A 144,179-nucleotide genomic window follows, 5' to 3' on the forward strand; every position below is an offset into this window, starting at 1 on the left:
ATGTAACAAAGTATCAAGTGACAATGTGAAATAAATATAACAGAGTGAAAGTTGTCACTTGTAGAGATGAACATCCAGAGATTATGTCCTGGATCACAATGCAACTTAAGAAAACACATGCTAAAACACAAAACAAGCAAATTAAGTTAATTAAACACATCAATTTGAACTCACATACAAAGCTCACACAAAACACATCCACATCCAAAAAATGCACTATACTTTTTTTGTTGTCTGTGCCACTTGCAGTGCATTCCTGTGTTTGGTAGCATTGTGTGTATTTGCAGCGCATGTATTATCAAATTAATGAAGATGGTTTTTCAATATTCTTGTGTTTGGTCTTCTTGCAAGTCATGTAGTCAATGGAGACTTGCATCAAAGTATTAACAGCTGTGTCAATATATTAAGAAATAAAAAAATGCTTGGTGACATGAGGTGTCCATCCTACATCCATGTTTTTAATCTATTTTTTTTCTCAAATCCAATATAAGGCTCAGATTTGACTGTGGACACATGCCCGTGCCTCAGATGGATTGCTCCACTTTGCAAACTTTTGTGATAAGTGCAACACCTTAATCCCAGGAAATATTTTCTCATCTTGCATCACCTTGCTTATGATTCATGTCTGCCACTGCTATGAGTCATTACAGCTCCTCTCATAGTGCATGTGCACAGACAGTGACCTGATGCTCACCACACCAGTATGCTATTTATGGTCACTGTGGCTGTCTTGTCTGTTTCCATGGAAACTTAGCTGCTGTGATGAGGAATGAATAATGAACTTGACAAGGAGTAATCAAGCGCATCTGAGTGAGCACACCAGGTTTACTGCAGCACAGAGAAGAATAGCTGTCTGCTCACCTCTCACTGTGGCACTGCTCGGACTAATAATTAGAATAACTGTATTCAATTATCTCATATATTATATATAGCCAAGCTTTGAATGTATCCCTATCCAAGTTAAAATGCTGCCAGAGTCTATAAGTCTTTGGAGCTCCACGGTGAACATCATTTGGACTTTATTAGCATTTGCTCACTTCATCTCCACAAGACTGAATGGTTCTTGACATGCTTTAAATCAGCTCTTCACATTTTTTACATTACAATGCACATACAGTAAACTTTTAAAGGAATAGTACACTGTTGGGCAACATTGGGCAAATAACAATAGCAACATGTCAACACCCCCCCCCACAGATGCTATTGCATTTAAATCAAAGAGCCTTTATCACAGAATGAAAATGGTAACATGTCTCGCCACATACCGTCTGTGGAAAGACATTGGAAAAATTATTAACCAAGGGAGACAGCTGAATATTGTATGATGTTATGGTGTCAGTAATCTTTAAGTACAGTGAAATATTATTTTAATAGCCACAATAATTTTAGTGAGACATAACTTCCTACTGTACATACTCGAGTTGTCTCATTCACAAGCACAAACTTCAGATGACTTGGTGCATGAATTCCTGACTTAGAAGGACTGAGGGGACCTACAGAAACCCTCAATGGGCATAAGCTTTATAAACATAGGAGAAACGAAAGCGAATTTTCTTTTCTCACAGAAAGAAGTGATTGCTGTCATTAGAATATCTGGTATTTCTGAAATTTTATTGCAGTCTGGATGTCTGTTCTAATGATTAATTCCAGCATGATAATGCACCATGTGACGAAGCAAATGTCATCAGTCACCAGACCTGAATAAAGAAGTACACCTTGATGTGGTGGAACAGTAGATGTGGCAGCTGACAAATCAGCCGGAATGATGTGACGCAGTCCTGTCAACATGGATCAGAATCTTGTTTCTGAGACTGGTAAAAGCCTAGTGAGAAACGTTTTGACTATTCAAGTTGATTACATTGATCTCAGCCATTATTGCCATATGTCACCTCAGGCCACAACACAGTAAGGGCCTGCATACAATTAACATTCTCTGGCAGAAAAACTGTGGCAGGAGCTACAGTGAAGGCACTGGATGGAGATTTTCAACTACTAGCACTCTGAGAAGGCTCTGAGTGGTTTAGAAAGGTTGCTGGATCCAGCACTTTTTCAAATGTGAACACATACACTCTCTTCTCATTTGGAACATTGAACAAAGCTGATGCACATGCTATGGACATACACCGTAATTGTACAAATAGAGAGCATACAATGTTTATTAAAGTATTGCCATTATTGTCATGATCATAATTATAAATGTGATTGACAGGGACAGGTGGCAAAAGAACAGCATGTAACTCAGACCACTTATACTTAAGAGATACCCTAATGTCCATCTTGCTTCTGTTTTTTAAGTTTGCATGGCAATACATTTCGAAGAAATTTCATCAATGTGGGTAAAAAAAGAATCTATGCATTTTTGGGAGATCTCAAGAAACTTTTTAATAGATCTAGAGCAAGTTTTGCAAGATCTTGCAAAAGTTATAATGTTGATTTATATGAGGTTGTTTGGCCTTTTGGGAATGAGCGGCAATTGAACATGTAGGAGGATTTGCTACATTTTGTTTGGTCAAGAGAGGTCCCAAAATAGGCTATTATTCACATGCAGAGAGACAAGGAAGGCAGAAAGTTATCAACGCAATGATGACAGAGCCTAGCAACTAACTTACAGTATCTCACAAAAGTGAGTACACCCCTCACATTTTTGTAAATATTTTATTATATCTTTTCATGGGAAAACTTTTTAAGAAATAACACTTTGCTACAATGTAAAGTAGTCAGTGTACATTTTGTATAATAGTGTACATTTACTGTCCCCTCAAAATAACTCAACACACAGCCATTAATGTCTAAACCGCTGGTTTAGACAAAGTAAGTACACCCCTAAGTGAAAATGTCCAAAAATGTCGACCAAGGGCGAGGCCTCTTCCCCATTAGAACCAATACATTGTTTTCTGATTCAAAAAGTGTATTTTATTAATATCAATTAGTATTATCACTTAGTGGTTACCATGGCAACTTTTGACACCATGGAAGGAACAACATCAAGTATCATGAAACTGCATTTGTGTCCAGGCTTACAAATCTGACAAGCCATTGTGTTACTAATGACTGGTAATACTAAAAACAAGATAATATTGCATTACATTGTAAGACAAATTTTAAGGTAAAACTGGCTAAAAGGTCCATTTGGCAAAGTTCTCTTGGCTAGATTATATAATAGATTATACAAAAGAAAACCTCAAGTTTATTGAGCTCTAGCAAAAGTACATTAATTACTTTGTTCTTACATGTCCCTTGTGGGACTGCATAAGTTTGTACTTTAAGGCTACAGACAAGGATATCTTGACTTTAACCAAATCTTTTTTACAAAACAAATGTATTTGATGAATTGAAATTTGCTGATTATGTATACACACGCACTCACACACACACACAAACTTTATTACAACTGACACCTTTCCCCAGGGAGGGGTTTAGGCTTAAGCATGTAGTATATTCATAGTTGAATTCAGTGGTTCTTCAGTGGTAACCTTAAGTAAACAGACCTATGCTATATACCAGGGGTCTCCAACCTTTTTTCATCTGATAAGTACTTTGAAAAAATGCAAGTGGTCTAGAGCTACTTGCATCACGTGGCTTATATTTATATACATAGCACACATCAAGTGAATTAAGCTACTGTTTGTACATGTGTGAATTTGCAATACCCAAAAACCCTGTAAAATGTTGTACATTTCTTAGTTAAATCCATCAATCTTGTGAGGTTTGACAGCAATTTAGAAGGCTAGATCTATGTAGCCAGGTGGGAAAGAGATGACTGTTAGCGCCACTAGATGGCACTGCTCTTTTGCAATACCCCTGTTGCCGCAAGGGATATTGGGATACAGCGGGTAGCAAGCGTCTTGGGGAAAGGAAGTCTTTTTGTTTTGCTGCTGGGTTTGGGTTAGGGTTAGCACGCGTTGTTTTCCTGGGCGATACTGGCTGTTCTGATGAGTCGACAAAGTTCGCTGATTTTATGTGGACTGAGCCCGCTGGTGGAGAACAGGTGGAATCCCCGGGATTCCACCACTGAAAAGTTATTATGTATTGTAGCGTTTTTTACCTGACATGTGAATGTGACACTGTTAATTGTGAATCTGTGCTCTGTGTTTATCAGGAAGAGCCACTGCAGTTACTTCTTTGCACTCCTTTTTGTACCTTTACTTTTTTTGTAGTTTCATTTGTCAGGGAAACTGTTTTCTCTTTGCCCTCTCGAGCAATGTTTTTCTTTTTAATCAATAGTTAACAGAGCTGGTTAGTGTTTCTCATTGGAAGTTTGTGAACCTCATTTTAACTTTGTATCGAGGGCAGTGTTAAGCCTGGATATTACAGACCAGGTAGACTGGTAGTTTAGATAGGAGAGCCCACAGCAGTTAGGACTCCATTCATACCACTGTCCCGAGCTGGGTCATTTTTTTGTTCATTACTTACAGTACTTTATTAAGTGAACCAACCACCACATTTTCTGTCCAGAATAAAGAAACCCAAAATATTTCTAGTGTCCTGTGGCAGTTTAATTTTGCCAGGCTACATCTATGATTACCTTGATGTTCTTGTGAACAATTGTGTGCTGTAGTTAATAATTTAATCATAAACACGTAGGTCTATGGATATGAATGATGATCACCACCATTAATTTCCTTTCAACCTATGTTTTGTATGGAAACTGAGGCGCCCCACCCACATACCATAAAAAAGGGGTAAAAGTAGCTTCTTTTGAAAATATCATTCTTTGCATATAACAGCACAGCACAATTAACTGTAAAATGAACAGAAATAGTGAATATTGATTTCCCCCGGAATTTTAACACACCTTTGTGGTTTGTATAAAATTCTCAACAGATTATTTTGTTAGGATATTGCAATATATCAGATTATTTAATTATTATTATTATTTAAGACTGTAATTCTCCTTGTATCTCCGGGGTTGCTCTCCACTGCTGAAGACATCTTCTTACTAATCTTACTAATAATTCAAGAAATATGTCTGTCAGTCAAATCTTGAGAACCGGTCATCTTAGCAGTCTGACATTTGTGTTGTTTAGGATCCAAGAAAGCGCAGTGCTGAATTTGCCATACATAAACAGCTAATCAGCGCTGTGGCAGCTGTTTGTGCAGCAGCGGGGGCTTCGGAACTCTGAGGACTGAGTCCTGCAAAGGGCGCTTCACCCCCCCCGCGAAACCCACAAGGTCTCCTCTCTCACTTGGGTCTCTGGCGAGGGCTCACCCTGGTCTCGCTCTCTCACTGCGCATGCACATTTGATTCAAAAAAAGTCATCCATGCGGTGCATTTATTGTCATCTGATTTGTTTTAACACAGTCAGTCAACCTATTGGTGAGCAACTGAAGCGACGTGTTGGTGACCGCTGCATATACAGTAGTACAATGGTACTGCGTATTTTCGTTTTGCTCATTTGCTTTGTTCTTTCTGCTTAGCCAACTGAATTTTTCCTAGCAGGGATCAATACTGGACTGCATGAGGAGATCAGTTAAACTGTCAGGCTTTCAGCAAGCCTGATTAAAGTAGACAAATGTGAGTTAGATAGTGCAGTTTTAAGAGCCATTACATCTGTTGACTGTTATTATCAACTGCTCACTGGGGAGAATTCATACCAACATCACTGTCTTTCAAATCTGCAGAGAGTTTTGTTAAGTATAACATTGATCCCACTCCTTCAATGATTCACTGTGACACAATTTCAAAAGGTTATTTATTATGCCAAAATCCAAGTGCCTCCGCTTTCAGGAGTGATGGGACAGTGCTGCACATTGTGTTCTATAAATAATGAACCCAAATGCCTTGTTGAATTAATAAGTCATGCACCAACTGCCTGTGAAAGTGGGAGTGGGGATTGATATGCCATTTGTGCAGCTGCAGAGAGATATATCAGTTGTTCTTTCAGCTGAAACAAAAACCGAGAGCATCTTAGAGGCTCAAGAGCCTTTATGGGATAATGATTCAATGTCCTCATTAACATGATCGTGCACAAGCACCCATAGAGATCATAAAATACATTTTTTCTGAGGATACACATACAAATACATTTAACTTGTTGCACCAAATTAAAATGTTTAGCATTGATTAGAGCACCACAGGATAGGGGTCTAGGAAGCAGAGCTCACAGCCTTCAGTTTCAGTCCATCGTGTAGTTTCAACATTGTGAAGTGTCTGTAGACTCAGTTTATTCTATTAGCCCCATTATTTCCTGGTAACCAGTTGATGTTGTGGATGACCAGTCCTCAAACCCACAGACCTTTATTTGAAACTTGAATGTAATTGCAATTCAACTTGTCACATGTCAAAAATGTCATATATTGGGATGGAAGTGGGGGTTAAGTCGCTTAAATATGGGGATAAAAATACAAATTTTAAATCAGCCATTCTATTAATTCATAGTGCCCCGTTGAATATGAAGGTGCAAAGCTTTGACATATGTTTGGGGTCATTATCCTGCTCCAATTATATTATTCAGTAAAACATGAATAATGTGGTGGAAACAGATATTCATTTCACTCAAAGTTGCTTGTTCATTCATTCATTCATCGTCTACCGCTTTATCCATTTAAGGGTCGCTGGAGCCAATCCCAGCTAACATTGGGCGAGAGGCGGGGTTCACCCTGGACAGGTCGCCAGCCTATCGCAGGGCCACATACAGATACGGACAATCATTCACTCTCACATTCACACCTACGGTCAATTTAGAGTCTCCAATGAACCTAACCCCATTCTGCATGTCTTTGGAGTGTGGGAGGAAGCCGGAGAACCCGGAGAGAACCCACACATACACGGGGAGAACATGCAAACTCCACACAGAAAGGCCCTGGTTGAACCGGGATTCGAACCCAGAACCTTCTTGCTGTGAGGCGAAGGTGCTAACCACTACACCACCGTGCAGCCTAAGTTGCTTGTTGTTATTGGGAAAAAAGTCAGCTCCATGATGTAGATGCAGTAACACTGTTTGCTAGAGGACATACCGATACTAACATGTAGGTAAGGATTGTCACAATATCAGAATACGACAAAATGATTGTGGCCAATATAATTATTGTATAATCATGCTATCTTTACAAACTTTAAAAAATAAAATAAATTGTAATAATGATAATAATGCTATCAGTAAATGTAATCTTTGACTTTGTGTGTTGTGTGATTTAATACACTAAATAGATATAAAAGAGCCCATATTGTCAAAATTGACATTTCTTGGCAAAATCCATATTGAGATGTTTTTTTGGTACTAAATAAAACAAATATATCTTCTTAAGGATATCAAAACTTAAAATAAAACATGAATGTCACAATTCAGAATTGCCTTGCTCATGACTGCAATCAACCATGCCACATTGGGCCAGACTAATGGTTGTACACAAGGTGGAGTTGTAAGTGTTTTGAAGTAAAGAGGTTGATAATGTCATTGTTATTCTTCTGGGACCATGTAACCCCGGTTATTCCCAACATTGCAGCGGCCCTGCAGCCCACAACTGGGTCGGCCCATCTGGCATTTGCCAGATTTGCCTGATGCCAGTCTGAGTCTATATATTTATATGCCAATATTAAATCAATTTGATGGTTTGAAGGTGCAACAATTTGCAAAGAATATACAGCACAAGGGTGGAAATAGTACAAGACATTTTATTAAAAATAAATGTTATGTTACTTCGAAGGACCCCAACCCTTCTCTGCGGTTTCATTCTCAGTGATTGATACAAGCACTCAACCTCTGTCTCACTGGTTCTCCAGCACTTACTGCTGAATGAGCTCGGCAGCAACAGAAAAAAATATGAATAAAAAAAAAAAACTTAATTAAAACTGAAACTACTGCTTTCTAAAGGGTACAAGAAAAGTAAGAAGAAGTACAGAAAAAAATGTCTTTGTCACAGTAACGAGAATATTCACACCCCAGGAAAATACATTTGCCTGATAACATTTGCCTCCTGGTATTTACCCCACACCCTGTATTCTATACAAACATAGACAGAGATATTTTTTGTTGGCTGAACGGCTAATGACAACTCTGTACATCATTACTCCAGACTAGGCAACAGACTCCCATACTTGAATATTCCCACCACCATGTCACTATTTTTGTGGTTGATACATCATTTTCCCTCCTGTTTGTGTCCTTACGCTCCCCCTTCTGTTACTGCCATGAATCTCTAACTTTGATTAATCAGTAGATAGGACTTTCTTTTTCCAGTCAGCCACTGTTAAACACTTACATTTGTTATCTCACCACAAGTGTTTATCCTCGTCTCTCCTTCAGAGAGTGGATTTAGAAGCTGCTCCACTGAGACCACTACCATACAGCAGACTGGAGTCTTGAGTTATTTATTTAATGAATGCTGTATCAGTGATGAAATTGTTTTTCTATCACTCAGAGAACTGAGCTTGATGTATTGATATTCTGATGGTGTGGTCACTTTCGGTTTCCCTGCTCGTGCTTTGGATACAACTGATTCAGTTTCTGCAAATGGGTTTAAAGTTCCATGCAGACACGTAGGCCAAAAATGATTTAATGCTGATGAAGCCCCACTCTGCCGTTTTGCCCACCATCTCAATGCTGCTTAGTGAGCAATGATCTGCTGGAAACTTTTGGCACAGCCTTATTTATAGCAGGCCGACTGGCTGCATTTGATTTACTTCAGCCTCTCACGAATAGTGTAATCTGGACACATCCTTTAATGAAAGGGATGCAACTGAAGGAGATTTGATCTTTTCTTTGATCATTGAAGAAGAAGAATTTTTATTTAATTTTTTTGGGCCTTTGTCTTCAGTCTACCACTTTTTACCCAGACAACATTTCAAAATAAAATCTCATCATCGACAGATCACAGAGCCATTGATAGCTACGCTCGAACAGGGTATTTCAAAATAGATTGCATTAAGGAAACATACTTAAACAATACAGAGTCCAACATATTTTGCTCTCGGAGTTATTAAGATTATGCTCAATTATAATTTAACAGAACAGTGCAATCTTCAGCTTTGTCCCTGACTTATAAATCAGGCAGACAAAATAAAATCTACAACCGGGAGTTTCTATTACATATTAGAAACTGCAGGAGTCAACGGCTGACAGCTAGGTTGGCTTAGCAAGCTTGGATTGCTACTCCAAGCTAGCACAGACGGTACCGCGGCCTTGCCTCGAACCACCCCTGATGAGGCAACATGTTCCCTCTAGCCCCTCTACCCCGCATTGGCAGCTTTGATCATCTGACTGTCATGCGGACATCTGCATACAGACCCAGAGTGAGACAGTAGCACTGAAGGACATCAGAGTTTGGCCACAGGAGGCTGTCCCAGCACTACAGGGCTGCTTTGAATGCACACAATGGAGCATTGTCAAGGATGCTGCTTCATCTGGGGACTATATAGACTAGAATTCACAGAGGCGGTGATGGGATTCATCACTAAATGCTTTGATGATGAGACTGTGGTTAAAACTGTGAGAATGCCTACGACCAACAAGCCATGGCTGACAGGAGAGATCCGTTCACTGCTGAAGACCTGTGATCCTGCCTTCAGATCTGGTGACAATGCAGCATACAGGGTGGTGAGGAACAACCTGAACAGAGGGATCAAAGAGGCAAAAAAGCAATATGGGAAAAATCTGGCAAGTCACTTCACTGACAACAAGCACACAGGGGCTTTGGCAGAAATTTCACAAAGTGACAGGCTATAAGCCTGCTGTAAGAACAGACTGAAATGACCCATCCCTTCCAGATAACCTCAACACCTTATATTCTCAGTTGAGGTCACCGACAATAGGAGGGCACACAGCCTCAAACCATCACCCACTGACCAGATATTTCAGCGGCGTAAAGAGGGTCTTCTCCAGAATAAACCCTCGAAAGGCTGCTTCACCAGACAATATACTAGGCCTGAAATCTTCTTCCTCGACATCTCCCAAGCTGTAGTGCACACCTGTCTTGAGAGCTCCACCAAAGTTCCTGTGCCCAAAATACCAAACCCTGTATGTATGAATGACTATCGCCCTGTTGCCCTCACTCCAATAGCCATGAAATTCTTCAGCTCAGCATTCCGGATAATCTTGCCACAGCAGCTGGTGAATGTGGAAACTGGCACCTGCAATTGGATCATGGACTTCCTCACACAGAGATGGCAAAATGTCAGAATCGGCGGCAGTACATCAAATAACATCACAGTGAGGACAGGATCACCTCGGGTGTGTAATGAGTCCACTATTGTTCACGCTGCCGAAACATGACTGTTCTGCACGTCACAACACAGATCACATCATTACGTTTTCTGATGAGCAACGAGGATGAGTCAGCATACAGGAGTGAGGTGGAGCACCTGACAACCTGGTGTAAATATCACATCCTCACTCTCAACACAGAAAAAAACAAAAAAGCTGATTATTGACTCCAGGAGGGCCAAATCAAACCACCACCCTCCACTGATCATCTTTGGTTCTATTGTTTAGAGAGTCAAATGCACCAAGTTCCTGGGATTTCTTCTGGCTGATGACATGACCTCCAGGGATAACACAACAGCTGTCGTCAAGAAGGCCCAACAGCACCTCCCCACTCCAGCCATGTCTTCTACTGTGGCACCTCACATATTGTGTCACCGTTATTATTAATGACCTTTCTCATCCCTCTCACAGTTCCTTCTCTCATGCCATTAGGGAGAAGATACAGGAGCATCCGCTCAGGGACATCATGTCTGGGAAACAGTTTCTATCCTTCGGTGATAAGACTGATAAACGAATGCATGCTATGTTTGCACATAGCTGCTTTTTGCTAACTACTGCACTAATACTGTTTGAGTACTGCTATTATAAGTTTTTACCTTGCACTTATTTATTTAATTATTTGTGTTGCACTGAAATTTTGTAATTTACCAGGTGGTTTTTATATTTTGTATGTACCATCATAAGAATGACGAATAAAATGAATCTGAATCTAACCTTAGCAGGCTACACAACATATCATGTCACCAGCAGATAGAGCAGAGCGTAGCTATCAATGGCTCTGTGATTGGTCGAAAAGTCCGACTCTGCTAGCCCAGTGTTGCCAACTGCTCAGTAAGGAAAGTAGCTAATGGCTGTCCTAAAAGTTGCTAAATGACGGCATCAACCAATTTGCATAATTGGCCATGTGCATTGTAATGGACGCTGTAGGAGAGAGGAATAACATCGTGGGAGAGACAAAAATGGTCTAAAAAACACCCTAAATATGTTCCATCCATCCATCCATAGTCTACTTAAGGGTCGCGGGGGGGCTGGAGCCAATCCCAGCTGACATTGGGCGAGAGGCGGGGTACACCCTTGACAGGTCGCCAACCTATTGCACGGCCACATACAGAGACGGACAACCATTCACTCTGACACCTACGGTCAATTAAGAGTCTTCAATTTACCTAATCCCATTCTGCATGTCTTTGGACTGTGGGAGGAAGCCGGAGAGAACCCGCGCATACATGGGGAGAACATGCAAACTCCACACAGAAAGGCCCTGGTTGGTTTGAACTGGGACTCGAACTCAGGACCTTATTGCTGTGAGGTGACAGTGCTAACCACTACACCACCGTGCAGTCCCCTAAATACATTTAGAACTACAAAAAAGGTTATTCTGTCGATTCTTCTTTTTTTAATGTCACAATAAATGCAGTGATTTATGTTTACATTTACGTCCCACCCTGACTGTATTCCAGTGCGGGATCAGCCAGCATGCGCGATTCATTTGCAGAATGACTGCTGCGCCGCACGAGGACTGCGCCGTCTGTGAGCGCTTTGGGATGGGGGAAGGGGCCATGGCAGCACCCGCTGCTCATTGAGAAGAGACTCTGCTTTCTCGCAGAGTCTCTAAAAGTCTCCAATAACACCAGGAAAAGTCACTAGATTTGTGGCTAGTTGATTTTTTTGTCTCAATACTCGCTAAATATAGCAACAAAGTTGCTAAGTTTGCAGCACTTTTCTTACTATTTTAGAGATACAGAATTCTACCTGAAAACAGCAATGAACTTAATTTTGATTGTTGTTTTTTTTCACCAAGGGAGGAAATGCCCTTTCAAGTGTCCTTTGGTCACTGGTTTGATCTCACACAGTAACGTTAGCCAACTAGTAGGCCCAAGAAAATCCACAACAGTCACCCAAGCAACATTTGTCCCTCATAAAACAGCACCAGCATGACTTCAATAGGACACTTGTGCTGGGTCATGGTTTGTCAGCAAGATATCCAGAAAAATTGGTGGAAGGATAGGACATGGGCAGAGGCGCCGCTTGCAAGCAGGCAAGGTAGGCAACTGCTTAGGGCCCCCGGGTCAGTTGGGAGCCCCCAAGGGCTGACAAACTTTATAACTACAGCAGTGACAATGCTTATAAGACACAAATTAAATCTACCAGCCAGGAACGGGAACTTCAGCTCTTCACTTTATTTACTGCTCAGACCGTTACAACTCTTGTGTGTCCCACTGTCTCCTGCTCAGTGCGTCATTAGTATGTGACATCCCCCCTTACTTAGGGTTAAACTCCAAAACTCAGTAGTAACCAAAACTGACAATATTCCTTTACCTTGGAATTTGCCCTTAAACAATTTTCCTGTAACTGTAGCATAACATGCTGTAACACAGCTGTAACATACCCTAGTGAACCCTTCTCTGAACTGCATAAAGGCTTACACACTTTTTTCTTTTTACAGTCAATTACAAGATTTCTGAACATTTATGTGAACATCATTCTAACAGTCCTTTTGTCCTGTTGGTGTTGGTTCACTTAATGACAAAGTCTGTAAGTCTCTGTGGCAGTTTGATCTGCCTTCTGGGGCCTCTCATACATAGGTGTGGGAGGCTTGGATATGATCCCCTCAGTGTGGGTCTCTGTAACAGACTCAGCCGCAGGTACGTTTTGATTCTCCTCTTTCTCAGTCCATGTAATTTGTTTTTTGTTGGTCGATTGTGGAGCAGCTACCTCCGCGAAGTACCTCTTGATGAAGGAATTGTTCCTGGAGTATGTAGCTCCACTTGGTGACTTAACAACCACATGTTTCCATTCTTGCGGATTACCTTGTCAACTTGTCTGTCTTATCTTGTTTCTGTAAAACCTGATCTCCGACCGTCACATCAGTTTATTTTGTTCTGCTTTTGTTGTCTGTGTAGATCTTTGATTTACCTTTTCGTTCAGCATCTCTGTCTCTGGTTTCCTGGGGCCTGTACTACGCAGCGAGGATATGTTTTCGTTGTCTGTATTGACTAACATTGAACATCCTGATAACCTGTACTACGAAGCTGGACATCAACTGTCTCAGTCGACTCTTGGTTTTCCTGTCAGGTGACGAGCATGTTCATGTGAAAGAGGCAGAGTCGGTAATTACAAGCGACATCGTCAGACCCATAAATAAAGTTTTTAATACGAAACAAAAGAGAAAACGCTGACACACGCAGGTCGTTTTCAACGTTAAACGTTGAAGTGATGTCAGACTGTTTCTGCTGCTGAAGCAGAGAAAACGTTAATGTGTGATGAAGTAAATCAGACCGAACTATGATCCTGAGGAATATTGATCAGTGCATGGATCATTGTTCTAATAAACGAGATTTTTTTAGTTTTAGTTACTATTTATCGCCACAGTCTCCTCGTGTTGTTTCGAGCTGCAGTAATAGAAAAAAAAACTACAATGAATCTGTCGGGAATCAAATCATCTTCATTGAATTAAAATTAAGCTCTAGTATTAATGAGTCTGTGGTTTTATTTTGTGTGATAATCTTTCCCTCTGTTTATTAGAAGTTCAGAGTGGACACATGAAAAGTCTGGTACAGCAACATGATTCCATTTATTCATAAATATCTGCTGCATTTTATTATTTGTCACGTTACTCCAAACTCCTCTGATCCTGACGGGATCCTGTGAATGATGACGCTGGTTTCCAGTGATCTGATTGGTCAGTAGTGAGGCTGTTGACAGGTTTTGATCTCGAATCTGGAACATAACCTCCTCCGGAGCAGGTTAGCCGTTCAACATAAGTAACCATGGTGATTTATGCTGGTAAGACGAGAACCGGCTTCGCAGGACGGAAAGCTTATCTTGATAATTTTTTTCAAATTGATCGATATCGATATTCAGTGCATCTGGAAAGGTATTCACAGCGCTTCACTTTTTCCACATTTTGTTATGTTACAGCCTTATTCCAAAATGGACTAAATTCCCCTTTTTTCTTCAAAATTCTACACACAATACCCCATAATGACGAAGTGAAAAAAGTTTGTTTGAAATTGTGCAAATTTATGAAAAATAAAGAATGATAATATAACATTTACATAAGTATTCACAGCCTTTGCCATGACACTCAAAATTGAGCTCAGGTGCATCCTGTTTCCACTGTATCATCCTTGACATGTTTTTACAACTTGATTGGAGTCCACCTGTGGTAAATTCAGTTGATTGGACATGATCTGGAAAGGCCCACACCTTTCTATATAAGGTCCCACAGTTGACAGTACATGTCAGAGCACAGAGCAAGCCATGAAGTCCAAGGAATTGTCTGTAGACCTCTGAGACAGGATTGTATCGAGGCACAGATCTTGGGAAGGGTACAGAAAAATTTCTGTAGCATTGAAGGTCCCGATGAGAACAGTGGCCTTAATCATCAGTAAATGGAAGAAGTTTGGAACCACCAGAACCACCGGAGCTGGCCGCCGGCCCAACTGAGCGATCGGGGGTGAAGGGCCTTAGTCAGGGAGGTGACCAAGAACCCGATGGTTACTCTGACAGAGCTCTAGCGTTTCACTGTGGAGAGAGGAGAACCTTCCAGGAGGACAACCATCTCTGCAGCACTCCACCAATCAGGCCTGTATGGTAGAGTGGCCAGACGGAAGCCACTCCTCAGTAAAAGGCACATGACAGCCCGTCTGGAGTTTGCCAAAAGGCACCTGAAGGACTCTCAGACCATGACAAACAAAATTCTCTGGTCTGATGAAACAAAGATTCAACTCTTTGGCCAGAAAAATCGCAATTAAATCGATTCAACCAGGCACCACTCATCACCTGGCCAATACCATCCCTACAGTGAAGCATAGTGGTGGCGGCAGCATCATGCTGTGGGAATATTTTTCCAGTGGCAGGAACTGGGAGACTAGTCGGGATCGAGGGAAAGATGAATGCAGCAATGCACAGAGACATCCTTAATGAACACCTGCTCCAGAGAGCTCTGGACCGCAGACTGGGGTGACGGTTCATTTTCTAACAGGACAACGACCCTAAGCACACAGCCAAGGTAACAAAGGAGTGGCTACGGGACAACTCTGTGAATGTCCTTAAGTGGCCCAGCCAGAGCCCAGACTTGAACCCCATTGAACATCTCTGGAGAGAGCTGAAAAGCTGCTGTGCACCGATGCCCCCCATCCAACCTGATGAAGCTTGAGAGGTCCTGCAAAGAAGAATGGGAGAAACTGCCCAAAAATAGGTGTGCCAAGCTTGTTGCATCATACTCAAAAAGACTTGAGGCTGTAATTGGTGTCAAATGTGCTTCCACAAAGTATTGAGCAAAGGCTGTGAATACTTATGAATGTTAAAATTTCAAGAAGACTTTTTTCACTTTGTCATTATGGGGTATTGTGTGTAGAATTTTGAGGGAAAAGTTTAATTTAATCAATTTTGGAATAAGTCTGTAACATAACAATGTGGAAAAGGTGAAGCACTGTGAATACTTTCCGGCTGCGCAGTATATCACGTCATGTCAAATCAATATTTCTGTCATGCTTGAAGGTTGCATTGATATCAAAATATTTAAACCAAAGTTAATTTTGGTTAAAGTATTATTTATTTTCTGTGAGAAGTTGAACATGACAAATGTACTGTAGAACATAATACAACTGCTGCTGTTTAATGCACTTGTATAAATCCAACTGCTACAAATGCTTCCGACAGTTTGCAGCGCACACTACTACTCTGCTTCTTGTCGGACTTTAAATATTCCTCTGACGCTTCTTTTAAACAGTCTCCTTGTATTTTGAGCCTTGTGTCTGTCGGGACGTCTTCTTCTGTAACTCTGCCGCTCGAGTTAATATTTCCGGTCGTCATTTTCTCTTTTATCTCACTCCTGACGGACTGATGAGCTGCAGAGCCAAAACATAAGCAGAACTTCAGCCGGTTGCTTTCCTGAGCTCTGTGCTGTGTGCGTCAACTTTACTTGATGTGGCTGTAACTCTATTCCAGCCACATGATTGGTTCAGCTCAGCGCTATTCTCATTTCCATTGGCTGCTCGTGTTGTCTGTCAAAACATGGATTGAATTAGTTCTATCGAAGTTATATCGACCGTGTCTTAAATGTCTATCAAGCGAAAGTTATTTCGCAATAATTATCGTTAGCAATCAACTAACTTGGGCAATACTTTTTCTGTAGCCTAGTTAACTTGATGAAAGCTGTGTCCTACCGAGCTAACCGTCAAGCTATGAATGCTAAGTTATGAAATTTAGATGTTTGGATTTTGGACAGTGTGACATTTGAAGTGTATTCTAAATTAATAAGATGTATTGTGCAGTTTGGTGACAAGTTTAGTACAGGCCCCAAGCACAAGTTTAATCCTATGTATTGGAACTATGTTAAATTACATGGCACTGAAATGTAAATATTAAACAATGTATAGTTTTTAAATAAAAAATGTTTACATTCCTCAATTTTTTTCAGATTATTTATAACATAATGGTGATGAACACTGGTTCGAGGGTCCCCCTGGGATTTCTTGCCTAGGGCCCCAACATACTCTAGAATCGCCTCTGGACATGGGCTCAATGTTAATTCTTTAACATTGCCAAAAAGCGAATTTTGACTTTCTCACCAATTTCCCGGGGAATAATTCATGGATCTTGATGTAACAAATCAGGTATATTTGGTAGACTGATATCTATGAGTTTGTGCAATTTGGTGGGGCTTGTTTGAATTGAAGGGGATTGTTGGTGAATGTACCACTAGGCCTGCTCCACAGATATGGAAAATACAATTAATTACAGTCACCAAACTGCACAATACACATTCGTAATTTAGAATACACTTCAAATGTCACACTGTCCAAAATCCAAACATCTAAATTTCATAACTTAGCATTCATAGCTTGACAGTTAGCTCGGTCGGACACAGCTTTCATCAGTTAACTAGGCTACAGAAAAAGTATTGCCCAAGTTAGTTGATTGCTAACGATAATGCTCAATAGACATTTAAGACGCGGTCAATATATAGAGTGCCATTCTAGTTCACGAAATAAATGTAATGTAGTTCAGTCTGTCAGAGTTTCCACTGTACTATGTGTACTAACAGTAGCTGAAACATAATACTGCTCAACCATTGTGTGCCATCCATGACCTACTCCTGCCACAGTGCTGGGTCTGAACGCTGCAGAGTGTTTGGCAGAAGATGGAATAGATGTATGGGACATTTCTCCTTCATGCCTTAAAATAGGAAAGGGCATCAAGGAGAGCACTTGCACTGACATACAGTTGTCATACATTGTTTATGAGGCGTTTCACTAAAAGAATGGCTTGCCGTTCATCTGGGTGGCACATAGATCAGGACTGGGAGAGTGCAATTTCTGCTGAAATCTTCAGAATGTTAAATAAAATTCTAAGATTAGCTTTATTATTTATTAACGCTGTTATATTCTGAATGCCTCCATGAAAAATCTATCTTCACGTGTGTGTGTGTGTGTGTGTGTGTACACATTGAGGGTGGGGGCTTGTGATTCGACAGAAATGTGATTGGAATTCATTCAGTGGATGTGTTAAGACGGTGCTGGATCTTTTTGTCTGTGTATGTATTTATCCAACATCCAGAGAAAGAATCTGAAGGTTGTGTAGTAATTAATGTAAACCCAGCCACCATTTCTAGCAAGTTAATGAATCACAAACTTAGATTTCAATAATTCTTGCATCACATAAATTATAAAAATTTTAAAAATTAAATTTGAAATGTATGCAACTGTAATGTACCCAGCACAGATCGTCAAAATAAGCGGCACACCACAGGCGGACACTGGTGTTTATCGTGCCTGGTTGCAAGCATGCTTTACAGGATTTGTATGGAGTTAGAATTGGGTCATTAATACAGCGCACAAAAAAATACGCTCGCGGAGAAAGATTTTGACACTTTGGGGTTTCACATACATTTTCAAGTAGGCTGTAGCTGTCAAAAACAGCTTGATAGCTACGTTTTGTTAGCTACCTCTAAAACCTATCAATCTTTTTTGCATGCATAACATCAACCCTGTAATGCACAGTCAAGCTATAAACCCTATTTTTTTCAGAGTCTATTTTGACAGCTACAGCCTACTTGAAAATGTATGAAAAGCGATTATTACCGTTTGTTGACTCTCGTCCTGCTTGTCATGAAGAGACTAATTATATGTCATTAAAGTCCCGGGCCAGTAGAGGGCTCTAGGAGTATACTCAAGGGAATTGCATATAGCCAGGTGCAGAGAAAGTGTAAATGGCCGGAGGCATGAGAGTCTTTACCCCCACATTGGGCATGTTATGATTTTCTGCCAGCTCCCTGAATAAAGTCACTAGAAGTGGAAATGCCTGGGTGCTGATCATTGATATACGAAGATATCACACTGCTGATGCGGCCACTGTTTCTAGCCTTGCCAACAGTATCCTACCTACGTGAAAATTCAACCTGGCGACTCCAGGCTCCCTAAGAGCTGTCAGTCAAAGTCCAGATGCTCCGCCCCAAGTGTAAAAAACTTACTCCGCGAGCGTACAAAGCGCTCCATGAGCAGCGAAGCTGCTTCTCGCGAGAGTGTAAAATGTGCACCGCGAGCGCAGAAATAACCCTCGAGCAGCGCAGCTGGTTTTCCCGCGAGCCAGAGCTGACCCTCTTGAGCCTCAAGTGATTTAAATCTCCGCGCAATGGTTAATATATGCGCGTGTGAAATCACATACATCGCCTGTGAGTAATTTTTTGTGCACTGTATTAATGACCAAATTATAACTCCATAGATTCGATTGAAATTTCATTTAGCATGCACTTGTAGATTGTACCTTAGGTAATAGCTGTACAGCCCAGTCCAGTGGGGTTTACAGGTAAAAATATGGTTTGCTGTCCATTACAGTTGTTGTTTTTTCTTCTGATTGCTTTGGCCCTACTTCAGCTACTTTTTGTAAAACTCTAACCACAAAACCTTGCATCAAACCTGCAAAATAGAATACGGACCGATCTTTTGAAGTAGCCAAAGCTTTTAATTTGATCTCTTTCATTTAGACTGTATTCTCTCATCCAGGCTATGTCTGCACAATGGTCACTTACTCACATGAAATGTACTAATCTAAAAAGTTTTACCTTTATTATTGTTTTTGGCAAATCATCAACGGGCTTCTCCACCGATGCCCTGGGCCCTCTCGCCTCTAACATCAGGCCTTCTGTCAGAAATCTTGGCGTGATTTTTGACAGTGCCTTCATGTTCAAGCAGCAGGTTAGTGCAGTAGTTAGGAAAAGCTTTTTCCACCTGAGAACCCTAGCTAAGATCAAATCCTCAAATCCTAAGATCAAAGAGAGAGTCATCCATGCCTTCATAACATCTCAACTGGACTACTGTAACGCTCTATACACCGTCATTGATCAATCACAGCTCCGCCGCCTGCAGTTGGTTCAGAACTCAGCCGCCCGACTCCTCACCTGCACAAAAAAGCGCGAACATATCACCCCGGTCCTCGCATCACTCCACTGGCTCCCCATCCGCTACCGCATTGATTTTAAACTTCTACTGACTGTTTACAAATCCCTCCATGGTCTGGCCCCCACGTACCTGTCTGATCTTCTCCTCCACCACCACATCCCCTCCAGAGCACTACGGTCAGCTGACCAACTGTTGTTGGAAGTGCCCAGGTCCAGGTTAAAAACCAGGGGGGACAGAGCCTTTGCAGTAGCGGCCCCCAGACTCTGGAACTGCCTCCCCCTGCACATCCGTGCAGCCCAGTCTCTGAATATTTTTAAGTCCCATTTAAAGACCCACCTCTTTTCACTAGCCTTCGATTAGTGTCTCCTTTTTAAGTGCCAGTGCATAGTGTTCCCTGGTTACCTTTTAAATTTTCTTTTTGCTTTACTTTACCTATTGTATTATTCTTTGTTTATTGCACTTAAGCACTTTCTTGTGAAGCACTTTGGTGCGGCTCAGCCGTCTGTAAATGCGCTATAGAAATAAATTGACTTGACTTGACTTTAGGTTAGGTGTTTAGATACATCTGCTCGCCTCCCACTGCAGTAACCATGTTGTTGCACAGACAGGATAGGGCTGGAGCCTCCAGTGGAGGCTGTCATGACCACAAGAAGCCACAACTATCTCAGTAGCTCAAGGTCAAGTACTTACACAAGCCTTCTCTGCATGGGATATACAACGTGATATAGTATGTGCCATGTGAGGATACATGGGTTTAGATATGCCCTTTTCAGAGAACACCTTCAGATTTGGGGTGGCATTACTGGCTAACCTGTTTATTTTATTGCTCATTGAGCTTCCCCCTTGATGTATTGAGCATCAAGGGGGCTGACCGATTTGGGGAAAATATTTAATTTGGAATTTTCTGACCGATATTGCGATTTGATTTGCGATTCTAATTACCTGCGCGCATACCGACCCACACATAAGAGTGAGATGTGTTCAAGTGAAGGAGAGGCACATTAATGAACACACGGTGATGGTGTACACTTAGCTCTCTCTCAGTTAGCAGACATTTTCATCCAGAATAACAATCACAAACGACCCTCGTGTGGTACTGTGTTTACTAGAAGGGGCGTCACTATTTTCACTGACTTGTTGGCCGTACAGTCGTCATGTAGATGCCTGTGTCGCTTTTTCAAGGCTAATACGGATGGTGGTGTTGCCACACCTTCACCAGTGTGTTGTTGGTGGGCGTATACACAGTCACCAGGACAACTTCTGATTGGTGAGAATGTAGTACATGTGCAGGACAGCATTTTTGATTCGTGGGCATGACTGTCACACTGACCGTCAGTGCGTTTACATGCACAGCAGTAACCTGGGTATGGTCTAATCCCGGTTAAGCGAATAACCGGTTTATGCCAGTTCTCCCCATATACATGAGCAGGGAAGAATGGGAAGAATCGACGGGAGTAACTCTACCTCCGGTACAGTAGGTGGCGCTCTGCCAACGTACAACTGGCCGTAATAAGGCTTTTCTTCCGGTTGTGTCGGAGAAATTTAAATTACAATGGTGCTTCTGATGTGGTTAATCTGTAAAATGTCATTAATGTTTGCCATGTGTTTATAATATTTCTTGTAGGTCTTGGAACATTAACTCCAAGATGCCAGCGTGTGCTTAATATGCAAAAACAGTCTGCTTTGTTTGCCCAAGCACATCTCCTACCAAAGGTGAGATATTGTGATTTCTACATCACTACACCCAACTGACCGTTTAATTTAATGTTCACTTATACATGATATTATATTATATTATTTTTTTTTTTTACCCATAGGAAATCTGAGAGATCAATGGAACCCCCGATGGCCTCTTCTAGGAGATCCAGCATATCCACTTATGGACTGGTTCATCAAGGGTTACACCCACTCTTCAAGAATAACTCCTGAGCAAGAGTCATTTAATATCTCCCTTAGTTCTGCCAGGATGACAGTTGAGATTGCCTTTGGTAGACTGAAGTCACACTGGAGAGTTTTACTTAAAATAAGTGATTTTCATTACACATTTACCCCTCATGTTGTTGCCACTTGTTGTGCATTACACAATTTTTGTGAACTTGAAAAAGAGGGTGTAAACCCTGACTGGACAGAGGAAGCTGCTATGTTGGAGCGTGACGTACCACAGCCAGCTGCCCGCAAATAGAATGTATCCGAGTCTTCTGTTGGTCAGGAAGACTCTTATTTCCACAGTCTTTTTATTCTGTCAACAAGAGTTAACTTAACAATGTGCATTTTCAATAAGTGTTCAATCACGTGATGGTACACGTGCTGGCTGCTGGGTCCAGGTCCAGGGTACTCATACCCCGTGTAGGTGGGTGGTTGTGGCACTGGAGGCCGCAGGCTGCGGATGCCTTCCACAAGAGCAGTCACCATGCATGCGTTACTGTCCATAGTATTGTTCACAAGGCGCTCCAGCCTTTCCAGGCTCTGTTGGAACTGCTGAATGAAAGAGTTCTGCATCTCCTGCATTCTATCAAAAAAACAGTCCATGATGGCAGTTTGGCACGGTCTTCTCCTCCCTGCAGATGACAATGAAAGTAACAATAAATGATTGGTTTGGAACACGGTGCATGAATGTTAAGCAGCAACTGAATGGTGAATAAACCCCCCGCCGAGGTAGATTTCATGTATTTGAAAATGCAAGTTGGGAAAAATTGTGGTGAGACACTTGGCTGAGGAGTGCTTTCACGTGACCCAGATGACTCTATTGTGTCGTCCTCAAATAGGTTGATAGCAGACTCCTCACGAGAGGACACAGAAGAATCTTCAAGGATGTCCTCCTCCTGCATACTGTCTAGAGGGCACAAAAACAGATTGGTTAAAATCCTATTACACTTTAATTGAAAGAATTTGTCTTGTCTTTGTATTTTACCTTGCTCTCCAGAAAAGTTACCACTAAATGGTATAGGCAAAGTAACATAAGAGTGCAAATACCCATGGTGTATTTAAAGAACACTATCTTACTCCCCTTTCTTTCATGCAATGTGGTGGTACTACACATTACCGTTATACATTACTAGCTAGGAAGTAGAAAAGTGCAACGCTGTGTAGAATTACCTTGAAGGCCAATGTCCACCCCATGTTCCATAGCTCGGGCCAAGGGTTGGTGTCCAAGCAGCTCTTCCATCAACTCTCGGTGTGGGAAGGTTACAGGACTGTTGCCACTTATTTGATTAGTTTTCCTGCAGTTGAAAAAAGCCTTTTTTAAATGTTTCCACCGGTGTCGAATTTACTCGACGCTGCGGTTTTCAATTCAATTCAATTTTATTTGTATAGCGCCATTGTCATGATTCTGCCCCCATGACTTTTGTTTACTCTTTAAGTCTTTTTGTTTTCCACATGGACAGTTATTCATGGTTAATTGACACTTGTTGATTTTGATTTGATTATTCCCTTGTTGTACTTTTCCTTGTGTATTGGTTATATTAGTTTCTTGACCCCTTGTTGTTGTTTCCTGTTTTAGTCCCTTTCCTTGTGTTGCTTCACTTCCTTTCCTGTCTCTTGTTTCTGGTGTTTTGTTTTTCCTGTGATTTTCTGCACCTGTTCCTAATGTGTCTCACCTGTGTTCAATTTGCCCTGCCCACCTTGTGTCTATTTAGCATAGATTTTAATTAAAACCTAAAAACTGGATGTCGCCCGGACAAGATGGCGGTGTCATTCAATTCTATGAAAGTTGCTCACCCAGCGCATGTGCCAAAAAGTTTTCTGACTTCGGCGTTACTTCCTGGACATGGTCCTACTGATTCTGCGCAGTAGCGTCTCTCCCATCATGCCTCTGGGTAATGAGGACGAGCGAACTGCTTTCTGAATCTCGCTCTGCGCGTCCATGAATGCTACGCTACATCCTATGCTAGTGGACTTCATGTTAAATAGTAACCAGTGGAAGCGAGTCACTGGATTCTCCACAACAAAGCACAACCAGGCAAGAAGAGTTCATTGTTTGTGTGTGTGTGTGTGTGTGTGTGTGTGTGTGTGTGTGTGTGTGTGTGTGTGTGTGTGTGTGTGTGTGTGTGTGTGTGTGTGTGTGTGTGTGTGTGTGTGTGTGTGTTAACTGACATCAGTCTTCAGTACCAGACTGACTCCACATACTTGTTCACCGTAACCGAGCAAAAAAACCCTTGTTCCGGGGACGCAACGTGACCGCGCGTACCCAGCTTCCATCGCGGCCGCATTGTATTTTAGCTGCAGTACCACGGAAATGTCTGCCATGTCTTTTTTTGCTTCAAGGCTGAGCGAAGTCCCCGGGGCTTGCTATTTTAGTCTCTGTGCTTCCCTTTGTCTTTGTTGGGTCGTCTGCTTTTTTCCCCCGAGTCCGTCCCTGTGATTTTCCCCCAGTGCTTCCAGACATTGTTTCTGTTCCCACTCTCGTGGACACCTTTAGTTGCATTTAGTTTTTGTTTTATTGAGACATTAAGTCTGTTTTCTTTTATTAAATATTTTATGTACTCCTCTGCATTTTGGGTCCAGTTCGTGCTCAGAACGACCCAACCAAAAGATGGACCCAGCATCGGGCCTGCTAACCTCCTGCCATCCCCTGTTCCTGCGTCGGAGGTCCCTACCGACGCCTGCTCCTCGTCTTCAGTCGGTGGACCGATCAACGCGTTCCCCGTCGGTGTGCCAATCGACACGTTATGCTGCTATGCCTGCCTGCAAGGCCTCCAGGCCGTCCCCCAGAACTGCTAGGATCACTCGGAGACCGGGCGTGCATCCGCTGATGTCAGGGTTTCAACAGTATTCTTCAGCATTAAAAACGGACCCATGGCCTTCAGGTGATCGACAGCAACACAGATAAGGACTCTGTGGTCCACAAGCTTCACAAACAGTCAACATTAACAATAAGTTTACTCAATGGTCAAACTTACAATACACACATCAGCTAAACTATCTCTGCCCAGATATGTTTGCCTCTAATGTGGGTCGCGTCAGAGCGAGCGGTGTGATGGCGATCCGTCCGGCTTCCTAGCTCTGATGACGGTCCTGTTCCACTCTGTGGCCAGTGGTGGCTGTCTCAGCGTGTACAGCGGCTGAGCAGACTTCATTGGGCAGCGAAGGGCCAGCGAGTTGACTTGAAGAAGAAAAAGGAAAGGGGCAGAGTTTGTTGTCGGCCATCTCCGTCGTGGGGTCCGTGATGTGTTAAACGTGGGTTAACCTGCGGCCATCTCCTGACCTCCGGCGTGAGGTGGGGGAGGAGTTGCGGGACCTGGTTCCACGCACGTCTGCATCCTTTGGTGAGCTTACTGAAGTGCGATGTTGAAGAGGGGGACAGATGGCTATGTTTACTATGCTTCAGTGATCGTGCTGACCGAAACTTTTGTGAGTTCCGGCGCATCTGTCCAATTAGCGGCAGGGTTCGGGACCGTGTCCCCGACCCCTGACTGAGAATGCAACCGTGGTGCATTCTGGGAGTTTGAGTATTTTGGGTTCCATTTGGAGCTATTTTCCTTTTTGTGCCCCTGGATATTTTTCTCTATTTATTTCCATTTCTTATACGCATATCAGGGGGCTGTGCTATCTCTCCAGATTCAGAGCAGTGGGCAAAATAGACCACTGAATTGCAAGAGAAGAGTGCGAAGATATCGGTGGGCTCCGAGATAGCATGTTACCCTTAGCAGATCAAATTGATCAACGTGGTTTATCAGCAGATACTATTTTGGCCTGTGCTAAAGACTGCACCACACTCCGCGGTCTGCGGAGCTCTGTGCCTGGGGTCCGTAACGTAGGCCTACAACTACACTTCCTACTGCCAGCATTTTTTTGCACGTGGCTCTGAATCTGAGAGATAGCTGCGCCCCCTCATTTGCATATAAGAAATGGAAATAAATAGATAGGTAAATATATGAATGTGGAGTTAGGAAATAAATAAATGTGGGCATATAAAATAAGTACCCTGAAATAAATTAAAGTAAATCCTATTTATTTAACTAATTGACTCATATTTCTATATCTACATTTTATTTATATATTTATTTATTGCCTCATTTATTTATTTCAGGATGTATTTCATAGACATATTTATTCATTTGTGTACTTATTAATTTATTTTATATTGGCTAAAACGACATTCCATACTCACTAATTACTCAGAATTCAGGGGGAAATGCCTACTACAGCAGGTGTAAACTAAGTAGTAAATTCAAGGAAAAAATGAATATACTACTAAAATATACTCCACTGTCATGTGTTAGCACAGTGCAGGATAGTTATCAAAACTTCCCCCACACAAATTTACTATCTTGTTAAAAGTACAGCAACCTCATTGAGAACCACACGACACTGTCGCCCCTCTGAAAAAGAAGATAGTGTTATGTGCAATGCACAAAATCTGGTTGGACCTAAATGCTGAACACTAAGGCAGATTGAGTTTAGTAGAGGTTTGTTTGTTGAATTTTTTTGGAGCATCATGACCTTTTTGTATTTTGGTTATGGACTATTTTCTTACTGTGTTTTTATGATGATATTCTGTAGTCTTCTTTGTATTTCTACCTTTTTTAGGTTATCTTGTTATTCCCTGTGTTTGTTGTATATTCACTTGTTACTTCCTGTCTTATTTTGAGTCGAGGGGTGAGGTCAAATTGTCAAATTGTCTTAGGAAGTTTTTCTAAATCTTGACGCGACCCAGAAGTAGTTGATCAGCAGTCATGATAAGAGCTGTTCGGATTCTCTAAATGGATAGGAAAGGAGCATTAATGCTTCCTTTCCTATCTCCTTTAGCATAGGGTACACTGGAGCTTCCTTTCTGAGAGTAAGGAGATATAGACGCCCCACAATTCATTGCGGCAGCGATATTTAAAGTGACGCGCCATTCATGGACAAACAATTGAAGTAGGAGTATGAATATGACCCAGAAGAGACACACGTCATCATGTCAGTTACTGTAACATATGAATCATTTACATTTGGTGTCACACGGTGGTAAAACACACTGAAACATGCTGATGGAGCCGCTGCGTTTTTTGTAGTTCATCTTCGGAAATTTGTAGTTTAACCACGGTAGACGCACATCAATAACATTGGCCGTCGCATGATGATGTAGTATAGTGTTAGTCGATTCGGATTCTCTAAACAGCGCTGTCAGCTTTTCCTATATCCTATCAGTCCTCCTTTACACCTTTCCTTGACCTCGTGACGTTTTCCACTGAGGTCAAGTAGTAGATAGGAAGGACAATTCGACCTCAACCGTGGTGTCTGCACTTTTCTCGTTCACTTTGCTTTTGTCATGACTCCTGGCCCTTTGATTGTATGCACCTGGTTCTGATGTGTTCCACCTCAATTTGCCCTGCCCACCTAGTGTATTTAGTCTCTGTTCTTCACTTTGTCTTTGTCAGTTCGTCTGTGATTTCTCGCCTCCAGTCTGTTCCTTTGTCTGTGATGTCTCCTGTGCCTTGTTACATGTTTTGTTAAAGCCTCCCATACACTAGACGACTTTGAGAAGACACTGAAAAGACTTCAGTATGACACCCTCTCACATCTAATGAAAATTTGTCATTAGTCAGAGTTTTTAGTCGCAGTCTAGCCACCAGCATCTTTTAGCCACTAGGTGTGTGTGTGTGTGTGCAATGGTCTGTACACAAAATATAAGCCAACAAGAAAAAGAGGAGACGCCGCAGAATGCGGAAACAACGGGAATACATTTTGCCACATTGCATGGAGACTCTGGTGAAACCTCGCATGCTGTGGTTTCTAAACTACCTGGTTCTATTTCGTATAGGCTTCGCCCTCTAAGAGCTGTCGCTATTGGGTTTATCCCTCGCGAATGCGCAGTAGTGAAGATTTTCTTTTATGCCCCGTGCCGTGCACCGGGCCCTAATCAGGTCCACTCATCAATATAAAACACCTGCGTGCTGTCTCAGCAGACTGTCACCTGGCACTCACACCCGTGAGTGCGGAGCACTGCAGCTGCCACATCATGTTCCCTCACTGTTTTATCTGTGGAGCTTCAGGACTGTTACAGTGCGTAACGATAGTCCATCGTCTCCTTATAAAGCAGCTCGAGATGTGATTGATGAATCTAACTTATTAAATCACTTGGTTGCGATGTGTGCTAACTAAGTGCAGACCCGAGATGAAATCCTGTCCGTCTTTATTTCTGATGCAACCAGCCCTGTGTCTGTTTGTCCTTCCTCCCTGTCATGTCGCCATGTGTCTTACACAGGTTCACTGCAGGAGAGATGGATGGCTTCACCGTGCTTCTGTATATTGTTGTGCTTTGGGTCAGTGAGGCATGGACTACATCCAGCTTCGCCCTTATCCCAATAGCGACAGCTCTTAGAGGGCGAGGCTATACGAAATAGTATGTTGGTTACGTATTGTAACCTTAGATTCTATGAGTATAGGCGTAGCCCTCTAAGCTGCAGGCCCCACTGCCCCTGACTACGTCAGCTGAAGAAAAAGCTGTGTTGTTGGGAGCAGACATCAGGTCAAGCAGGTGTTTTATATTGATGAATGGACCTGATTAGGGCCCGGTGCACGGCACGGGGCGTAAAAGAAAATCTTCACTACTGCGCATGCGCAAGGGATAAACCCAATAGCGACAGCTCTTAGAGGGCTACGCCTATACTTATAACAGAATCTAAGGTTACAATACGTAACCAGCGTTGCCCTGTTTCCTGCACCGTCCCCGTTCACGCAACCAGATAGTTTCGAAACTGCGGCGTTCGAGGCTTCACCGGAGTCTCCATGCGATGTGTGCCGCATGTATTCCCCGACCCCTATACACATTTTTGCTTCCTTCTGGCTCTGAAAAGAGCTCATCTCTTTTCAGAGCCAATGTTCATGTCACTATCTGCGTGAGCGACTCACCTCGAGCAAAACTCTTATACCGACGGAAATTTGTCTACGACAGTGAATTCACTTGAAAGTCATGAGCTGTAAGGCCAGCATTAGTTTTATTTCTCTTGAGTGATTTTTTTTATTCCTGAAAGGCTCTCTTGTTTTCGTAAATTAAAATAGTTTTTATTTTGCACTTTGCATTTGGGTCTCACTCCTTCTCATTCTTAACAGGTTTATTGTTACAAAATAAACAATGTGCAGGCGAGACTTGAGGAGTGGGGAGTCCAGGGGTGGTGAGGGTTGATCACAGGTGAAAAAGGATTCAGACTGACTGACACCAAAGATCTAAGGGCAGGCAGAGTCAAAAAGTGTAAGAAGCCTGAGCATGAGTTTTACCACAGAGGTTGACTGGATAATCTGGCAGAGATGAAGTGGAAAGCCTGGGTCTATATACTGAGCTTGATGATGAGATGGATTGCAGGTGAGCCAATTAGCAGAGGGAATACCCAGCAGCTCCTGTTTGAGTGTCTTGTTCATCTCTGAGTGCTAGTTCGTCTTTCAAAACGTCAGAGTCCATTCATAAAACTCGATCGCTCGCTGTCCCTGACGGAGGTGGAAGAGTCGCTTCGAGGCCAAGTGCGATAAACTGCAGTTCACTAAATGCTCGCTTGGGGCTGGCTCCAGAAAGGAGCAAACCCCCATAGAGCCCCATGTTAAAATGTCCAACTTTACAGCAGAAATAAACATGTTTAGAGCCTGGTACAAAAAACGGTTTTGGTCCAAATGGCTAATCCCCCCCCTTCGTGACAACTGTGGGGAGGGGGGGTGAATTTTTTTTATAACTCGCCCATTTAAATTATATATAGGTTTGAAATTCTGCATAATCAGGACTGTCGCTCCGTGGTAGCTAGCCGCTGGCAGCACTAGGTGTCACCTGAGCTAATCCCCGGTCAGTGCACGTGACTTCTCGACTGCGGTGTCGGAGCCTTGCGGAGAACATTTCAAGCAAATACCGGATGAATAATACGCCTGCTCCGCGGTCAGTTGTCCCAACAGAGAAGTCCAAGAAGCTTGAGCTCTTGTTTATTTTGGTAAAATTTAAGTAAAATTATAGTATTGTTCTGTGTTTGTAGTAATTAGCGGGTGTCGATGTCTGCGCTCGGTACCTGGCTTCTTAGCTTAGCTCGCTAAAGCGCTTATTAGCCAGCTAGCCTGGGGTTAGCCTTCTAGCCAGACTCCCAGCTCCGGTGACGAGGCTAGGGGGATCAACACAACACGACACCGACATGAGCCGGTACAAAGGCAACATGTGGTTGGAAAATATGGTCCACCATGTTAAATTTGCCATACAAGCAATGCAATGTTAACGTAACATTAATGCTAACTGTCAAGGTGCATTTAGGTGTTTGTAACTCAAGTGTTAATGTCACATATGAGCATTGTTTCAGAAGATAACGTTAACATAGAGGATGCGGTGTGTGGCTGTGATGGAGTTTTTTATTGCGCCATATTTTTTACTAAAACCGACACGATAGATAATTACAATGCAGAAACAGACTTGTTGTGATCGCATGTGACGTGGTTTGTCTGTGTAGTTTTCCTCCAGGTGATCCAGACAGACTAGACCAGTGGAAGCTCAACATGAGGCAGAACTGAACTCGGACTCAGCACTGACCCCAAGCACTCCAAATATGGTTTGTGAATAACTTCTACCTTTGTTAGGTTATCTTGTTATCCCCTGTGTTTGTTGTATATTCAGTTGTTACTTCCTGTCTAAACCCAAGTGAAACATGGGCGTTGATAACAATTAAATATTCTATACATACTGTACTGTACATTCACTGTGTTGGTAGAAGACTGTTATATCTAAACTACATTCAAATACAGCTGTATATCTACAAAACACAAGCACACAAACCTCTATTTACAAACTTGTCTTATTATTTTTTTTACTTGTGTCTTGTCATTGTTATTAGGGAAGAACCTGCCTGAGGGACTCCACTGTGCTGACCATGTTCTGTCTCCAAGAGCAAAGAAGAAAAATTATGTACAGTTACACAACTTTTAAAATATATTTAAATCACACAAACCTGTTTTTGCTTAAGGTTTTATCTGTAGTGTATGAGTTATTTGTCAATTAATAGTCAGATTTGAATGTGAAATCTCACATAATCTGTCAGTATTAAAGACAAAAATAGTTAAAATATAAACATAATTTATGAGCCAGAACTAGAAGTTATATATTAACTCTCAGATTTATTTTTAGTTAAGGTACAAAACACAAAAAGGTGGACAATATTAAAATTATAGAACACATTTAATATACAGACTGGCCCTGTGCAAGCGGTTACAGCTGAGCCCAGACCTGCGAGGAGAAGGGGATACAGTGTGGGACTGTAGGGGAGGGGAAGAGCAGAGGTAATAAGTGTTGCAGCTATTGTTCGTATTTTTTTATCAAACATGAGGAACATAAAAATAAACTCAACATTGTTCATGAAAGTCAGGGACATGTTTAGGCTTAACAAAGTGTGTCCTGGAGGCCAAATTCAGCTGATGCTGATGTAATATGTGAGACTGATCACAGATGATCAGTCTCACATATTACTACCAGCATATAGCGACAGTTTTAGCAAATATGAAAAAAAGTTATTATTGCAAATCCTACCAACAGCACCATTAACCAACTGCCGAGTAGACATTCTGCTTCCTGTTTACACCGGCTTGCGCATGACCAGTGTATGTGAATGAACAACAGATATGCTTTCTCAGGTGCGTTAATATTGACAGAAATCATTTCTTATATGGAGCTAAAATGCTGGTTTTGATTTTAAAATGCTGGTTTAAAATAAAATGTATAAGTGTGGCCTATGAGAGCATCTTCAGTAAATGTTAGCAAAAAAAACAAACCACTGATATATAATGAATCAGCAAAAATTTATAGTACACATAAAAATAATACTTGGCACTATGATGTATACAGCCAAAATACTTAACTAGAATCACATTTCCTGCGGAAATTTGATGTGTGAATGCACTGGATCGATAGCGCAGTCGTCTATGTAAGGTACCAAAAAATACCAGAATTGCGCCCTCCAATCGATGTATTTATATTGACAACCACTATAAAGATATACTTATGTTTTGATTCCAAAGAAAGAATAAAGTAGAGAAAGAAAGAAGTTAAGAAAAAAAAGTTAAGAATGAAGTTAAGAAAGAAAAAATACGATGAAAAGAGAAAAACAAAACAAAACACAACAACCAAATCCATTTTGCTGAGACAGATCATTTGAAGCAGGCGAGCTGATTGGCACAGCTGCAGTGAGTTAACTAATCATCTCTATCGTACCCGAGTGGTTTTAAACAAAATCCTTTTGCAGTAGCTTGAGTCAAACCAACAGACTTCTGGCTGAGAGACGTGTCATTTTGCCAAAGAAAAAAGAATTTCAGCAACAGTTGCAGAAATCGCAGCTTTGTTGGCCCCCTATAGACTGGTTTTTGGTCAAATTTTCATGTTTAAAAGTTAATATCAAATCACTGAAATATGATAGAGCTTAGACGAGTTATAGCCATCAAGTGATGAGTGAGCTGGATTTTTGATGTGAAAACAGTGTACGTAGCTCAAATGCTGCGAGACGAGTTAGCGGGTACGGAAGAATAAGTATAATAATAAAAATAACTAGAAGCTCATTTCCTGTGGAAATTTGATGTGTGAATGCACGGGATCGACTGCCCCGAAAGCAAAGCAAAGGGACTTTTTGCTGACACAGATCATGTGAACTTGGATTGGAATGACAGTCTTCTAGCTGGGAGGCGACAATGCAGCCCACTGCGCCACCGTGATCTTGATAGATAAGTGTAATTTTGTCAATGAAAAAAGAACAGCATTCGTTGTGAATGCCTCAGCATTCACACAAGAAAGAACGAAAGAAGAAGTTCAGAAAGAAAAAATGAAGTTAAGAAAGAAAAAATACAAAGAAAAGATATAAAATAAAATAAAATAAAACAAAGACGTTAGTGATATGGACCTGGATTCGAACCAACAGTCTTTTAGCTTGGAGGCAATAGTACTAACCATTGCACCAAGGTGATCTTGCTAGATTAGTGTCATTTTGTCAATGAAAAAAGAAGCAGCAATTGTATAGAATGTCTCAGCATTCACACATAAGAAAGAAGAGAGAAGAATTTAAGAAAAAAAAGAATAAAGCAGGGGAAAAAAGAAGTTAAGAAAGAAAGAAGTGATGAAAGAATGAAGTAATGAAAAACAGAAATATGGAGAAAAAAAAAATAAAATAAAAGTAAGTGATGTGGACTGGGATTTGAAACAACAGTCTTCTAATTGGAAGGCGACAGTGTGGTCCACTGCACGATGGTTTTTTTTAAGACAAAAGAATCAGCATTCATACATAATATATATATATATAGCAGCAAATTCTTTTTGCTGAGAGATCATTTGAAGCAGGTGCGTGATTGGCACAGCTTCAGTGAGTTGACTAATCATCTCTATAGGAACCAAGTGGTTTGAAACAAAAGCCTCTTGCAGAAGCAGGAGTTGAACCAAGAGTCTTCTGGCCAAGACACAACAGACCAGTCCACTGCACTAAGGAGATCTGGATTCCAGTCATTTGTGACTGGACTGCACCATAATAATTCCACTAACAACATTATATAACCTGTCAGAGTAAGATATCAGTAGAAACCCTTTCCTGTGTTTGAAGGGACCTACTGTAGCAGCACGATGGGCCTCATGCAAGACCTTTTCGTACATACAGTTTTGTTCTTAAATTGTGTGGAGAAGTGATTTGGGAGAGCTTCCGCATTCACCATTTTTCCGTATTTTGAGATTTCGTTAAATTAATTCACAGAATTTTCGACTGGTCCAGACCTGTTGTAGGAGTTAACTTAATTAGTCTGCTGTTAACCAAACCAAGTTTTTCCACTTCCGGGTCGTTTTTCATCACTTTGAAGCAATTACAAGTATATCAATTAAATAGAATTTAAGTAAAAATTCATAGTCATGTACCTGTTAAAAGTCGTTGCGTGGTGGCCAGGTAAGCGCACATCTTTGGCAGTTGGCATGGAAGTTGCTGGCTTTATATGTCAGTTGTTGATTGCGCGTTATATGCGCACTTGTTTTGTGGTAAAGCGCACAGTTGGTGTTGTGAGTGGATGTGCCTTAACACACCTAGTGGTAAGCTGCTACACACACCAGATAAGGCTCATCAAATAATTTTAGTATGCTGCATATTGCATTATATTGCAATGAACGAAGGTGCAATGATCCAGCACCAGCAGAAAATATGCCTTTGCAACATTTTTTTCCATTATGACACGTATTTTTTCATCCATATCAGCGAGACTTCACTTCGACCCCGTTGCAGTCATCAAAGGCCTTGTTTGTTGTTATTTTTAAAAGCAATTTTCATATCGAAGCATTTCATCATTTCAGTCACAGTGCAACTCACAGGTTACTTAGTATTTACAGCTCTGATTTAGTTTGTCACTTAACTCCTGCTGATGCTCCTAAAATATATACTTTCATTTCTGGATCTCTAAAGGCAGAACTTCAATCTCCAATCTCATAAACTTCTTCTTATGATTCTTTAATCATCAGCCGTTTTCATGAATAAGCACTCATTGACATGGGGCAGGTAGTGAATCCTTTTACTGTATTTTTGGGGTGTTGATAATGCCAATTTACCATCCTCGTGCACGCTCACTCAAATACGCACAGGTGACATTCATTATGTTTACACACGTAATGTAAACACTTTTCTACAGATTTAAGTAATTCATGAATCCGACGTGGCCTGTTCATACGAACTCACAGTACAGACAGATGTAAGAGAAATTTAGGATAAGAATACACACATAATCTTGCATGAGGCCCAATGTTTCTGTGCGTGTTACTAATGTAAGGCTTTCACACTGCAATTTAATTTTCTTGCCATGAGGTGGGAGCTTTTCAACTTTGCATGTCTTCATACCCCATAGTCACCAGGAAACAGTTGGCATTATTTTAATATTTTTAATGTTGTTAGCATCCTTATTCAGGGACCACTGCCTTCTCCCATTCGTCATACATGCTAATTGGTACCTTCCAGGGGAAATAGAAGGAGAGAAATATGCAGGCTCAAGGGATTTGGAAGCAAAACCGCAAAAGAAACCTCAAAGAGTCTTTGGATAACTCACAGCTTTGAAACAGCTTTTTGAAGTCATTTACCCAACAGGCTGACATTGCGTTCATGTAGAACATGTGTCATTTCCCTGGAACACAATGTTTTATCATTACATTTCAATGAAAAAAGGAATCAAACAAAAGGGGACACAGAGGACATTATAATAGTTTTGCAATACAATGTATTATGCAGAGCTTTGACATTGTGAACAGTTAGCCAGGGTAATACTTACAGAAGAATGAGTGTTTACAGATTTTTATTGTCCCCTCCAGACACAAGCAAGACATCTCATTTGCAAAGGTTCTATTCATATGCTTTTAAGTTCCCTCCACTCAAAAAAAGGGTTTTGGTAATTGTAAGAGAAGTGTAGTGCTATTTGTTTATGTACCTTAGCACACAGAAAACCCATGCACAGTTTAAATTGTGGATCATTTCAGTGGTTGTGTCAACATTTGTTTTCCCATGGTGGCATACATTTACATACATTTGTCAACTGTTGCTTGGCACACGATTAGATGTCAGTGTCACACTGTGGCATATAATGGGGCAGTCAGCCAAACATCTAGTGATAGTATTAAAAGTACCATAGGTGTAGTAGGTTGTAATTCTTGTGGCATTAAGCAGTAGGAGAAGGAACAGAAGGGTATGATGTCAATAACGAGTTTAATCATTGGAAACATCTATTATATTGAGGAGGTCAAGCTCGCGAATCTTGGTCAAGATGTTGAAATTTAGTATGCTGACTGGCAACTTACAAGGTGGTTTTTTTCCATTCATGTTACTCACTGTATGAGTTGGTGCTCCTGAACATGACATATGCTTTAGAGATGATTGATTTGTCTTAAAAATGTACGTCCATTTTGCTGCTCACATGGAGAAGAAAAGAGGGCATGGGATTTCAGTGATAGGACACTTGTTGTCCAGTAGTTGAGCTGAAATGAAAAATAATTGCCTTTTCATAAATTCTGTAATTTCAATGAAGGATGAGGCATAGGAGGAATTCATTTTAAGAATGTATCACTCAGGAATTAATCATTTTGATGGCAAAGCATATCAGACACAAATAATGTAAATGCCATTTAGTTCAATTTGATTAATGATATTCATACTAGTTGCTGCTAAATCCTACACACACACACACACAATCATATATCACAACCTTAAATGGTAGGCAGTAGGGGTGTGTCCAACAGGGTTCATAACATATAAGAGCTCTTACTGTTCCTGACAGGTTTCCTACAACAACATCAAGTCTGATATCACCACTTCTCTTTTTAGGCACTGCTTTATTTCCTCACAGTGTATTGAGTTAGTAATTACGACACAATATGAGCAACATTTACAGAAAATGAAATTGTACACAGGTGATACATGTGTTTATATGGCTTGAGCTGAATGCAATATGTAGCATTGTTATCATTAAAAACAACCTTGCTGTCATGTCCACATTATCATTGAACATATTTTTGAGGTTGTTGGGCTGAAAAATACAGCATTCGATTTCTAGTTGTTAGCTACATACAAAGAACAGAATGTCTGACATGTACTAATACTACTTGTGAATACATTTAAATGAATCATTTCAATTACACTTTACAAAGATTTAAAAGCGATACAAACTTTTTCATCTTTTAAACACAGATCGTGGAAAGAATTATTTTTGAAGCCAAGACCGAGGAGTTTTGAAGCTGGGGGAGCCTAAATTACTGGACCATCCTGCAATGAATAAGGTCAGCGATGTAACTTTAAAATTTGGGCAAAGTCACTCTGCTGATTAAGCATATTCAGTTTGCAATTTAGATACATTTTCCCAAATATCAAGAAATGCATTCAGTAAATAAAATTATTCTTAGAAGAGCAATGAATCAGACCAACACTACATTTAAGTGCAACATTAGATATTTAAATACAAATGGCATGATGCGAATCAGGTTAACATTTTGCAACCCATGTATCTACAGAATTTCCTTTTGGTACAGTATCAACAGGTTTACCAAGCCCGCTATAGATGCTACATAAGAAGAATATTTCTCATTTGTACATATTCCTTGATCTGAATTAGATTTTGCAACAAACCAGCATTTAAAAGATTAATGTGACTGGAAGCAGTGAAACCCAAAGAGAGGATTTCAGTGTTACAGAGATGGGGAGAGGTAAGAGGAACATTATTCTGCTGGAGTGAAACACAGATGGGAATGTGTGTTTGACGGACAAATTTATTAATTGTTTACGTCTGTAATTTTAAACTGCAGACACTGTGATGTCCAAGGCAAATTTTCCAATGGAACAATATAGTCCATTTGATCAAATCTACAGTGGATTAGACTTCAATAGTCTGGAGTTTAGATATTTAAACTGGGCCTACTTTAAATTGTCAGTTTTAACATCTTAAAGTTTCCCTAATAAAAGTAATGTCAACCTCAACAATACCGTTCCCACTTTCTCTTTGTAACACAGAGTTACGAATTATATCAACTTTTGTTGTTACTGCATATATTATAACTCCAGAAAAATGCCAAACTCAGACAAGGGGTGTACAGCCCAGCTTATCAAGTACTCTGGGTCACATTTTTATTGGTCTCATAATAATTATCTACTATTTCTGTTATTCCATTAATAGCAAAAAAAATATTTAACTAACATCCCTTGTTGACACCAACAAAAATAAAATAATCAGACCCTAAAAGAAGAACTGCAACAATGTTCATGTTTGCATAGATTGACGTGGCTCTCCGTACATTCCCTGTTGGATACTTGCATGGTTGCAAACTATGGATACATGAATTATTGGTGATATTTGAGTAAAGTTGTGTAAAAATATGGCATCTTGGTAATGGGGAAATGGTCTTTTTCAGGTTAAGACAATTCTGTATTTGATGTTTTGCGTATTTTTAGATTTGATGCAATCAGCACGGTGAGTAACATGACATTTATACAGGAAACGCTTCTAATATTGTATCTGTCAGTTTCTTTGGTGTATATGAAAAGTTCTTGTCTGCAGTTATTCAATAGGCCAATGTTGGTTTACGCCTTTGTTCTCCCATAGTATCTGTGTTGTCTGTAGGTGTCACACTTTCATTTCTTCTCTTTAGAGCATGAGAATATACCTGAAGTATTCACCTGTGTTTTTTCTTTCTTAGTTTTTTTTTAATAGTTCATAATAGCCACAGCTTTCGCAGTCTACACGGATGCTAGTTAACAAGTAGTGTAATGTAAATTGTGTACAGATTTCTTGAGGGCGTTAAACATAGTCTTTTTCTAAATACTAATAACATGAAATGCTTAGCAACTTCAAATTAATAAAAGAAAGCAGTAGTATATATATATGATTAATTAATGGCAAGTTTATCATACCATTATACCTTAGTATTTAATTTTGTTTGTTTGTGTTAAAGAGCAAAGAATTTATGCATCCCGTGATAGACTGTGTTAGAGTATGTAATCCTTCACTACATGAAAGCCCTTAAATTAAATGTACAGAACAGCAGAGAAAATAATCATATTTTCACTACTATTACCAACAGTTTTACTGCCTGCTTACTAGTAACCCCTTTTAACAAACTGTAAACAAATCAGTCATTCATATTGAGAACAATGTAGTTGTTACCTCTGCTGTGTCATTCAGTCTATTACTTTCTGCTTATTTTACTGAAAGGCACTGTAAACCGCAGATTAAATCATGATGCCTTAATTCTGTTGCAGATAGTGCTCTGTTAAACAATGTTGACCTAGACCTAGTTTTTATTTGTTCTGAACTAAATGAACTGCTTGATTGGGCAACAGACTGAATCTACAACTTCACTGAAAACAGTAAGAAACAGCTGTGTAAAATTATTATTAGATAAATGGTGAAAATAATCTGTTATATAATCTATAATCTGTACTATAATAAACTATAATCTGTCAAATCTGAAAATTAAATGTAAACTTTAAATCAATCGTAGTGAAATGCTCCATCTATTTGACAGCTGTCATTCAGATGCTATATTGAAAATGTTTTATTGAGCATTTCCAAGATATTGCTGGAAATATGTCAGTATATATTTATCGCTTGTGTTTTAGATTGTTTGTAAGGTGGCAAATATACCTGTCTAATAGTGAATAATGCAACACAACTGTAAAGAAGGAAATTCAAGGCATGTATGAGTCATATATTAAAGGTAGTAAAATGTTGAGGTGTTCTAAGAGCGTATAAGCATTTGCCTACAGCGCATCAATAAAAATTCTATAGCTTTTTTATTTTTAATTTTATAACTTGTAATAAATCAAAGTATAAAATATGGCTGCTGGGAAAAACAACCATCATTCTTCATTACAATTTACTGTTTGACATAAATTTAATTCCATGCAGATAATCTCTGAGCAGAGGCTGACCAGTTTTAACCATGGTAATCATAACACTGTGAGCTGTTGCCTTGAAAAATAGAACACTGTGAACAGCTAAGTTGTTCAGATATGTAAAGATATGCTCCCTGGTTGTTGACCAACCATGTCACAAAATTCCCAAAACTCACTGTTAATCTCAAGTGATTGTTTGAAATTGAGCTACTGAACTCCAAAAGAAAATCAGGGAATATACCGTTAAGAACAGTAGCCGTCCATTTCATAGAACAGCTACAAAGGGCAATGCACCTCCTCTTTCCTGCTTCTCAACAGTGTCAGTAGCATGGTAGCAAATAGTAAACTTTTCTGCTTCTTTTTCCAAATGTTTGCAGGCAATATCCCCTGTGTAGACTGGAGTTTTACTTGTGCAAACATTTCTAGGGTCAGAGCTGCCATGGTTAATAAATGCAGGTTAATAAATCTGAATCCAGTATTAAATCATAAATTAGAGTTACATCTAAATCTGCAGAATCTAGTCATGTGTCAATTCCAACATTTGACAGTTCATGTTATATGTTGTCAAAATTAACATTTGTTAGCTACAGCTCACGTAATCTGCTAATCTGTTTTTGTTTTATCTGTTGCTCTTTACCAAAGGAAATGGATAATGACAGCAATAGGAGTTGTTGGCAATGGAGTTTAGTGACTACTATTTTGCTGATCTTGAACAAGATCCAAAATGGACCTGACAATCAGAACCCAACATGTTACTGGTTGAGATTTTAAAGCCACGTGAAAAATGCAAAGTAAGAGTGGAGTCAACTTATATGATATTATCCTCTTCTTTTGAGAAAATTTTTAACCATTAAGCTAGTTGGGGTTACCTACAAGTGTTAGCCTTGATATATCAAGGTCTTTATTGTGAATGAATGAGACACTAAGGGCTATATTGTAATGATGCAGTCACATCTATATCTAGATGGCAGCCTGTTGCAGCAGCTCCCGGTGTTTAGAACTTTTTTATGTCTTTTACTTGCCTTTTTGTACTTTTTTATTTCTAAATCTTTGGGACCACTGCAATAGTGACGACAACAGGCTGGTGTCTGTTTCGGAACGTTTCTCGCTGTTTCACTGCTACTTTCGTTACTTCTGGTAACGGGGAGCCACGCACAGTGCAGCGGGTGCCTTGTTTACGCACGCGACCAGCTGGTCGCACTGTGTGGACCGGCGCTGCTGCCCGGAGCCAGGCCTGACATCCCGGAGGAGCTGCGGCGGAGACGCTGGGGTTGCAGAGTGGGAGTGAAACAGAAAGCAAAGAGGAGGAAACATAGACCAGCCGTTCCAGCGATTATCATGGGGAACGTACCGCCTCTGGGAAATAAGACGGACGAGCTGGTCGCGCTCATCAAGACCCAGAGGGAATATCGTGAGTGCCGCATCCTGTGCTTTACGGAGACGTGGCTGCACTCGCGTTTCCCGGACAACAGCGTGGCTGCACCCGGCTTCAGCACGGTCCGAGCCGACAGAGACGAGCGGAGCGGTAAGAAGAAAGGAGGGGGGACTGCACTTTATGTGATTGAGAGGTGGTGTAATCCCGGATATGTAACTGTGAAGGAGCGTCTCTGCAGCCCGGACATTGAACTGCTAGCCGTCGGGCTGTGTCCGTACTATCTGCCGAGGGAGTTTACGCCTGCCATGATGATCGCTGTTTACATTCCTCCATCAGCTGATGCGGAGGTCGCTGCTGACGTTATACACGCCACAGTCTACAGACGCAGCAGCCCAACACGTTCATGGTTATTACTGGGGATTTTAACCATGCAACACTGGGCAAAACACTCCCAAACTTTCATCTATATGTGTACTCTGACTGCCCCACCAGGAACAACAGAAGACTGGACCTCCTGTATGCAAACACCAAGGATGCATACAGTGTCACCGCCCTCCCCCCACTCGGCAGATCTGATCACAACCTTGTCCTGATGACTCCAAAGTATGTCCCTCTTGTCCAGCGGCAGCCTGTGTTCACTAAGACAGTGAGGAAGTGGACTCAGGAGGCCAATGAGGCACTGCAGGCCTGCTCTGAGTCTACGGAGTGGGATGTGCTATGTGAACCACATGGGGAGGACATCAACAACATGACTGACTGCATCACAGAATACATTAAATTCTGTGAAGATAACACCATGCCAGCCCGGACTGTACGTTGCTTCCCCAACAACAAGCCCTGGATCACCAGCGACCTGAAAGGACTTCTTAACAAGAAGAAGAAAGCCTTCAGGTCGGGGGACAGACTCCAACTGAGGGAGGTTCAACACGAGCTGAGGGAGAAGCTGAGGGAGAGTAGAGAGTCTTACAGGAGGAAGCTGGAGGCCAAACTCCAGCAGAACAACGTGAGGGATGTGTGGATAGGGATGAAGGCCATCACCGGGTGTGGTGAGAGACAGGCAGACATCAGGGAGCCTGGAGAGAGCAAACGAGCTGTTTCTTTAATAGGTTTAGCTCACAGCCCTCTCAGTCTGCTGTCTCGTCTACCACACACCCTGCCCCCCACACACCTTTGCTGCCTCCAATGCTCCCGCCCCTCCTCACCCCTCTGTCCCCTGTGGTGAGAACACCAGATTCAATCGCCCCACCTTCACAACATCTCCATCCCCCCGGGGACAGTCAGAACCTCCTCCCCTGCTGAACTGTGACTACGGCCCAGGTGAAGAGACAGTTGGAGAGACTTCACCAACGCAAGGCTGCAGGACCCAATGGCTTCAGCCCCAGGGTTCTGAAGACCTGTGCCAGCCAGCCAGCTGTTTGCTGTTCTCCAGCATCTCTTCAACCTGAGCCTGAGCCTGGAACAGGTACCGGTGCTGTGGAAGACGTCCTGCCTGGTTCCTGTTCCGAAGAAGTCGAACTCTCTGCTGGAGAGACTGGTTTTGGCCCACCTGAGGCCGCAGGTGAGGTCGTCTCTCGACCCTCTACAGGTTGCCTATCAGCCTCTTCTGGGTGTGGACGACGCTGGCATCTATCTGCTGCAGTGGGCCCATTCGCATCTGGATGGTGTTGGCGGCACTGTGAGAATCACTTTCTTTGATTTCTCGAGTGCTTTCAACACCATCCAGCCACTGCTACTGTGTGACAAGCTGCGGTTGATGGGTGTCGGCGCGTCCACTGTCTCCTGGATCACTAACTACCTGACAGGCAGGCCGCAGTTTGTACGACTGTGCCGTGTTCTGTCTGACATGTTGGTGAGTGGTACAGGAGCTCCACAGGGGACTGTGCTGTCTCCTTTCCTGTTCACAGTATACACCACTGACTTTAAGTACAACTCTGAGTCGTGCCACTTGCAGAAATTCTCTGATGACTCTGCAGTGGTTGGGTGTATAGGGGATGGACAGGAGGGAGTGTACAGAGCGCTGGTGGACAGGTTTGTGGAGTGGGCGGGAAAAAATCTCCTGCTGCTGAATGTGGACAAGAACAGAGAGCTGGTGATCGACTTCAGGAGGAAGAGAACAGCTTCACAGCCCCTTTTCATTCTGGGGGAGGAGGTGGAGACAGTGGAGGACTACAAGTTCCTGGGAGTCAACATCGACAACGGACTGAACTGGAAAACCAACAGCCTGACTGTGTACAAGAAGGGGATGAGCAGACTCTACTTCCTGAGGAAGCTGAGATCCTTAAATGTGTGCAGCAGGATGTTGGAGATGTTCTATCAGTCTGTTGTTGCCAGCGTACTGTTCTTCACTGTGGTCTGCTGGGGGAGCAGCATCGAAGCCAGCGACATGAACAGATTGAACAAACTGATCAAGAAAGCTGGCTCCGTAATAGGCTGCAAGATGGATGAGTTTGAAGCTGTGGTGGAGAGGAGGACTATGAACAAACTGTTATCCATCATGGATAACCCGGACCATCCTCTCCACCTCACACTGGACTGATTCAGCTTCGCTGTCACAAATAACGTTACAGGAAATCTTTCCTGCCACAAGCATAACACTTTATAACACCTCACCTCTGGCTGACAGATAGACGGTGTTCCACTGTCAATACTTCATGTAAATTCTGTGAATTTATGAATTTATTATTCTTAATTTCTATATTTTTTCTTTTGCAATTCGTATATTTTAAATTTATTGTGTAAATATTGTATATATTTTTTAATGTGTGCTGGGTGAAACGTGCTGCTGCTACACCAGAATTTCCCAGCTTGAGATGAATAAGGTATTTATCTATCTACAAACACCAGTACAGCACAGTGTGCAGCATAGTGTGTTGTGACTTGTACAGACAATAAACTGCTGCAAATATATGCATTGCCCCCTTTGGGTTTTTAGAGAGGATCTCAGGGTCTTGTTTTTGACTGAGCTGGAATGTTATGCTGAAGAATGTGATTGGCCCTCAGTTTATTTGTTGATGGGTGTTCCAACACTTACTTATGACTTCTGACTAATGACTAAAGAATTAGATTGTGGATAGAAGCAGCCAAAATAATGGGCCATAGTCGTATTGTTGGAAGAAGTAAATGTAGACCTTGAGAGGGTCATTATTTTATTATTGAGGTAGGAATTATATTGTTCACCATTGTGTTAGGAGAAGGTAATACCATTGTATGAAACTTGGAACTACCGAGGGGAATAAGTCCCACATTGGGAGGGAGAGCTTTTAGGATAAAAGCAGGTGCTTTCTGTGTCTGTGTTCATGAACCAACCTCAGTTTACTATACTTTCATTGAATTAATGTAATTAAGTAAATCTAAGAACTACTCTTGACTCTGCATCTATGTGTCTTTTTTACTATTCACGTTTACTCTTAAACTTTCTTAATCTTTTTTATTATTTCTACAACTAAAGTGTTGCTGAAGATCTGAAGATCCACTGGCCTAGATAAGGAGTTTCTGCAACAACACTTACTAAACTGGCTGCCACCGTGGGAAGGTTGCAGGGAATAAATAGATGGAGGGATTGATGTAACAAGTTTAGATGGAAATTAGATCTGATTTGTACATGCAAATTAGATTTTCTTTCCTGATGTGAATAAAAGATCTCAAGAAGTGCATTTGAAGATTAATAATATCACCTTGCTGTAGCATTAGTGACACTATTTTTGCAGTGTGACAACAGATTCACCCCTGGCAAACATGAATATCCACATAAAATTTAATGGATGTAATGTCAGAGGGCAAAATAATCATTAAGGATTACCCACTGAGTACAATGAGAATCCATTATGTTTTTCATGGCATATGAAGAGAGTAGAGGTTGACCTATATTGCTCTACAACACCTGATAGCAGGTGAAAAACAAGACACGGTCATTCCTCATTTGTATTTGGACTTAAATTTAGTTAACTTTTTTGCCTTAAATGTTCACTAGATATTGTTTTTGCTACAAGAGCAGGTCTGCTTCTGAGAAATGTTTGCAGATGTTAAACTTCAGTTGTCCTTTTTTAAAGAATACTGGTTTTATAGATACAGATAACCTATCCAATAAACCAGATTGAAAAGGCCAAATGCGGTAGGGAAGAATATTCGTGAATAAGAATCAATCTTGGAAACTCGTACGTGCATCCTGTTTTCCCGCCAGGCGCCCGAGCGGCAGTCATCGAAGCAGCAGAAGAAGCTGGTACAGTCTTTTCCATCCAAACACTCATAAGCATAGTCATCCTCCTCGTGATATGGCACGATGTTGTTCATCTGCAGCAGGGACGTTCCAGGTCGGATATTCACCATACTTGATGCTCTCTGCTGTTGAGGGGTTTGACATTCAGTGGGGTCAAATGCTAATGACAAATTAAAAATACTGAAATCAAGTGTAAGGTACCTGTGTGTTATTGTTGGCTTTTTCCTTCTTGGTCTGTCTGTTGCTGGTGAAGTAGTGCAGGGTGCCGTACTCCATGAGGGCAGCAAAGGTGAAGATGAAGCAGACAGAGACAAACAGGTCCATGGCAGTGACATAAGAAACCTTGGGCAGGGACTTTCTGGAGATGGTGCTTAGAGTCGTCATAGTGAGCACTGTGGTGATACCTAAATGGATAATCACAGACACATTTCTCAATGGAATAAATGTATAAAGAAAACAGACATTAAAGTAACTTTTCAAATGTAACTGGCATACAGGTTTGGGCCTCCTTCTTCTTGTAAAACACTCAGTAGGCATAACTGACTCATGAAGAAACTCTCATTACGAATTATCAGCTATAGACAACTCAAGAGCTGATAATGTAATTCATCAAATGATGATGAGGTATCTTCCAAGCAACTGACTGACCATCTGAAACTGAATGCCCATAAAGACGGGGAGGCTATGAAACAGATATCATCTAGCTAGAAATTTCCTGTTGACAAATGAAATCTAAATTGGGTTGATTTGTTACAATCACCAAAGACTTGTTTGGAGAAATAGAAGGTATATTTGATACAAAACAAAATAAATAAAGAAATCGGCCAACTGTTAAGCATGGGTGTGGAAATTCTTTGGATAGGCAGCATCACAAGAAACATCGCATGGATAGACACTAAATATCAGGAAATCAGGAAATATCACATCATTTTATGTCGAAACTCTTCTTATCTGCTTTATTATTACTATGTGGCAATAGTTTGAACAGATACAGTGACCAAACAACCCACCAACTGTCATCATATTCTGATTCAAAGGTTGCTCAATCTTGATTGGTGAAAGGAAATATGGGAAATCAGTTTCCTAACAAAGCTCAGGCCACTTTAAATAACTGAAGAGCCTGGTAAAAAAGAACAAATAATCAAATCTCTCCTGTGAAAATGTTTTTTTTTAAGAATAAATAAATATATATATTTACATATATTAAACACTGGCCAGTACAATTTCTCACATGTGCAACATGTACAATCAGAACATGTCAAACCTAGAGATGTGCGGGCTGGGACGGCATCTTTATTGATCCAGAAGGAGACCCAGGACAAGACCACGATCATACTGCAGGGGATGTAGGTCTGGATGGTAAAGTAGCCCATTCTTCGACTCAGGTCAAAAAAGATGGTCATGATTACATATTCCCCTGAAAGTTTAAAAAGGTAAATCCAGATATAAAAAACAAGATCAACAAATGAGATGTTCAGACAGACAGGGATTTATGTTACCCATTGTAGTTTAACAATTTATATGATTGGAGGAGTATGCATTCTTAAACTACATTCTTTCCTTTTATTTCATTGCATTGCATGTGGTTTATCGAAAAACAGATGTGAAGACACAAATAGGCTTGCTTTGCCCCATGGGAACACAAATGCAGCACATAAATAGAGTGGATCTACAGACATTGCCAAAAGTGTTTGAACTTTTACTCCTCACTTAACCAATTCTTCCAGATCAATTTATCCAATGAATTTATTAAATTCTTAAAAACACATATAACACTGCACTGCAGTCATACAGTCGAGGGTGAAAGACAATATTGTCTGAAGGATTATTTCTCCGGAGGTCCTCACTTTAAACATGCGCTGTGAAACACTATATTTTCAAATTTTGTGAAGTACTTGTGATTTCCTCTTAGCAGGGAGAAATAATTCATGAAATATTGTGGCAACATCTTAATGTAAATGGTTATTTTTTCCCACAATCAACCAGTTAAGCCCAAGAGGCAACCCACCATGACGTCACCCCTTGGTTTGAGAACTGCTGATTCAGCGCCATGTTGGCTTTTTTAAAACCTGATGTAGAATTGGGAGTGGGCCTGACTGTGAGCTTGTCCTCTGACCCACCTACACCTGTAACCATGCACCCATTGGACGGAGCAGCTGTCAATCAAGCTGTATCCACGCTATGGTGCTTTATCTTCTATTTTAATCTAAATAGGACCATAATTTACAAAATGGACATGATGCTGTTTTGAAACTAGAGATTGAGACGATAAACTCCTCAGAAATATGTTTACTGATGTTAGAAATCAATAGGAAGTAGAGTATTTTCTCATAGACTTCTACAGAAACTGACTTATTTTCGCAACGAGGGAGTCACCCTCTGCTTCTGCTGGTGTTTCCAGAGAATATAGGCTTCAGGTACCTGCACATTAGCTTAATTTTCTGGACCCAGTCACTATGTCCATCTTTATATATACATTTTGCAGGATCGAGATCCTTTTCAGAGCTGGTATTAAAATCTGTCTCAGCTGATCTGGTCCCAAGTAGTCGGCTCTAAGTACAGCTGTGAACTCACCCACTGAGGAAGCATTTGAGTTCTGACCACATTCAGAGGTGGTCTGTGAGACGTGTCCAAATACTTTTAGCATTGTGAACTCAACTGTGTCCTGGGCCACATGGAAGGACCGCCTACTCAGTTGACGCCCTTCGACCCACTAGTTTCATAATTGACCAAAACTATTGGAAACTCCTCAATGTTTCCCATACTTTATCTTATATGTGGCCTGCACCACGATATTGGCATTGTCTGACACATTGATTTTCTTTTTCAGTTAGTATTTCAAATGAACAAAATCTTATTTCACACAAGAGCTGAGCTGTTACTTTGACAATAAAATCTGGTGACCTTGCTAATTTAATGATAAACGATTAAGGCTTAATTTGTTCCCCACGTGTGGGAATAGTCTCACACAACACATGATTATTGACAGTGAATGGGTCTCACTACATAAGACAGTGTTGAAATGAACAGCTCCTTTGTTTTGCACACCTCAAGGCCTTCAGTTCGCCACAGAATAAAACAAAAAAGCTATGAAAAGAGTTGCATTCTCCTTTATTCTACAAAGATCTTTGAAAATGGCCTGGACACGGTCATTGGTATCCATCAATCCACATATTATAAATAAGGTAATTGAAGTCGTCAATATTTTTTGGTATCATCAAGTGCATCTCACTGAAAGACCATTCCCAAACAGCTTCATGTTCCTATTATCTTTCATTAAATGTGAAATAGAGAACAGTGGTTGCCAATTACTTTTCCCCCCCTTCATTTTCAACTTATTTCAGAGAATCTTCTGATTGGGTACTGATAAATTTGGCCACATCTTTTTGTGATATTTTTCATGTTGACATGTACTTCATGTAAAGATGGAGACATGTAACAGGACTCACCTGACTGGGTGTGTGCCACATCGGTACTGTTTCTCAACCCTACAAAAGCAAACTGGTAGAGTCTCCAGTACCGCTGGTCTGCCACCTCTACTGCCCGTCTCTGCCACCGGTACATGATCTCGTTCTTGGGATAACCATCTGCAGAAATACGCCCAACATAACAGATTAATCATAAGCCTATGGATGTCTATAATAAACAATATGAAGCTCACATCTGTCATTTGGTGTACAGCACATCACAGGGGAACACTGCAATGACAAGGCAAATGGAGCATTCAAGATGGACCTGACCTTTGCAGTCTCATAAAATGTCTTCAAATAAGCAAGATGTCTTCAAATGCTGCCTGTGTTCACAGAAAATATGTTAGGTAAATGTTAGCTTTTCACTCTATCTGAAGGGGAAAAGAAATTCCCTTTGTCATTAATATATGTCAAGTGAAGTTTGTTTGTTGATGCTACAGTATTGGCGGAAGTATGAGCTCTACTGTGTGGCAGTTTAACATGAGTTTGTAGTGCTTCTGAATTGAAGCATTTTACATTTGCATGGTTTGAAAACATGAATCTCTAAATTGTCATTCACATAAATACTTTTAGCTGAAAAGTCCTCATACCTAAATTATAAAATATGTCACTAGATTCAATTATTTGTCATCTAATGCAGCCCCCTCCCTGCATTCACTCAGTAGCTCGCTCAACCACGGGCTCTCTCTCTCTTTCTCTCAACGTGCAGGAGGGGGAAACTGAAAGTGTGTGTTCTGCCCTGAACCTCTCTGCTCACCTCAAGGGGAGTGGGTGGATTAGGACAGATGAGTATTGGGCAGAGCATTATAGCTAAATGAAAGGAACGGCTCCAAAGCACTGCGCGACTCGGATCCCTTCGCTCTTCCTAAAGAGCCGTTCTATGGAACCGAATCGGTTGCGAATGTCACATCACTAATAGGCAGTTAAAACCACTTGTGTAAGAAAAGATTATTTTCATGTTTAAAGTTTGGAAAAGATTACATCATTAAAATATGCTTACATTAAGTATAAGACATTGGTCCAGTGTTTCTGCTGTTGAAGTTACGTGGTTTTGATCAAAGAGAGGATTATTTGTACAATTCCAAGAGAAGGCTTACTTACTGACCACAATGTATTTTGTTTTGTTACTCTTGTTTTTCAGGTGAGATCTCAGGCCCTGTTTATACCTGGCATTTGAGATAAGATCATTTAGACCACATTGGGAAATGGTCTGGGACATGTGGCCACAATCTTTTATCAGTGTTTACACGTGTTGTCCTGGACCACAGTGAAGGAACACCTACTCAACTAACATCCTCTGTGTGAGTGGATGTAATGACTCATTCGCAATTTCAAATCGCATAAGCTGAATTTGTTCACCACATCTGAACCTTTTCAAAAACCCATAGACTTGAGTGATTTAGTTTACCTGGAACATGCCAAGGAATAGACCCAGTCAGATTTCTTCTACTTTTTCTTTTAATTTGCGATAGTCTGGGCACAGGGAGCTTCCTCCCAACTGTTAAAAACAACATTGCATTTGGTATTGGCCCTGCAAATGGAAATGATGTACGTGTTTACTTGCATATTGAGTGACGAAGTGAGGTGGGATCATAAGTGGTCACCACAGATCACCCAAGACCCATGTTAATGCCAGGTATTAACATGGCAATAGTTTTTGTTGATGAAATTACCACTGGTTTGTGCTCATTTTTTTGCTTTCTTTTTATTGGTTTTTCAGGTTAATAAAAGAAAAGAAAAAGAAAAGAAAAGAGGGCAATCGAAAACAGGGAGGTTGTGGGGCATACTACAGTGCAAGAAAAAAAAAAACAGGAATTTACAATTAAAGTGGGTTACATTCCACAGTCTATTCCTACAGTATATAGACCATTTTTTTCCAGACCTTGATATAGTGGTTGAATTATAACCTCAAGCAAAAGATCAGTCTCTCCATACATTTTATTTCGTTGACAATTGCAATCCAATCGTCCTTAGATGGAGGGTTTCTTGCTTACAACGAGAAGGACTTTGTAGAGGTACTTATCATGGGACATGAGATTATCCGGGAATTTGCCCAGGTATAATGTGACAAAGGAGCAATCAACTTTTAATCTAAAAATGGTACTCATGTCTTCTGTAATCTCTTTTCAGAATGGCTGGATGAAAGAACAGTCCCAAAATACATGAAAGTGGTCTGACATTGCTTTACCACACTGCGTCCAAAATCCGTTCTGACCCTTAGAGCCCTGCTGCAGAAATATCACTATATGAGTCACAAGTTGGAAGTTTTAACCTGATTTTCCAAAATGTAATTCCACTGGACTTCAGATATCTCCAGTGGTTTGAGCTCATTTGATGACATTTAGTGCGACTGTACTGGTCCCGACATTTGTCCTCAACCCAATGGAATGGCATTTCTCAGTAGAGTGTGGAAGATTAAGATCATGAGAGGCTAAAGCACAATGCAAGAGACAAATGAAGGATGACACAGACAGTATGAATCAGACTGGGACAGGGTGCATAATGCATTAAGTCTATCAGAGAAAATGGGACTGGGTGACCTCTCTCTGCTGGTGGAGCTGATGATAGATTGGTACAGGCTTAGAGAGGGCAGCCTCAAGCAGATGGATCTTTTTGCAAAGAGAAGAAACAAGGGCTTAGGCTCTGTGCTAGCCCACACAGAAGCCCCTCTCTCTGGGCAAGTTGAAGTCGAGATGACTGGTTCGAAAATGGAAGGGGAAAACGTTTGACCACCTACAGCTTGAAAACTCCAGGGGGCATGAGTGCTCATCCATTGGAAAGTTATGCAGCTTAAGGTAACACTCCGCATTAATAGTCAACCTGACAGAAAACAGAATTGTGACAGAGAAGAAACAAGTCTCAGCATTGTTTGTTTCCCTCCCAAGTGTGACTGAAAAAAGGTACTTTGTTCTCTCTGTAATTATTCCAACAAATATAGAAAAATATATAAGCATTAGATTGTGCTTTGACAAATTGGTGTCACCTAAATAGAACTACATGACCAAAACACAGATACACACACTAAAAGCTGCAAAGACAACAAAAATCTTTGAAAAGCTGATACTTCAACATGAAAAAAGGTTAAAAAACTGCCTGCATAACCCAGTCCTACCTTAGTGTGTACATGACTCTCCCATTGCTCCACAGCCTCAGCAGGCGGTTAGGAGTGGTGATCCAGTGGGCATCTGATTTGCGTGAATTCCTGAAGAATGTGTCAGGAATCCAGATTTTGCCTACCATGTTACTGTTCAGCATGAGCTGCTTCATCGAGCTGTTGAACTTCAGCCGACTGTCATACCACGTCTGGGCAAAGAAGATGTCAATGGTGTATTCCTGCAACAGAGTCAGGTAATCGGTGCGAATACAGTTTATTACAAACCTTCAGGTTATAAGAAGACATCTAAACTGTTACCTAAAAAAAAGTCCTTACAAGATTAAAAGGATCTGGATTTGGAAATCATATGTTTTGCTATTCAGGATCACCTAATCCAGATTACTTTTGTCCCGTTTTTTCAAAGCAACATTGGATTGGGTCACCCTAATCCAGGTTCAAACTTTTCAAGATGACCAAATCTGGATAACCAGTGCTTTCAATGAAACTGCAAAGTATGTGAACAACAAATGGGTAGAATAGCAAGTGTCACTCAAAGTGTATGTAAGTAAAGAAACAGAAAACAATACAAACACCCCTTTTTCGTTTAAATGTATTTTTAAACAGTCAGACCCTCGTCTGGGGCGAAACTCTGAGTATTTTAACCCTGAAAAGAGGGATACTCTGTGTAGGTCAGTTACCAAGGTAACTGCTGTGTGAACCTAACCTGCTCGCTGGCAGGTTTTACTTGAAATAAAGAGTTTCTATTTAACTCCTCCCTTTTCCTGATCCTGACCTAGCGGTCAATAAATTGCGTGTCCTTTCCTCGTTAACCTGATCAATATCGATATGGAAGCAGAATTAATTCAGTAGCCTCAAGTTTTCTCTCACAATCTCTCACATATCTGAAAAATATTCTCCGACCTTATTTCAGCATTATAATATCACGGACATGCTCCGACCAGATCATAGTATTAGCATTGCACTTTTTTTTCGAACGGGAGTTTTCTGTACAACAGGTTGAAATAGCCACTGACGTTTTCTTGTGGAATCTGAATAAAACCATATGCCTTACTTATCTGCATTATGTTCTTATAATTCATTTACAGCTGCAGCCATTATTATTTTTGTGCCCGTGGCACAATCACCTTAAAAAAAAAATTTCTAAGTAGATAAAATCGCATGTTTTCAGACTTGAGCGAAAGAATCGAACCCCGGCCTCCTGACAGTGACACTTAACATTATACCAGCATCTTAGACATGACCTTTGTGGAGTTAATCATCATTTTAAATCATTTGATTATTTTATTCAGTCTTACGAGTTGACTCGGGCAGTAACTGTCTCTCACACCACCTGTCTCTCCTCATCAGCTGCAGCTGTGATGCTCACTTTTGTCAGAATTATCTTATTTTCTCCATAAGCACGAAGTTGTGTCTCCAACTCTAACAGCGGGATGTAGGAGGACCTTGTTTTCGCCTTGGTTGCAATGGCGACCCGTAGTATCGGAGCTCCATTGATGATGGCTTTTTAAATTCGGCGGACACGTGTAACTCCGTGTGAAAATAATCACAGTTGATCTAACTAACTCAGAACTGCTTTTCTTGAACTGTAAACTCTGAGTTTCCCATCTGAGAGCAGATCAAGTCAGAGTTCAGGTTTAAGGTCGAAGTTTTTTAAACCGGCTTCCTGGAATAGGCCCCTGGCCCACAACAAATAAATAAATAAATACATATTATGGAATACACTATGGATATTCTTACCACATGTTTCAAATCCAAATTTACAATGCCTTGTAGTTGAACAATAAAGAAAATTCAGAGTATTTCTTCTTTTGTGGAGCCACCAAATACTAGAAGTTGCTTTTAGGAGGTGGGTCTGAATTCTGGCTTTGGTTTGCTGTTGTTGTGTGAGATTGATTTGTTTCTCTGACCGATGAATCTGAGTTTCTGTTTCTCATTTAAGAAGTTCAGAATGAGGGACTGACTGGACATGCAATACAGGATTAAATTGTTAGAGACTATTATAAATTGTGTGATTGTAATTAATATAAAGTGAAAAATGAAAGTTATAATTTTATAATTTTTGTTTGATATTGACAGCTATTTCGAGGATCATTTCAGGGGGACAAAATCCTTTAGTTTAACCTTACTGTACCGAAAGCAGAATTTCTACTTAATCTACTTTATCAATGTTATGGTTAAAAAAAAATCAGGTCCAATATAAATAAATGATATAAATATTTGTTTGACTAATGTCAAAGTTTCACTACAATTTGTTTCTGAAATCCAGTCTGAATCCACCCTTCTGATGGGATCAGAATAATCCAGATTTTTTTGCTTCACAGTAATCCCAAATCCCGTGAAAAAGCACCATCATCAGGTCAAAATTTTAAATTGAGCAGCATATTTTTGACCTGAGGGATTGATGTTACTACTATCCATTAAAACAGCAAAGAAGAAAGTGAGAAGAAGCTGTCTCACCATGTTTATGGGGTCTACTGGTCCGATGCTGTTGACATAAACGGCTGTTTCAATCACTGTCGGCCTCACTGAAATATAAATGAAGACATACATCGATTTACACTGTAGATTTTAATTGTTGTCCACAAATATGCTGTCTGTGTTATCAAGAATGATAACAAAGAACAACATCTTCTTCTCTTAAATGACTGTACTATATAGATTCCACTTTTTGTCGAAATAAAAGTAAAGACATTGAATTTAAGTAATCAAAAGGCATATATATAGAATTGTCAGTAAACTAATTCTACTAATGCTCAGGAGATGGAGTGGGTCCTCCACGAACCAGAAAGTCCAAATGCTGAAGTACCTTGAGGCAAGACACTGAACCCTGACTTGTACCTGATGGCTGTGTGGTAAGTGTGTGAATGATGTGTGATTACTTAGAAATGGCGTTACATGTACAGTACTGTACTTGTGGAGTACAATGGCAAATCAGGGCAACTGAAACGTTCACGACAACTAGGCAGAATAATTTTTTACTGATGGAAACTATAAAACTGAAATAATTAACTAAGTTACCATGACAGGCAGTGAACACCATTTCATTGAGGGATTTCATGTCAAGTCAAGTCAAATTGTATTCATAAAGCCCAGAGTCACACACCACAAATTTGCCTCAACGCCAATATTTAAATTATCAACAGGAAACCAATTTAAGGAAATACTGCAGTCTGAATACCAGACCAATCAAAACCAAAAATAAATTATGAAGTTGACTTGCCTCCGATGTCAGGCCGCAATTTGTTGTCGTAGCCCTGCAACAGTTTATTTAGGATCAAGGTCACATCACTCTCATAGACCTTCGGTGATAAGACCCAGGTCTTATTAATGGGCACATCTTCATAGTCCTCATCCTCCTGTTTGCTGGGACCAAGCGCTGCACTGTGGAGTAAATCAAAAAACACTGTAAGAAACAAAGTAAATAATATTTGCATGTTGTTAATTGGGTGTCTGGGAATGCAAGAAAATGTATATAATAAGTAATAAGTGTTGATAATTGTATGGAATAGCTCTGTGGTCAGATCTGAGCAATTATGCAATTTGAATCTCCTCCCAACAGTAAACGTTATCAATTATCATATAGGAGGAGCTATTGGCAGAAATGTAATATAATATTGATAATGATTTTATTAATGTATAATCACAAACTATAGAATCATTGGGCCTCATGCAAGAGCCATTCGTACAAACAGATTTGTTTTTATATCGTGCGTACAAGTGATTTAGGAGGACTTCCCGCATTCACCAATTTTCTTGTATTTTTAGTTTTCTTTCAAGTAGCAACAGTCAACAGGCAAATCCTGATGACTAAAATGGCTCTTTAGTGCAATTAGGCAATGGCTCGCTAGTGCCCTGTAACATTTCAAAGTCAAGGCAACCACCTTTAAATTTGATGTAGATGAACGAAATTTGATAAATTATTATAAATATGCACATTTATCATATGAGGACCTACAAAAAGGCCTTAGTGAGCCATTAGCTCCACCCACCTGGATGTCGGCCATTTGAATTTTTGTGCAAAATTGCAGAATTTCGGGACATTTCCTTACATCATACTTTAACGAACTCTTCCTCCAGAATTAATGTGAGCCACTCCATATTCGGTCGCAGTCATATACAGACCTTTGTGATAAAAAGTAATCAAAATACTTTTATTATGTCAAATGCCATGGGCGTGGCCTCCCGGCAAAGTTTGATGTTGCTCAATGATAGGGGACGCTCCTCTGCCTTGCAAGTTTACCAGATCCACCTCAAAATTGCTCAGAAAAGCTTCAGGACTTGGTTTATGTGATGTAGAGAAATGTGATGTTTCGTCTAACGCCCTCCTTGTGGCGTGGCGGCGAATTTCAATGTGCAACCATGAAACATCAGAATGCCATAACTCCACTCCTCATGCTCATATCTTCACCAACTTTCTCAGGAATGATAATAGTCCAACCCTTAACATATTTGCATGTCAATATTGAGCCGTGGTCATAGCGCCATCTACTGACAACAGAAAGTATTACTTACATACTACTTACAAACATCATCCGATTTACATGGTGCACTCAACACATTATGTACGTGGACACGGGATGTGAAATCCCAACACATCCCGACTTGCAACGTACGCGAGGGCCCGCTTTACACTGCCTGCAGTTTCAAAAATTGCACACGACAACGTGCTCTAGTTGTGTGTTTTATGAGCACAATGACTTTCAGACTGAGACTTTCCACTTACAGAAGATGAATGTGAAAACAACTTTGCAATGTCAAACTCTGCATATACGTCATTCTGCACAGAGAGGTTCAAACATGCACCTTTAGTAACAAGGAGAAATACATTATTTTGTGTGGAGGGGGACTTTATCCCTGGTCAACTGCTCCACAGAGAAAGGAAAGAAAACATTGTGGTGAACCAATGACTGTTCGTGGAAGAGGTGTGAGGAAAAGAGCAATGGTATAAAATAAGTTATTAGGGGTCCAAACCAGAGGAGGCTGGTACCAGCGGTGCCACTGGGCGCTACAATTTAAAAAAACGTGTTTTGGCCTATGACTCCCATTCCGTACATCAGACAACTTTATATCCATGTGTTCCCTGAATGGAGCTGAATGTCCTTAGATAGGCCATGGCCATTTCCGCCTGGACTTTTTTGCCGCAAAATCGCGCTCTATCGGAACTTCTCCGAGGCCATGCGTCCGATCTGCACGAAACTTGGCAAGTAGCATCTCCAGATGGAGCTGACAAAAATTTACGAAATTAATTTTGTTTCATTCAAAAATGTGGAAATTACGTATCAACAAATTTGTGTAGCTAGCTGCGAAAAACACAAATCTTGGCATATCTGGGCCAACTTAAATGCTATCAACGCAAAACAATTTTCTTAACACACAGTTGGAATATTTGTTGTTTTGTTTTCCACACTACCATTGTAGCTTAGGAGCACACAAATGCAGCACAAGCCTTTAAAACCACACAGCTTTTGTCCAATCAGAGTGCGCTGTGGGGGCGTCTGCTAGTACAACGCAATGAGGTGTCTCCAAGTGCAGCAGGAGCACCTTGTCAACACTCGGTGCTGGAGAGTGGACCCCCCCTTACACAAGAACCTACAACCTGCTGCCTGTCTTTGCTGTTGGCAACAGCATCCAAATGGCCCCCAACCAAGTTTGTCTGGGATTCCACCCTACAGCGTTCACAAAACTCAACATCTCACTCAGACACACATGCCCACCTACTCTGCTACTTTTTAGTAATCATTCTCTACGTCCTCACATAGGTACAGACACTTGCTCTAATCTCTTCCAAGCCCATCTCCGGCACACACCATCACTCACTACAATAGACTGGACATAGCCTAAAGTGCATATAACTGACCGGTCAGTGTTGTAGCTGTTGTTAATAATGTTAAAGGGTAAATAACTGAATTTGTTGTTTGAATAAATTCTATTTAGTTTCCGAAATTTTTTTGATATTCATTTTAATTTTCCAATTGAACCATCCATCCATCATTCGACTCCACCCTCTCCCTTGAACCCCATATCCACCACATAGTCAAAACCTCCTTCTTTCACCTCCGTAACATCGCCAAGATCAGACCCTCACTCACACCCCCCGCCGCAGAACGACTCATTCACGCCTTCATCTCCTCACGTTGAGACTATTGCAACTCTCTTCTCCTTGGCATCAGCCCCAGCACCATCAAAAAACTCCAACTGGTCCAGAACGCAGCCGCCTGTCTCATCACCCACACCAAATCCTGACACATCACCCCAGTCCTAAAACAACTCCACTGGCTCCCTGTCTCCCACCGAATTACCTTCAAGGTCCTGGTCCTCACCTTCAAAGCCCTCCACCATCTTGCTCCCCAATACCTCACTGATCTCCTCTCCCCCTACCAACCCACACGGTCCCTCAGATCCACCTCTGCCGGTCTCCTCTCCACCCCCAAAACCAAACTCCGCAGCTTGGGAGACAGAGCTTTCTCCAGGGCTGTTCTCAGGCTATGGAACTCCCTCCCCCAAGAGATCCGTGATTCCGACTCCCTCACCACCTTTCAGTCACGCCTAAAAACCCACCTCTTTTCCTCTGCATATCCCTAGCTCCCCCCGCTCCACTTTTATTTTTTATTTATTTATTTATTTATTTTTGTTTTGTACCAGCGCATTGGGTCCATGAAAAGAGCTTTATAAATTAAATATATTATTATTATTATTATCTGTACCGCTTTATCTTTTAAGGTTCGCGGGGGTGCTGACAGTGGGTGAGGGGTGGGGTACACCCTGGACAGGATGCCAGCATACTGCAGGGCCCCGCAATATACAGAGACAAACAACCATTGGCACGCACATTCACACAGTTAGTGTTACTGTTTGCTTTACATTTTTATATAAATACTTAAAATAACCAATTCAAATACTTTTCCATAAGTATAAGTTGTGCCACCACACAACACTGTGTTGGAAATTAATAGTTGAAAATTGTGGTAAAGAATTATACACGTAGAAACAACACAATTATCACAGTATGTTACAAAACACATTCATTTCATAAGTTATCATCTTTTTGTAGTAGTTATCAAACTTTTACAGTTTAATATTTAGGGAGGATATTGACACTTGTTACCAGCACATTATGTAATTGTGTCCTGCCCACTTGTGGCAGGAGAGGGGGCAAGACATTGACAAATTGAAATACTCAATACATTTAGAGGTCTGAACGCCAAGGAAAAATAACAGCAATACAAATAATTATGTATGTGTGAAGACACTGTGAGGACAGCAAAGGTAAAATAAAGGTCACAAGCAGTCTGACGATCAGAAAGGTTGGAAACAAAGAGTTTCATTTCAATTTAGGTTATTTTAATTGTTTCATTAGTTGATTATAACACTGGCTTTGTATTTATATTTAGAAGTTGGGAGTTTCCTCACTCTGTTCATTACACCCAATAGTTTTTCCGGGGGAGCCATTGGAGGAACTGAAGCTTATTATGACACACTGGGGGAATACCTCCAGCACTGAGCCGTGGATGCTGCTGCTGCTAAGGCTGCTTGATTCACACAACTCAATGTTCCTGTTTTGTTGCTGAGTGTTGATTCAACTGGAATCCTGGAGACATTTAGCAATTGACTCACTGATTCCACAGCAGTTCACTCAGTTCACTTCACGGCTGTGTGCTAATCAACAAGATGAACCAGGATTTTATTAGGTTTTTGATATTTTTATAGTAGGAGTAAATTGCTTTTTCTGTAAAAGAAACTGTCCTATATTCTCATTCATGTTATTTGTCTGAACAATATTCAACTTAAAAATTAACTGAAACTTTGTATCATGTATATATAATATAACATTTAAAAATATTTTGTTACTTACATTTTTACCACACAAGACTTAATTTTAACTTTATGTTCTGTTAGTGGGTAAAAGGTACAAAAATACGAGAAATCCGATCTGAAAGTATTGAAGAAAGAGGGATCCAATTTGTTCTGGTAAATTATAGACACAGGGAACACTGATCAGCAGTTTCAGTTAATGTCCACATCAAACAACAGAAATATGGTGAAAGATGTGATGTCAGTGACTTTGACCATTGAATATGATGGTTGGTGCCAGATTATTTCTGAAATTGCTGAAGTCCTGACATTTTCACACACAACAGTCTCACAGTTTCAATTCAGAATGGAGACACTTTTTAAATTTTTTTTAAACATACAGCAAGTTGATGAGAGAGCATACAGTGTTTTTAATATTTCCTTGACTTGTGGTACTGTGCTAACCAAGTTTAACAGATATTTGACTGAATGCTAGAAACAGTCTGTTTCTGAAACTAGTGTGTTATTGGTAGATGTGTGGAGACTCCCAGCATGCTCTGAGACAATGATCTAGACATAAGTTAAGTTGTGTTCTAAGAAATGATGTTGCTTGGCACGTGCCAGTAGTGTTTCGGTTCTTTTCACTTTGGGAAAGCTGATGTTGTAAAGGATGTATTTTGGTACCATAACTGAAGCTAGGTGCACAGTTAGGAAGTGCCCTGAAAGGCTCTGGGCAAAAATGTTCAAACATCTTTCAAGTTCAAACTCGTGCGAGCAAAGCAACGCGAACATTCGCATTGCGTCCGTTGTGAACGCACCATAAGCGGTAGATGCCGAGCAAAATCAAAACAACAGCCTGGAAATCTATCATGACACATACCAACAACCGTTGCACAAAGCAACAGCTAAAAGCAAGACTGGGCAGTGACTTTATATTTCATCAACTCAGGGTGGTGCATCATCAGTTGACAGCACACCCGCAACCAGGTAGCCCTGCTGTACTGGAAAAGAGATAATCCTGTGAGCTAATCAATCTTTGTAGTGGGAAAATCAACAAGCAGATTTAATATTGGCCAAGTCTGTCTAAGCTCTGTTTCTATATTAAGTTCTACTCCATGCTGCTTAAAGTCCACAGCCCATACAACTGGAGGCTCTATGTCCATCTTACAGTCTCATCGTCAGGCTGTAAACCAGAACCAATTACAGATATCAGGGGTGTGCATCTCTCCCTTATAAGACGATCCAATACATATCTAGATACATGGGCTACAATACCATTCAGGGACGATACATTTTAATATAGAAACGATTCAGTGCAATTTTTTATTAATATTGAATCGATGCGATTCGATGAGATACGATTCAATGACATACGATTCAATCTATAAATCCAATTCTATAAATGAAGCAATGGGAAAGCCACACGCACGCACACGCACGCACACACACGCGCGTAAACATGTGATGTTGAAGAAAAAAGGCAGACAGGAGTGGCGATGGCAAACCTACACAAAGTGGTCATGCTAACTGGGGCTGAAGCTATAGTGTCCAACTTCCTTGTTCACTTTATGCCAAGCCCTCTCACTCGTCACGATACAAATATCAACCCGGTCGAGCTGCAGACACAGCGACAGTAGTGATCCTCCATTCCTGATACAATGACACGCCGTCTGAGGAAGAGCAGCCCGTCTGGAGAGCAGCCCGTCTGGAGGAGGGGCCGGCTCGCTTTGGCCCCACTCCAGAGAATGTCTGTCTCTCAATGTAGTCGTATCTGTGATAATACAACCGGATACTGTTTCGTATCGGTGGATCTTTACACCCCTAACAGAAATACACAAATCTTTCCATGTGAACAACACCCTTTAACATTCTCACATTCAAGGTCAAGGTTGAGCTCTACTTTTCTATACTGTAAATGTATCTTAATAAATGGGGGACACCACCCCTGACTCTCTTTCCTCCACCTGTCCCACTCTGGGAAAGTGGCCAGATTTTTGCACCCAACTTTATTAAATCTGGTTTCCTATTTAATTCCTGACCATTGGTTATAACTGGCTTCCAGTTATTCCTACATGCATAAAGTGCTTATGGGGAAACATATTTTACCCCACAAACCTATCTGGCAGTATGAATCTCTGCATGTCTGGCTGACATTTGTCTGTGGATGTCAATGCACCACCTGAAGCTCAATCTGGACAAGACCGAGATGCTTTTCTTCCCAGGGAAGACGTCTCCCACCAACGACCTCTCCATCACCATTGAGAACTATGTGGTGACCTCTGCTCAAACTGCAAGGAACCTGGATATGACACTGGACGACCAGCTGTCCTTTGCTGCCAACATCGCAGTGATGACTCCTGCAGATTCATCCATCACAACATCAGGAGTCCGTTCCTCACAGAGAAGGCTATGCAGGTTTTGGGTGCAGGCTCTTGTCATCTCACGCCTAGACAACTGCAACTCCCTCCTAAATGGTCTGCCGACATGTCAGGACAGCAGAATCCCTTATAAGCTGTTTTTACCTATTTGATACATGTTACTTAGATACTCTCTTGATTCATGCACTTTTGTGTAGTATCTTCATGGTGGAATGCACTTACCTTAAGTCTCTTTGGACAAAAGCGTCTGCTAAATGAATGCAATGTAATGTATCTGCCACTGTACCTCTTCTGTATTGTCTTGATATTATATTGTTTGACTCCACAAGGCACAAGGCCAATATCATTTTAACTTGATTCACTTCTTATCATTGCTTCTGCATATGAAACCTCATTCTCATCCCTGATCTTCTGTCCTGCCTTAGCACAAGGGCAACTTCCTGGAAATTCAGCCACATGGTTTCCCCCACAATTACAGCAGCTCCATTATACACCTCTGAATTTGCCCTCTGGTCCAGGTGTGCAGATGGCTAATGTAATGTGCACCAGTGATTACATTGCAGTATTGCTACTTTTGAAAGTGTTAATTAAATGTAAATACAGTCATTATATAGCAAAGGTGATAGGAGGAACAGGGGTGAATATGAACTCTAAATATTTGAGAAAGTGGTTATGGTTTTCATTGCCATGATGATGTCATGTATTCGTAGTATCACAAACACTTACAAATGAAAAAACATTTTTTCAGAAATGAAGTCAAAATTATTAAAAAGGATGGCTATCACATAATCCCATAGGTTAATTAAATTATCAGAGAGACCCATTTTATTCGGATGAGAAATAAGGGAGATATTATTTAAAAGAAAACTTAAACATGGAATTTACGATGGGGAAAATATATTTCCAGGTAGCGGCTTGTTATATTCAATACTATTTGGGGCAGAAATTTAGAAAACAGGTGGACTTGATATGGGGAGGGGCCCTGCAGTTTATAAGGACAGAAACTGCAAGACCAGATGATGGCCTATTTCACTCCCTCAGAAGTGTTGTGAACTTATTATTCATCTAATCTTTGATTTTCTCAAAAATGCGTAATTTGTTCTTGTTTTACTTAAACATCCCTGCAAGACATGTTTCAAAGATCTTTAGAAATACTCACTTTGAATAGTAATTTGTCTGATAACACTAAAGTTCAATTAAGTAGCTGAATTCTTAGAGTACATCTACATCCATTAAATTGAGGATCCATGCCCAATTTGTTGTTAATTTCCAAAATTGTCCAGGTGTTAAACTGAGGTTTAACATGAGAGACACGTTTCCCCCTCAGCAGACGAATGTGAAAACCTGGCACAGTGAACAACAGACGGTGAATAAACAGTAAGCAGAACATGATTTAAACCCAACTGCCAAAAGGCAGGCCTCAAAACAGTAGATCAAACACCAAAGGTTGATAGAATGTAACAGGCAGAAACATTGGAAATTGGGGTCACAAAAACTTGATTTAAAGAGCCATTTTGAGATTAATTTTGCAATTTAAGATAAACAGTATCTACTCAGCACTTTAAATACTGAAATTGTTACATGTGTTGAAGGCCTGTCCTCACCAGACATAAGTCACAAGTCACACCTGTGTGACCAGGTTTCAAGCAACAGACCCATCCATCATTACCCACTTGACACTGTGCTGCTGTAGCCTACTAAAACAGAAACGTGCTCAGGGTAGACCCTCTGACAATACAATGGGGCAATGCAGGTAGAATTGTGTCCCCTTATTTAGTGGCCAAAACACACCCAATACGTCAATGGGCTTCCACAAAGATTCGAAAAACGACGGATATTGATTAAGATCGATTCATTTTTAAGGATCCTTTCCAGACGGGGCAGATCATCATTATTATATTCCTCAGATCGTTGCCCCCACAAGGCCCCATTTTACGCAAGGACCCGCTGTTCCGTGATCACAGGTAGAATGCCAGATGTGAAACACAGCCATGACACCGCAGCAACGCGGAGGCATCAACGTCTGCAACCATTTGCCGACACGCGCCCGACTCCTCTCACCATGGCGGAGACATGCCTCCCCGTTCACACCCGTACAGGCTCCGCACACACTTACCAGAGTCCGAGCAGTGCGAAGAGCAGCCAGGGTTTCATGGCGCTGCGCTCCACAGCCCTGACAGATGGCCGCCTCATCCTCTCCTCCACAGCGGGCAAACGAGCCCTGGCCGTGTCCGCGGGAGCCGCGAGGGAGACGGGGCGTTTGCGTGCGTCGGGTCGGCGGATGGGGATCAGATGTAGGGACTGCAGCATGCGAGAGATGCGTCCATGCTGTGTGAGGAGGGGGGGGGGGGACGTGGCAGAGTGAGCGAGGATGGTGCCGGAGAGCTGACTCGGCTCGCGTCCATCCGCAGTGCCGCGAACGGGCTGCTCTGACACGCGCTGCTCTCACGCTGGCGGCGCCGAAAACAGCCCCCCCAAAAAAGATCTGTGTTTCCCTTTGAATAAAGGCTGAATTGATCATTGCACATTCTTATTATTGATCCCAACTATTCACATTGATTTGTATGTATTCAGAGAAAACAGCCTTTTACACATCCACACCAGCTGTGATCCATTCTGGGTGCAGGACGCACCAGTGGACAACCACATGCTGTGAGAACCGACAAGCTACAGCAGCCTTGCTCAAGGGCACCTTGACGTGGTACAGTGGGGGAAACCTTACAGTTTCTGCGTTAGTACGCAGGGATATATAGCCAAGCAGGATTGTGCCTGTAGACCCTTAAAAATCGAAATCTTGAAATTGTCAAATAATTTGGGTAAAGAAATACTGAATCTTTTGCTATTTATTCACTGTAATAAAGTGGTTGATAGATTATACAAATATTGTGATCATACAGCAAAAGCTCTGACTACCTTTGTTTTCACTCATTGTCATTATGTGCTCCTGTGTGTAGAGTGGTGGGCAACATATCGTTGTGAGGGATTAAGGCGAAATAAACTACAGTTTGTGTGTGTGTGTGTGTGTGTGTGTGTGTGTGTGTGTGTGTTCATGGAACATGTCACCTAGTGCAAAAATTCAGCTCTATGGCAACGGTAAGTAATATACTGTATATCCTCAGGCTTTGTTTACCGAATCAACCCTTCACATCCAATATATTGTTTAAATGGATATATTTTTATGTTTTACATATCACAAATTCAATTTCATCTCATCACATCATACCACTTAATGCTGCAAGATTTACTGCAGCATCACCTGCAGTCCAGCATTAAAACCTGTGTAAACATACTGCAGATGCTTGGTCAGGGAACACTGATTTGATTCCAGCTTCTGTTCATCTCTGCCACTAAGTCATACCACCACACTGTCCATATATGTATGAGTGTGATTTGTTCTGCTGGCAGTAGAGCCTGTGTGTATAACTTCAATTTAGAAATACATATAACTGCTAGTCAAGGAGCTGGAATTGTGCTATCAGACCCCTATGAATGGATAAAACCTGTCTCACTGACATGCTGGAAATATTTCATATTATTCCTCTTTGTCATGGTGATTAAATTGTGAGTTGATTGTGTGGTTCTCATTGTAGCTGACTGTGGCTGCAGACAGCCTGGAAAGTGAGAAGCAGATTATTCACAAATGATCAAACCAGTGTGAACCGTCTCCCCCTGGCAAAGCTATGTAGGTGTAATTATATATGAATTTGAGTGGGGCAGTAATGCTGGACATATTTAAACTGAGAAGCAGATTGAAGGTACAGTGTGTGATGACCAAGCCATTAGTGCTAATAGCTTTGTTGAGCTCAAATACAAAAGCCAGGTAATAAATGGATGTGGCATCCAGCAATGTGAAATGAAACATACCCGTATTAAACCTGAAATTTTCACTCCTGATTATCCACTTGAATGTATGCCTGCAATCTGATTTGTGTGAATTACAGCACAATAAGAAAGAAAGTAATTCTTCCCTCATATCAACCTCATCAGTGACCCCCACAAAAATGCTGGTTTGTCTTTGTTTGTTTTGTCTGTTGTTACATTGCCGGGGAGAAAAACGGAACAATTATTGTGGTGTCTGCCAGTGATTTTTGAATATATTTCACCGCATAATTAATCTGCTCTGTGATGGTTCTAAGAGACAAACTGATCCTTTGGAACAATTTCACTTTGTTCCACAGTAGCAAAAAGGTTCCCTTCACTATTTTACGTCTGAATGAGGTTTCAGCTTCTTGTCTTTTAACCCACTCACCACAAATCTTCTCTGTTCGTTTATGGTCTTGTAAAAGCTGCTTGTTGCACCCGCACACTCTCTGTCAGAGAGGATGAAGTTTATCTAAGAGCATTTGTCCGTGCAACTCATCTAGTTTAGTCGCATCTTTCCCAGCCTGCAGGGGTGGGGTGGATGTGATGGGGCGGAGGTGATGGTGGTGGGGAGTCAGTGATGAGTACTCATATGAGTGAGGACAGCTTCAGCCCCTGGCCATGGTTGCAGGTCCTTAGAAAGCTACTCCACCTCAGAGATCACGACGTGCGTGTGCATTCGTGCCTGCATGCATGCATGCTCGTGGGTGTGTGTGTTAAATGATTTTGAATCCAACTGACAGCTGAAGTAATCTGTTTATATGACAAGGTTTTGAGCATCTATGTGTGTATTAGTGTGAATTTTTGTGGGTTAAAAAACAAAAATACATACTGTACCAATATAATCCACAGAAAACATTTTCACTACCTGTTTTAGACTACAGTGTACGAGTTGATTCATAAAATTATAAGATCACTTGTATTTTGGGTGTTTTTGTGCACAGCTGATGTGTGTAAGGCTTGTGGGGTTTAAGTTTCAGTGTGAGTCAGCAGATAAAATCCACAGAGAGGATAGCCAGTAGTGGGGATAAGGTGGTGCCAGTGCAGATCAAAGACAGGTGGAAGGTAAAGTGCAGACAGCAGGGTAAATGTGCTGATATGCTGTGAATGCTGCGCTGGGCCTGATTCTAGCCTCCTCAGCAACAGTCGCCTTTCAGCAGAACTCCCACTCTCAGCGATGCTGTGGATGTGAACACTACTAGGATTTGAATCCCCTGAGGCCTGCTGACTTGGGTATGTGTGTCTGTGTGCTTCAAGGACACTTTTGTGCACAGTAATGAATTGGGTTTAAGGTCATACAGTGCAACATTTTAGCCCCGGTAGTCGCAAAGTGTAAAGATAGTGAGGTCAGTATCTTCATCGGCTGAGTCCAGATGAATGGAAGATTTTGATATCTATGATATTCACTACCATGAAATCAGTTTAATACGCGTAAATACACTCCTCCTGGACTTCATTTTTCAATCACAGCTGAAGTGATCAAAAATGTATCAGCAATAATGAACAGAAAGCTGAAACCACATTACTATACATTACAGGTCATTTTGTTCTGTAAGATGCCTATAAGGTGGTAGTGAATAATGATGTTCAACTTCACAAAAGGTGAAATCACCTAGTATTTCTTTTGAAACTTTTTTTTGGTAATGGATTATATGATGGTGGCTGTGGCTCAGGAGGAGACAGTCTAACATTATCCAGAAGGTCGGCGGTTTGATCCCCGCTTCCCCCAGTCACAGTGTCCTTGGGCAAGACACTTAACGGCTATCCCAGCAATGTATGAATATGACAGAAAAAGCGCTGTAAATAGCAGCTCTATATGAATGATTGTGTGAATGGGACTGTAAAAGCTCTATGAGTGGTCGACAAGACTAGAAAAGTGCTATATAAATACAGTCCATTTACCATTTAATCCGCCGTAGTCGTGCTTTTGCTTCGGTAAAGGATATGAGTGTTTCTCTGAGGCTACATGCAAGCTGCCCAGACCCTGACTAGGCCTGAGGCCTGAGTGGAACACACATCTATAGTCTTATGATATCAGCTGGTTGCACACCTGGAGGGGTCAGCCAACCTCTTTCTGTTTCCCTGGCTGCCTACTGACTCCTGGTCGATGACCTTTAACCTCTGTCCATGCTGCGGCTGGTTTTGGATTGTTGTTCACAGACAGCTCATGTTGTCTCTCCCTCGTTCACTCATTCACTCTCCCCGTTTGACAGACACAGTTTACGTTAACGTGGGGCCGGTGAGTAGCAAATTGAGATTTTGGACATCGTCATCATTTTGTGTCAACACTGACACTTGTGTGAGGTGTCAAGACTGTAACTTTTAAATGCTACTGTGGGCCTTTAAGCAGAAAGTAGGAGTATGGACACATTAAGGCTTACGTTTCACACTCATGATTGAGACACTCAAATAACATAGGAGAAAAAACATTTAGTGCATCATATAATGAACATAGTTATTGTCTGTTCCTGGTTGACATTTAGTCTCTGATGTTTCCCAGCTGTTGTATATGATGTCATGATGACATCACACACCCCTACAGTCTCAGTGTGTTGAATGGTTTTCTGTGTTTACTGGTCAGATGTGCTGTCAGTACAGGTACAGCCATGTCTCTGCGGAGGTGGGGCTTTAGTATGTTTTTCTTGTTGTACATCACAGTGAAATTAGCTTATGTGAGACATTCTAGGCGTTAGCCTCGGCACAGGTATGCGTTCTCTGAGCGCCCTTCTGGTTTCTCATTGTTTTTAAAACTATGAATGGCTAAGCCCCTCCCTACGCTGTTGACATGCTGGATGTCAACAGCGTGAAGGATAGATCACATTGATCATCAACCTAAGGTCTCCTTACTATGGCCAAGAATTAAATCAGTCATTGTAGTCCTACTCTCTGAAATTCCCTACCACATGATCTCAGGTCTGCTACAACAGTACATGTTTTAAGTCATTCACAGGTAAAACATGTATCATTATTATTTGCTATTAATAATGATAACAAATACTAGATTTTTCCTTTTTGATTCCCTTTATACTCTAATACTTATACGTGATTTTGCCATGTACGCTCTCTGCCTGTTAATGATAAACTTGACTAAGCAGATTTTAAGACTAAAAAAAAGAAATTAAAAAAAGATATATAATCAGAACATTTGCAAACACTGTAATATTTCTATACTTTCAGAATTGTGCTTGTCACACTTTGGGCCACAGTAGCTTGACTCAACTCTAATGAGAGTTAAAAAAAAAAAAGAAGAATCATAAAAATATCTTATTTAGTGTCATTTATTTAAAAAAAACAAGAAACACTAAGAAACAATAATCACACAAAAGAAATGAGTAATATGTGATTTTGCTACAGTTGTTAACAGTCAGTGAGATACATACATGTATTTACTTTAAATACAAAATTTTGTGAACGTGTGTCAATTTTCTTAAAAGAGTGATAACACATAAATATCAACTTTTAACGTGATAATGTGAAGAAAGTGAGCACACAGGTGAATAATGGGGGGGGGGGGGGTGGGGAGTTCACAGGTAGCAGCAGCAGGGTGTCGTAGGAAATTTATACAGTGAACACAATGTGTGCTACACAAGGTTACATACTGTGCTATACCGCTGATGACAGTACAAAGGCAGCGAGCTCCACTCCAGCTCCACTGACTGGCTTTATTTTAATTTCTGCAGGATTTCCCTGATAAAACAAAAGCTCAGCTATTTTGTTTTAATACAAACATTCGATACACACAACGGATGCAAATCTCAATTAATTTCAATCTCAGTGAGTGTGAGAAAAAAGTCAAAATGTGTACTGAGATTATGGGTTGACAACTGAACAAACTTTTAAACAGTATTAATTGAATAATTCTGTGACTTGTGGTTGAGACCTACAGAAACCTTGGAGATGACCTTTAGTTAATGTTACCTCGCCAAACAAGATCAAGAACTTATTTGCTTGGTAATATTCTCATCTCATGTGGGTAGTGTGCTTCTACTACACTCTCATAGGCCGTGACACTATATACACATTTCAAAAACTGTGTCATGTCATATAAAATGAAGGAATGTTTAAGATTCTGTGCTATTTCCAGGTGCTCAGATGTCATTTGATTTGCTCATCAGAGGCTTGTTTGAGTAACTCAACTTGCAGTCGGTATTCACTGTTATAAATAAGACTGAGCTTGAACACTTTGTAGCACTGTCAGTGGGGAAAAAAAGGCCTCTGAGCTAAGTGAACATGTCAGAAGTCAAATAGTTATACTAAGCAGAAAGCGACTTCATCAGCATCAAATTGTGGCCAGACTTGATGTATAAAAATGACTTAAATGACTGGATACAACTGAAACTGGATCAGTTGTATCCAAAGCACGCGTAAGCTGACCAAAGGTGACCACACCAAAAGTGAATATTGAATTTTGGGGTTCTTTTGCCTACTCTGGAGTTGGACGCCAGCTGCAGTGTACATTAAAGCAAAAGGGGGGCAATTCAATGCTATTTCACTTTGTTTTTTTGCTCTGAGAAATTGAACAGTGCAACAGCAAAAAACATTTGATACTTATACTGTTAAGTTAATAAGGGTTTTCCTTTCACAAAATTACAAGATAAAGACCTCATAATTATGACCTAATAATATTTTGTTAACACCAATTAAATTGAAAATAAATTAAGAAATATACAAATGAATTAAAATATTTATGTTTTGACAATATTTCTTCAAAGTTATTACAAAACACAATTTGATCTTAATAGTAGTAAAAGCTCATTAGAGTTAGGCGTTTTTAGCTTGTGTTGTTTGCGTTTACTTTAACGTATTACTTCTGGTTTGGTATCCACCAGCTCCTGTGAAAAAAAAAAAAACTCTTTACCTGCTAAATGCTCGACTATGTTCAACAGCTACCTGCTGCTGCTGGAAATGAGGCTGATGACCAAAACTGTACAGTTGTCGGATATAAAACACAGAGATGAAAGAGGCAAAAAACCCTCTGAAAAGCTATTCAGGTGGTGATTATTCTCTGTGGGTTTGTCACAAATAACAATAATTATTTTCTTTTTAAATATCTTTATAGTATTTGTTTTATTTGATGATTAACAGGAAACAAGGGGGGAGCAAGATTGGGTATGTCATTTGACGAAGGTCCGTGGCTGGATACCTGCAATATTTTGACACACTTTGTAACCATTTGGCCAACATAAATTTATTCTAAGTTTAGCAGAATTGTTTTCACATATTACCAAATTCTGTCACAATTACAACAATTGGAAGGTTGGAGGATTTTTTTTCTTTTTAAATATGAACATTGATATTTTTTTCAGTTCCAAGAGGAACCTGACATATATCATCAATGAGTTTCCTTTTCTTTCAGATTGAGCAGCTGAAACTACAAATAAAACGGCAGAGTATTCTGTTTGGCACTTACACTCATTATGTGAGCTCCCAGGTTTGTTCTTACCCAGTTCTGATGTGTACCTGAATTGATCCAAAATTGGTGAGGACAGAGAGTTTGGAGTTAGTCCCTTCAGTTCATTTTGAAAGATCCAGATCTTTAATAACTGGTTCTCTGTTCAGGTAGGTGGCCCAGTAGACCAGGTTAAAGCTCCCAAACAGCACAGGGAACATGATGCGAGAGATGCGGTCGATCTTGCTGACACTGTTGAAGGTCTTCTTGTTCTGTTCTGGCTTCGTCTCTGTCGAGGTCTTGTTGGGTACGCTCTGAGCACACTTGGAGATGGTGGGCAGCGTAGAGTCTTTTGTAATGTTGGGAGCATAGTTAGCCACTGCTACAGCATAGGCATTGTTCTTCTTCACGATGGATGCTTCCTTTTTCTAGAACAAAAAAGCCTAAAGGGTTACAGACTTATTTTCAATAGTCAACATGAATATAGTGGAGCAGGACACACATTCACTGCAACATCTGTACTGTAGCATTGCTATAATGACTTACGCGATATCATCAGCATATTGTACAGAATTAATCAACACAGTATTCCCCCGTCTGTTCTATAGTATCATATCATTAACTAGTGTATAGGTCTTTTTGCACATACAGTATAATTTATTCACAATATACACATTAGCAATTAATAGAATTGTTAATTAATTATTATTTCGCTTCATATTAGTGCCTCACAACAACAAAAAGGGTAACTTTTGGGATTAAAAATTATTTTTGGGTGATCATATTGTAATCAGATAGAGCTTGACCACATGAAAGTAGTATACATGCACCAGATATGCATTGAAGATAGTGATCTGATCCTATACGAAGCACCTGGTGTCCTCTCTTATTTTAATCATACACGATTATCAAGTGCACAGCAGCAGGTCTAGGGTACTCGCTGTCATATCCTGTGTCACATTCTGGGCCATGTGTTTTCATTTCATTTCAGTATTTTCTGTATCAATTTGGTGTCTCTGACCTTCCTGTTGTAATTTTTTCTGCTTTTATAATTGCCTGCCTTGTCATGTTGTTCTGGCAGCAGATGGTGGACTAACACTCTGCCAGAACACTTAACTTTTTCCATGTCTGTGAGTATAAACACTAATAATAAAACAGTAAAAGTATGTAAATATAAATAGGGAAATAAATTCAATATATACATTTACAAAGGGCTGCAAATAAAAAAATATTTTAATAATGGATTTATTTATTTATTGTTTGTTTAAAAAAAACAAGAGCAGTTGTGTAATGGTATCTGAGCACTGCCATGGTCTTTTAAAGACAATGATAGTTATAACAATATACCGAAAAGTGTAATCTTGTGGTAACAGCAACAAAGTAGGAATATAGGTGTACTGATGTTTGTAGGAGTCAGAGCCAGACATAATATTTCATAATATTCATCCCTTCACACTAGAGAAGCATTTCTGTTCATCACAATAATTAGCTTCATTCTTCTTGTTCTTTGGCTACAAAAGATTTGTTTATTTAGTCAAAAGTGTTTTACAACATGCAGAGGTGTATTAAATCTCTTCCCAGAGGAAGTCAGAGGAGCAGAGTGGTAAATATGACAACATGTCATGTTGTTGAATTATGTTGAATCTACTGTGTGCTGTTGTAGTGCACTTCACTGCAGGCTACAGGTAATGTCACCTCCCTCAATGTGTTTTTTTACCTAACTTTTCTGAGTGACCAGGCTTTATTTGTTCTCGTTGCCACTGAATGTTATGAGAAGTTACAGTATCTGTATTTAGTTCATGGGGGGGCATGCTCTGTCAACAACCAGCAACCAGAACAAGGCTGCACTGGCTTGTTCTGGTCACTCCTCCCACTCGGGGCCGCACTGAGTCCCAGCAAGTGTGTGACAGCTCTACCTTGTCGTTGACGACACTCTTGCCATCCCAGGCCCAACCTCGCTTGGTGAAGTAGTTGACCGTAGCGAATTCAATGAGTGCGGAGAAGACAAAGGCGTAACAGACAGCGATGAACCAGTCCATAGCTGTAGCATAGGCCACCTTAGGCAGCGAATTACGGGCACTAATACTCAGGGTTGTCATCGTGAGGACTGTAGTTACGCCTGAGAGAGCAAAAAGCATACAGAGAAACAAGAGAATATTTAAATAAAACACTATTACAACACTGACAAATCAGCCATCCTACTTTCTCACCCCCCCCAAAACAAGTTTGATTGTGTCATTTTTTTCAACAAATATCATCAGAATAATTGACAATTGCTTTAATTTCATGGGAGCTTTTTATTCTCAACTTTTATTCTCAACCAAGGAGATGAGTAGCTGCTGTAGTACGACTGTGCCACACCATTTATTCATTCATCGTCTACCGCTTTATCCATTTAAGGGTTGTGGGGGGGGAGCCAATCCCAGCTAACATTGGGCGAGAGGCGGGGTCACATACAGAGGGCCACATACAGAGACGGACAACCATTCACTCTCACATTCACACCTTCGGTCAATTTAGAGTCTTCAATGAACCTAACCCCATTCTGCATGTCTTTGGACTGTGGGAGGAAGCCGGAGAACCCGGAGAAAACCCACGCACACATGGGGAGAACATGCAAACTCCCTGGTTGGCCCAGGTTGAACCGGGATTTGAACCCAGAACCTTCTTGATGTGAGGCGAAGGTGCTAACCACTACACCACCATGCAGCCTACTGTGCCACACCAGTCGTAGTAAATTCAGAATGGTGCCTTCAGTCTAAATGTCCGTCCGGTCACAGTCAGGGAGAACAAAACACACACACGTGTAGCAGTTATGTGTCAGAGCTGATGAGCATCATGATGATGTCATTTTTGGTGCTAATCCTTGTCGTAAGCGCTAACTGCTTCTGCAGGTAACACATGACCACATGACCGGTACCTGGAAATATTTCTCTGAGGCATTTACCCAGGGTGTATGAAGCACTGGAGAAGGGCAAACTGTCACTGAAAAATAACTAATCCACATTTACGCATAAAATCATTAAGTGCTTGCTCATCACCACAGACAGAGAGTGATCGTGCATTAGGGATGGAAGAAACACATGATAGATGAGGTGAGGGAAGAGAGGAAGCGAGAAGGCAGGACAGGAAATGGCAAAGCAAAAGAGAGAAATATGAGGAAAAAAATCCAAACATAGGAAGTCTGGATGGGACCCAGACTATCCTATTATTCCAAGATTCACACCTTGGTTGTACCATAGTTCAAATAATAAGTTACAAATTTAAAATGACGAAATAAATCTCCTGAGCCACATAGCTACAGTCAGCCATTGGTATAGAAAAGATAATTTTGGACCCTGACTAGAGGTGTCACTCTAGATGATATAACTCAATTGAGTGGGATGATTTTTAATTGGGCCAACAGCAGGGTTATTCTGTGAACCTGATAATCTTAGAAGAGGTCTTCTGTTATTCACAGAGTGATGGAGGAGTTTCAGCTGCAAGAAAAGCACCAGCTCTCCATTAACACACACACACACACACACACACACACACACACACACGTGCATAATATTTGTGCTTCAGGTCATCTAAAAGCTCTTTACCACACAGTAAACACATCACTGGCCACTATAAGTATAATGTGCTTCTCTTTTGATGTTGCATTGCTCATTTGTACACACGCACCCACACATGCACTCACGGTAATGCACTCGTGCACGCGCACACACACACACACACACACACACCTCAACTTCTAGCTTTCTTGTAGAGTCCCCTAAATGTGTCAGATTTTTCCCCCATCCGTTTCCACGCCATAATATACATGTAATGGGATACTCCTATGCCCATGTCCCATCATTCCACCAAGTTTTCGTGAAAATCTGTGTTGCAATTTTTGTGTAATCCAGCTGACAAACGAGCAACACTCAAACCAACAGTGAAATATTATTCATCTCAAGCGATTCTCGAAAAAGTCATACACACTTTATTTCATCAGCACTCCATTAATTAAGGAATTCAGAAGATATTATTTATACTTGACCCTGACTTTGTTATTCTACTACTGAATGGAAAGAGAACCAGTGAATCACCTAGATTACAATTTACTCTCCATGTGCAATTATTGTTATTTATGTTTTTTATATTTTGTATATATTTTGTATATTTTCCGCTATCCACTTTGCTGTTGTAACATCCAAATTGCCCCGTTGTTTTGACGAATAAAGGATTGTCTTATCTTATCTTATTGATCAGTGCTTCACTATAACTAATAAAAAGCCAATATGCTGCAAAGTATATTGGGCACAGTCATGCGCTTCATAATGTGCAAAACAGTTTACGTTGTACACTTTAATAAACTGATGTGGTGAAACTTCTGATTTTACTTGTTCACTTTAAATGATGGTATGTAGGAGGGGCATAAACAACAAGGCTTTATCATATTGTCTACAACTGTGTTGTAATGACGCAGCAGGTAATTAGGACCAGCACTCAATTTTTCCTGGTGTTGGTGTTTTTTCTTATGTAAACTATGAACACACACACACACACACACACACACCTGATGACAATAGATGCACTCTTAAGATTAAGCCCTAGCCATTTCTGGCAGACCAACACAACGTGACACAAACTGTCCAGTCTGCTATGGGTCATATTCAACCATTGGAATTAACCACAATATATTTTTACACTAGCAACCATGGGATAGTATAAGCCACAAATTTCTTTGAAGCTGTAAGAGGCAGCGAAAGATTAATTTTTCGTGCCGAGTGTCACTTCAGGAATCACAGTGTGAGGTTGAGACAGCTCTCTATTCCCTTCCCCTGCCAGCTGGACCAGTGAAGTATACTACTATGACTATCTTTACAGGCACAGGATCATTAAGACCAGAGGAAATGTATTTTATCAAGCAGATGAGAAACCATTCAAATAGCTAATGTAGTGCTTCACAAAATGGAGGACCTGATCATTTGGTCCTTTGTTCCAAAGACAAAGGAACAGACTGGAAAACTCTGATGCCCAGACTGCTTCACTTATCACACCTTGGTGTGAACTCTCCTCCAATCTCCAGCTGCCATTGGTCACTCTGTGCCCCAGACCCCAGGGGGTCATCAGGCCCATAAAACCCCAGGGCACCCATCTTTTCACTCTCTTCCTGCCTCTAACTTCAAGGAGACAACACTCTCCTCTCCAACCTATCAACGGAGAGGAAAGACCTCTCTTTCTCCTCTCGGAGAAACCACTGCTCTTGGACCCTGACGTCCATGCAGGCCTGCAGAAGCAGACTGCTGCAACTTCCACAGGCAGCGACGCAAGAGCCTGCCAAAGGAGCAACCGAGGCTGGAAAAGTCTGGTTTTACATCAGTGGCAGACACAAAGTCTGGTCAACTGATCAAGCTCAGGAACCACCAAGCAGAGTTAGTGTTGAGTATCTAACTCTGTGGAGGACACAAAAAAGACACTGAAACCACACAGCACGACTGCTGCATCTTTCTGGACACACAAACAGCATCCCAAAAGGACTATTCTTCTTCTTTTCCATGGACTTGGTAACGTAACTTGGGCATACAGCATAGCATAACGCAACACGGCTAAACATAGGAATGTTTAACCTTAAAAGTGTACTGTATTGATTTGACTCAATGTGTTCACTTAATTTTGTTGTTGTATCTATCAATAAGTTATTTGGATGTTAGGACCCTGTGACTAACCCTCTCTTAACCTGAAACCCTTTTGTACTGCAACAAATGGCCTTAGCAAAGAAGCACAGCATGTGGCCGAGCCGACACCTCTGATGCCGCCATTTTGTAGTTTCTTTGTTCACCGCCATCTTGTTTGTAGTACTTCTTAGACCTTTGACCTTTACAGCCACACACACACACAATCTCAGATTTGTATATGTTTGTAAGATTAGATATTGTTGTTTCAACTTGTCTTTTAAATAAATGTTATTAAATATGCAGTCTGGTCTATTTAATTTTGCATAAGTGTGAGTATTGCCAACCTCTGACCGGTAGAACTCCAAATCCTTCAACCTCTGCTAACTACCAAGGTGGTGATTCTGGTGGTAATTATTAATTTATTTATCAATCAGAATTCCAAATTGATAGTTAGTATATTGTAAATGAGACTAAATCAATTGATTGGCTATCATTTCCCTTCCTTTGAAGGGTGGTGCCCCGAGGAACTTTGATATTAATCAAAGTTATTATTTAATATTAACATTTTTAATATTAATATTTTATTATTTTGATAGCCATAACTGATCAATTATATTGCTTTGACAAATAGTTCTTTCACCAATGTCCAGGCACAACACTAACAAATATGATAGAACAGCAGTGTAATATAGGTGGCTTACACAAAATCCCAATGCATTCATATTTTAATTATTCATAATAAAGTGGTAGTTTCAATTCTTTCCTTTCAAACTTTCCTCCTTGGGCTTTTGGGAAATTCTTCATATGCTGTGATTGCTCACCTTGAGACATGCAATACAATACTTTCAGAGTAAGGACACTGTATCAGTGTGAGAAATTGCAAAACCAGTTTGGCAATATCACGGTGTGATTTTTGTTGTGAATAGTAATAGGAGACATCATGGCTGTAATAATGGGAAAAGATTTTTGCAAAACAAAACAAGAGGTTTACATGTATTCATCCAGTGGCAAGAAAAAGTAAATGAACTGTTAATGTTTGGTTTTGTTTTAAAATATGATCATTTCTTAATCTAAGTCATAATTTTGAACAAACACAATCTAGTTTAAATAACAATACACAATTACATTGTTCTTATCAAACTGATAACAAAATGCCAACATTTTTGTCAGTTCAAACGTAGACAAACATACTGCGGATATCCTCCCTTGCTGGACTAAGATGAATCCTTAGCTTTTTCTACCTCACTGAGCAGAGTGCTCAGTGAGGTAGAAAAGAAGCCCAGAGTAAAAGGTAAAGGCTTAAAAGGAATCATTGGAGCTGGTTAACAACTCTATCATGAGTCTACCATATATAAATCATGGTTGCATGGAGCATAGCAACCATATAGGAGGACATCCTGGAGGGAAGCGCTGAGCACCTTCATATTCCACAAAGCTACTGGGAAAATGTTTTGTGTAGTGATGAAACTCGAGGTTGAATTGTTTGAAAAGAGCATGCAGTACTACGTATAATGTAAAAAATAACATTGTCATGTAAAACATCCTCCCACTGGTTCACTTACTGGCTGGGTTCGCTTACATTTTCCAACAATGGTCTGAAAAGACACGCTACACCAAGGGAGCTAAAAGTGGTCAGTGCTAGCATTCGCCACTAGCATGTCTCTTAATGTGTACGCAAGTGATGTTTACACACACTGCACTGCACGCAGAGGCAAATCGCACCCTGTTTATTAGCATAAAAACCCTTTTCTTGACCCTTACATAGCTGATAGCACCTGTGTTTATTATAGTGTTATATACTGCAGTGAATGCAGTGGGAGGAGAGCAAAATGTTAGCCTCACAGGTCCCTGACATGTTAGCAAATGGGAAATTAGAATGTGGGTGTAGGTCTTCTGTCCTTTGGCAGATAAGGACGCTGAGACCTCATTGCAGCATGACCCTCATTTGGTGGGCTTTTTGCAGTGGCCTGATAAAATGTTCACCTGTCAGCATGAACACAGTTCCTGGGCAGTGAAATCCCTGCAGGTTAACACGAGGAGAGGAAGTGTAACCATTGTTACCACTGTGTACCTTTTGGGAATACTGGAGCGGCTGTTTGGCTTAAATACCACCCGTGATCTCTGTATTTCTACTGTTTACTTTCTAATCATCAGGATGAAAGATTGGAACATTGTTGTACTAGTCATGAGACAACTTAAAATGCATATGGAAGAAATGCATCATACAGCCATTTGCTGTATAAATCCGTCATGTTCAAGGGAAAAGACTCACCAAACACAGTCCTGGCTGGCACTGATTCTCGATTAAGCCAGAAGGAGACCTGGGAGAGGATGACGGTCATGATACAAGGCAGGTATGTCTGGATCACAAAGTAGCCGATCTTTCTCTTCAGATGGAAGTGAGCTGTCATGACTGTGTATTCACCTGAGGACACAATAGAAGACTTAAATGTAGTATGTGTGAGTGAGGATGGTTACATACAGTAGAGGTTGGTAGGCACAGATGTGGACATTATGATTAGATTGATTAAAAGATGCATAACGGTGAGGCAGGTTTTGCTGAAGTTTGCTGAGTTGAAAGAGCTTTAGTAAGAGGAACTTAGTCCCATCCGCCATCCTTCTTACCTGAAGATTACGTGTGTATTGTATTTAGAGAAATTAGAACTTGACGCAGCGCTGTCTCTATTGCTCTGGCCCCCGCAGCCTGCATCTGAACAATCACTGCGTTCTGATGCGAGTGGAAATATTTGTCTTTTTCCAGTATTTCAAGGGAAGAATTTGGATACATATTTACTTCTGTTTTAGCATCTTGCATCATGGCCAGAAGCATGTGGACATTCAGTCGTACTAACTGGTAAAGCTCAGGAGGATTATGCAGCCATGTCTACTGAAAATAGCTTTGCTTCCGAACCGATTGCAGTTGGTATCTTGAGAGCATATTATCTGGTGCTGGAGGCTTACAAGCAAGCCAAAAAAGGTTCATTTTTGCTTGTGAAAAAAGGCATAATTTAAAGAATTAAAAAAAAAAAAAAAATCTTACAGCCCCATACGGTGCTTATTGAGAATTTAAAAAAAGTGCTTGCCAATGAGTAGATGGAGACGGACACGCAACCAAGGGAGCATGGCCCGTTGAAGAGGTTAAAAGGTAAATAGCTGGATGAAGCTGAAACCCAACATTTGCTGGATCGTGCGTGTGTTTGTTTTTTTTTCCTGTTGCACCATCCTTGTGAGTTAGCAAGAGATAACCTGAGTGCTGCACAACAGCACATGAAGGGCTGGTGAGGTAGGAAAGCTGGGGCTGGGCGGACTTGTTGTTCCATCTAAAGCAGTGGTCCAAAAGGAGTAACCTTGATCTCGGAAACATTAACTAACCTTGACGAAATTGCTGAAGCCAGATTGAGCTAGTGGAGTCCTCGGTTTTGTACCGATTTTCAAAAAGTGAAAAAATTTAGAAAAAAATGGAGGTTTGTGTTGATCATGTTGGCTGTGTCTCCTCTGCGATAAACATGATTAACTAAAAAGGCACTCGCAAGTTCTGCTAACAGACTGTGCTGGAAATGATAAAGATTGTCTGGAATATGGAAGCATCAGAAACACTCCTGGGCAGATGATCAGTAAATATAATAACTATAAATATTATATCCAGAACATAAATAAAACCAGGATAAGTCGTAGGAGTGATAAGTGTACTTTCAAAGGTGCTAATTAACAGATGATATAGACAATGTGACACAAACTAGGAGGTGATTTAATTAAAAAAAGTTGCATTTTAAATTTAAAATATCATAAAATAATCAACATTTTCATATAATATTAAATATAAGTCCAGTACCCTCAGGGGGACGGTGAAAAGTATGGACACATGTATGCTCACCAGTGCTGGACTTAATGATCTCCTTCCCCACACTCTGGCCCACCAAGTCATACTGATTGAGTCTGGAACCATCAGGTGCAACCTCCACTGACTGGGAGGCATTACGAGTCCAGATGTAGGTAACCTCTGTCTTTGTGTAGGCGTCTGATGCAGAGAGAGCAAGGACACTGATCACCAAACCAATCATACAAATCCATCCCTATCTTATTCAACACACCAGAGCTGCAGTGTCTTATCTGGTATTGCATGGATCATATGCACATTTCCCTTGATATTAAGAGAGGTATAATTACAACATGTCTATCTAAAGTGTTAACTCCCTGTTTAAACTGCTCCACTGGACAATGAGTTCAGTTTTCAGTGAGGTAGTGGTATGTACAATTACAGAACAGTGAAAATAAACTTGTAACCATGTTGACAAGGATCCAAGCACCTGATGCAGCTATTGCAATCTGGGATTATTTTTCCTTTTGGATCAACTCATTTGTAACATGGATCATGCAAAGAATAAAAATGTTATATATTATAGTTTAATAAAATGAGGATTTTGCATGTTTGCTCCGTGTCTGCATGGGTGTTCTCCCATTACATCAGTACTACCAAGCATTGATTCAGGTTAAATGAAACGGTGGAAAATGTCACAATCTGACTGTATCTGGGTGAGAGAGTGACCACTCCAGTGCAACCGCAGTATGTTAACTCTTTACAAAACTCGATACAGACTATTCTTGCTGCAATGTTAGAGATGCAAATTGCAAAAAAAGAGTAATTAGCTAGTTTGACCAACTTATTGGAGATGATTTTCCCTGTCTTGGTTGACATAAGCTTAATATTTGTAATAGTGTTAGCCAACAACTCAGCCACTGGCTACATCCAAACATGCTATTTAGTAATATAAAGCAGTATTGTGGGAGTTATTTTTAAATTTGTCTGAAACTTCAGTATCAAACTTTGGTGAGCTGCATAGTATTTATAGGGAAACATTTGAGTTTGCACTATGCAAGCACTGCAAGTGTTACACCAACAAATATGGTACCAACAAAAAGTACCTCTGATACCAAATTCTGTAACCAACCTAGTACCTACCATGTAAATTTAGCTTTGGGACGCCAACAACAGTAAATTAGCAAGAAACAACATTTTACAGAAGTCTGTGTTGGAAATGGCAAAAATACCCTTTTAGGGTCAAATTAGGCAAAAATGTAGCTTGTGATTGAAAGTAGAGTTCTGACAAGTACAGTGTGGATGATGTGAATCTGCTGACACTTACAGCTGCCAAACTTCAGGGGACACGAGTGAGAGTCCATGGGGAAGTCTTCTAGATGCATGGGACACTCAGCTTGAACCGTAAGCCTGCAAATGAACACACACGTGTTAAGAAATCCATAAAACTATACATAAAAATATTTGTTTTCATCTTCCCTACATCACTGTGAGGGTGAAGGAATGAAGCTTCTGGAGAAAGATAATATCTTAAGAAGAATAATTTATTGTCAATGCTGGATACATCAGGGACATTGGGCAGATGAGCCGTACAGACGTTAACGAGTCTACAGTTGTATTGCCATCACCAAATCTGAGCTTTCCTTGAAAAAAGGTGCACTGATTTGAAGTTTCTCTATTGGACAGATGTATCTAAACCTTGGCTTGTCTCATCTAATCTGTCTCATAATCTATATGTTTCCAAAAACGCCAGAGTGCATCTTCGCAGAGATATTTTGTACCTTCTTCCAGTTGCTATCTATTTGGCCATCTTAATCTATTTTGGGGTCCTAGAGATATTGCAAAAGAAATACTGGAACTTTGTGTTATAACACAAATATAAGGTGATTTTTGGATTCTCTTCTTTTGACCTTACTCCTTGTACTGTGTCATCCTTGGTAAGAGGAGGCATGAAGAATAAGACAATGCAAACTAAGTAAAAGAGAATATAACTAAGTTAAACAAAATAAATAAACTTTAATACATTTTGAAACACATTGTTCCAAGATAATGATTGAATCTTAAAATGATCTTATATCAGACGTTGTGCTGAAAAATCAATAAGAAAATGTCCTAATGATTCTTGAGAGTACAGAGCAAAAAGGAACAGCGCAAATATGAGAGCCGGCCAATAATTCTACTGCTCTGCTCACCATGTGTTATATCAAGATAATGAGATTATTAAACCATGATGTTGTTTTATACAACTCTGAGGTCTGGAGAAATTATCATGAAATGTGAGGTAACAAGCTTCTTGTGCATTATTGATTTTTCAGTTATTGATTCAGATTTATTTCCTCTAAAACAGTAAAGTATCCAATACTTTGGTTATGATAGCAAGGTAATACAATTACCTTCTGAACATCGCCATGTTAACATTGTCATTGTGAGCATTTTAGCATTAAGCGCAAAGCACCCTTTGTCCAGGCACAGCTTTACATATGTCACTGGCTGTAGACTTCAAAATATGTTCCTTTAGTTCTTTCATTAGCAACCATTAGCTTGTCATAATTAAATACATATTGATTATAATCTGTCTCCATTGGGGACTGTACACCTTCTTCCTACATCTGTCTGAAAGTTGATAATTTGCACAGTCATATGTATGTTCATAGTCAACTGTTTTACCGTTAACCAACAAGACTTTCAGTACAATACTATCAGTTATATACATTATGGCCACTCAGGAAAGGCATTGTCTCTGCATTCCTGCAACTAAGATATTGTCTAAGTCAGTATTGTCTGCCTCAAGTCTCACAGTTAGACTTCACACAAGACTAACACCCCAGCATGTGGTCATCTTGCAATTTTTGGTTTATCATAGGGTCAATTAGTGTGATACCTAGTAAACATGCAGGCAGTACAGGCAGGTTTTATGCTGAGTTATGTCTGCATGCTGAGGAAGGAGAAACTGGGATGTTTTAAAGGGCCACAGACAGCACAGGATTTCTCCTGGTGCTGCTAACGTGTTGAGAGAGAGAGAGATAGAAAAAGAGAGAGAGCAGGGAACAGAGTGCTGCAGATAGGTCTACAATGAAGCGATGGAAGAAAACACTACGCTAGTAATCTTGAACCCGTGGTTGTTTTAAAGGAACCATATTATGCTTCAGGTACCATTTCAGCGCACAGAGAATTAAAAGAAAACAATGAGTCGTTGATTCGTGGTCTGGGTTGGCCTTGCAGACGGTCTGTAAACGAGCCATTCACAGCCCGGGCGTCAAGTGACGTAAGTGGACTCCTGCTACTGGGGCAACCATGCCCCCAACCTGAGCAGTACCTCCCCCCTTGGCGTGCGGAAAAACAGATTGCATCTACGCCATCATTTTCTCCCCGCAAGCGAACGACGACCGCGATCATGGCCAAGCTAGACTCGCGGCCGGCCGGCGTAGATCGCGGCTTAGCTAGACTCGTGGCGTGACTCGTGGCTACCGGCCAGCCGCGAGCTACGCAGGCCGGCCGGGATATCGTTAACGTTCTATCGCCCAGCCCCTTGTGCTCTGTGTGTAATTATGGAGAACGTGTTCGCTGTACCTCCTGGTCTCTACGTCGTGTTTGTGCCTTGTCACGTGCGACTGTTGTCATGGCAGCGCAACGCCGTAGTTGCGCAGCAGACCCGGGGAGGAGCGAGGCGGAACACGAAGGGAGGGGGACGAGGAGTGAGCAGGAAAGCGCTGGAATCGACCATAGTCTCACAGGGCTGTTTATACAGAAAGAGGAGGGTGCTGTGTGGCTTGATCATTGAGGTGTTTTGACATGGAATGGCAAAGACATGTAGTGCACACACCTGAAAACCAATGTAACTTGTGTAAAAGGAGGCATAATACGGGCCGTTTAAAAGGCTTCAGAATTTTTTTTTATAGATTAGCCTTTAAAGTTTAAAGTGATTATTTATTTTGGGTACATTATTATATACACATGAATTAATGTGTATATATTGGTGTATGTTAGATTGAATGTAATTATGCTTGTATGTACATTATGTATGTCTCTATGTATTCCTGTATTTGGAATATGTGTATTTTAACCTATATGTGAAACACTGTAATGGCACATTTAAAAAAATATTATCTTTTATGTTATAATGAGCCTGATGCTGGCAAACCCAAAACCTTTTTACCTCAGGTTACATCAGTGATGATGCACACAAGCAAGGCATCAGAAGATGATTCCATTACAACAATCATAATGCATGAGAGGAGTCAGGTTACATGGGATTATATGGCATAAAGAATGGCACTTCTGAAAATTGGAATCAGTGGATTGATCTACATGAAAATGGTGTTCAGTGTTGTGTCCGGGAGGATCCAGTAAACATAAGGCAATAATGTCTCAGGAATCGCACCTTGGGGTATTCAACCAATCTGGGGAAAACCACAGAAGGGACTGTTGTGTATGAAAATCCCACAAGGTAATCATAGTTTCAGAAATACTCAAACCAGCCTGTCTGATGCCAGCTTTTATGTGACGTTCAAAATCATTGAGATTATGTTTTTTCCTCATTCCAATGTGTGATGTGAACATTTTCTGGGTTTCCTGACCTGTATCATGCAAGATTTTATGCATCACACTGCTGCCACTTGATTGGCACATTCAATGCATAGTATCTCTTGATATGAAATCAGGTACCTCATAGTGTAGAGCAAGGTTCCATCCTCCATGATTCTCAGCAGCTTGTTGGGCATGGTCATATTGTGGGCCACAGATTTCTTGCCATTGTGGAAGAAAGTGTCAGGGGTCCAGATCTTACTGGCCATCAGGTTGTTAAGAGGCAGAATGTTCATTGGTCCATGGAACTTCAGGCGCTCATCCTTCCAACTCTGACGGAAGAAAACATCTACAGTGTACTCCTGATAGAGAGACAAAACAGGAACAGATTTGTGAAAAGGAAATGTGCCTTATGTTGACTTGAGGAGAAACGTGTAATAAATTAAGTTACTCATGATCAAGCCATACAGTGTTTGTTTATTTCACTTTAGGGGTGTCAGTGTGCCATATCAGTAAAGCATAATGTAAGATACCATGACTCTGGCATCAGTAAAACTAAATTGATTCACTGCCCCATGTGTTCTGTTATAGAAGGAATGAAATAGGTATAAACAGGGTGCGATTTGTGAAAAAAACAGGGGGGGGGGGGTTGAAATGTTTTTATTCATGGAAACAAAACAAAGACGCATTTCAGAACATGAACTTCTTAACTGCATTTGCAGGTATATTTTAATGTTTTTTCCATATGTAACTCATCAAGTAGTAAGTAAATAGGCCACAGTGTAGGCCTATGCATCATATTAACAAAACAGTCTGTTTTAAGAACGGACTTCCGTTATCTTTTTCTGCTTTCCTGTGGAAGGGTATTTTAACCACATAACTGCGAAGCAAACCCTGCTCCATTTACTGAAATGAACAGTAGGCTGTTTAGGGTGAAGACGTTACTTCTGTTTCCGTCGACTGTGAGAATCTCGTTCATGGCGCTGAATCCTTCCCTTTCATACACAGGGAGTGTGTTGACAGTGGTGAGCACTGGTACTTGCCGTGGTACTTGAATTGGTGGAAGTCCTGAAGGAGTATGGGTTTGGTTTCGGCTTCAACAGCGAGAGTGTTGTGTATGGTGAGAAGTTTGTCATCTCCACACAGGATGCGCTCATCTTCATTAGATGGCCAAGTTGACGGATTTAGAGCAGCTGCAACGGAAATAATTCCGTTGTCATCCAGTCTGCACTCAATGTTGTCCGCCAGAGAAACAAACATTTTTTGAAGAAAGACCTCTGCCTTTCAATGATCTCTGTCACTTGGATGAAGACACATTCAATCGCTTGAAAGAGCGGAAACTTTAAAATTCCTTCACACCATTGGCTTGCCTCATAGACCTCAGTGTTCTAAGTGCAACACCCACTTCAGCATTGGCACTGACAGCTGTGGTATCTCTTCTCTGCAGAAACAAGGACGAGGCCTGCAGGGTCTCCAGCGCATCTTTTACCAACGCCATCTCCACCAAAAAAAGCCACTGTGTCATTTCACCATAAATGCTCCGACTTTTGGCCCTATCCATGGAAGATCTAGATGTCTTCCATCAACGCTCCAAAGAGTTTGACCAAGGCTGGATAACTTTGCCAGAGAGCCATCGCAGACATGCAGGATGAGGACAGACAGCGCACGTCAAACACTCTTCTATCCTGCGAAATTGCATCCCCAAATCTGAAGCCGCAGACTCAAACTCTCTCATATGTTGAGTCAATGAACGTCTAAAAGTGGCTTGCCTCTGTAAATTGTTTCACTGAATGATGGACTGCAAGTTCTAACTTGTGGTTCATACCATGTATGACGTAAGATTAGGGTTGATCTTCTCACGTAGGAGTGTGGCTGCTCCTCTGTAGCGGCCAATCATAGCAGCACCATCAGTTACAAAGCCAACATGTCTTCAGAGATGCCCACATATGAAGATTTTTGAAAAGGATGGCACAGATTGCCGACCCACTGCACAACTGCAGCTCAATAAGTTGAAAGAAGAATTGTAGACCTCACTTTCATAGGGAATCCTGATCAGGCTATATCTTCTTTGACACTATTGTGCTCTCATCAATGAGAATACTGAACTTATCAGATGAGGTTTTGACCACTAGTCCACTAGCTGAGCTTCCATTTTTTCTCCAATAAACATGAGCATATTATGAGAAGCCTTGTCAGAATGCAGCATACATCCCAGGGTAACACCGTAAAGTTGTTGCAGTTCCACAAGCTGTGGCTGGATTTTGAATGAGAGGTAATTTTGACAGATCATATCGGCTATACACATGCAATGGTCAGTAACTTTTAAACTGTTCTCATTGTGTTTTCTCCACAGAGCTGCACTGCTATCTACTGCCTTTTAAATTGCTATCTCTCGTCTTCTCTGCGAAATTCCGATTTGACATTGGACTGACACTTTGAATGTCTGCTTATTTTGTCATTAATTTTTTTGCAGAATTTGCTTATATGCCATTTATAAATGCAGGGTCGATATGAAGCATCTCTTGTGTATATGGGCATAAATCTCTAATGTGAGAGGAAGCTGTACACCGAACTGTCCTGTCTATGGTGAGAGCAAGCCACTTTCGACCCTATCTACATTTAACAAAGTGTCCCGGCTCAATGCAACCTTCAAACATAACCTGAGAAGCGAAACGTTAGGATGTTAGTCTGCATTGTCTGGTCCTTGTTCATTTGAGTCAACCTGGGACTGTGAGTTGCCCTCCATCATTCCTGTATTATTATTCTCAGTTGCAACTCTCCCGACTTTCTGTCGGTCCTGTAAAATATGATGATATGCTGCTCTGAACCCTTTCACAGCTAGCTAGCTATAGTTTTTGCTGAACAATCGTGCTTGGTGACATTCTGAAAAGCCGTGCATGGATCAAGGCTAATGGAACCAGAATCATTAGGTAAATAAGCGCAATGTAGATTGTAGAAAAATCTATTGTCTGACGAACGCGGGCGCTGACAGTGGGTGTTCCATGTCTGGTTTTATTGTTCTATTGCACTGTAGACTGTTCACATTGCAGCCCTTTACTTGTCTCGGCTCAGTTGTGGCACCGCCTACTTTCCCTGTATTTTTTGGGAAGTATATCCATCTTTCTGCATTCCAGAATCTGTTTGTCTGTTATTTTGATTAAACATTTTCCCCTGGTCTACCTCCCTTGTCCGTCATCTGCAATTTGGGTCCAGAAAAATATACTAACCAAACCAAAAAGTCAGAAACAGACAGAAATGAGCCCCCCAAAAGGAAAAATCCCAACATACTATGGTATAAATGGTACTGGCTATCACACTGTTTTATCTGCCAACCCGTGCCTAATTGGGCCAGGTTGATTTGGTGTTTGCTCAAATGGGCTGATGAGGCTCACTTGGCCTTAATCAACACACATCGTGCTATGTGTTGATCACAAAAATCTAATGAGACCTGGCTATGATTATTAATGACTCCTGTTTTGTTTGGACTAATCTGAGTACATGTTGAAGCTGAAGCTAGCATGGCTTCAGCTGGTATCGTTGATGAATGTTAATGAAAAGGTCAGAAACTACCAAATCACTCTGAAATCCCCTTTATTCAAGTCTAATCTTGTGAATAATTTCATTTTTTAAATACATGATGCTTTGATGACCATCTAATGAAGATGACATTTTAATGCTCTGCATAACACTAAAAATAACATTCAAATCTCAAACTACTGTATGAATACTCTTCAGAAAAAGGCTCCTTCTGATATACAATAGTTTTTCCTTTTTTTTCATCTATTGAAATAATAGCCCTTAAGCTTTCTGCATGGGTAGATACCAACTGGGGTAACCACCTTTTATTAATATGTGTGTGTGTGTGTGTGTGTGTGTGTGTGTGTGTGTGTGTGTGTGTGTTTTCAATGCATTGCTGCCCAGTTGTGACCTCAGCCTCAGAGTGAGGTTGCTCTCGGCTTGGCCAGGTGTCACACTTGGCCAGGTTCAGTCCTGTCAGTCCAGCTTTTCCCTCAGGCAAGTGTCAACAATGATTTACATCAACATCACTAAAGCCTTCAGTCCCTCCATCAGAGTGGAAACAACTCCCTTCGCTGTGTCTGTCTGATTATTCCAAAGTGAGCCACATTTTCACCAGGGACTGCATGAAGATGTACTTTGACAAACCATCATTTAAATCATCTTCATCTTATGAACTCTGGCTCTTCATGTCTCTTGGAACTATCCCTTCTTTTTAGGTACTGAACATACAACTAATTGCATTGTCACTGATATTATAAACCATATAATGCAAACATTATGTGAAATAATTTGTCAGTATTGAAATGGAAACAAGGGTTTAAGAATGATACTTATGGGATTAATACATTCAAAAGTAATGGGACCAAAATTAGACATGAAAAAAATAACCAAGACCTGGTTGAAGAACTTGAACAAAAACAGTGCACCTTAAACTAAATTATTCAACATTCTATAACATCCCAATAGGTCTTTTTTCTGTCCTCTACTATAAAACAATATCTTGAAAAACCTGTCCTATATACTGTCAGTCATAGTTGGGGATAACTAATAGGCCACAAAAGTGTGCTCCAAATCCATGAATATAGATTTATTCTATACATATGTCCAGTCAGGATTCATGTTTAAGAACAAGCATATTGACCTAATCGTTCACAATATGATCATCATAACATAAAACATATACAAATCTTCTTAATTCTTCATCTTAATAATTGTGGAATGTAATAAATAGAATGTGCTTAATAGAAAACGTAAAATGTCCCCATGCATATATATATATATATATATATACTGTATATATATATTTCTTTTGAAAATCTGCTTTGTTGTAACATCATACCAATTATTGATAGTTTTCATGTAGCATATTGATATATTTTCTTACGGAGTTTGTCATTAATGAATGTCATTAATGAATGGGGGTTAATGAATAGTGGTTAGGAAAGGAGAATTTCTTTTGACTTTTCCACCACAGTCCATGACTGCTGAGTGAGTGTAAAACTGATGCAGTCCAACTGTGGCAAAAGAAGTGATAAGAAATAGTTAAGATATACATTCTATACCAGTGTTTCTCAATCTTTTTACACACTGTACCACCTCAGAAAATATCTGGCTCTCAAAGTACCACCATCATGACCCATGTAAAAAATACAGAAGTTAGTAGAATAAGGTCACCCTATTCGGCTGAACGTAGTTCAAACAGGAGTCAAAGTTCTTCACAATAGGAATATTTTTTTTTGTTCACTTGTCAGCCAAAATCACACTGTGCAAAAGAGTAGCACTAGAACTGGCACTTAAACCATGGTGTGATATTTGTGCCCCATTTGTGTAGCAATGGGAGATTTTGAGCACAGAAAAATATATCTTACTTTTCTGGGCCCAAAATCTCACATTACTCCTCCACAAAAGAACAATAACAATTAACAAATAAGAACTGTATGTCAATGTAAAATCACATTTCATTCAAACACATACACACACATACAAAGGGCGGCAGCAAGTGAGAACATTAATGCAATATACCTGTGTGCAGTGATCACAGCAAGAAACAGCACGATGAAACTTATTTTCTCTCTCGCTCTCTCTCACACACACACACACACACACTAATGAGAAGGGTGTGCCTGCCTCTGTGTACACAGTCCTGCGATATCTGGCTCAATTGAGGTCAGCTTCAGTCTCAGGTCCGGCTCAGCATCCATCCTGCTTCTGTATTTTGTTTTTATGAGGGCAAGTGAAGAGAAGCCTTTCTCACAGATACGTGGTCACAAAAGGAAGGAGAGAGCGCACGGCCTTGTCTGACAGTGCAGGGTATTCCCTGTGTTGCTGTACCTAAAAGTCCAACAAATACTGTTTTCTGAAGGCAGACTTCAGTGTCTGGTCGCAAGACAGCTCAATTAAACTTTCCTGCTCACCAACAGTGAAGTTCTTGGGCATTTCAGATATTTTCATGTCAAATGGGTTTCTCATACAGTCATTCATGTCGGCCCTCACTGGGAAATATTCACAGAATTGCTGTCTGAGTGAGACGAGGGGCAGATCAATGTTGTCCCTCACTCCATCATCAAGGGTCAGGTCATTGTCAGACAGAAAACTCAAACTCAAACTCCCAAAGTGGGGAACGCTGAAAAATCACCTGCCTTGACTTTCATTTCAAACAGCTCCATCTTTTTCAGCAGTGCGTTGATTTTGTCCTGCACATCAAAAGCATTGATGGAGAGTCCCTGTAGACCCAGATTGAGTTCGTTCAAACAAGAGAAGATGTCAGACATGTATGTCAGTTGAAAGCCACACAGTATCTTCAAACACATCTGATAAGGGAAAGTCTTTGTCCTGTAGGAATATTTGGATCTCTGTGCAATTCAAACAGCCTTGAAAGCACCTTTCCTCTTGACAACCACCTTACCTCTGTATGAAGCAAGATCATACATGCTCGCTGCCTATCTCATCACGGGCCTTAATGAAGTTCACTGTTTGAGTGAGTCCATTGCACGTCAGGTGCCACCTGGCGGATTCGAGCTGCTACTCCACTGTGGCGACCTGTCATAGGCCTCGCGCCGTCTGTGCAGACCCCGATACACTTCTTCCAATCGAGCCCATTCTCTTTGACAAACGCGTTCAGGGGTAGGAATATGTGCTCGGCTGTTGTTCTGATTTCCAGTGATTGATAGTCCTGAAATGCACTATTATGTTCATATCTCACATACACAAGCAAATTGGCCAAATCTGCGACATCAGTAGTCTAGTCGAGCTGGATGGAAAAATAGCGACTGCCTTTAATGTGCTCAATCAGAGTGTTTTTAACGTCATCTACCATGGCTCCTACACTGTGTCGTTTACAAGTGGCACCAAGTTTAACTGTTTGGCAGCCTTCTCCCCGCACATGATACGTGTCATTTCTTTGGCTAACAGGAGACACAGTTGTTCGCCAATTGTGTGTGGCTTACCGCCTTCGCTATGCGGAGACTGGCACAAAATGAGGCTTCCTGTGCCTTGGTTACGGGTGTAACACAGGATTGAATAGTGGACTTGGACTGCTTCAGTTCGTCCCGCTTTCTTAAAAAAAATCAACCGGTTTTTCTGTCAGCACTGCTTGTTTGGTGGTGAGATGCCGTTTGAGATGTGATGGTTTCATGCTCTCATTACCCAAAACATCACCACATACCACACACAGTCCTGGGCTCTTCCTCCGTTCCAGTCCAGCTAAATCCAAGTTTGATGTAACCGGTGTCATATTTTCTCACTTTTCGCCGTTTCGTCGCTACTTCAGGGATGCCGCTGTGGTCACTGTGATCCACTGCCATTTCTGTCGTGACATTGTTAACCTCCTGATCTAGACTTATTTTTCGAAGAGATCCCGTTTGGAGCCACGACTGCATTGCTTTTGAATTGTTTTTAACTTCATCAGCTTCCCACCTTTTCTTCACCGTGTAACGGTTTGGCGCGCACTACTACGTAGCAGGCGGACCGTAGTATTTTGATAGTATTTTACGTAAAATTAATTGTATTTAAATCCCCTTTCACACTGGCCCCAAAAACCTGTTTAAACCCGCTAACACCCGGCGTATTCCACAGTGTGAAAAAGTTTAATCGGCATTCAGCCCCGGGGCAAATGACTCTGCAATAGACCCGGGTTTAAGCGGCGTCAACTCCGATCGGCTCCGTTCGGAGTTGACGCTGCCACACCCGGTTGAACGCGGTAATTTGCGCTCGTTGAATCCAGATCAACGATAAGGCAAAATGAACGCTGCACTTTATTTCAACACTGCGGCCACATACACGGACTCATCATGCGTCTCTCCCTTCTCACAGCGGCTGCAGCTCTGTACACACAGCGCAGAGGCAACCTTCCTATTCTCTCACACAAACTTCACAGCTTTGGTTTTATGGCGCGCAGCACACCTCTTTACTTCCACCTATTTCCGCCGTGCACCGCGTCTGGTGCCGATCGTCAGACCCCGGTCTGCTGCTGTGTGAAGTGGCCAAATGCCGATAAAACGCGGCCCGCGTGTGTAAAAAACCCGGATGTACACGGTAATTTTGTTATGAGCTGGAGATTTCGGAGATACCTCCGCGTACCCCTAGAGAGAGCCCACGTACCACCAGGGGTACGCGTACCACAGTTTGAGAACCACTGTTCTATACAGTAAGGTTTCAAAATTCACACTGCATGTCAGGACAAAACCCAAGCAGCTAAGTTCAAGGAACACTTTAGATCATTTTGGATAGATATGAGTGTTCTCAGGAACACAGTGACTTCAATAATGGGGAAATGAAAGATGTTTGGAACCACCAAGACTTTGAGTCGGCTTTTCAGCCAATGTAAGGGGGGTGGAAGAACCTGTCGGAATGATGTTCATAGAGTGACTAGATCGAAGCCACTTTGAGCAAAAGGCAGTCTACTTGGAGTGTGCCAAACAGCATAGGATTCTCAGAGAATGAGGAAAATTGTTCTCTGGTCTGATGAGACAAAAACTGTTATTTTTTTAAATATTTTTGGAAGACCTCCTACACTGTAAGGTGAACAGTGCTTGACACTGCTCATCATCTGGCTAATACCATCTCTATGATCAACCATGGTTTAAGATTGTCAGTGATACAGGTCATGGTTATCCAACAAAAGTTGAGCATCTGGAAGATTGTTGTAGATCCTTGAAGACCTTTCATCTCTCATCCAAGAAGCTTTAGTTTTTAGTTTCCCCGCCCCTGCTATACAGTAAAGGTCTCCCTTTTGGTTTCTCTCATTTATAGAGCAGATATATACATTGTCACATTACACTGCTATTTAATGCGAGTTCCACTCATTTTAAAAATAGAAGCCCTGCGATCTTTTTTCTGCATCTGTGATCAGAATTCAACATACTAATATTGCTGGTGCAGTATTTGTGTGAGAAGAACATACACAACATAATGCAGCAATGAGAAACCACAACAAACAACAAGGCCGAAAAGCAGTAGGGGGACATCTAATCAATCAGGAATAAAAGGCTTGAGTTTTTGTGTGTGTGTGTGTGTGTTCTTGTGTGGGGGATGTGTGTATGGTGTATAATAGCAGAGCTATCAACGGCGGAGTAAAGAAAGACACAGTGGTGGAGTGAAATGATCTGCTGCAAGTTTGATGGAGACATTGCATGAATTAAACATGAGACCTACTCTCTTTTTTTTCTTTCTTAAGAAGGTGCTGTCTCGATCATGACCACTTACATCCCTCTGCCCCTTGCTCCTGTGCCACTTAAATATCTGAGAAGAGCCATGTGGGGGAGGACAGGGGTTTAGGGGCGGATATTGTGATGGGAAAATGAGCAAAGCTTTTAATGCATAAAGCAGTGTGTTTGTCTGGGTGTGTGTTTGTGTGTGTGTGTGTGTGTGTGTGAGAATACAGTGTAATGTGTATTTGCATGAGCTGTGGGAGTTAAGTGAGGGGTCTCGCTGTCAGCACACTGGTTTCAAGTTGTTAAATGTGACCACTTTAATGTGGTTACAAAAAAATCTGTGTTTAGCAGATTTTTGATTTTTTTTTGTTCAGTAGAGGAAATTTGCAACCGCAATATTGCTCATTGTTTTTCTCGCAGTTGGTGCTGTGGGACGCCACAAAAGGGTCGTCATCGCGTCATCCTCCAGATCCGCCAGGAGTTTCCGGATCCAGCTGACCAGTATGTTGGCTTCCGACCGCCCCTTGACTGAAGCCTGACGTGGCGAGCAACCATTTCCTCCTTCGACGGCCTGTCATATTGGGATGACAGATCCTTGGGGGTGGCGATTTTTTCATCTACTCCACAGGGGTCCCCAAACACCATCCTCATCAAGTCACCCACATAATCTGTAAAACATTCAATTCCATTGTTCCTGAATCCACCTTTGTAGATTACTTAAAATGTTCAGAATCATTTATCATTCATTTGAATTTGTTATCATGTTTGTAATAATAAAATTGTGTTTTACAACTTACTGAATGTGGGTTCTGTTTTAACAGGCTTTGTGGTGGCTTCACCCTTCTTTGTCTTTGGGGAAGAGGGGGTCTTCATGCCCAGGGATGTTTTGAATGTTGTTAAACAGTAAGGTCCACTTGGCCACCTTCTCAGGCCCTGAGGTTGAAGAGAATGCACTCCAATATACATGGTTCTTTAAACGGTGGAACATGAGTGTTGCCGATTAGTGTGATGTACTCTGAAACACAAGGGGAAATAAAACAATAAAACATTTGAGTCTAATGACAACAATCATATTTTAAATATCAAAAAATTTAATTCATATGTAATATATACAACATGTGCTGTGTAAATTACATAACACACATGCATGTAACAAGACGAAAAGAACACAGGGAACAAAAAAAAACACAGTATATTTTTTTTTTACTTGAAGTATGAGCCCCGGTTGTCTAGCTCAGGACCAAATATACTGAGGGATAAGAGTAAATTAATTCATATGTACAGACACAGCCATGCTAGCGATAGCGCTGTTTATAACAAAGACCGGGCGGAACCGGTGTGTCTTGCCCAACTCATTCTGATTTGCCGTCATCTACAACAGGTCAAAGTGTAGCCGAGGCAGTTCATCCAAAATCGGAGGTTTGGAGCAACCGACCGTCAAAACAGCCGCACCACACGGGCCTCACGGTACACAGAGGCCCAACGCTGCGATGGCCTGCAGCCACAACATTACATCTTATAAAATCAGAAGTCCACCTCCACACCTGAGCTACATTAGCCGCGTGCTAACTGGACTCCGATCGCAACATTACAGGCCATAAAATCACAAATCCACATCCACACGCAAGAGACGCCGAGTTGGAAGTAGTAAACGTTCTGCCGCTTGTGGTTCTGCGGCATCAATTTGCGGCGCAACTGCCCATCGAGAAACAATCATACATTTCTACACAATGTCGCCACGTGATGACGTCACACAGTCCGACCCTCGGTATCTGTAACTAACCGTGGTAGCTGTGGTGCTAACTCCCGTAGCTACCCAGCAAACACAGTTACTGAAGAGTGCTCATAAAAGACACATGCTTCGAGCTCACGTCATCTAACCAACACTCATAGCGTCAACGTTACTGTGGCCACTCCGGCAACGCCAAGTGACTGAAGCCTGTAACTCCGGTGACACATGATGTTTACATCGGAGGACAGGGCTCGCCTAAGCTAACGCGGCTAAACTAACAATGCAGACCCAGGAAGCACACGGTCTTAAATCTTATATCTCAAACACATCGCATTAAAGGACGTGGAGCACATTCCCGGTGGCCTAAGCCAGAGTCTCCCCAGCTAAAGGCCACTAATGCCGGTAATATTAACGACCCATGTATAATTTACCTGAGTGTTAGCTTGTGCTACTGCGGCTAAACAAACACGGCAGAACACTACGAGGACACACACACACACACACACACAGACACACACACACCGGGCGAAGTCTTAAAAAACTTACATGTCTCTCCTCTGTAGCTTCGCCTCGGACGGTTGGAATTGCTCCATCTTGCAAAAAATTTTTTTCTTCCAGTCCAGTGTTGCACTGGCCCAGACTTGAAGAACAATCCGACACAAAGTTGTTCACACACTCGCAGCTTTTCACCGACTGTGGAACATTTCCATCAAAAATGAAGTCAATCCACCTGCTTGTGTGTCCTCTGAGGCTGGGAGTCCATGTACAGGTTTATATTGGTCTGTACAGCCAACAACAGGCAAACGTTACTAACTCTTTTCGGCATTATTCTACCGCTCCGTCCGTCGCTTGCTGAGAGAAAACAATGGCGTCTCTGTGCTCCGGTGTCTCGGAGTTCAGGGGCGGAGATTCTCAGGTTGGGGGCGTGGCTACCCCAGGAGAAGCTTCATGTTTCGTAACAGGATGCCCGAGTTGTGACTGGCTCGTTCAGAGCCCGTCTGAAAGGTTAAGCCAGTCCACTTAAATACGACTTTGTGTTTCTTTTTCACTTTTTGTGGGCCGGCAGGCACCCCACATACCCAAAAATGTGTGCAAAAGGGCTGAAAAGGTAGTCTTAGCATAATATGTCCCCTTTAAGTTTATCAAAGTGGCAGCCACTTTAAAAGCAAACTACTTTCAATTATATACACTGGTGGGTTAGTGTCAGCTTATTTCAGTTAATGATGGGAGAACATTTGTTACAGTACGTAACCCCAGATTCTATTTGTATAGGCGTGTATAGGCAATCACCACAAGTGGTACTCAACCGATAAGAATAATGAGGATATTCCTCTCCGTTTTACTAAGCTCTGTCTGATTAGTCAGGGCGATAACATCTTTCAATCACATTTCATGCCTGTTCGTGTGAAAAGGGAAAAGAGCAAAACAGAAATGCAGAAAGATCCTCATTGGGCTGATGTTGCATGTGGAGTGTGCAAAATAATATTTGGACATCAAACCCATAACCTTGGCGGTGTTAATGCTACATTGCTATGTTGCAATGCTACAGCTGGCCGATTCTCACACAAGCTTATGCTGGAATGGCAGAGAGACACTTACACATTAAAAGTACCGAGGCATGTACAAATAGGCTAGTAGAGATATAACGTAGCAGCAAATGCGCCACATGGAGCTCTGTACAGTGATGGATGTTTGTCCATAAAAGGCTGAGAGACAACAGCACATTCAACAGAGTGAGTTATGGGACACTCTGTCCCATAAGTTAAAGCGGATGAAACGATTCAGGGACACAATGCAGCTGCATAGATATCCTCTACTGCAATTCCATTAAAAAGAGCAGCGGAGGAGGAAACACCTCTCGTGGAGTGAGTGCCAACGTCATGCGAGAGGTCCTTCTCTGCTGCAACATAAGCCTGAATGATGGTTTCGCAAAACCAGGGAGACAGCTGATGTTTAGTCAGAGGCTTCCCCTGAGAAGTTTTCTCTGTAATGCACAAACAGCTGCTGGGCCTGTCTGAGGGCTTCTGTGCGCACCACATAATGAGACGCGCACCAGGCAGAGGCGATGACACGCTTCCTCCATCTTGTTACTGTGAGGAGGAGGAAAAAAAATCCCTCCAAGGAAATCACTCTAGATCTGAAGGATGACGTTATAATTTTAGGCATGAAGGCAGGATTTTGTCTGAAAGTTGCTGTGCCCCCATCATCTTTGATAACAAGGCAAGATGGGGAGCCAGCGAGTGCACATAAATCACCTACTCTTTTAGCTCTCATGGCGGGATGAGATGGCAGCAGCATACGTTTTGACTTTAGACAGAGACATATTTCTTTCTACTAGCAGCTGGAGGAATGTCATCATCGTAGATGAAATAAATGATGTGGGATCTGTGCTGCTCCCCTCACACCAGCCCTGAAAACAAAAAATCTACGTGTACAGTAGTAATGTGTTGTGGATGGAGCCCTTAAACCCTGGATAGTGTGTGTAGCTGTGGGGATAGGCTCTCCAAATATATATTTACAGGAGCTGGCCTGTCAGGGGAAAATGCTGGATTGGATTGTCGACCCGTGCTCAGCAGCTTACTCATTTTGCAGAACCATGATGTGCTAGTGGGCTATGGAGCCACCAGAATCACAAGCAACTCTTTCTCCTGGTTACACAATTAGAAGCCAAGCGTCAGGCTTATGGGAGAAAAGGTGGAGTAGAGGCTCTTGGGTCGCACAACTCAGGTCATGCAGGTTCATGAACATATTCAACATATTCAGAAACAATGAGAGGGTAGAATATATTGTACTTAAATTAAGTTACAGATCTATTTCTCTTTAGACTGTCCTTAGTATTGGGTTAATAGGTTTGAGTCGTCAAAACTATAAAGAAAACCCAACTGATAGTATTGTGTCAGGCTTTGTTTCTATGCGCGTAACATTATTACAATCATAATACCACATGAAAGACTAATATGTGCCATCCCAATGCTCCATCAATATTCAGATTCAATGTGGTTTACTGTGGGCAGACAACATGTGATAATGATCATTAATATGTTGCTCCATATCAGAGCTTGATGGCAGTGGATGGTCTGATCACATTTCTAATAAAACAACCCGACCATTGCCCCTTGTGGGTGGGTTTCCAATAGCAACAGGATGAAAAGTAATGACACATCTCTGTCCATGAGACATTATCTGCTGGATGTGTGTAATTGCATGTGAACTGGCCGATCAAGGCAACCCTTTAATGAGGACACCTGTCAACTTTGAGTCAGACTTCTCTGGGTTGAGTCCTGGGCAGTTACTGTTGAAGTAACTGCTGACTTGTACAGGGAACGGATAAAAACTAGCTTTCCTAATAAAATGACCAATTATACTTATCTTCCAGAGGGAATTCGGAGTAAAGGCTTCACATATTAGCAGGCCTGTGATTTTGTCCAGGAACGGTAATCTCAATTTCTCAAATTCTTATCTTGACCCTATTAACACCTGCTTGACCATTTAAAGGCATAATATCTAACTTCTATAGTACATTGTTTGCCCCAAAAAGCTGCCTTCCAGTCCATCATTCAAAATAGATTGGAGTATGACCTGAAATTTGGATACTTTATAAAAAATGAGTCCACACCACTATTTGGTGAAGACAAGGGCTACTACAGTGAACAATACTACATTGGGTGCAAGACAAGTTAGAGACAAGACATTTACTCAACATACAACCATTGTAAAATTAATATATCTTCTGTGCTTGGCCTGTACCAACGTGCAGATGGATATTCTGATGCCATTTGACTTGCCAGAACTTCAGTCTTCTCCTCTCTGTCTGCGACGGCGGCCTCCTGCTCTGCCTCTCGAGAAACACAGTCTTCACTGACATCCTCCACATGCGTTCCAGGCCTCCAAGCCGTCATACAGAATATATCCGCCTGTCTGCCCTGCCTCCAGGTTGTTTACCCGAGGTCACCAGCTCCACCGCTGCCCAGTCCTCCTGTTCTTCCAATGTAATGATCAGCCCCCTAATTGTGGATTTTCTGTTTATCTGCCTGTCTACCTGCCTTGAGAGCATATGTCTGTTACCATGATAACTATCTCAGGATGTTGCTGTTCTCTTACCTCTTTATTGTGCATCTCTCCTTTATAAGATGATCCAATATTTATCTAGATGCACGGGCTAAAACAGGATTCAGGGAGGATACTTTTTAATTTGGTGCAATTCAATGTGATACAAGCCGATCCGATACAATTCTTTGTTTAATGTAGACATTAATTTGCCATTATAAATCAGAAAAAGCTGATTCTATAAAAGCGCTGCTACCATCAAAAATATATTTCATAAAAGTACTTGTACTTAATTGCTGTTCTGCAGGGCTTACATACAACCAGACTTTGTTCTACCTTTCAGTCCTTCTTATAAAATCCAAATCTCTGCCAAAACTTTGATGCTACATTTGGCAAAGCAATGGAAATCATGTTGGCAATGACGGACATATTGCGTTTTTAATTCGCTCACAATTCTACAGTAGCGTTTCTGTCAATCTCGCAAGAGTCTCCAGCGGCATAGCAGCTTTCGTTAACCAGTTCATAATTCACAGTATTATCATGACATCTATAGACAAGTCTTTTTTAAAAACCAAATCATGTGTTTGACACTGTATATTTATTTGTGTGCAGCTGAGGCTTTCAAGGAACTGAGGCCATTTTCAATTTACCGTGTGTATTGTCTTCAGTAATTAGGTGATGTGTATGAGGCTTACCATGTCTGTGTCGGAAACTGGACCAAAGCTGGTCACATAGATGTCAGTCTTCACTTCCGTTACTCGGTCTGTGTGGACAAAGAATGACATTTGTTGTGAAAAATCAGATTACATAAAAATGTATTACTACAAAATTGAGGTAACAGAGACAGACATATCTTGACATTTATTGCCTAATTACACTTCTGTCTGTTTAGCAAAAGTTTTATTGTACAGGACGTGAACACTGGACTTAAATTAGTCTTTAAACCATGACATGTAGATGGATTATTTTTGGAAATAGCTATACTGACTTTATAAGTAATTTGGTTGTATAATTATTATTATTATGAGCACTTTTTGGACTGTGTGCAGCAGACTTCTGGCATTCTCTCCCATTTATGTTCTCTTCAGAATCAACCATATCCTGTATTGGGTCTGATCATCCTCAGGTCAAAGTGGAGCTGTGAAGACCCATGAAAGTTTAGAGATAAGATCTCTAACATTGAATCAAACGTATGGGCTAAAATATTTGTCAAGCTGAGGTAAAACTGAAGGTTTGGGTGATAATCCTCAGCCTTTCATACAAGTAACAATGATATTCTGTTTATATGAGGCAATGCATTAAGGTAATTTTGTGGTCATAGGAGTTTGGGTCATATGTGTGCCATGCAAACGTCACTTTAATGACTCAATCATAGAGAAAATTATACTTTTCCTAATTTTATGTTGTTTTAACATGGCATCGATGTGCTCAGGATTGCTACTGAAGGATGGGTCAATGTGACCGAAAGCTTATATAGATTGAAAAATCATTCATGATGATATAGAAGGGAAAATAACAACATATAGTGTAGTAATGCATTAATTTCTGCAAACAATACAATTAGAGACAAAATCTACAGCTAGATTAAGATTAACAAATCTTTCGCCATTGTATGGTATGAATTATGTTATGATGAAGTCATTATGAAATGGCATTATTACAGTATTAAAAAGTTACCAGAGAGTGTGCAGGGCATGCATAGCCACTACTCCAATTTCGGTGTCCGAAGCTGCAGGAGGGAAGATGTTTACTGTCCAAACCCCCTAAGCTTCACTGTGTTTATCACTCTGTACTTACTGTCACTGAGGTATAAATACAGAGTGAGGAGCCACATTTCATCATGTGCGGACAGAGTATTGAGCTACCAAACAAATATGGCTCTGAGAGTGACCCCTGTGTATGGAGGCATGTAGCAGGAAAAATGTTGCAGTAATCTATCAGTCTCACAATGCCTTGGGTGCCACTGACATCATTTACTCTACATCTCACATTAAAAAAGATAAACTCCAAAGGATAAATTATGTGGGTTTTTTCTCAGTTCTCTTTCATGTCATTGGAGCTGTGAACGCGACCCATAATGCTCCTCCTACTCAATGAACAAAAAATTAAACTGGGAGCAATTCTCAAGACTATTGATACCCACACATCCAAACATGATTTTGCTAAGAAATGCACAATTTAACTTGATGAACAGAAGAGATTTTCACATACAAGGCAAATACATGTATTCCTCTTTAGTCCGTGTATGTTTAGGTCATTGGATTTTCTTTTCAGAAACGGGTATTAAAAAACAAAAAACTAATAGTTATTTGATTTTTCTTATAAAATAGAAAATTGAAAAACAAGCCATTTTCCTTTTTCGTGGTCAAAAAGGGATGAGCGGAATTTTAAAAATGGTTTCATTTTGATTTTCTATTTTGAATTACAATAAATAAAATCACTAGAAAACTGAAATGAAAAGAGGCCCGTTTTCTCATATTCTCACACCGGATGTGGTGGTTTTCAAAGCAAGAGCTCCAACTGTAAGATTGCCAGTCTGACTGCCATTGAGTGGTGTTACAGCCAGGGCAAGAGAAATTTATTTATTTATTTATTTTGAGCACAAGTGCGATCTTTCGTGGTGACAATCAATATAATATTCTTAACAAGTGCGAACGACATTATCATCAAAAACAGACTTTATGTGTGTGTCTGTCAGTGGGCGTGGTCTTCCTGAGGTCCTCTCTGGGCCGCACATGTTCCTGATCAAGCTCGTAATCTCCTGCTGCATTAAAGCTGTGACTCTTCTCAGACTGTTGTGTCTCAACCGTGGTTAAACACTCAGACACCTTCTTCTATTACTTTGTTTAGATCTTGTGATCTTGACAGACACAGACAGAAACATAAAGTCTGTTTTTGATGATAATGTTGTTCGCACTTGTTAAAAATATTCTATTGTCGCCAAGAAAGAACGCACTTGCTCTCAAAATAAATAAATAAATAAATTTCTCTTGCCCTGGTTGTAACAACACTCACTGGCAGAAGATACATGTTCCATATAAATTTCATTCATTCATTGAATGCATGTCCAATTTCTCTCACTAGGTTTTCCATTCTTTACAAACATTTGGCGTTCATTCACTCTGCATAAAACAACTCTGTAAAACCTCCCAGCCTCTTCTTCTTGTACAAAAATTTGGGAGGTTTTTAACATGGGTTCATGTTAATTAAATGTTGTGTATCTCAAGGACAGACTATGTCAAGCTGCTGTCAATGCAAATCGTTACAATAGACAGTTAAGAAATCGATGAGAGTCCTGACTGGACTGTAAAGGGTACTGAGAGCTTCATCATCAGAGTAAATTCAACTGTTTCACACAACTCTCAGCCACAGACACACCGTCCTTCTGTCAATGGAATTCTGACACTCATCCATGTGAGCCGCCCCTCTTACTTTAAAAATGGTGTTAAAAATAAGATGGACGCTCACCACTGGAGAAGCTTTTTTTTTTTTCAAAAGGTTCCTAACTGAGTGAAACGACCTGGAGGTATTTAAGTGGAGGCCTTGATAAAAGCTGGTGGAACTCTCTAAATGATAAGGGTAGGAGCTTCAGTGCTTCCTATCCTTATCTCCTTTAGGACAGGATACACCAGATTATCCTTAACGAAAAGAAAGGAGAAAATGCTGTCCCACAATTCATTGCGGCAGCAACATCAATGCGACGCAACATTGTATTTTCACCAGGGCAGACCCATATATATGCACGGAGCAGCTGTTTTATTCTACTGACACAATCCAAAGCTGATTTCTCCCCTTTCACATACACTGAACACTTTTATTTTTGCCCCCATTTTTCATGAGCTGAACTCAAAGATCTAAGACTTTTTCTATGTACACAAAAGGCTTATTTCTCTCAAATATTGTTCACAAATCTGTGTATTCAAAGTATTGGTGTAATCAAAGTATTGGTGGGGTCCGGGGGGCTGGACTGAAAACCAGTCAGTATCTGGTGTGACCACCATTTGCCTCACGCAGTGCAACACATCTCCTTCGCATAGAGTTGATCAGGTTGTTGATTGTGGCCTGTGGAATGTTGGTCCACTCCTCTTCAATGGCTGTGCGAAGTTGCTGGATATTGGCAGGACCTCGAACACGCTGTCGTATACGTCGATCCAGAGCATCCCAAACATGCTCAATGGGTGACATGTCCGGTGAGTATGCTGGCCATGCAAGAACTGGGATGTTTTCAGCTTCCAGGAATTGTGTACAGATCCTTGCAACATGGGGCCGTGCATTATCATGCTGCAACATGAGGTGATGGTCGTGGATGAACGGCACAACAATGGGCCTCAGGATCTCGTCACAGTATCTCTGTGCATTCAAAATGCCATCAATAAAATGCACCTGTCTTCGTTTTCCATAACATACGCCTGCCCATACCATAACCCCACCGCCTCCATGGGCCACTCGATCCACAACGTTGACATCAGCAAACCGCTCACCCACACGACACCATACACGCTGTCTGCCATCTGCCCTGTACAGTGAAAACCGGGATTCATCCGTGAAGACGACACCTCTCCAAAGTGCCAAACGCCATCGAATGTGAGCATTTGCCCACTCAAGTCGTTCACGACGACGAACTGCAGTCAGGTCGAGACCCTGATGAGGACGACGAGCATGCAGATGAGCTTCCCTGAGACGGTTTCTGACAGTTTTTGCAGAAATTCTTTGGTTATGCAAACTGATTGTTGCAGCAGCTGTCCGGGTGGCTGGTCTCAGACGATCTTGGAGGTGAAGATGCTGGATATGGAGGTCCTGGGCTGGTGTGGTTACACGTGGTCTGCGGTTGTGAGGCCGGTTGAATGTACTGCCAAATTCTCTGAAACGCCTTTGGAGACGGCTCATGGTAGAGAAATGAACATTCAATTCACGGGCAACAGCTCCGGTGAACATTCCTGCAGTCAGAATGCCAATTGCATGCTCCCTCAACTTGCGACAGCTGTGGCATTGTGCTGTGTGATAAAACTGCACATTTCAGAGTGGCCTTTTATTGTGGCCAGCCTAAGGCACACCTGTGCAATAATCTGTCTAATCAGCATCTTGATATGCCACACCTGTGAGGTGGATGGATTATCTCGGCAAAGGAAAAGTGCTCACTAACACTGATTTAGACAGATTTGTGAACAATATTTGAGAGAAATAAGCCTTTTGTGTACGTAGAAAAAGTCTTAGATCTTTGAGTTCAGCTCATGAAAAACGGGGGCAAAAACAAAAGTGTTGCGTTTATAATTTTGTTCAGTGTATGTGCAGTCAGGGGTCATGTTGAACAACAAACATATTAAACTTATAGTACACTATCAGCATAAAAGAAACATTTATGATGTTTCACTAAATTCCCCCCCATTGAACAAAGAACCAATAATTACAATAACAAAATAAAAAACAAGAATCTATATTGAAAAAACGAGGAAGCTATTGATAGTACACAGGCTATAATATTTCATGGTGCCCTACAGCATGTTTTTCTTTTTAAAAATGAGATTGTGTATGCAATGAGAGGAAATCATTAAGTTGTTTAGTTAAATTAACTATTGACAAATATTTTTAAATATTTTTGATTCGGCCCTTGACCTCAGCTCTTAATTTTTGAGTGGGCCATATTTCACTATGATGAATATTCCTGCCAGTTTGAATCATTTTTGTAACATCTCACGTTACATTATCTGTACATATCCAAATATCCAATGTATTCAGGTAAAACACTAGTTTCTAGACTAAGCTCTTCAGGTCCTTCATTGATCACCTGTCATAAACAATACATGCAGAAGGGGATTAATACATAGAGGATGCTTTTTGCTTTAATGAGACTCAAACTTCTTTTGTTCAAGTTTCATTGAGAATACTGCTTTCCCATCTAAGGTCTGCAGAGATTTTACTGCAGAGACATTTATTGCCATTTTTTCAACTGGTTTCCCAACAGCTCAAGAAGTGGTTTACAATCCGTTACATCTCCCCAAACCGTTGATCGTCTTTTTAGTTTTCCAAATGTGAAGCTGAATGTTATGATCTCTACACCGACAACGTTGGACATGTCCCTCATATATGTTGATTCATCTGATTTTGACACGAGGCCTGAAACCACTGTCATCAGCAAATTTTGATATTTTCACTGAGTCATCATGAGCGAAAAGGCAGCCGTCTTGCGAAGCCCCAGCTTTAATTTATAGGTCACTTTGAAAGAATGTTGTAAATTTGAACAACTCGGTTCATGTCCAACACAAAGTCTTTATTGATCTGATTACAGGTTCTCAGTTTCTGCCAATCCAGAACTGGTGTATTTGTGTAATGAGGCTCAGTATGTAAGTGAACTATAAATCATACAGCCACTATAACCTCTCAAGCGGTTTCCCTAGTCCACCATATACCTCTGTTGTTAACAGCACCAGGTATACTTAGGGGGCACTTTATTAGGTTGGATTTGATTCTCCCTTACAAAGTAGTAATGTTCTGCTTTTGCTAGCTTTGCCTGAAATGTGTGAATTTTAGTTATAGGATTTTTGCCAAGGTTACGGTTAAAGGTGAGGTTGTACTGGACTATAATAGGCCTATGTTGATAGGTGTTTTTCTAATTTTCATCTTTTACATATACATGCACGAGTGGGACACCTCTTTATATAATGTAGTCCAGTAAAACACCATCACTAACCATGACCTCAGTGCTCAAACATTTACAACATTTTTTTTTTTTTTACAAAATTAGTATTAGTATTAGTATTTAGTGCCTGTGCTCCTCAGTCTTCGTAGTCAGTTTGTCTGTTTTGTTCTTGCTCTTGCTTGGTTAAGCTCGTTGTCCCAGTTCCTGGGTTTCTGCCTGCTTTTTCTGAGTTTGAGTTTTGGATCGTCTGAGTTTATTTCAGCTGCCTGCCTGATGATCTTCCAACAGAGATTTTAAGCCAGTCTTTTAGATTAAATGTTTTTTAAGTGTTTTGCACTTACCGACCCTGTCTGATGCCTTTTTTTGGGTCCTGTAAACTGCTAAAACCCAACAAATACTTATTTTTTTCCATCATCTATGAGAAGCATTAAGTAAGTAAGTAACTCACAGACGCAGACTGAGGCTACATAGTCTGCCTCAGAATTAAGCCATTGCCTCGGGGCACATTTTGTCACTAACTTTTAGAGGTGACATATTATGCTCATATTCAGGTTCATACTTTTAATTTGGGTTACCACTTGAAAATGCTCTAATGTTCAGAAAAGGCATCAGTTTTCTCATACTGCCCATTCCTGCAGCTCTTCTTTTCACCCTCTGTCTTAAACGCCTTGAATTCCCCTCCTCAAGATCAACTCTAGTCTGCTCTGATTGGCCAGCTGGCTTAGTCTGTTGTGATTGGTCAAACGTGTAGGAAATGTCATGCCCCTTCACCAGAAAAGTGGAGATTTCTAGATTGCAGGCAGGGTTACCCCAAAAGAGTCCAACTTTGACATAATGGGAGAGAAATCTGAACCTGTTGTTCAGAGCCAGGCTGTAGGGGTTTAGCCAGCTCACCAAAAAACGGCAGGGTTGGCTTTTTTCACAATTTATGGGCTGGCAGGCTCCACAGATACATAGATTTATGTGCAAAAACACTGAAAAAGTGATTTTTGCTTAATATGTCACCTTTGATGTGCAACTTAAAATGTCTTTGCCTACATTTTTTCACACCTACAAAACTTTTTTTTATTTTTTAAGTTCACCTCCATCAACTATCATTCTTCAATGGAGCTCTACTAAACATACATGCCTTAAATTCAAATAACTTATCTTGTCGTCCGGTGAGGCTCTCAAAAGCTTTGTCTAGTCGGAGAAAATACATTTTGACATAAGAGTGATGTCATCTGCATTATGTCCGTAGTCGTAGGTACATCAGATTTATAACAGAGAGCCTGATTTACAAGCTGCAGGTGAGGAGTTTGTGTAATGTGTGTGATGAAAGATTTTAACAACTTGCATTGTGAGAAATGTAGGTATGTTTTAGGACTTGTACTAGGGAATGATAATAATTTTTTTCTCATGCATCCCCAAACTTTACAAGGTGCAGTTGTAAGGAGAGGATGCACATACACAAGTCTGTGTATAATCTTCCCTGTCTTACCTCCAAGGCCAGGTCTCAGCCTGTTGTCATATCCATCCAGCAGACTGTCCAGGATCTTAGTGAAGGTTGTGATGTCTTTGGAGTTACGTGTTGAATTGGAATCTGCTTTTGACCTAAAAGAGAAATGTGTGACATACATACAGAAAAAGAAAAAAAGAGAGCTCTTCATCGGCTGCAAAAATAGACTTAGATGACTTACCAAGAATTACAGGTAAAGGCACATCTTTATAATCACCAGTAATATCAATCTTAAAACTAATCAACTTTTTCTCTTACCTCTTAAATACTCAGTCAATATAAAAATGTAAAAAAAATAAATAAATAAATAAATATATATATATATAATATATATATATATATATATATATATATATATATATATATATATATATATATGTATATATATATATTTATTTTCTTTGTTTTTCTTTTTCTACTGGTCATTATGATGACGTTAGCAAAAAGAGGTATGTTGGAGCCATGTCTGGTTTGATTGACATGCCTGGTCTGGATTGATTGACAAGATGTTTGGACCATGCAGGTCCGGAGGGTCATTTACCAGTTAACTAGTGTCGCATGCACGTGTTTTTATGAAGTTGTTATGATAACTTTTTACGATGAATTTTCAAGAGCACGTTTTAATACCTTTTCTGTTCACTATAGTTGTTTTCTTCAGTTAGTTGTACTAATGACCCTGAAGATATCTGATATCCAGTTTTTGGGTAAGTAAATGTTTATTTTCTTATACTAATGCACTTCATGCAGTTTTAGCATCAAGTAACATTTGTGCAAAGCATCCTGAAAGATGGTGTGTGTTTTCCTAGGTGTTTTGGCCAGAGAACTGGAGACAATTAGCATCACAACTAATATCACACCTAATGCAAATCACATACATAACTTGTTAACCAAGCAAGAACTACCATTAGCTGATGGCTTGGCTTTCTATGCTAACATTACCTGGCCCCACCAGGCTGGTAACCTGTGACTCTGGCAGTGTTAATGTAAAGGATGGGAAAATGGCATCTATTGAAAGTTGAATGAAAACTGACACCCCTTTATTTAAATTTTTTTTAATTTTATAAATCTAAACACTTACAAAATCAACAACTACTTTAGGATTAAGTCTTCTTTCTTTAATACATTTTATTTGAATGTTGTTACCTTTTTGTGACAGCATGTGTCACTGTGGTATAGTAGGGAAACTCCCAAGTTAAGGCCGCATTGACCATGATCGTGGCAGAATAAATATGGTGATCGAGTTGATAACACATTAAATCCATGTCTGTTCCTTACTGCTCTATAAGTACGTAAAATGTGGCATAAAACATCTAAGAATGGGTCGACATAATCCCTGAAGGTCAGATAAGTCTTTTGGCTAGTATCGTAGACAGTATCAGTATTCTAAGACATCATTTGCATGTTGTTTTGTTGAGTGTATCTCCGGTGCTAGCATTAGCATTTCGTGGATGATTTCAGTGTGTGGCTCGGCACGGAGGTGACTGTAAAAATATGTGAGGCCCAATCATAATGTTATTGTTGTTTTATCCACGTGTATATCCTGAAGGTAACGAAGTAACTTAGTGAAAGAAAAGTATGAAGCTATTTCAATGTAAACGAACTGAAGTTGTTTTATAATTGTTATGTATTTAATATTTCAGCTATGCAGCAGCATTTCGTTTTTTGCTGCTAAGAAAAGTATTATTATTGCTCAGTTTCTGGTAGTTTAAATTTCCTTTAGGTGATGATGAAAGGCAAAGGTAGCTGAATATGAAGAGAAAGCATTAGGCCCCATGTGTAATGTTATTATGATTTCAATACTTCTCTAGAATATGACTTTTCTTTTTTAATAAAAACTAAGATAGATGTTGAATAACTCTGTGTTTTACAGGAAAATAAATATCAAACATGTGCTATGATCATTACACTTGTCAGTTGTCCTGCAGCCAAACACCAACAAAATCTGTACTCAATGTATTATTAACAACAATATGTTATGCTGTGTATGCAAAGATTTGGACATGCCAACAATTAAATACCCACAGACAACACTGAAAAAAATGTAATAAATGGATGGACATAATAATGTAGTATCCAATATACCTTACCACTGTCACTGGACAAGTGTGCAAAATAAAAACTAGGAGGCTCCAGTGCAACACAAGAGATGTGCTCCAGATCATTCCTGGTGCAGTGGATGAGACATCTCGTACTGCTCTTCCTTGAAGGGGCTGGTTGAAGAAGGGGATAAGCCTCTTCCACTTCAGACCACCCTTATAAGTAGATTTGAATACAAACAACACCTAGGCTGTTCCCCATGATGTCTGTAGCTCTATTTGCCTCCCCTGGATGCAGCTATGCACAGGGATCAAGAGCATCGCTGCATGAGAAAAGCATTGTAATATTGAACAATTCATCATATTTTGGGCCATAAAGACAAAGGCAGAAGACGCAGCCCTCTTATTAGATGAGCTCCTCAGTAATCTTTTTCTTTGATAAGTTGTAGAAAATGTTTGTTGCCCCATTTTACATCAAATAGCAATATAAATGTGACTAATTCTTATGTACAGTGTGGGTGCACATGACATGGTGGTTCCCACCATACAAACTTCACTAATAAGGACTAAACCTCTCAGTTAGGAATAACAATGTTTATTTAGGCGTACGAATATTGAGATGATGTACAAGAGAAAAGGAAGGGGGTGGGGAACGGGATGAAAGGTCAAGGGATAAAATTACGAGGGGTCAAATGAATGCCGTTCTAGGAGAGGAACTGATGCCATAGTTTGAGCTCCATCTTGCAGGCGCTGTCGAGCGAGACGTGGTTATGGAGGGATGGAACTGAGGCTGCGATGGTGAGGTGTGACAGGAAGGAACAACCTTGGAGGATGACTCGGATGGTGTAGTTGAGGTGGCCTAGCAGTGAAATGCTTTTTTGTGCAGCTATGGGCCAGGAAGAAGTTAGAAATTAAGAGAGCGATCTGCTGAATTTATTGTTGACCAGGGATGCTCGGAGGGAGGATGAGTCAAGGTTGATCCCGAGAAATTCTAGGTGTGCTGGGTCCTACTGTCTTTTCCGTAGAGAGAGGAACACCGAGTTCTTCGAATACTGCTGTAAGCGTGGTGAGGAGTTTGTGGTTGTTGGTTAGCATCCAGCATAGAGCTTCGAACAGGGAGTCGATTTTTGGGCTGCTCTTGTACTTGAAAGTCAAGCACACAGTGAAGTAGTTTGCGCCCTTCCGGAGGATGCCGGAAAGATGCCAGTAATCAGGGTGAATGGGGAGGACCTTGAAGGCGCTGGTGATGTCTGCTTTGGATCGCCAGGCTCCTTGGCCTGCGAGATAAATGAGGATGGTGGCATGGTCTATGGTTGTGTATTGCATGGAGAAGTCTGGGCTGGGGATGAGGCTATTAATGCTTGGAAGGGGGAACCATGGGGCACTGAAAGTTCTATAATGGCTCTCTTTTTTCCTGAGTAGCAGGTAGACCTGACGTGGGCACCCAGCAGAAGGAGCAGTTGTGTAAGAAGCGGCAGGTCGAGATACTGCAAAGAATGTTGTTAAAATTCTTGCAGACCATCCTCCCGCCCTGGTAGAGGACTGGTCTTCCTCTTTTGTCTAACCTTTTGGGAAGCGGGCCTAGAATGGACCCACATCCCATCGAAGGTTTGGGGGTAATGTATGGAGGGGTGCTGCGGGGTTTGTGCTAACTGAAACGGCTGGGGTTCTGGTGTATGGAGGTGACGTGCGAGGAAGGGGAGTTGTGAGGGTGTATACTGAAGCTGGGTGGAATGGAGCGATGCACTGGTTGCAACTTACGGCGGTTGGGGCTGCGAAGACCTGGCAGTATAGTTCGGGGTCAAGGTTTCCCCAGAATGTACCTTGATTGAACTGCTGTATGCGTCTTGCTGCTTGGGAAGTGAAGTGGTACGTGTAGAAACCGTTGCCCCCGAATCGCAAGGCCATGTCGAGGATGCGGGACAAATAATTATCCAGTTCTGACCTGAGATCGGGGAAGGTGGCGCAGGTGATGTCTCTATACAGGTAGAAGGATAAGGCGAATTTGACCAATGTAAGTTCTTTTGAGAGGGAAGGGAGTGTTTGTTTCAGTTCTATGGGTCCAAAAATGGTTTGCAGTTCCCTGGGGATGTGGATATGCAGATGGGTTTATTAGAAGGGCAAGGTCAATGTAATTACCGCCGAGGATCAGTTGTCTGATTGAGGATGAGATGGGGGATGGTCTGGCTGGGGCGACTGGGCACACAGGAGGTGTTGCTGAGGAAGATACGTGGGGAAGCTAGGATAGGCTATGGGTGGAGCTGGATTGACGATAACTGCGTTGAGTGAAGGATAAGAGGTATCAACAACATTTGGGATATGGGGAGGGGGTAGGTGAGGGGGATAAGGGAGGGGGAAAAGAAGGTAGAGTGGGAGATGGAGGATAATAGCTTGTTGAACTGCTGAGGGCTGTAGGGGCAGCCTTAGTGTATGGAATGGCTGTAGAATAGGTGGTGGGAGCCGGCGTGGCTGCATCAGAAGGGTTAGGAAGGGCGGAAAGAGAAGAGGAAAGGATGCTGGGATGGAGGGACGCATTTGCTCGGGAGGTTTGTGACTGAGGAAAAACGAAATCGGGAAGAGGCTGGTGTGAGGGGGGGAGGGTTTCAAGATCTCAAGATGGTTTATTTTGTCATATGCACAACAATAACAGAAGCAGTCGTTGGCAATGAAATTCTTTTGTCTCAGGCTCCTTCAACAGTGCAATTTAAAAGAAAAAAATATAAAATGAAAAATATAGGAGAATACAAGAAAAGAGAGCTGAGACCTAAATAAACCACAAAGTAGTAAGACAGGTGTAACATGAATATAAAGTAAGATGTAGAATAAATTAAATGTAAATGAAATATAATACTGTACATGGAATAAGTAGAATGAAGTAAAAATATAGTAATAAATGTGAATGAAATATAATACTGTACATGGAATATAAAAATGTAAAATAAGAATATTTATGAATAATATGTACAGATGTAAAGAGTTGAGTGAATATGTATAAATAAATAAATAGATGCAGCATAAACAGGTGTGAATTGTAAACAGGCATTTTTAAACAGATGTCGACTGTTAGAAAGTTTCATAGTGGTTAGCTAAGTAGCTCAGGAGTTCAACAGTCTCATGGCCTGTGGGATGAAACTGTCCCTGAGTCTAGTGGTGCGAGACCGGATGCTGCGGTAGCGTCTACCAGACGGCAGCAGCTGGAACAGTGTGTTGCTGGGGTGATGAGGGTCTTTAATAATCCTGTCAGTCTTCTTCCTGCACCGCTGAGTGTAGAGGTCCTCCATGGATGGCAGCTCCATCCTGGTGATGTGCTGGGCAGTTTTCACCACCCTCTGTTAAGTCTTACGGTTGAGGGCGGAGCAACTGCCGTACCAGGTGGTGATGCAGCCAGTCAGGATACTCTCTATGGTGCACCTGTAGAAGTTGCAGAGTATCCTGGAGTCCATGTTGAACCTCCTCAGCCTGCGGAGGGAAAAAGGGCCGCTGTCTTGCCGACTTTGTGATGGCGTTGGTGTGGTGAGTCCAGCTCAGGTCCTCGCTGATGTGGACCCCAAGGAACGTGAAGCTGCTGACTCTCTCTACTGTCGTTCCGTTGATGGTGATGGGGGTGTGTCCTATTCCCTTTCGCTTCCTGTAGTCCACAGACGGCTCCTTCGTTTTGCTGACGTGGAGATGGAGGTTGTTGTCCTGGCACCAAGATGTCAGGATTCTGACCTCCTCTCTGTATGCCGCCTCGTCGCCGTCTGTGATCAGGCCGATAACGGTTGTGTTGTCAGCAAACTTTGCGATGGTGTTGGAGCTCTGTGTGGCCATGCAGTCATGGGTGAACAGGGAGTAGAGGAGAGGGCTGAGCACGCAGCCCTGGGGTGCGCCGGTGTTGAGAGTCAGGGTGGATGATGTGATGTTTCCTATCCGCACTGGCTAGAGTCTGCCTGTCAGGAAGCTCAGGATCGAGTCACAGAGGGCGGTGTTGAGCCCGAGGTCCCTGAGCTTCACGGCTAGCTTGAAGGGCACAATGGTGTTGAATCCGAACTGTAGTCATTGAACAGCATTCTGACATATGTGTCCCTCTGATCCAGGTGGGAGAGGGCAGTGTGGAGGGTGAGGGCAATGGCATCGTCTGTGGACCTGTTTGCCCTGTATGCAAATTGCAGGGGGTCCAGTGAATCAGGGAGGGAGGAGGTGATGAATGATTTGACTAACCGCTCAAAGCACTTAATGAAGATGGAGGTGAGTGCTACTGGGCAGTAGTCGTTAAGGCAGGATGTTTTTGATTTCTTGGGGATGGGGACGATGGTGGACTTTTTGAGACATGTGGGGACAACAGACTGGAGCAGTGACGTGTTGAAAATATCTGTAAACACACCTGCCAGCTGATCTGCACACACCCTGAGAGCTCGGCCAGGGATGCCATCAGGTCCAGGGGCCTTGTGTGGATTAATCCTTTCGAAGGATTTGCACACATCTGCCCTAGTTATTACTAGTGGGCAGGGGTCCTGGTCCTTCTTTACTTCCTCAGCCGGGGAGTAGCTCTCAAAACATGCAAAAAAGATGTTAAGATCATCTGGAAGAGATGGAGACACTTCCTCAGTCACGCTCATTGTCCATTTACAGTCTGTTATTGTTCTTAGTCCGGTCCACGTGTCTTGAGTTGGAGCCCTGGAAGTTAGTCTCCACTCTGTCTCTGTATTGTCTCTTATTGTCTCTTACCACTGTTAATAGCTCTCCGGAGCGCATACCTGGACTTACTGTACTCCTCCAAATCACCTGAGTTGAAGGCGGCAGTCCGTACCTTAAGTTTGGCTCGGACTTCTCCATTAACACAGGGCTTCTGATTCGGGAATGTCCGTACAGTAATCCACGGCACGACGTCATCAATGCATTTGCCGATGTAGCAAATCACAGAGTCCGTGTGTGTTTAAATTGTCGTCCTTAAACACATCCCACTCCGTAGTAGGTTTGAGGAGGATCTGATACAACCTGGCCCATGAGAAGGGCTGCAGTGGAAGGCTGGACATCGCGGGGAGGATATTGGTCCACCATGCCTCTCCAACAGCACTTCCGGGAATATTTAGCGGCGAGGAACGGCTGGATTGTTGCCGAATCGAGCCCGTGTCGCAGTTGCTTTGTCTGTCGTGCCGGGTCCTAGAGCGAGACGGGGAGACAGGATTTTCCTCTGCTGCTCGGATGTGACGGACCGACAACATTTGAGATGTGGGAGTATGAATGCCATGGGCTTCCAGGACTGTGGACAACAGAGATGGGGGAGCTCCTGGATCATCATCAAATAGATGCTGTCTGAAGGGTTAAGGTGGAGTTTGTTGTCCATGCTTGTCCAAAGGTTAGTTTGTTTTGCCACTGTGTCACTAGTCATGTGAGAACTGAGTCAAAGAGGGAGGAAACGGAACAAGAGAATTTAAGTACTTTCCGTGCAGAAATGAGGTGCGTTTGAGGCGCGGTCCCTGTTCCCGGACTTAGTTATTAAACTTCATATGTTACTTTACTTCAACAACGAAATTAACAACAGTTGCAACAAATAGCCTACAAACACATACACAAACTTAATATTAACACTCACATAGCACTAAACAATACTTCAGTCATTTGACCGGCAGAATACACATGAATCTGTACTTGTGCTCTAGAGGTTTCAAATTAACTACTGCTGATCTGCTGGCTCTCAGGAACAAGCAGCACATTAAAAACCTCTACAGTATTGTTTCATGATGGTAAATAATTTTTAACCCAACAACAAAATTTGTCACAGCTAATAGTTAGCAACACAATGTTGGTACGTTTAACTGTAAGTGGTTACACACAGTTGAAATTAGACAGAAATTTCACTAAAAATTACATTAAAAGGTTATTTATTATATGTAATATTTGCCAAATGTGGACATGTCTACAATTAGATTCTAAGAGTACTTTAATACGAAGCTGTGCAGTTTACCTTAAAGTACAGAACCTACTTTTGTTAGCAGCAACTTCACTGTGCTCTGCTCTGCTAGGAGCCTGGCACAGTTGAAGCAGTCAGCATTAATGGCAGAGGAAGTTGTTGAGTCCACGGTTTGTCAGTTTGATCCCATCCTCTTTTCCAAATATGGTCACTTCCGGTTGAAAATTCCTGACTCAAGGCTTCAAAACGGTATGCCACCAACCAACGGATGACGCCAGCCGCTGGGGTGCCACTGGGTTCCAATCTTAAGCTCCGAGGCAACAGTGCAAACCCCTGAGCACCCCTTAATGGAACTGCAACACTAAATCACATACTTTTGACCTATGATGTAGGAATAATCAAGTGGCATAGTAAACCATTAATGAATAATTAAATTAATAAAAAAGTTAAATGGATAATGGGATAATTAATTTCAAAACGTTGCTTGATTTATTCTGAAACGGATGGAACACAGATTAAACCCTGATGAGCAAAATGTAATTGTAAAGTAATAACCTAAATGTCACAATATAGCCTCCATGTTTTTATGTGTTTCTGCAGATTTTCTTTAACAATTTAATCTTGAGAAATTGCAGAGTAACACATTTATGAATCTGTTAATATATGTGATGCACTGGATGCAGATAATTTCCACAGTGGAGAAAAAACGACCAAAAGTTTTTACTCTTTTTTGTTAATGTAATAAATAACCTGGATAACCAATTCCCATAGAATGTTAGGCATGTTTTCTGTTTGACAAACGGAATCTTTTTCATTTAGAAATGATCACACTATAACGTTAACATGAATGGATTAGGAATTCCACTTTCCATTCACATGTTAACCCAACAATCTATTTAATCCAATACCGCGATGGTGTCAAATTCTAAAGTGTGTATAAATGAACTGATGCTTTGTAAATTGTTGACAGAGCCGAATATATCAAAACATCATATCAAAACTTAAGAAACTAAAGATAATATTGAGTTCACTGTAATATGTTTCTGATAGGCAAACAATCATTAAAATGTTAAATTTGTCGACGAGGTCTGGCGTTGCGCGTTCACGCTGGAGTTCGGGTGTATACAGCACCCATTAAGAAAGGTTGTGTGCTAATATATTGTCATGTTTACAAGGTCCATTATTGTAGTAGCAGTGTACCTTTAGTATCTTATTACCACTGGCTTAGAAAACACCCCGTTTAACAGCCGGTGAACAGAGAAGCCACAGAGTCGTGCCACTGCCTTTGTGCGCCCGGTCCGTGTGACCGTCGGAGCGATATTATTTCATCTGTTCGTCTGACTGATAAAAAAAATACAGCTTACCTTGTCTGCCACAGTACGATCAAAAAAACCAGTACAGATGTGGAGTGGGAGCTCCATCGTCCTCTCATTGCTGATGCCTGCGAACAAGACCGGGAACGCGTTCAGAGCGCTCGGAGTGGCACACGGCACATTACAGCTGTAGCAATTGAATGGAGCCCACACAGAAAACCCGACTCCATAAAGATCCCACTGGTTGAGCCTCTTCACACTGGCGACCTGTTCATTAAGTTAATCTGAGATTGCATGAAGCCTGAAAACTGAGCTTCTTGCACAGCCTTTTGTTTTGTAAAAATGTGTCCAATTAAGTGTGACTTGACCCTACCTGAGACGCGACAGGTGTCCCCGGGGGTCGCCAAGAGAGACTGGACGGAGACACGACACAGTGGACACGAACAAAAAAATGCGAGAAGTGGTTTATTCCAGAGAAAGGGAGTCACTGTCCGTCCATTATGTTAACTCCTCCAACAGGGTCCCCGCAACTGAACCACAGACTAACCTGAGAGCAGACTGTGCAGAAAGCTGCGCTCTTGCACCTCACACTGACAAATGAAACGCATCCCTACCGGCGGAGGGATGCGTTTCATTTCCTGATGATGAGATATTCATTTGAGCGCACGACTGCTCACGACGAATTGAAACCACACAAGTTGCATAAAAGCCAGGGGAATGACACAAATGGGTGCTCTTACTGTTCCTGATAATGCTATTTCAATAAATGTCGACTTGGTTCCTTATGGAACTGTCAGGCTATTGTTTGCGCTGGCAGGCTTTAGATCATTTTATGCATTGGGGACATGACATTGTTTCAGTTTCCCAAAGGCTTAAAAAGCTTTGTATGGGCTCAAAATGTAAACCAACCAACATAAACTGCCACCCAAAACTGACCACAATTCAGAAATATGACAAAGCACTGCAATGGTGAGATGCAAAGAAACATGATTACTTAAAACCACACTGACTATGCTTTGATGAGCAATTGTCACATTTTGTTTCTCACAGTTTGTCATTTGTGTTTATCAAATTTTTTTTGCCTGTCTCAGTTTCACCATTACAGTAAACTAATGCTGTGCCTGTTCAAAACTTGCATGTTATCTCATTAATAGTTCAACATTTTACCCAATCATTTAATCATTAGCCCCCCAACTGACATTGGGCGACACCCTGGACAGGTCACCATCAGTTACGTGGATGTGACATCCCAGCCCTAACCGACTGTAATTTAAAGGTTCTATATTAAGATATACGAGATTTTAAATATTAAAGGTGATATATTATGCTCATATTCAGGTTCAAAACTTTTAATTTGGGTTACCACTTGAAAAGGTTTACATGCTCTAATGTTGAGAAAAGGCATCAGTGTTCTCATACTGTCAATTGCAGCTCCTCTTTCCACACTCTGTCTAAAACGCCTGGATTTCATTTAGCCCCTCCTCCCGATAAACCCATAGTCTGCTCTGATTGGTCAGTTGGCCCAGTCTGTTTTGATTGGTCAACCGATTTCAAAATGTGTAGGAAATTTCACCCCCCCCTCACCAGAAAAGTGGAGATTCTCAGATTGCAGTCGTGGCTACCGCAAAAGATTCCGGCTGTGACATCACAGTGGGAGACAAATCTGAACCAGTTGTTTAGAGCCAGGCTGTACAGTTTAACGAGCTCACAACAAAGTGACAGGATGGTCTTTTTTTCACAGTTTGTGGGCTGGCAGGCACCGCAGATACATGTATGTGCACAAACACTGAAAAAGTGATTTTTGCATAATATGTCACCTTTAACATAGAAAAAGCAGGGAAGTGATCCCGGGCTGCAGACCCTCAGGGGCCCCAAAAGGCCCAGCTATCTGTAGGTTGTGTGTAATTCAGTCAATAGAAATTAACGAGACTGTCCTCCACCAAGAAATAACCACATAAGTAATTTTTCAAGCAGCTGAAACTGTTAGAACAGGTATTAAAAACCACAGACGTTTAGCTGTCTTTATGTACACGGCACTAGAGGTCAGCGGTAGACATACTGTAGACCTGGTAAGTCCATCAAGTATGTGAATTTCAATGGATTTACTCATATACTGTAAAGTAATCAAGCTGATTCTCTGATGCCTCACCCTTACATTTACAAGCTCATCAACCATACATTGAAAAAAATCCATGGAGACGCTAATTTAGGAAACAGCGATTTGGTCGTATTGGAGCACATACAGCATAGTTTGTCGTATGAGTTGGAGGACTTGTTGAAATATACACCTTTGACAAACATTATCAAATAAGACGGCTGCCTGTTTTTAGGCCCACTGAAACGCGGTGCATATTATACTTCATTGTCTCAAACTGAAAACCTACAACACACAGAACATCTAGGCGCACAACTACACTGGCACTGACCAATACTACTGGTAGTAAAACGCCACAAACAAACATCATATCATGTTGACTGTGTGATGCAATCCAACTTGCTATGTTCGACAAGTAGGTTGCATAGATTTACTAATAATACCTAGATACCGGATGTCGCCCAGACAAGATGGCGGCGCCATTCATTTCAACAGGAGTTGCTCACTCAAAAAGTTGCCTTGCTTCCGCGTTGCTTCTGGGATATGCGGCTCATAGATCCTGTGCAATAGCATTTCTCCCATCGTGCCTCTGGGTTATGAGGACGAGTGAACCGCGTTCTGGACATCTGATCTGTGCGTTCATGAATGCTATGCTACATCCAGCTACATCCTATGCTAGCAGACTTCACGGATGTATAATCAGACTTCTATGGGACTGGCCCTGGACATGAATCCACGGCTGTGTCTACACTGATGGCAACAGTGACCGACAACAAAGTTCATGTGAAAAGTAAATTCATATTAAATCGCTAAAATCGTTGGTTGATTCGTGTTAAATATTCACCAGGGAAAACGAGTCATTGGATTCTCCACCACAAACCATAACCAGCCAAGAAGATTTCATTCTGTCTCTCGGCCATTTTTATTGAAACACTGATGGTGTGTGTGTGCATGTGTATGTGTGTGTGTGTGTGTGTTTGTGACATAACTACAACGTAGTGGATAAAGTTATTACTGGGGCTTTACAAATAAGTTCTTAACCTGGTTATATTGAACAGTATATATGTATGACATGTCGTGTAGTGCTGATAGATTTCATGGTTCTCCGCAGCTGAGCCATGAGCTGAGTCCATGATTTATTATACACACATGTAGTTTGGCCAATAGACAAGCTGATGAGGATGTAACATGTTTGTTTACTGTATGTGGACTGAACTACAGCAATTATGATCTGTGTTTATAATGGAACATTACTAACTTGCGTTAGTAATGTTGCTTTCCTGTATGTGAAGGTTGTTTTTGTTTCCCGTTGCAAAGGTGATTGGAAAATGGTAACAGGCGGGGAAGTGGAAGGGAAGGAGAGGGTACATGAGGGTGTGACACACGTTGCCAATGGCCTGCTTACACCAACAGCCTACATCCACGCACGCACCCGCGCACGCACGCATGCACACACACACACACACACACACACACACACACACACATGCTTGCCGTGCCTTTTGTAGTGTTTGTGTTCAGGTCAGTGTGACTGTGTCTGTGACTAAGCTTTTTCAATTGATGCCTGGACCCACACTGTGACCCTTTGTGAACAATTCTGACCTAACGAAGCGAGAGGAAATGCTGTCCATAGTCATCACTCCATGTGCTGCTACAAGAGATCACATCTGTCAACACGCTGGCAGTCCTTCCAATCAAAATGACTTATGTCCCATTTTATAACCACTGGCAACAGACCCTATGGGTGGCAAAGTTGCCCCATTATTCTGTTTTAAAGGGCCCATATTATGCCCCCTTTTACACAAGTTACATTGGTTTTCAGGTGTGTGCACTACATGTCTTTGCCATTCCATGTCAAAACACCTCAAGGATCAAGCCACACAGCACCCTCCTCTTTCTGTATAAACAGCCCTGTGAGACTATGGTCGATTCCAGCGCTTTATTGTGTATTTTACTCTAAATGAGACCATAATTTACAATATGAACATCATGCTGTATTGAAGAAGACTTGAAACTAGAGATTGAAAACATAAACTCCTCAGGAAAATGTTAACTGACGTTATAAATTAAATGTGTAGGAGAGTCATTTTCTTATAGACTTCGATAGAAATGGACTTCTTTTTGCAACCAGGGAGTTGCCCTCTGCTGGTGATTCTAGAGATTACAGATTTCAGGCTCCTCCTTGTTGACTTTATTTGTTGAGCCGGTGACTACGTCCATTTTTCATATAAAGTCTATGCCACTGACACACCTCTGTACACCTGGCCAACTGCTGCATTAAATGGGTGTGATTGTCTTTTTCTGGAAAATGTAGTCCATGTCATTAATTTTGCTGACGCTTTTGTGCGAACCGACTTACAATCATAGAGACAGGTAGCAATAGGGGACTTGCCTAAGGGCACACACTGGGACAACCTGGAACCAGACCCCCACCTCCTCTACCATAGTCAGCTGTGTAACCACCAAGCTAAACCAGCAGCTTGTCCGTGCAGCATCCCATTTCCATGGGTCTATTTACTCTTTGACAATCTGGCAAGCACTTTGTTTGAAGTGCACGGAAGCATCGTTTTGAAATGTTTAGCCTTTTGTCCTAACTACTGATAAGCTGTCAAAAAGGCTACGTTGTTCCCCTGAAGATAGCTGGTTTTCTAAATATCTGAGAACTTGACCTTTTGCAGGCAAATCATTTTATTCGATTTACTCTTTCCTTGCAGCCAATGCCTGACATATGTTCGCATCAGATCTCAGAAAATCTCTATTGGCATCAAAGCCCTGCTGGCAGGAGAATACATGGACAGTCAAAGGGCTATTTCTTTACTTGCGTTAGTAATGTTGCTTTCTTGTATGTGAAGGTTGCAGCTGTCAGGGACTATTACTTGAGATGTTTACGACCTTTCATGTCTCTCTGCCTCTACAACTCTGTTACTTCTATTTTAGTGCTTTCTTAGATCTGTTCACACAGTTTTTCATTGTGGAAATCACAGTTGCCCGTTTCTACTTGTGAATTTTCTCCTTTTGCACTCAAGTGAAAAATAAGGGTTCTTGTGAGAAAACTATTTTATGGAATGCGTAATGAAGGTTTGTTTTTATATATTCTGGGTTACTGGGTTCACCAAGGGTTCAAAGGACGGCATATCATTCTTTTTCTCTCTCTCACACACACACACACACACACACACAGCAGACTCAAGGAAGAAATGTAAAAAAAAAAAACACAAGGAAGAGACATACTACATCTGCATTGCATTCACAAAAATCCTATCTTGTGCAGATATGTGCTTGTATTTGTTTCTGCTATACCACATAACCACCATGAAACAACCAGATTTAAAATAAATAAAAGAAAACAGAAAAAAATTCTCTGATTCAATTATTTAGTAACGGCAGCTCCCTCTCTGCATTTACTCTGTAGCTCGCTTGACCACCGACTCTCTCTCTCTCTTGACGTGCTCCCAAGCGCAACTCAGATCCATTCATTCTTCCTAAACAGCCGTTCAATAGAATTGGATTGTTGGCGAACGTCCCAACACTACTTTGCACTTCATCTTGTGAGGATGACTGTAGTGAATTTAATTGGTTCTTTATTTGTGATCCATATTCAAGTGTGCCACAGGTGCTCCAGGTGAGCCCGGCCCTCACCCAATACACTGAACGAGCTGCACTTGGCTGCAATCTGTAAAATATGGCTGCATGTCTCACTCAGGCTGCTATGTGTTAAGTTCTGATTATAATATCATCAATGATCAACAATTTGTACTGTATATAACATTCACTGATACCATGGCCACTGAAAATTCTGTATTCTGAGTGGTCGGACGATGTGGATTAAATTTTGTCTTGCAACCAAACACTGTTGTTCTGTTCTGCAAGGGAAAGGCGAGAGGACCGGAGAGAAAACTAAATTAAAGAAAATAAAGTGATATGAAAAAGACCCAGGAAGATTGATGGAGTGAGAGACAGTGTACAACATGTGTGAGTATATGTGACAGAGGGGGAGAGAGTGTCAGCTTGAGCATGTGACATAGCGCGAGAGAGCACAACATAACCTTATCTCTGCTGGACAGATTGTTTCAATAATATCATGAGCTCAACATATCACTTTTCTCTGTTCTTGAAATGACAGCAATTAGTAAAATATGTTGGAACGTAATCATTATATAACTCTTTGCTGAGCTACACATACAACAGGAATTCTGAGGCTCAGGAGCTATGTCTTAGATTTTATTATGTTTAACATTAGGAAGCAAGATTGAAATTGCTTATTTATGTAAATTTTGTTGGTAAGTGGTCATGGCCTGAGGGTAAGGATCAGGCTTTGTAATCATGTACCATACAAATTGTCAGGATTTATCTTCTACTTTCTCAACAGGTTTTCTTTATCATATCTTGGCAAATCTGTAACAAGCTCTTGGTAGCTTTTATCTTCAGATGATACCAACACCAGCCAGTGTTCTACTTATAGCTGAACTTGACAGCTAGATGAGTTGTGACAGGTTCAGCTCAGTATGAAGAATTGTACCAGAGGCTATATGGAGTGCTCCTCTTGGGATCAACTTGACCCTGGACGCTTCCTGAATGCTGAGTTTGTGACACAAAACTAGTGGAAATTATGTTAGTTTGTGTGTATGTCCGCGCATGCACCTGGTGTGTGTACAGGGTCGCTGAAGTATGGTCAAATTGTTCCCCAGTGATTATTGATTTGCAAGTTTAAGTTTACTCTGTTTCTGGAATGGAAACCCCAAGAGTTTTTATCAAAACTTGCTAAGTGGAATACACCTGGATATGTCCATTGTCATTGTGTGGTTCAGGAGGGGCTGGGTAACTTTACAAAGATTCAAGATTTTACTCATTTGAAGGGAAAGAAAAAAGAAAATTACTTCAGCATGTTGGGATCAGTGTAAATATTGTGGCAAAGTCATGATTCTGCCCCTGTGTAGAATGTTAATACCTCTTGTGGACACTTTGACTTTATGTTCATTTGTGGACTGGATTTATTTGTTATTTGATTACCGTTCCATGTGCATCTGAGTTAAGTCACTTTTGTGACTATCCAGTGTTTCTTATGTATCTTGAGTTTGTTGTTCCCCGTTTTATTTTGATATTCTTTTCCTGGTCCTTTTTTGTATTCAGTATTTCCTGTTTTCTTTTGAAGTCTCTTCACTTCCTTTTCCTCTGTGTCTTGTTTTTGTTCTCTTGACTTTTCTTGTGTCTCCCGCTCCTGTGATTGTCCACGCCTGTTCCTAATGCGTTTCACCTGTAGTCAATCTGCCCTGCTTCCCTAGTGCATTTAGTCTCTGTGCTCCCAGTCCTCTGTCAGTTTGTCTGTTCTGTTCACATCTATGGATCCCTGTGCTGTGCTGTTCTGTTTTGTCAGCTATGTATTTCAACCCCCGTGACATCTCCTGCTTTGTCTGTGCGTTCCTGTCATGATTTTTTATTGGTTCAGTTTTTGCTCCTCATGGATTACCTGACTTGGATTTTGTCTTTTTTTAAATAAATACTCTTATTTGCACTGCAATTGGTTCCTGCTTCATCGCCTCTCCTGACAAATAAATCAATGTATGGGTGTAAAAATACCTTGGTTCATTATGTAACAGTACTGTAGCAGGCAGTCCTTAAATGTTGCCCATGACGTATTCGTGTTCACACTGTCATCTTGAATTAGCCTGGGACCCAGAAGAATTCTGAAAGCTCATTTAAATTTGCTTTGCCAAAATATGGTCTGGATCCCCTCCATTGGGAAGTGATTTCCCCCTGCAGAAAACTTGCCGGTCCAATCACAACCGATTATCTGAAAATGGGCGGTGTTTATACCATGGTGCAGATGGAACGTTGGTTACGTATTGTAACCTTAGATTCTATGAGTATAGGCATAGCCCTCTAAGAGCTGTCGCTATTGGGTTTATCCCTCGCACATGCACAGTAGTGAAGACTTTCTATTACGTGCCGTGCACCGGGCCCTAACCAGGTCCACTCCCACAGTATAAAACACCTGCGAGACCTGATGTCTGCTCCCAACAATAAAGCTTTTTCTTCAGCTGACGTAGTCAGGGGCAGTGGGGCCTGCAGCTTAGAGGGCTACGCCTATACTCATAGAATCTAAGGTTACAATACATAACCAACGTTCTATTTTGTATAGGCTTCGCCCTCTAAGAGCTGTCGCTATTGGGATAAGGGCGAAGCTGGATGTATTCTATGCCTCACTGACCCAAAGCACAACAGTTCATAGAAGCACGGTGAAGCCATTCATCTCTCCTGCAGCAAAACCTGTGTAAGACACATGGCGACATGACAGGGAGGAAGGACAAACAGAAAGGGCTGGTTGCATCAGAAATAAAACGGACGGGATTTCAACTGCGGTCAAGCCAGCCTCCAACTCAGAAAGCACAGTCAAGCCAGCCCCCACGTTGTTTTGAGTTAACCGTATATACTAAGCATTACGGTAAGAGCCGTAAATTTCACTCAGTCAGGATGCTCTGATGTGGCATTTCAAAAATAAAGGCCCTTGAAAATGTTCCATTTCAGCCATCATTCCCATCAAATTCAGATTAAAATTAAAAGGAAAACTTCCTGTTTCCACAGACCAGTTCCACCTCAGATTGATAGCAGAAGACACCCCAGTGACAATGTCAATTTCAGGATGTTCTGATGTGGGATTTCAAAATAAAAGCTCTTGGAAAATTAATTTTTTGTAACGGGTATAGTTTAGGACCCAATAGCAGCACCAAATCAGGCAAGTATAGTTGTAATTAACTTTATTTTGATATGAAACACTGAGTAGCAACACAGGATAGAGTTTACTGACAGCTTTGAGCCGCGAGCCTTCAGAGTCTTTGGGGGAAGTCGGGGAATTGACTTAGCCAAGCCGAACAAGAACAATAGTGAGTACGGATCCGGAATGGGTTTACCGTAGTCATGCAGAGGCTCTGGATTGAGCGAGGGTTCCGAAGAGGGGCAGGCAGGAGAAGTAGTCAGGTTGAGTAACCAGGAAATCCAACACATGAAGCCAACGAACCAGCGAGTGACAGGCGAAAGGAAAGTCGAAGCCAGGCAAGGAGTCAAGGAGCCGTTGCAGGGATACAACACACAGCCCAGGAGAGCGGCAGACGGAAACCAGAAGGGACAGGACGAAGCTCGTGGTCTGGGACAGAAGGCTGAGGTGATATCTAGGAAGGCTACAGGACAGGATTGTCAGGGTCCGTGTAGGCATTCGTGAAATCGCTGGAGAGTCTTGCATGAATGCTGAGAACAATCTGGCAGAGAGTGAACGGAGGGGAGAGTGTATATACCGGGTGGATTGGTGATCAGAGGCAGCTGACAGGTTAGGAGAGGTTATTTCAGCCACCATTCCCATCAGATTCAGATTAGAATTAAAAGGAAACTTCCTGTTTCCACGGACTAAATCCACCTGAGACTGATAGTAGACCACCCCCAGTCACACTCGGTCAATTTCAGGATGTTCTGATTTGGGATTTCAAAATAAAAGCTCCTGAAAATTAAGTGTATGAACTATTCACGTATGGCTTTTTACATTGCTCTTTCAATGTTGCACACGGGGCAATTCCAGCTGCCTGCTCTTGCCAGTTCCGCTGTCGCCATGTCAAGGCACTATTCATGGAACCATCTCCCACATGCGTCACATTGGATCAGTATTTTTGAACAACTGTTTTTACAAAGTGTATAACATTTGTTTTGCAACAAATGTTGTGCACTTTGTAACAGTATTTGTTTTAATATATAATAATATATTTTATTGTTATTATTTAACCTTTAAAGCATATTGTATTCTAACAATGTACCCCCTCCCCAAACACACAGACACAAAAGACTAAATTGCCATAACACTAAAGCTAGAGCATAATAATGAATAAACAACTTACCCAATTTGTCATTGGAGGCCCAGATCCAGGAGGCTTTGCCATGGAGCACATGGCATAGGTGTCGAGGAGATAAATGAATTACAGAATGAATCTTACTGTATTTTCATCTGTTTTCCTTTGAAGATTATTCTCTTCAATTGAGAACCTGAGTTCAGTTTTCTTCCCCAAACAATATCTTTTTTTTTACTGCTTTACCTTATACCTGTCTGCTGCTTTGTATGTTTGAGTCCTTACAAAGATGCTTTTAGCCGAGTATTTTTCACAATACAGACAAAAACTATCCTTACCTGGTGATTCCAGTATCTGCAGGGCCAGTGTTTTTCTCTCATTTGCCATTTCCTTTTTTGATGTCTCAAACTCAATAACTGGAATGGCTGGATAGTACGGTGGCCCTGAAGTGCAAATCACTACGCCGAAAGAGTAAACACAGCGCCGAAAGAGTAAACACAACGCCGAAGGAGTTGGAGGAATAACATGTGTGCAGCGGCAGCGAGACGGGTGTGAGGCGAGTGCCCAGGGACCGTCTGCAAAGTGCAAAATAAAAAATTCACCAAAATTGTCTAAAATACGAGCTGTAGTGTGATCATCTTTGTCTGGGGTGATTTTGGTAACACTACAGTTAAGAGCCGTGAACCTATTGATTTTTTTGTCGAGCTCGTCTTTTCAGCGTTGCACTTTGCAGACGGTCCCTTGGCACTCACCTCACACCCGTCTCACTACCGCTGCACATAGAGACACATGTTATTCTTCCAGCCCGGAATTCAGGTCACTTGGATGAAAATGTTTCTGTAGCTCATTGTGTACATAATTCTGATTGGGAAGAGGCTACGCTTGTGTTTATAGAACGTTTCGTTTACAAGTTATTGAACCGGAAATCCGAATCTGCCAATATCTTTCCAATTTTACCAGACTTTCTGTGCAATAGTCAAGCCGGGATGTGACCAGAGTGTGAACCAGAATTTCTGCACTGTTGGGGGAGAGAGATGGGCGCAAGCGAGAGATGTTACGTAAATGGAAATATGCTGACCGAGTGACGTTATTAATGTGGGACTGGAATGATAGAGTGCTATCTAGGATGACACCCAGACTCTTAACCTGGGAAGTGGGGGACACAGATGAATTTTCGATGGAGATGGAAAAGTAATTTATTTTAGAGAGGATGGATTTGGGGCCAATAAGGAGGAGTTCAGTTTTGTCAATGTTGAGCTTGAGAAGGTTTTGGGAGAACCAGTGTTGTGCATTGATAGGAGCAGTTTTGGCAATTAGCAAGTTATTAATAATTATCAATGATAAATATTAATATTCATAAAATTATTACTGAAATCAGTAATCGGGGAACCACCCTGTGAACAGGGACTAATTATCCAAACCTGTGATCTCAGTCTCAAAAGGGTGGCAAAGGTGCTTGGGCAGAGACTAGGTGTAATGGCGAATCATACACGTGGTTTTAACAAAGGGGTCGTTTCAGGAGGGAGGTTTGAATTCCAACCTGAGAGGACCACGCGCCCAACTATCTACGGCCCTGAGAGTGTGTGTGTTAGTAACAGTGAGGAAAAGAGGGGAAAACCTTCAGCGGGAGTGGCAAAGCTCACGCGACCTCGAGTGAATCCCACGCCTATCTGTTATTACGAAGGGAGGCTCCGTCGCGTCTCTGAGTTCCCAATCAACAGATGGCGTTCTGAATCCAACCAGGACAGCGTTGAAACACTCACCAAGTCTGATCGCGTCAGACAACAATAAAACAAACACTGCGGGGTAACAGAAAAGAAGTAGAGATACACTAAACAGTGATACTTGCGGTGTAGCAGCAAAAAGGGACTCGGCGGTCCTTAAATCACAAACAACAATAAACACACACTTGAAAATCAAACTAACATCTGCCCAGATCTAAGATGCCTCTTACTGGGATTCCTGGGGAAGAGTTCGAGTGTGAAGAAAAAAAGTCGTCCTCCTTGGGCGCGCGTGGTGGGCTGCGTCGCGGGCTGCGTCGCGGGCTGCGATGAGGAATGTTGGCCGGGACTGTGCGCACAGTCGTTAAAGGCGGGGCTGTTGTCCAGGCGTCGTAGGAGCCTGGACAACAGCCCCCCCTCGTGTCTCAACGAGACACGAGGGGGTTCCTTTGTCTCGCTTCTGCAGGCATCGGTTGAAGAAACGTGTCGCAGCGGGCTTCAACCGGTATACCGGAGTTCTTGTGTGCATTCTTGGTAATACACAAGGTGAGGATTTCAGCTCGGCCAGCGAGTGGAGATCCTTTTAGGCCAAATTTGCACGTGGTAACTTCTGCAAAGAAGTTACGGGTCCTTCTGTCTTCAATGGTCCGACTACTTACAGTCTTCTCACGGTTTGAAAGGGCTGAATGCAAGTCCGTTCTTCGTTTATATGGGGCGCGGGTTGGCCTTAGAGGACCCCGCCCACCGGTGAGCTGGGGGTTTACGGTAGTCCTGCAGTCCGGCTGTGCCGGGCATTATGGGAAATGCAGTCTTTGCCTCTGATTTCGACAATGTTCTCTGCTTTGTCAGAGAAGAGGCTTTCTCTGGTCAGAGTCTGTATGGTGACTTTGACCAGCGCGTGACAGCGCGTCCCTGCGCCAGGGGAGCTGCCATGGGTCGCAAGCCAACAGTTGGATTATCGTGGGGAACCACGACGCGCTCATGCGCTCTGGAGCAACCAGAATCACCGAGAGCTGTTCCTCCTGGACACGAGCCAAGAGGCGAGGTATCAGGGGAATGGGGAAAAGCATAGAGAAGGGCTCCGGGCCACGGGTGATGAGATAAAGCGTCCACTCCCAGTGGAGGCTCCTCCTGCACGCTCATGGAAAACCACAGTGCGCACTATGCGTTTTTTGTGTGACGCGAACAGATCCACCTCTACCTCTCCGAACCGGGCCCACAGCATCTGAACGAGAGCTGGATTCAGCTTCCACTCACTCTGATGTGGACCCCCCTGTGACATCAAGTCTGCAGCTTGATTTTGTTTGCCTGGTATGTAGACGGCTCTGATCGAACACAGGTTCGCATGAGCCCACAGCAGGAGCCTCCTGGCTGTCTCCAACAGCCGGGCCGAGCGGACGCCGCCCTGTCGGTTGATGTAGGCGGCTGCCGTCTTGTTGTCTGTCCTCACTAACACATGCTGTTCTCTCAGCAGGGGAGTAAAGTGTTTCAGCACCTTCACCACCGTGGACAGCTCCAGATAATTTATGTGTTGGGTTGGAGGCTCTGGCCATTTTCCTCCTATGACCTGAGCCTGAAACATTCCTCCCCATCCGAACAGTGACGCGTCTGTGAAGATCGATACTTGTGATGTCATCCTGCCCAGGGGAACTCCTGCGGACAGAACCCGGGGGCTACCCCAATGAGTCAGATCCGACTGAACGGAGGAGGGGAGAGTAACCAGGCACATTTTCTGGCGTCGAGGCACAGTCGACTGAACCATCTCTGGAGTTTCCTCATGTGAAGGCGTCCCAGAGAGACCACCACAAGACCGGCTGACATCGCATTCAGCAGACACATGACAGAGAGAGCTGTCACTGTCTTTCCAGGCGTAATCCGAGACAGGAGAGAGGCGAGCTCCTCCAGCCTCGCTCTCATGCTGGATGAATCCAGATAGGAGAGGAGACAGGTGTGGCTGCGCTAAGGTTTCACCTGGGATGAGAGACTGGGTTCACCAGATCTCTCTCCTGTGGTGAGACATGACGAGAGATGTGACTCTGCTGACACGGACTGAGTGAGAGTGGAGTCAACATCTGTGTGTGTGTGGAGAACATGTGCGTTTTCAGTGACAGTTGCGAAAAAAGCAAACTGTGAGGAAGCTGCTCTTCAGTGAGACACAGGTGCACAGGTTCCCCGCGTCCCATCAATGCAGCCTGTTTGTGGGGTGGTTCCTGAGGCGGGTTGGCCCAGGTGCTGACCGGTCGTCGGCATGGCGCCACGGCGGAGCAGGTTGAGCGGCCACCGTGGAATAGTGCTGGGAAGGATGGTGGGGCTGTGCGCTAGAGCGTGGCTCCCACCATGAGGTCTGGAAACCCGAAGGCTGGGGTGCTGCTCGGACCCAGGAAGTGTGTTGTTTCACCATCCGCACCCTCTGAGGCATCCTGGAGGTGTGTCAGAGCCTTGTTGAGAAAAGGTCCAAAGAGCCACTCGGGGCTGATGGGACCCTCTAACAAGCCTTTCCTTGTATGCTCCGGCAGATGAGACCAGGAGCCACAGGTTGCCCTGGATCATGGTCATCCATGCCATGATCCGCGACTGCGTCACCGCCAATGCAGAGGAAAGGGTCAGAGTTGTTGCCACAATCTTACCAATCTCATCGGTGAGCTCAGAGGGGAGAGCCCCTGGCTGAACCGCTGCTGCCGCCTGAGCAGTGCACTGGTGGGCACGGTCAGTGAGCCTGGTGGTGACCTGGTCACAAGGCAATGGTGGAGTGGGTCGGCGTCCGCCGAAAGCGTTGTTTTTCGGGATAACCGTCAGGCTGCGCTCCAGTGGGGGGACGGCAGGGAACTCACACTCCCTCGCTTCTCTGACCAGGGTGAGGGGAACGAACCTTGCGACCCGAGCTCTAATCCTTCCAGGCAGGCTTTTGGCTACAGTCTGCTTACTGTAAATATCCCCCACCATGGAGCTAGGCTCAGGTGCTGGGGCTCCAGGGGCAGAGGGATCTCCTTGCGCCCCTGCGCTGGCACATGACTGGCTAGCTGGGTCGATCCAGAGGCAGCAGCCTCGGAGCGTGGCTCAGCATTTCCCAGAGGTGGGATGGGAGATCCGGAAGGTGATCCACTAATGGAGGGAGCAGAGTCGGAAGACTCCTGCCCTCCATCACCCTCAGCCTGTCGGCCTGAGGGATCCAGGATCTCCAGTGTCTCGCTGACAGTAAAGCTAGTGCACTTCGCCCAGCTAGCATCGTCTTGGTGGACCTCCTGCATCGCCGTAAAGGCGTCAGCCCATAATATATCCTGCCTCGCAGGACGGGCAGAGGTGGACAACGTCGGAGAAGTGTTTCGACATTTTGCTCTACTTTTTTTACCTTCACACTTGCTGAAGAAAAAGAGGGGAAGCAGACATCAGGTCTCGAAGGTGTTTTATACTGTGGGAGTGAACGTGATTAGCGTCTGGTGCACGGCAAGGGGCGTAAAAGAAAGTTTTCACTACTGCGCATGCGTGAGGCATAAACCCAATAGCGACAGCTCTTAGAGGGTGAAGCCTATATACGAAATAGAAGGGACTTTTGTAAACAACCAAGGCTGCCGCTGATGAACGAGTATTTGACTAAAAGTACCCGATATTTTCAAATTTTGCCACAAAAACGGCAACACTCGTTCACAGACATTTTGGAATCACCATCACAGACATCTCCTCTCTGTACGATCTAGTCTGTGGACATTTTTGCGTCGCTAAACAGACGTCACATAATTCCTCTGCGTCCTTTGGTAACACCTCTTGGAAATCAAAAATGAACTGAGAGGTCCTAGACTAATACTTATTTGAGTTATAGTCTGGCTACGCCAGGCTAATCATGAATGTGTCCTCCATATGTCCTAGGTGCGTTCACACATACACTCATGGGGTGGCCAGTTTTGATGGGATCACCTGAGATGCATGTTAATGCAGTTCTGAAAAGGACCTAGGTCACTAGGATTTTGGCAGCTCTCAGAGCCCAACACAATCACTGTAGTTGCTCTTTAAAAACCAGAGGAAAATTGACTTGAAATGTAAATAAATTACCTTTGGAACGTGTTAAGCACAACTGAAACATGAGCAGTTATGTGACCTGTGTAGACAGCTTGAGTAATCAAAATGAAATGTATCTGTTCTGTCTGATACACGCCATACGTTTTGTCGTTCTGCAGTACTACTCATTCTTAATATGGCCAAAGGAGGTTGCTAAGTAAAGATAATCATGTGCATATTTAACTTCTACAGATGCCACAAATGTACTAGCAAGTTAGGCTCCCGACTCACGAGGTGACAAATCCATACCTTTCTTATTGAGTGTTTTCAGCTGTGTATTCAGATTAATCACAGTTCTACTCTGAATTTCTGCAGGAAATGCTTCTAGTTATTATTATTATTATTATTATTATGCTTATTCTTCCTTACCGGCTATCTCGTCTCATACTCTCACTGTTTTCACATCAAAATATCCAGCTCACTCATCACTTGATGGCTATAACTCATCTAAACTCTGTCATATTTCAGTGATTTTATGACAATTTTTAAACATGAAAATTTGACCAAAAACCAGCCTGTAGGAGGCATAAAAAAGTTGTGATTGTTTTTTTCTCTGACAAAATGAGACTTGTCTATCAACATCTCCTTTGCGCAGGTCTGTCCTCTCTGTCAGTAGATTGTTGGTTCGACTCCAGCTTCCAGAAGAGGCTTTTGTTTCAAACCACTCAGGTACGGCTATAGAGATGATTAGTCAACTCACTGCAGCTGTGCCAATCAGGTCACCTGCTTCAAATGATCTGTCTGTGTTTTTTCTTTTTTTCCTTTTCTTTGTATTTTTTCTATATTTCTTTCTTTCTTCATTAACTTCTTTTTTTCTTAACTTTTGTCTTTCTTGTGTGTGAATGCTGCAGCATTCTGTACGAATGCTACTTTTTTTTTCATTGACAAAATGACACTTATCTATCAAGATCACGTTGGCGCAGTGGGCTGCGTTGGCGCCTCCCAACAAGATTGTTGGTTTGAGTCCAGGTTCACATGATCTGTCTCAGCAAAAAGTCCTTTGCTGTGCTTTCGCAGCAGTGGATCCCGTGCATTCACACATCGAATTTCCGCAGGAAATGCGCTTCTAGTAATTATTATCATTATGCTTATTCTTCCTTACCGGATATCTCGTCTCACGGTGTTTGAGCTACGTACACTGTTTTCACATCAAAAAATCCAGCTCACTCATCACTTCATGGCTAAGCTCTATCATTTTTCAGTGATTTTATATTAATTTTTAAACATGAATATTTGACCAAACACTTGCCTGTAGGGGGTCAACGAAGCTAGGATTGCTGCAATTCTTTTTTTTTTTTGTGGCAAAATGACACTTGTCTATCGAGATCTCCGTAGTGTACTGGTCTGTTGTCTCTCAGCCAGAAACCTGTTGGTTCGACACTGTAAACCCGAACAGTACTGCTAACTCATATGCAATATAGGTACAGCAATCAAAACCACAGATTTTTTTAATACAACTATAAACTGCTTAGTCCTGTAAACGATTAATGTGCTTTTAATTTTACGTGGATAAATGTTTTTAAGTGTATATCAGAATCTGAATTATAACTTCTGAGTAAACAGGGGGATGCAACGTCTGACGTCATCAGCGTCACCACGCAACTGGCGTTTTTGAAAAAGATTCAAGATGGCGGGTAGTACCTAGAGGCAAAACCGGAGAAGTAATGCCGTTAATGTTGGCCTTGTACCAGTCATCAACGTCAGTCATTTTCATAAGTGTGTTGCTGCTGCTTGTGATAAGTGCTGTCACCTGGTAAGTGAAAATAATGAACTTTATTTCGTCCGGTGCAATAACAGAGTTTCATTTAACAACTACGGTTTCAGATGTAACGAGTAACATTAATGTAACACTTTATTTTGCAGTCACATTATCCGTAACCTTGTTGCTCTTATTTTATTATTTTTTATTTTATTAAACGCATTGACGCAGTTCATTCGATGCACTTGTGCTTGCTCGTGTAGGTCGGTTAGCAAGATGTAAAATAGCCTTTTGCATTGTCGAAGTAGGTAACAAATTGACCCAATTAACTTGTTGTGCGTTGAAACACGGTGTACTGTATGCTATGGTGTGTTAATGTTTTTGCGGCAACTGTGTCAGGACTGTCAGCATGCTAACAGAAGCAGCTAGCAGCAACGGGGGCCCACTACTACTACCCACTACAGAGTTTTCAATGAATTTAGAACAACAAAAAGGTTGACTGTATATCATTATCATTATCACTGATTAAAAGATTGGAGAGGGCGTTGTAGCCAATTCATTGGTCTCTCCAGTCCGTCCACAGACCAGTGGTACGGACCAGTCACCAGGTGGTCGGTACCAGCCGCCCGGTGGTCCATCCGTGCTCCTATTCAGATGGTCTCCCATTAAGGATCTGTTTGAGAGTTTGGTTTCGGCCAGGGTTCTGCCACAGGAACATTTCTTTCAGTGCCTTTAAGAATGACATTCAGTTGAGAACACTGTGCAATATTTATATGAACAACAAGAATAATAAATGGTACAAACCTTAATTATGTCCTTTGAAATATGGCCTTTCACTCCTTGGCTCCTGAGGCAGGTCAAAGTACTGCAAAAATAAAAACAAATATAAAGTAATACAGTACGGTGTCACATTTGTCAAAGAACTGTTATTGGCAAACATATTAAAGTGGCTTTCGATTGATTAAATAAGTGGGAGAAGCCTGTAGACTCAGTTTGTCAAACCTGGTGAATGAGTACGGCTCAGGCAGGTCACATCCGCATGTGAAAATGTCTGATGACTGATTGGGGTTGGAATTGGCAGAGTCCTTGTGCAACCAGCCATTGCAAGCTTCGCACTTGACCCAATCCTCCTTTTGAACATGTGGATACAACCGCCTGCAATTTAAAAGACACAAATGAACGAACATGTAACAACTAGAGAGATGTCTTTTTTCTTTGGGCCTAATTCAGACTGCAGTGTTCAATCGCCAGCTGACATGGATGTGGTAGCTGACACCTACCACATCCAGTACGGCTGTTCATGGTTATCTTTCTGGTGAAATATTGCCAATAGATTCAGTGCAGCTGACAGTGCACAAGTTAATAGAAATTATGTCTCACCATAGACATCAATTCCAGTGAGAAAATGTACACATACAACAGTGGCCAGAACAGTTACACTGAGAAATTAAACATTAACAGGTTAACATTTTTAAAGTTATGCTGGCCCATCCAACCTCCAATTTGTCCTAATAACATGTTATATTATATAACGTCAGTTCAGCACTACTTGTTTGCGTTTGAGTTTGAGTTTCTTTATTTAAAATGGGGACAATACATATTAATGAACATATACATGTAAATATGCAAGATTATAGCCAACGGCTATTTTCCATCTTTAGTCCCTTCGGCAGGTTGATGTTAACAACATAGGATAGTAAAATCAATAAAACAACAGTAACAACAAATAAAATAGTTAGCCTTCATGGCCAGTATGAATAGGAGGAGTAATTACACAGAGAAAACACAATGGGACAGAAAATAAAAAAGAAAAGCAAGAACAATGAAGAGTTTAGTGGATCATGAAACACATATACACCACACAATATACATGTTTAGGCAGGGTTGTGGCAACAGTGCTGTTCTTCCAATAGCCAAGCTTTAAGATGTTTGATAAAAGAGGTCAGAGTCGGGAGTTCACGTATTGTATGTGGTATTGAATTCCAGGTGTGAGAAGCCTGAACAGAAAAAGTGGTTTGACTAAAGGCACTCTTTCTAAAAGGAACTATACAGTCACCTCTAGAGCCAGGTCTTGTTGATCTGTTTGTTTGTTTTTCACAAATTCTTGTAATGGAAGAGGTGCTTTGCCATGGAAATTTATTTTGTAAATCAAGATAGCGTCGGTGTGTTTAACAGTGTTGTCCCAGCTTAAGCGCTCATGTTTTTTTAATATCTTTTTTTGTTTAAAAACTGTTTCAATCGGTTTTAGTGTCGTTTTACAGACCGATGCCCAACTTGTTACACAATAGGACATGTGTGACATGATCATAGTGTCAAAGTATAATTTTGCTGACTCAACAGTAAGATTGTTTCTAATAAACCTAAAGTTGGACAAGTTGAACTTCATTTTATTCACAATATTTTTTATCTGTCGTTTGAAAAGAAGTTGTGAGTCAAGAGTGAATCCTAAGTATTTAAACTCTTGTACCACCTCAATTGTTTTACCTTAGACAGAAACGTTAGGATCATCAGAAAGAGTTATTACCTCTGATACTACTGTCATTGTAACTGCAGGCATGAATTGCTTCTGCCATGCATGACTCGCGCAGCTTCTTCCCCTTCAAAAAGAACATTGAAATGGTTAATTTAACCTCTAACTATATTCTATAAGCTGCAAAGTTATTCATATAGTGTATGCAATTAAATAGAGAAGAGTGGTGATGTATTATGTAATGATCTTCAATTAAGATTATCACAACCATATGATGTGTCACCAGCTGATGTGCTACAGTATTCACATGACCTCAGGAATTGCATCTGCAATTAAACAGGCTGCATGGTACATCCTGAGATGGTCCAGTTGTATTTGGTTTAGGGGTTCATTCGTCATTTCTGTTCCCCTGATGTCAAGCTCTGCTGACTGGCATGAATGATATAAAGATCATCAATGTTTGTATAACATGGAATTAATATTATAATAACTATTTATATAGCACCTTTCATAAATAAAAATGCAGCTTACAGTGCTTTACAATACAGCATTCAAAAATGAGTAATAGCCTAACCATAATCTCTCTCAACAATAGCAAGTATGTCAATTATTTGACAATACAGAGTAATGCTCCAGATTTTATCTTTAACAAAACAGTACTTACGGTGCAGACAAACACACCACAGTTGACACCATCCTTCTGTCTCCGTTGGTCCGGATATGACACAGACCATTCCTTAAGGCTCCATATGTTTTCAAATGCACAGCTAAAAATAACAGACCTGTCATTCCATTCTATGTCATTTACTGTAACTATATTTAAAGGAGCTATAATATTCAAAATCATTGTCCTGTATAACAAGCCACACTTTATTCAAACAAACAAATTTTAAATACCATAGGATATCTAAGTCCTGTGCAGAAATGGCTGTGTACACTTCCAGGGAATCGTAGATTCGGATTTCTCTTTTTGAGCCAATCTAAAACCTGTCAACACCATGGGCATTATTTTAATCATGGCATGCACCTGATGCAAGTAACAACTACATTAGCCTTTTAGGGGCATCCACAGTGGGGTAAGGGGTGTACCTAGTAACCTTGACGTCAGGTTTGAATCTGGCCCCCGACCTTTGTCACATCATTCCCCTGTCAGTTCCCTGTTATCTTTCTTTTCTCTAAATGTCCCCTAAACGGTCTTTGATAAAAAATAAACAGCTGTTTACTTAGTGCGATGCTCACCCAGAGAATGAAGTGATTGCCGGTTTCTGGTGTTTGATGGCCAACAACTCGAGAAAACAGAACCGTTGAGTCTTGCTTTAATCCCGTCAATTACAAAAAATATACATACACATCAAATTACTGCTGCAGCATTAGGGTAGTTGGTTACTATTACATAGTGTATTTCTATTAAAATCAAGCAAAAAGGAAGAACATGCAGACAAAACACCTGGATGCATTGCAGATGCCGGGAGTTGATAGATTCCCCTCTTACCCAGTTCCTCCACCAAGCTGTAAAATGGTATGTTTGCAAAGCAAACACCTGTAAAAAGATCAAAGAACAAGCTTGCTGGTAGCAGTTCACTGTTTCTGTGTGAAATTCTTTACAAAGTTATCAGTAAAACGTATCTTACATTCTGCCAGCTGGAGTACTCTCGCATTGACTACCTGTAAAAGAGAATGAAAAGCTATTCATATTTAAACCTTTGGTGGCACTAAATTCCACATCACATGTGCTGCAGTCTACTTACATCATCTGTAAGCCAAGGATATGAGACTTGAGGGCCATTTTGTAAGAGAGCTTGCGGGCAAACACTTTCAAAGTCTGTCCGGTAAATAAAAGCCTGGTCCACTTTCACAATGGCGTAGTCTGTTGCAGGTGTCTTGTACATGTCAGACAGTTTCTCCTTTTTTGGGAGGAGGTAAAATTGTAAATGAGAGAGAAAAATGTAAGGAAGGAATTTTAAAGAATATTGAAATTTTTTTAATTTGTGGGTTTGCATTTGTCAAAATATAAGCTAATGCTCAGCAAGTCTATGAATTGAGGAAAGAATACTGTATGTCCAGCAGCCCACACTTAAACGATTTGATTTAAATATTTTACACCCTTCAAAACAATAACAATTTTTTTTTACATTACCTTGTGCGCTTTATGTATCTGGAATTGGCCTATTGAGAACCTCTTTATGGGCAGGACTTGTTCTTTGCATTCCTCTGGGATTTCTGCAGCCTTATTTGTGCTTTGGGCAGATGTCATCACCTCTGCAGGGAAACAATATCCTAAAAAACATAATTAAGTTATTTCTGTCATACATTCTATATAATTTTCAAAACAAATTAGAAATTGCAATATGTCACACAATTACCTGTACTGAGTGTCAGCCGTCCATCTGAACTCATTTCAAGTTTGTCGTTGGTGTGTTTTTCCATGTTTTTCACAAACTTCTGATTTATGATGTCATTGTGAAGATGGAAGACCAACCTTGAACAAAACATGAAGTGCGTTTCCTTCATTTGGCATAGGAAGTACCTGTCGTAAGAGAGCTCCGCGTTTTTTGTTCAGCTTCTGAGGAATTCACATAACTGTACAGATCAGGTACGATGTTGAGGCTGCGCAGTATTTCCTCTGGCCGAGTCTGATTTTTTTGATGAAAGCGGTCATACAGGGAGTAGCGTTCTGAAGACCCTGTAATGGGATGTGGCCTTTGAAATCTATCTTCTGATATGTTCTGATCCTTTTGAATGTCGGTCTTGCTCCTCCTGAACGTAAGATTTTTTGCCCATGGAAGTTGAACTTGTAGAGTGTTGTCTTGTGCTGCCTGTATGTTTTCCTGTGAAGCCTCACAAAGCCTTCCATCATGCGGATGAAAAAACCTTTGTGCTGTTCTGTTGTTTGTGTGTCTTGCAACCCGACCAGCAACATCAGAAATGTAAATGTTTAGGGGGTGTGCAAAGCCTAAAAGGCCATCTGCATGGTCCCTTGCACTTTCTTGCCACAAAAGAGGGGAACGATAATATACCACAGAGTGAGTGCAGCCCATGTGCAATACACCACCTAGATGGAGACAAATTATGATTACTGATGTTACCAATACAGGAAAACCTACTGTTAGTTGCAAAACATTGTTATAGTAATATTTAATCATTCTTAACTCCTAAGATTAAATAACTAACACTGTGATGTGTTGAAATGAGTGTGTATTTGTATCCGTACCCCCTGTTCTCTGCAGCTTCATGAACATTTTCGGATAAACATCCTTGTAGAGAAGCATCTCTTCAAGTCTGTTTATCAAATCTGTCTCAGATCCCTCTGTTGAGACACCCAGATCTGAGCAGGCCTTAATAAGCTCACTCCTGCTTGCCTGCAAGTACCATAAAAAATAAATGAATCACAAATGCTATAATTTGGAAAAATATGAACACTGTCGGTAGAAGCGCAAAGTGAAAAAAAAAAAATATATATATATATATACACTGCACCTTTTTGGACTCCATCAAGTGAACAAGTTTGTCCTCATCCATGCATGGACCTTTGCTTGGTTTGGTTTCAGTAGCTGGCTTGTTAGCTAGGCCTTTCAAGATCTCTGTCTTTGGAAGCATATCCCCAATCCTTGATGCAGGTCCAATCCATGGCACGAAACAGGAATGGGACACTTCTTCCAAGTACGGGTTGTGGGTTTTCAAGTCTTAACAGAAGCAAAGAAATGTTCAATTGTTTTCATTGTTATTTAACAACACACAATTTCACATTCCTCACTTATTGCAGCTTTCAGCTAGTGCACCATTCCTGGATGTACAATAACAAACCACAGATTCCACTTGTTATTATTTCTTTCTCAAGTCGGTTCCACTTTTCTGTGACGTTGACAGACAGGTCATCGTCTTTCACATCTTTAACATAAAGTATTTTCAGCAGACTCACTGGTTAAGAAAAGAAAGAAGTTAATAAGATTTTAGGGTCACGCCTTGCAATTTACCAAAGTCAAATGATTTTTCTCCATAAAAAACTGAGGCTGAATTGATTGAACATATTCTAAAACTGAATTGTGGCCAGTAGGGTGCATGGTCTTGAAAATTATGTGATTACAATTATTTTGACTGATATTGCAAAATGTGGCTGGTGGCCACATCTGTAGCAGAAGAACTCATATGAGTAGGCTGTCAGTGCGGAGTAGTGGAAAAAAGCCCATCGTATGGTATTGTGGTGGATTGTTATGTTGAGCTGATGTTCCATGGCAGTGATGAACCATCCGATAGCAGTGTGGCTCTGTTAAAAGATAAGTGATTAGTTGTATTTCATTTAGAACATAGTTATCCACAAAACAACGCCATTACATGTTGATAGGCTGTCCAGAAAATAAAAGAAATATTGTATTACCTTAAGCAAATTGGTCATGAATGAACACAATTGAAGGCTGAGAAATAGACGGTTTTTGAAGTTGTGGAATCCTGTTAAATAATTTTGAAACCTGACTGGTGTCTTGCAGACGGGGCAAGTTTTGATGTACACATGGACACCTAAAAAGAAGAAAAGAAGTTAAATTTGACATTCATCAATTTTTTCACGTGTTTTTTCTCATTATTATAAAAAAATTATCATTTTTAAAAAGTTATTTAAGCAGACAAATCTTTGTGAACTGTAAGAATCCCGTAAATGATTCCCTTTTTTGTAACCTGTTTCTCCTGCGATAGATCTGGTGGTGTAGGACCAGGACAGTAAGGGCATTTGGTTTCCTCTTGTGAGAATTTCTGGGGGATATTTGGTGCTGTGTTTTGCATCTCTTCTGGTAATTTTGGAGGCATTCTTTTGGACTTCCACATGTATTCAACAATATTTCTTATTTGCACTGAAGTTATGTGATCATTCCTTTGAAAAAGCCCAGGCTCCGTATCTTCAGTTAAACTATCATTGTCAGTGTCTGTGAAATCTATGTCCTTGTCCATGTTCACACGCAAGAGATGTTGTTTCTCCTGAAAGGTCCAGCACATTGACACATAAATGTGAACACACATTCTCTTCTTGTTGCCTTTGCATCGGCATGTCAACTTTCCAGTGACAGTGTCCAGTGTCACTCTGGTCCTTCCAAAACTGCACCATCTGTCTACTTTTGCAGTATAAACATATAAGTACACTATACAGCCCGAGTAGCCGTGTTCCTCAAAAAAGAATGGGTACACACATGTAGTTTCATCTCGTGTGGCTTTATCCTTTAACTGTCTACATTCTTCTTTTGTGGAGCTGGAGATTAACCCATTTTCAAACATCTCCTTAATAGATGTAGTCTGTAGCAGAGGAGGTTGTTGCTGCGACTTGAAGATTTTAACCCTTTCGAGATGCATACATTCTCTGCCTGTCGCCATAGCCATGAATTCTCTGCTCCCTGCTCCTTCGCAATCGAGGCTATGTCTAATGAAGGACTTTCACATGTGGATTATGGTCCGCGGTCCAGATCTCTCCTGAGCTGTAACAAATATTCCTCTGTCTTCATCCACAAGGAATACTGGTTCTGAAACCTGCTGGTGTTTGTCCAACTCGTTGCTTCCTCAATGTCGCTGAAGTTGAGAAGCATGCAGTACAGGATGGACATTGAAATAACTTTTTCTTCGGTTTGCCAAAATCCACTTTTCCTTCCTTTTCTTCTCTTTCCCCTTCTCTCCCCTTCCCTTTTCACACAGCTCAACTCTGGACAAAAGGAGGACAAATAGATTAACGGCTATATGTGGCATAAAATCTTCTCAAATATTAAGAATGTTTTGTCATGTCATACCCCATTACAAAATACGCTGGATACTTTATTAAGTGCTTCTAATACTCGGTTGGGTAATTGGCTGTAACTGAAGATATATAAACATAGAACCTCACCATTTATCTTATTACAGTGTAGATAAGGAAAAATATGTTTCAGTGCATTGTGTAACACTAATAATAAAAAAGACAATAACTGAGCCTTTAAGGCAACTGCATCAATACAAAATTCACATTTTGATTGATTAAGTTTAATTGAAATCACATTATAGTGGCTTTCCTTTAAGTCACTATACTGTAGGTGCTGCAATGCTGCATGGCTACTTGCCATGATCACGCTCACAGTTAAGGTCAAAAAACTTGCTTTGCAGGTATTCAATTCAATTCAATTCAATTCAATTCAATTCAATTTTATTTGTATAGCGCCATATCACAACATACATTGTCTCAAGGCACTTTACATATTGAGGTCAATATTACAATATTACAATATTACAGACTGATACTTATAATTTAAAAAAATACAATTATGTTGTTGTTATTATTAGTGATGATATTAATATAAATTTTTTATAATAACAATAATTATGACGGGTTTGGGTCCTGCACTTCTGGGGTCAGAGATACACTAGGAGAGAACGAAAACACAAACAGGGTTAATGACATGTACTGTAACCATATCGGGGGATGGGGGGGTAGTATAACAGTGGCTTGCACACCAGGTATGCAACACACCTGCCGCCATTAGCCATCCTCTATTTATAGTCACATTGTGAGTGACTTTCACCTAGTGTACAAACAAATGAATGACATCAAATAAATACAGAGGCAAAAAAAGGGAGAAATGGCTCTTACATTCATCTTAAAACTTACCTGTGAAGATTTTTTAACTAATTCATTGAGAAGTTGATACATTTTGACAATACGTACCTTTATGTAGTAATTAAAGTACTTCAAAATGAATGTAACTCTCTCTCTCGTCGTCATCGTGTCCACCTGGCGTGGGTGAAGTTGACTGACCACTGAACAGAATGCTCTGAAACACGCGGACCACAAGTTCCAGAGCCCCCTGGTGGTAGTGACCAGTGGTCTGTATAGCGACCAGTGGGACCAGTGGTCTGTATAGCGACCACAGGAAGTGCCAGGCTATAGCGTTATTATGATTTGTCATTTATTTATCTCAACAAAAACAATTAATAGCAAGTTATTGTATGGCCAAAGAAGAGAGAAGGGTGAAATGGAGATAAGCCAGAGGATGTGTGCAGTGAATAGGAGCACGGATGGACCACCGGGCGGCAGGTACCGACCACAAGGCGGCTGGTCCGTACCACTGGTCTGTGGACGAACTGGACAGACCACTGAATTGGCTACAACCCCTGCTGGCGGAATGTGTATGACTTTCGCGCACAGAGAATGTGCAGATTGTTGTAGAGTGGATGCTGGATGAGTGACATGAAGATGTGTCTGTGTGTTACCGTAGATGGATGGATTTGGAGGTGTCATGCACTATAGGGGGGACAGCTGTCAAGGACATCATGGCAATGAGGAACTTGCTGACCAGAGGAGGAGAGCTGCACAGCCTTGTGTTTATCTGTCACAATTGTCAACATAATGACCACACAATGACCAAATTCGCAAAATAGATCAGGATATTTGCGTATTTCAGTTTCCTTTCTTTACTGTAGGTATGCATTAGGTATGCATTCCCTTTGTACCTTGAAATAATTG

At 41.4% G+C, this 144,179-nt stretch overlaps 2 protein-coding genes and 2 long non-coding RNA genes across 4 annotated transcripts; 1 reads left to right on the forward strand and 3 right to left on the reverse strand.

Moving 5' to 3' along the window:
- Positions 1–23,580: 23,580 nt before the first annotated feature.
- LOC118285769 lies at positions 23,581–30,453 on the forward strand. Its single transcript, XR_004785248.1, has 3 exons — positions 23,581–24,417; positions 30,013–30,111; positions 30,394–30,453. It is a non-coding gene; the product is annotated as an uncharacterized LOC118285769 (long non-coding RNA).
- Positions 30,454–43,019: 12,566 nt separating this feature from the next.
- gabrg1 (gamma-aminobutyric acid type A receptor subunit gamma1) lies at positions 43,020–63,740 on the reverse strand. Its single transcript, XM_035609558.2, has 9 exons — positions 63,393–63,740; positions 54,328–54,488; positions 53,565–53,632; positions 51,105–51,325; positions 50,730–50,812; positions 47,972–48,109; positions 45,787–45,939; positions 44,724–44,926; positions 43,020–44,647 (listed from the first exon to the last, which is right to left on the reverse strand). The coding sequence occupies exons 1-9, from the start codon at positions 63,584–63,586 to the stop codon at positions 44,366–44,368; spliced, it is 1,503 nt and encodes a 500-aa protein (XP_035465451.2). The 5' UTR covers positions 63,587–63,740; the 3' UTR covers positions 43,020–44,365.
- A 4,672-nt stretch (positions 63,741–68,412) lies between these two features.
- On the reverse strand, positions 68,413–117,325 carry gabra2a (gamma-aminobutyric acid type A receptor subunit alpha2a). The gene is made up of 10 exons (XM_035609561.2): positions 117,215–117,325; positions 116,893–116,969; positions 107,582–107,694; positions 100,160–100,227; positions 84,657–84,877; positions 81,319–81,401; positions 80,049–80,192; positions 78,447–78,599; positions 72,443–72,645; positions 68,413–70,954 (listed from the first exon to the last, which is right to left on the reverse strand). The coding sequence occupies exons 2-10, from the start codon at positions 116,958–116,960 to the stop codon at positions 70,652–70,654; spliced, it is 1,356 nt and encodes a 451-aa protein (XP_035465454.1). The 5' UTR covers positions 116,961–116,969; positions 117,215–117,325; the 3' UTR covers positions 68,413–70,651.
- LOC118285771 lies at positions 88,388–97,954 on the reverse strand. Its single transcript, XR_004785250.2, has 3 exons — positions 95,964–97,954; positions 94,483–94,700; positions 88,388–94,353 (listed from the first exon to the last, which is right to left on the reverse strand). It is a non-coding gene; the product is annotated as an uncharacterized LOC118285771 (long non-coding RNA).
- Positions 117,326–144,179: the final 26,854 nt, after the last annotated feature.

The sequence above is a fragment of the Scophthalmus maximus genome, chromosome 15, assembly GCF_022379125.1.
Source record: "Scophthalmus maximus strain ysfricsl-2021 chromosome 15, ASM2237912v1, whole genome shotgun sequence".
NCBI classification, from domain to species: domain Eukaryota; kingdom Metazoa; phylum Chordata; class Actinopteri; order Pleuronectiformes; family Scophthalmidae; genus Scophthalmus; species Scophthalmus maximus.

Excerpts from the sequence above, each read along its gene's own strand:
- gabrg1 (XM_035609558.2), bottom strand. The coding sequence starts at position 63,586 with ATGCTGCAGTCCCTACATCTGATCCCCATCCGCCGACCCGACGCACGC. Across the intron at positions 50,813-51,104 it reads AGAGTCATGTACACACTAAG|GTTGACTATTAATGCGGAGT; the intron begins GTAGGACTGGGT and ends GTTTTCTGTCAG. Across the intron at positions 44,648-44,723 it reads AAGCCAACAATAACACACAG|CAGAGAGCATCAAGTATGGT; the intron begins GTACCTTACACT and ends ACCCCTCAACAG.
- gabra2a (XM_035609561.2), bottom strand. The coding sequence starts at position 116,960 with ATGAGAGGACGATGGAGCTCCCACTCCACATCTGTACTGGTTTTTTTG. Across the intron at positions 84,878-100,159 it reads CAGTTTCCGACACAGACATG|GAGTACACTGTAGATGTTTT; the intron begins GTAAGCCTCATA and ends TCTCTCTATCAG. Across the intron at positions 70,955-72,442 it reads AGAGTGTCGTCAACGACAAG|AAAAAGGAAGCATCCATCGT; the intron begins GTAGAGCTGTCA and ends TTTTTGTTCTAG.